The sequence below is a fragment of the Delphinapterus leucas genome, chromosome 3, assembly GCF_059928025.1.
Source record: "Delphinapterus leucas isolate spDelLeu-1000000601 "Yukka" chromosome 3, BTC_Dleu_Yukka2, whole genome shotgun sequence".
Taxonomy (NCBI): Eukaryota; Metazoa; Chordata; class Mammalia; order Artiodactyla; family Monodontidae; genus Delphinapterus; species Delphinapterus leucas.
The window spans coordinates 16,284,537-16,428,715 of NC_143131.1; the positions used below are offsets into that span (position 1 = coordinate 16,284,537).

At 40.5% G+C, this 144,179-nt stretch overlaps 1 protein-coding gene across 1 annotated transcript; it reads left to right on the forward strand.

Annotated features, from left to right (window-relative positions):
• Window positions 1-16,230: 16,230 nt before the first annotated feature.
• On the forward strand, window positions 16,231-70,981 carry BASP1 (brain abundant membrane attached signal protein 1). Its single transcript, XM_022581424.3, has 2 exons — window positions 16,231-16,388; window positions 69,382-70,981. Exon 2 carries the CDS (start codon window positions 69,391-69,393, stop codon window positions 70,075-70,077), a length of 687 nt encoding a protein of 228 aa, XP_022437132.1. The 5' UTR covers window positions 16,231-16,388; window positions 69,382-69,390; the 3' UTR covers window positions 70,078-70,981.
• Window positions 70,982-144,179: the final 73,198 nt, after the last annotated feature.

The window sequence follows — 144,179 nt, forward strand, 5'->3', positions numbered from 1 at the left end:
TCTGACTCTGGAAATAACCTTTTGGGAATTAGTCAAACTGCCTGCTGAGTTATCTTCTATTATTGTCTTTAACTATTATTGAGACTTTTATTATTATTCTAGTTCTACGTGCTTCTGTCTTATCTCCCCAACTGGATTGGTAATTCCTTGATGATGAGCCTGTGTTTTATCTTTTTTTTTTTTAGTTAACTTAAAAATAATCAAGGTAATATGTGCACATAATTTACGATGTCACAAGTAGGAAAAAGTTTATAATGAAAAATATCATTTTTCTACTCACTCATCTTTCTTTTCATGTTCCTTACAGGAATTCCCTTTCAAGTCTTATTTGGTTCTCCTGGCAAATTCCTCCCTGTATCATTGCCCTTTCTCTAGGTCTTGAATTGTCACTTATAGGCTATCTATTGAATTTCTTCTAAGGAATATAAACATAGGGTATTCTTCTCCCCATCTTTTCCTCCCCCTTTTCAACCTTGCATTTTCCTAATAAATCACAATTTGTTGTGAAATGATTAGTCAGTATTTACATAGTTATGACTGTATAACTGAGTCAAGTAGAGTATATGAGCTCATTTCTTTTTCCAAGCTTTTGTTGTCTCTGAAACTGTCATTACATTTTATTTCCAAATGCTCTCATAGAACTAAAAAGTATCTGTCAGTATTATTTTCCAAATTCTCAAATGCATCATATAATCTTTCGGTTCAGGTTTTGCTGGGAGAACTTCCTCCTCTAGATTTTAATTCAATTGATCTAATCTAGACCAGTTGTGGACTGAATTGGCGGCACTGTTGTTCTACTGGGACTTCCCTTTGATGCTCTCCTATGTTGAACATCCTCCTTTCTTGATTCCATGTCTCACTTCTCCTTGTTGTTGGTCCTCATTCTGACGGGGTCCTTAAAAGTCTGCAAATGTCTATTCCACTCTTACTTTTGGTGCATAGATTGGCTGGGTATAAAATCCTAGACTGAGAACAATTCTCCTTTAGAATTTAAAAAGTTTTATCTCTCACTTCTGGTGTTTCCATTCTTATTCCTGATTCCATTTGTTTCTTTCCTCTCTGAAAGGCTCTGGCATCTTCTCTTTATCATTGGGGAATTTCAACATAGTAGGCTTTGTTGTGATATTTTCATATATTGTGCTTGGCACTCAGTGTGCCTTTTTTATTTGGAGACTTGTGATCCTCAGTCCTGGGGAAAATTTTTCTATAAACTCTTCGACAATTTCTTCCTTTCTGTTCTTTTTCTGGAATTTCAGAAATGTCGGACCTCTTGTTCCATACCTATCTTCCTTTTCTTTCCTAGTTTCTATTGCTTAATAATTTTGTTTTACTTTCTAGAATTTGCTCCATATTATATTTTAATCTTCTATTAAAATTTATATCTTGGGGGCTTCCCTGGTGGCGCAGTTGTTGAGAGTCCGCCTGCAGATGCAGGGGACACAGGTTCGTGCCCCGGTCCGGGAAGATCCCACATGCCGCGGAGTGGCTGGGCCCGTGAGCCATGGCCGCTGAGCCTGCGCGTCCGGAGACTGTGCTCTGCAACGGGAGAGGCCACAACAGCGAGAGGCCCGTGTACCACAAAAGAAAAAAAAAAAATTATATCTTGGCTATAATTATTTTTTAATTCTCAGGAAATCTCTCTTGCTCTTTGATGCTTGTTTCATATCTTCCTGTTCTTATTTTAGGAACAAACTCTGTTCTCTAATAGCTCTGATGGGGGAATTCCCTGGCAGTCCAGTGATTAGGCCCCTTTCACTGCGGGGTGCCTGGGTTCAATCCCTGGTCTGGGAACTAAGATCCTGCAAGTCGTGCAGCGTGGCCAAGAACAAACAAACAAACAAACAAACAAACAAAAACAGCTCTGATGGTATACACACACACACACGCACACGCACACGCGCACACACACATCTGTTTCCTGCATCATCTCTATTTCCCTTGGAGTCCTTCCTATCACTCTCCTCTAAGTCGTGTTACAAATTTTCTTAAATACCTGGTAATCCTTGGTTGTCCTTTTGTAATTTAGACTAAGAGACTTGAAAGCAATTTACAGCTCTCTGTGTGGGCAGAGCTGTGGGCAAGCGGGCTTCACAATGGTGTCAAACTAAAATTTTGGCTGGAGGGCCAACTGGCCTTTTCATTAGGGAGCCATTTCTCCAGAGAAGACTCCTATCTCCTAGTGAAGGGTATTTTATGGCTGCAGGAAAAGACAGGTAACACGTTCTGGAAAACGTTTCTGGCTTCAGGTTGTGGGAAATGGGCTGGGTATTCTACTATCATTGGGCCGACTCTCAGTTAATTCCCCCACTTTCAGGCCTGTTGCCTCATCCTCCTTCTGTGCTCGTCAGTAACCACTAGGCTGGTGCTTCTTGGAGTCAGTTTCTCTAGAGCAAGTTTCCAGTCCAGGCTCGGGGCTGGGAGCTTGGAGGTGGTTGCCTCTGTTGAATGGTTGGGAGGGGAGCTGGGGCTGCATTTGTTCTACGCAGAGACTGTCAACCACCCCCCTGCACTTCCCGTCTGCCTTTGGGTATCTCCCACCTCGAAGTTGTGGGTCTTTGAAGGTTCTATAAGGTAAGCTGGCTTTCCAATACTTCTGGAAAAGAATTACAGTTTAAACCACTTTCTTTTTCATTAAAGGGACCAGCTGAAGAATTATTGTTATGAATTGTGTGACGGGGTGGAATTGGTGATGCTTGATCTGGGCTGAAAGAATCAGCAGGAGCTGCAGGTCAGAATCTACATGACTCAGCGAGCTGGCTGTTAACAGGCACGCATTAAAAGCTGTACTAAGAACACTAAGTTGTCACCAAGTGGAAAGTAAATTTGTATTCTTTGGGACATTAGAATGCATCCTTGCAGAAACATCAAGGGGATGTAAAAATAATTTTAATTTGGCACCAAACAGACATTGCTTTGTTACGGTGTCCTAGGACCAGTAGGGGAGTATATACTTTCCCTTCCTTGATGCCGAGAACATAAGTGAAGAGCACAAAATTATTTAATGGAATGGCATTTTAAAATCAGAGTATCTCAGGTTAAGTAATTTGGTTTCATTGAAGGCACTTAGCAGTCAAAGAAATGTGCACCAAAAAAAAAAAGAAATGTGCACCTTCTGACTGACAGGCTGTAAAGGCAGAGTAGCAGCATCAAGGAGATTAACACTAGCTGCTCGAGAAATGACTCTCGAGCATGTGCATCCCATGGATGGCCCTTAACCATACTTTCCATCGCTCTCCATGTACAAGATGCCTTAGTCTCTTTATTAGACTCTAAATCTCATTTTAAACCTCTCTATGATGCTAACACTTTCTAATGCAAATTAGATAAAGCCAAAGTATGTTTTTATCATGAATATGGTAGGTAAAGTGGATGAATGGAAACGATCAATGATACTAATAACTTAACATTTATTCATTGCTTAATATACACCACACTTGAGGCTAAGCGTTTTATGGGTATTTGTTCACTTATTCTTACAACCACCATATAAGATATTGTGTCAGTCAATTTAGATTAAGTTATGCTGCAGAAGAAAAGAGCCCTCAGGTCTCAGAGGATTATGACAACACTCGTTTATTTTTTATTCCCATGACATGTCCATTGTGGGGCTGCATCACTAGGGACCCAGAGATTAGAGCAGCATCTGGGTGGGTGTTGGTTGTCTCAGGTGATGAGAGAGGAGAGATGGTAAACCATGAGCTGGTTCTTAAAACTTCTATTCAGAAGCGATACATGTCACTTCTCCCCTCCATTCAATGGCCAAAGCGAGTCACGTGGCCACTCCTGACCTCTATGTGTCAGGGAGGTTTTATTCTATTTCATGGAGACACATCTCAAATCACGTGGCCATGCCTGGTATCAGTGGGTAGGGAAGTCCAATCCCCCATCAGGAAGAGCAGCACATATTTTGAGGAATACACCCTACCATAGACAAAACAAAACCAGCAAAACAAAACAAAAACACAATATCGAGGGCTTAATAATGCAGAAATTTTAGAATCAAACCCTGTATGCTACTTTTTTAAAAAGAGAAAGAATTAAATTTCCCCTGTATGTTATTATTCTAGGAGGTAGTTGGGAAAGAAAAAGAAAATATTAAGATATTATCTATGAGGAATAACACCAAGAGCGTTCTTTACAAAAGGGCCAATCTAATGTTATTTCTACAAATTAAATTCAGGTTCTAAAATCTCCATTTCAGACAGCTTAGGTGGTCTCAAAGAGGATCCTGTTTCACCCTGGAGATTCTGTAGTGTTTTACATTCATCACGTGACTCTGAAACTTGCCAAATTTGAGAAATAGCTGAGGCAGTTAAGTGTTATTGTTTTAAAGGGAAATAATTTTATTTTATTTATTTATTTTTGTTTTAAAGGGAAAATGATTTTCAAAGGAAGTAATTTCACATTGTCAGAAGCATATCTTAAACTCTTGGGTACCTAGCCAATCTTTGGCTTTTATTTCCTTTCTCATGGTTACATAAAGTCTTATCTGTCAAGTGAGTGCTTTTCAAGACCAATAAGTTCATACACATCCCAATACTAGAAATTTTTTTCTAGTTTATTTGAATGTTCATTAAAAAGTCACCATTTCTCTGGGTTTAGCATTTATCACACCATAGCAATTAGCTAACCAGGTGACAGTATTTTCTTGGTACGAGCCTGCCACCTTGTGGTCATTTGGAAAACCAGAGTTGGCAAAACAAGTGCTCTGCAGTACTTTTCCTTCAATAAGTATTTTTTAACCTCCTAATGTGTACCAAGTGATGTCCTAGATACTCAGCTTGTGACAGTGAATGAAATGGACAAGAATCTCCACCCTCCTGGAGCTTATGTTTTGAAGTACAAAGACTTGCGTATATAAGTTAAAATTTGGAAATGTGACCCTCTTTCATAACCTGCTAACCTTATCCTACCGGCATGTGTGCCCATCTTCTCTACGATTCTTCCTGCCGTATGTGAGCAAAATATCCCTATTGCTGTAAAGGTCAGCTCGTCCCCTTTTTATTCTCTGGATCCAAATACTTCTTGCCCTCCCAAGGACTCAAGGACTTTACATCTGTAATCAACCCCTTGTTCTCCTACTTTCTCAGTTTTCCTCCTTTCTACATTTCCCTCAACATACACATGCCCCAAAAACTGCCATTAAAAAAAAACCTTTCCCGAACTGCAAATTCTCTCTAGCTAATGCTGCATTTCTCTGCTTCCTATCACAATAAAACTTCTCAAAATTTTGTTTCTATCTCTTGTGCCTGCAAGAACCTCACCCGCCTTGTTTATTGCGGAATTCTCAGCACTCTGGCAGAGTTCCTGGCATTTAGTAGTTGCTTGATAAGCGTTCAGTTTGCATATGAATTCATATTTCAAGAATGGCGACTCCCACCCGACCCTGGTCTCTGGGTAATCTGGTATACGGAAAATAGAAGTAGAAAAGGCATTGAATTGATGAGGATCTTGCTTAGCACTTGGGAAGATGTTTTAACCTTATGGCTTCCCAATTTGTAAAATGAGGGACTGCAATACATTGCAGATGACAATTACATATCAGCCTTGGGTATGATCTAATTGGCAGTGGAATCTTGGGTATAGTATTGCAACGGATTTTTTGGCCAGGAAAAGAATGCTGTGATTCACTGATTTTGATTGATTAGCGATGCCCACCTGGACGCGGAAGGCGGTGTTGGCTGTGCATTCCTGGGTCACATGGTTTCCTTCAGCTCTAAAGGAAACCACGTGATTTTAAAAGACAGATTGTCAAAACGTTGTTTTAACTGCATTTTAGATCTGAACTAGACTTAAACCTTTGAGCAGTTCTCAACTTTTAATGATAGGGTAAGAATTCAATTCAGATGCAAAATGATAAACTACAATCTACAGGAATAAATCGAAGATGAATGGAAAGGGATCTGCATCTATTTATTTAACCAGTGTTCATCTGATATCCTATATCTCGAAATAAAAGCACTTTATTTTATATTAAAAATGTTCCTTTCAGAAAAATGTCCCACACTGTCTGGTATTTATTATGCCTATTATTTTATTTCCCTGAATGTGCTATCTTTTCTTCTATTTGGCTGGCTTCATTTGCTTTCTTTTCTTCCATTTTGCTTCTTTACAAGGAGATAATTCCAGATTAGACTGACAAATATTTCAAGCTATATTTCAATTATGGGAACAATAAATGTAAAATTAATGAGATTAAGATAAAATAAACCTTAGAAGGGAGTGTAACCCCCCTTTTAATGAAAATCAGGATTAAATGCAAATTTTCATCACTTTATAGGTCATTCAGGCAGTCATAAACGTTTCGAGTGGATGAAAAAAACACCTGAATGGACATGGAGACTTAAAAGAATCTGTAGAGTTTATCTCAGTGAAAAGAAAATACAGTGACTGGTGATTTTAGCAGGAGGAAATTACTAATGATCTAGAGCAGGGGTGGGCAAACTGCAGCCCTTGTGTCAAAGCTGAGCTGCCAATGTGTTTTTTATTTTTTTTTCAATAAATGGCTTACACGTCTTTTTTTAATTTAATAAATTTACTTATTTAATTTTTGGCTGCATTGGGTCTTTGTTGCTGTGCGCGGGCTTTCTTTAGTTGCGGCGAGTGGGGGCTACTCTTCCTTGCGGTGTGCAGGCTTCTCATTGCGGTGGTTTCTCTTGTTGCGGAGCATGGGCTCTAGGCGCGCAGGCTCAGTAGTTGTGGCTCACGGGCTCTAGAGCGCAGGCTCAGTAGCTGTGCCGCAGGGGCTTAGTTGCTCTGTGGCATGTGGGGTCTTCCTGGCCCAGGGCTCGAACCCGTGTCCCCTGCATTGTCAATGTGTTTTTGTAAATAAAGTTTTATTGAGACACAGCCATGTCCATTTGTCGTTACGGTCTATGTGGCTGCTTTGCTGTGAAATGGCAGAGTCCCAGTGGCAGACAGAAATCTCATGGCTTGCAAAACCTAAAGTATTTACTACCTGGCCCTTTCTAGATTATAAGCTCCTCCATTAGATTGTATATTTTTGAAGGCAGGGATTCTAGGTTTAACTTCAGTTTGTAATTTCTCTTTAAAAAAGTATCAATCCCTTTGAGATTATCAGTTAATACCAACTTTAAGAAACAGAGTATAAAATACAAATTTATGCAGTGGGTGGTATTTTGTATCAGTAATTACGCTTGTCCTTTAGGCCAATCCTGATTTTCTTCAGCCATCAGAAAAAGGCTTGTGCCCTCTGCTTCTCTGCCCTCAGCTGGGGTTTGTAGCAAGCCCCACCCGGAAGGGCGTTCTGCACAGCAGGATATCAGGGCCGTCACCCTCCAGCCTGGATCTGCTCCCAACATTCCCCAGGAGCCACTTATGGCATCTTTGAGGCCATCCAGCTGGTTGGCAGGAAACAATTGCCCTCAAAAGTCTTCCCGGCCCAGGCCGCCTCTTCCATCCTCAGGCTTTCAGCCTCTGGAGCAATTTTCAGGCCCTTGAGCAGATTTTAAGCAGCCGGCAGCAAGATGTGGGGTGTCCATTGCCAGACTCCCACGGCACCCCTTCCGGCAGACATCGGGGAACTCTCTACCTGTGCCAAAATACAAGCTAAGGGCTTAAGTTGAAAAGAAGAAAAAGAAAACCTTAAAATACAGATATTTTCTTATTATTTTTCTGCCAAAACAATACTTGAGAAGTCAATTTTTGCACTGCAGTGTTTGATTAAACTTCACATGAAAATACCTAGTAAGCATTTAGTAAGAAAAAGCTAAGGGAGAGGGGTGAAGAGTTTCCTGATGGCCACCCCTAAGTCCCTGGGGAGTCTGGAGTCCCAGGTTGAAAACTTCTGCCTGAGACTCAAGGGGAGAGGTGGCATCAGAGCCTGGGGGTGAGGGTGGACACATATCTTGAGTAGACCTTGCTCCCGCAACGGACATTCTGCCCAGTCCAAGGAGAGGCTCCCTGTTTCCTCCCTGTACCCTCCATCCACATGGAGAATCTGTCTATGTGCTCCAACACAGAGTTGCTGGTCTGGACCACATAATTTTTACTCTTTTCATAAAAATGCTTTAGCAGAATTATACTGAGATAGTTTCTGCAGTTTGCAGGTGGATATAATAAATGGCCTTATGAGAAAATTGCCACATCTCCAGTAAAAGTCATTATCGAAAAGTTGTCCTTTGTGAAATTCAGCATCTTTTTTTTTTTTTTTTTTGGTACGCGGGCCTCTCACTGTTGTGGCCTCTCCCATTGCGGAGCACAGGCTCCGGACGCGCAGGCTCAGCGGCCATGGCTCATGGGCCCAGCCGCTCCGCAGCATGTGGGATCTTCCCGGACCGGGGCACGAACCCGTGTGCCCTGCATCGGCAGGCGGACTCTCAACCACTGCACCACCAGGGAAGCCCAAATTCAGCATCTTTTACAGAAAGGGATAGAGTGATACATTCTTCTTAAAGTTGATTGCTAGGAAGAGTTGTCCCTTCTGACACACTTGAAATGTTTTCCCTTTTTAGAAAAATTAATAGCTTATAACATTTTGATTTTTTTCTCTTGGCTTCCAGGAAGCTTAGAGCTAAATTCTTTATGGAAACATAGCGACATACTTCAGGTTTTCCGTTATAGCTATCTGAGCCCTCCCATCTTCCCTGATTCAGTACTTAACTCTTGTTATTTTATCCCTTCCTTGATGGTCCTGTTGGTGGTGCTGTAAAATTAGCTTCTTTAGGACACATCTTGTGAGTGTGTTTTATGAGTTGGCTAAGGGCTTTAAATCCATTTTCTTATATGATTTTCAGAACAACCCAATGAAGCTGGTAATTTTCCCATTTTTCAGATGAAAAGACTAAGGCTAAAAGACAGGAAGGATTGTGTTCAAACTCATAGAGCTAGAAAGTGAAGGCAAAGTTAGGATTTGACACCATTATCATCTAAAAGCCAAGCCTGTCAACCACTGAGATGGACAATCTCCCCTAGTCATACTCCAGTGGATTTCAACAGATGTCAAAGAGAATGGCTCTATAAAAATGGAATCAATTTTCCCATTGAACAATGATTAAAAGGATGAACAGTTAGAAGACTTTTATCCATAGAATTGATAGTAACGTTTTCATAGGAGACTGTTACACCGAACGTAATGCAAGCAGTGAATCAACGTTGGAAAAACAGAGTCTAATCTTGTCAGTAATTAAATATTGATATGTGCAGCTTAAAACCATTTTGCACCTATGAAAAGTTGTAAAAAGTTTTGGCATTGAATCTCTGGGGAGACAGGTTCTCTTAGGTTCTTTTGGTTGCACCAAATTTGTTTAATCTTATTGGAGAGCAAAAGTCAGAAAAATCAGCATAGCGTTGACTTATGGGTCCCATTTCCAGAAGCTGAAACTGAGGAACTACTTTATAAGATGAGGACTATGTGTTCAAAGCTGTCACAGCAGCATTATTAGGAGTAAAAAGAAAGAAAGGAGATAGTTGATCTTCAATAGAAGATAAAATGCTTAAGTGATGTTTGATTCAGCAACAATGCTGTGTACTAGAAGTTCGCTGATATACTGAGGAAAACATGAAAAGCAACGCTACACAGAAAACAGAACTTTGTGTTGATTATGAGTCCATCAGTGCAAAAATTAAGTCAATACAAGGATGGAGTAGCAGGGGCTGACTGTAGACTAAAACCTTCTTGTTCCTGCAATCACCTGAGAAGCTGGGGATGGGAGGCAGTCTTCTGCATTAGAAGTGGACTGGATTAGGGTACCCCAGAGACCCAGGCCCACAGCCAAAAGGGGAGTGACAGGGCTGCGGCCACATTCTTCATCCAAACTGAGCCACTCGTTCAGAGGTGAAGAAGCAGAGAGATGCAAGAAGCAGAAGTACGGTGTTAAAAGACAGTGTCAGGAAAGCGGATGAGAAGGCGGTTTCCAAGTAGTGATTTCTCAGCCTAGGTCTCCTGAGCAACGTACAAAATTATATATTCTGATTCCCAAAGTAATGAGCGTTCATTGCAGAAACATTCATTCAACATAGAACACAGTACTAGAAAGCTGAGCAACCCTCTGTCCCACCTCTGAAATGACACCAATTCCCAGCGAGAGCTACAATTAACAGTTTGGGCTAAAATCCTGCAGGTGCTTCCCATGTACTGATATCTATTTATAGCATAATACAGGGACAATAATACTCTCTATATTGTGCAGAAACTTCCTTTAGGCACCTAAGAAGTTGTTTTTGACATCTTTCCTTGTGTTTGATTTTGATCAGATGAATATTTTAATTACTACAATGAGATTGCTTTTCTTTTTTGTCCCATGTCCTCCAGAAATGCTGATGCTTTAAGACGGGAACCATGATTTTCTTGGTGTGTCCAATACCCTGGCCCATCATTCATTTTCACAGATGGCTTTTGGGTGCCCTTAAAACTACTGACACAATAACTCTTTTCGTGGTTGGTTGGTTTGTTTCTGGATATCCTCAACTATTTATGCCAGCTCTTTCCTTACTACATTTTAAGTCTGGCTCTCTCATTTCTCACTATTTCACTTTTTATTTTTTTGTTTGGGGAGAAATCATTCTTTCTGACATTGAGTTGAACTTAGCTGAGTAGGAGATTCCTGGGCTTGAGAAGCAAGAGGGTTAGGGCATCTGTTCAGGAGTCTTAGGGAGTCTATCCAAAGAGCAGAGTTAGGGAGATGTTGGAATTTGACAATATTTGCACTTGGAGAAGTAGGCAAAGCAGCATCGCTTTATTAATTTACAGCAAAAAGTGCATGCTCTGCATTCTGTTTGGCAACGTGCTTTTGCAATTACCAATTGATTTTGGGCACCATTTCTTGCATTGGAGTTAAAGTAAAAATATTTTCATTACCAGTAGGGGCTGATCTGAGTGAGAAGCAGGTGGTAACAAGAAATGGGGCTAGACTTAAGGTTCACACTATTTAACGTTGGAACCTCTGCAGTCTCATTTATTCAAAAAGGAAGCCATGTGAGAAAGTGTTCTACAACATTCTATATGCTATTGGAAAGTCACTTGTTACTTGAAGGGTTTAACTGGTGATTATGGGGGAAGGGAAGCCAAAGAATTAAGGACTATTCTCCCAAGACGAAGGTCTCCCTGTTCTAACCCCCTGCCCTGTGTCTGTAGAAACAGGTAAGCACTGCCTGAAAAAAAAGCCCTCCCTGGTTAGTGAGGCAAACACCCTTTGATCACTGGTTTTATGTATTTTCTTTTATTTATTTATTTATTTATACTGAAGTATAGTTGATATACAATACTGTGTTAGTTTCAAGTATACAGCACAGTGATTCAGTCACACACATACACACATGCACACACATATGTATATATACATATATATATATTCTTTTTCAGTTTTTTCCCGTATAGGTTATTACAAAATATTGAGTATTGTTCCCTGTGCTCTACAGTAGGTCCTTGTTGTTTATCTGTTTTATATATAGTAGTGTGTATCTGTTAACCCCAACCTCCTAATTTATCCCTTCCCCCTTTTCCCCTTTGGTAACCATAAGTTTGTTTCCATGTCTAGTTGTATGTATTTCCTTAATAGAAAATGCTGGTGAGTAGAATCAGTGCTTTGGGATTGAAAGGATAGATGGGGAAATTCTGGTCTATGAAAGGGAGGAGCTGGGAATGAGAACTATTCAGGTGGAGGATAAGATTATTTTTTATCCACCTTTTATCTTGGGCAAAAATGTTCCCAATGTGGTACCAAGGCCAGGTTGCTCCTTGCATTTCAAGTCCAATGCTTCGTGGTAAGCACACGTTGGTTCCGGTTTCCAACTATCCTCTTACAGGACATAAAGAGGAGTGTGAAATAGGGGACCGGGTAAGCTGTTTTCTTCCAGTTACTCAGCGTATAGTAACAGAGTGGAATTCATAATCCCGGATGGTAACCTTTGTCATTGCTCTGGAAGCCACCGCCTAGATCTACGTTCTAGCCAAAGAAGGTGGCAATGAAGGGCTCGGGGCACAATGCAGCCCCTGCTAAAAGGAAAATCTGTTACATCTTTGCATCTCCAGACCTGCTGCCTGCTACTGATACCCTGAAACCACAGCAAGAGGCGGTTCCCCAGGCAGCATGTGCTCTTCAGAAAAATCAAGTTTTAAACCAAGGTTTCTCAACTCACCGTTATTGACATTTTGGGATGGATAATTGCCTGTTATGGGGCTGCTCTGTGTGCATTGTAGGATGTTTAGCAGGAACACTGATCTTTATTCATTAGATGCCAGTAGCATGTCTCCCCTTACAGTCTTTTCCCCCAAAGCCTGGAGATATTGTCACATGTCCTCTGGGACGCAGAAGAGCCCCTGCTTGAGAACCACTGATGGAAACAAAGTCCTTTCACTTGGCTATGGGAAGGGTGAGGTTGTAACACCAGGGGGAGGGTAGAAAAGGAGAAAGATGAGGTAAATATACAGATTTAAATATTTTCCTTTGATTAAAAATTATTAACATATTTAAGAAAGAAAACCTATCTGCTTTCATATGTAATATTGGCTGTCTGGCCTTTGGCTTGCAATCTGTAGAAGAGATCTTGTGAACGAATGATAGCAGTTCAGTCCTTCACCCAATACTTAGCTGTCGAGCTGAATTGATCAAATTCTCTACATGGGTCTCTGCGGGTCTGCGTTAATGCAGTGGCCTTGAACAGGTGCTAGTCAAAAAGATGTCAAGCAAAGGCATGTCACCTTTGCTTCACCCATGTTGGTCTACATGTTTTATTTGGAATCGTAATTCTCTTTTTACTGTTTAGGAGGAAAGGATGGGGAACTGGGAAGGTGCTTAGCCTTGGTGGGTGACATGAGAGGTACCGAGAGCGGAGATGTGGGTGAGGTTTGGAGGTGAGATGAGGTCTATATAATAATCTATTATATATGTCTCAACTGACAATAGATACAATTTGAAAAGCTGAACACATATTGATGTTTTTGTAAACCTACTAATTTAGGTGGCAATGAGTCCATTACATTGCAAGCAATTCTACAGCAAATCATTTAGCAAAAATCAGTAGTCACTGAATCATTTATCTTTTTGATTAATATTTCCATAATGCAGGTTATGCCTCATTGAAGCAAAATATGTAGGCAATTGAAAATGACAGTGGAATTCATTTTACAACCCAGGAGGTCTAGCTTTATTTATTAAAAAATTATTCATTCCTTTAGGAGAATAAAGCAATCTTTATTTTCAGGAGTATAATGTTGAAAGGTAATTACATTTGTCATAAATTGCACCTTTAACATCTACTCCCAAGTTCATTCGTCTATAATCTAAACAGCTAGTGACATCCACAATAGTTAATGTTAAAAATTTTCTCAACTCCAGAGCTTTAAATGCTTATTCATTAATTTCCTAAGTGCGTGTTTAAAAAAAAAACAAAAACAAACTTTCAAGAGAATGCACCTTAAAAATGTAAGACGTTAGATGAACAACTAAAAAGGAGAGTAAAAACATAATCAAATTGGATTTTATGTAGTAATGTATTTGGATGTAACATTTTGGGTACCATTTGATGTATGTCTATAAATTCTGGAAAAGCTTCCATTCTTAAGGTTAATAGCACTATCAGCCAGTTACATTATTTTATTAAAGAAGAATTCCTTTAAAAATCTTTTAAGTAAACAAATAAATGTGATGGAAGACAAAATTGATGAGACCCACAGTCTCACTGGTGTAAGTTTTGCCTCCTGTTTCTATGGTAACCTATGACCTATATTCTAATCCCAACTTTAAAAGGCTTGTTTTCTCCATCAAGAAAATTTAGCCAGTAGCACCGAAGACATTACATTTTATGTCTCTTTTTGAAAAACTGAAAAGAGAGAAGATAGAAAGAAGATAACATCCAGAGGCTTATCATGCAAACACAATAGGAACATATATTTACTAATTTTGAGATGAGTTTACATGCCTGGAAGATCACAGGGTTAAAAACTGAATGCTAAACGAAATAACTACACAGATACACTAACAAGTACACTCAGTACAGGTTTTGAGCATAAAATTGTAAGTGCTCACTTAATTTAATAGGGTAAAAACTTAGAGACTTACTCACGACAGTTAAAAAAAATTATAGCCCAGTAGTTTTCAACCTGGAGTGATTTTTACCTCCCAGGGGACATTTGACAATGTCTGGAGACATTTTTGTCGTCACAACTGGCATTGTTGTTGGTGGTGGTGATATGTGTGTGTGTTACTGGTAACTAGTGGATGGATAGAGGCCAGCAGTGATGCTGAACAGCCTACAGTACACTGGACAGGTTCACCCCCATCCCCATTGGAAAATTATCTGCCCAAAACAGGAGGTTGAGAAACCCTACATCTAGCTTCATAGATAATGTGCTGGAGAGAGGGACGTATATGTAACATATTAAATTATTGAACATTTACGTTCAAATAAATAAAATGCTTTGGAGGAAACCCTAGTTGTAATTTGCTTCCCTGTTTTTGTACCATATTTACTTCTTTGTTATTTCATTTAAATGGCAAACAGAAAAAGGAAAAAATGAAAAAGACAGCAAAATTCCCCTGCCACTTTGGCTTTAATGTGTGAACTTCCAGCTTGCATGTCTTTGTCTAATTTGGTGTGGCCTGTATAAACTGTAAATACCTGCACAGCCAGGGAGCCTTGTTCCACTGCAAAACTTCTAGCCTAGTATGAGATTGACACTGCCACCCTGCTGAATTTAAATATAGTAATTAGATTCTGGTAAGTTTTCTCCCTGTTCATCGAAAATGGACTTACCCCAGTTGAAAGCGGGTGCGCTTGCCTTTGGCGTCTGCCTCCCTAAATACGGTTACATTTTGTCACCCCGATTTTGGAAAACATTTCTATCCTCGAATCCAGGCCCAGGTCTAGAGGGCAGAACCATCCTGGAGAGGAAACAGCAGCTCAATCATTTTTTTCTTTTCTTAGATGCGACGCAGGCGAGCATGAAAGCAATTCAGACACGGCCAGAGGGCGCCCAAATGCCGCAAATGAAAGTTCCAACGTTCAGATGGGTTTTGCAGGAAGGAAAAATTGGCTTTTGTCTAGTGAAAGAGCTACCATTCTAAACGATGTCGTATTTGCTTCTTGCCAACAGATAAGCAAGGTGAGCATATCTCCCCACCCTGGTGGTTACTCTGTATTCCTGTGTTAAACAAAGTGGCAGCCCCCCGGGCCACGCCGACACACGGCAGTTGGCTACGGTTTTGACCTGTGCGTTTCTGAGCGGCACTGTGCAGGTTGCCAAGGCTAACTCAGTCTTCCTGAGAACCGGTGCCTCCATTAAAGCACAGGCATCAAAAAAAACCCGACGGCTCCTTGCCTAGGGCTCTTGTCTTCCCTCCTTCCTCTCCCAAGTCCTGAGAGCATCCTCGCAGGGGCTACGCCGCCCGCCCGGCCAGCTGAACCTTAGCGCCGCGCTTGCCCAAAGCCGCAGCCTTCCCGGCTCAGCCCAGCGTGTACGCCCGCCGCCCGCCGAGCGCACTCAGTCGGCCGGGGCGCCGCCCAGACGCGCCTGCAGTTGGAGGTCACTGTCAACCGCGCGGGCATCTGTCCTGATGGACTGAGGGCAGCCACCAGGTCACCCCCGACCTCACTGCCTGCCCGGGGATCAGAATCTCAGCCGGACGTCGCGAGCGGCCGGGTTGGGATGCTGAGAAGGGTAGCAGGTGGCAGGGGGCGTCATTCACCACCTCGAGGCAGCCCCTGGAGTCTGAGCGAGAGCCCGAGCACTTCTTATCCAACCGTTCCAAATAGAGGGAGAGAAAGAAAGTGAGAGAGAGAGAGAGAGATTGAGAAAAACAGAGAGTAGTGCCCACGGACATCTCCGGCGCCGCGGGGAAGGGGAGGCGACAGAGGTGGGGAGCAGGGGACGGGAGAAGAGGGGAGGGAGGTGGGGAGGGAGTGGGAAACCGGCGTTCAGATATGATGTAGAGAGGCAGGAGGGGCACAGGGGTGGAGGGAAGGGGAGGAAAGGAAGGGACCAGCCGTTTAGAGGAGAAGGGAGGTGGGGGTAACCGGGATGGAGGGGATTTGAAGGGAGACGGGCGGGGCCCCAGCGCGGCGGGGAACTCAGGGGAGGCGGGAGGGGCACCGGGATGGAGGCGAAGGGAGGGGAGCGAGGTGGGCGGGGTGAGCGGGAGGAGGGAGGCTGGGCGGGCGGACGCACTGGGGGAGGGCGCTGGGCAGGAAGGGGAGGGGGAGCGCGAGCGCGAGAAATGCAGAGGCTGCAGCGGCGGCGGCGGCAGCAGTAGCGGCAGCGGCGACGGCGGCGGCGGCAGCGCTCCAACTCGCTCCTCGCTCCGGGCTCCGCCGTCGAGCCGGGGAGAGAGCCACCGCCAGCGGCCAGGCACCCGGCCGGACGACGCCAGCGACCCGGGCCCCTCCGCGGCACCGCGCTCACCCAGGGGCGGCACAGGCACCCAGATCCGGTAAGGAGGCGCGCCCCGGTGGCCCAGCTGCCGCCGCGGACCCGGGTTGCAGACCACCGGGGCCTCCGTTCCCCACTCTGCCCCCGCCCCACCCCCGAGGCCCTTTGTTCTCTCTCGGCGCCGCAGCCCGGGGCGGGGAGGGAGTGGTGCGGTCCCCACTAGACGGCGCGGGTCGTGCGGTCCCCCTCCGTGAGGCCTCCGTCGCGCTTCGGGCATCTGGGGTGATGGGGGGCCCCGAGGTGGGTGGTTTCGACCGCTCGCGGGGCGGGGAGGATGGGGGGTTGGTGAGCCTGATAAACGGAGTTGGGGTTGGGCGGTGGGAGGGAAGCTGCTAGTTAAGGAGGAAATTGCCAAATGTGAAACCCTTTAAATGAATTGCGTCCCGAAGAGACGGTTTTGGGAGGCCGAGGGGAGAGTATCTGCCACTGGCCCTGTCCAGAGCCGGGAAGAAAGCGCTTGGTGCGAGGGGCGCAGCAGCAGAAGATGGAGGGTGGGGTGCGGTGGGGCGGGGGGGAGGGAGGGGAGAAGGAATACGGGGAATCTGGTGTGATCCGAAGGGAGGAGGCGGCTTTTTGGTTCAGCAGATGGGTTTCCTTGACCTGTGGGACTCCTGAATCTTGGCTTCGGGTGGCCAAGGAAACGCGAGGTTCACACGACAACGTGCCTCCAGAAGCACAGCTGAGCAGATCAGAGCCCCAGCCTCGGTCGTGGCTGAACTGCCTTCCCATGAACCCGTGGGCTACATCTGAGTATTTTATGTTTTCGAGTATTCGGTTCGGAGAATGCGCTGAGTGCCTCCTGTCGCGGGCCCGGCCGGGAGGGTGCGAGCTTGAACCTGACAGCGCGCGGCCCCTGACCGCCCAGCCCGGCTGTGAGCGAAGGTTTGGGGTTTAGCAGGTTTTGCTTAAAGCGCTAACACTGAAAGCCGACTCTCGGCCCTTGTTCGCCCTCCTCGCTCAATCGCCCCCGCCTACCCGCCCCCCACCCCAAGAATAAAAATTGCAGAATCCCTGGGTCCGCGCGCACACACACAAAGCGTGGCTACAAACCGCATTCTTTCATGAATATTCATCGAACGCTTGGCTGGCCTCCTGATCTGCTTCCTCGGAGACATGTCCGCCTTGAAACGGACTCAGTGAACAGTCTTTGCCTGTGTAATTTTCACTCTGCTTAAATTAGCACAGCGCACACGGGTGCATTTTTAGTACCTTGACCAGGATTGACACCACACCTCGGTCTGCCGCGAGGCCACTAGCACATCTGTGGCGGGTTAAAAATCAAACACTAGTCTAGAGGTGGTCTTCCCGCAATAGGGGTGTGGATCAGCCTCCCAGGGATTACAGCCAGGGCCAGCAGATCCTCAGTACTGCGGGCAAAATGAATGAATCGGGACTGTAATTACCTATTCCTTTGTCTTGGCCTGGCGCATGCGCCGGAGAACAGGGAGTGGAGGGCCCAGGCAGCCCTATCTGATCTTTCCATCACCCACCCCCCACTCCCTTCCCAAGCCCAGGAACAAAGGCGTTTGCCCTAAACGTTGCGTGAAACCGCTGGATACAGATGACAGGTTTTTTTTCTCCCCTTGTGTGTGTATTTCTTCTTTTCCAGGCTATCTCATCTCTTGCTTTCTTAGCGATTTCAATTGATGAAAAATAAGATTAGCCTTGACGATGAGGGCAAACTGGGGATTAAATATTTTTGTAACCGAACACTGCTGTTTTCCTTTCTCGTGCTGTTCATTATTCTCTTTCCTGTAACATATTGCGCTGCAGTGATGGTGGCTGTCTTCATGTGCATCAATTAACCGTTTGTCTGACAGATTTTTGCTGCTGGCCATTTGATTAAGGGACCTTGGTCTCAGAAATGACAGTGGGTATTGCCCCTAGTGTCACTCCTTGGGAAAAATTAAGACATTTTGGCGTTTATACGAACAAGATGGCCTACAAAACCCAGAGCTGAGAAAAAGGGTTACCTTGTCAGGATCCTAACGCTGTCTGTTTTCTCTTGATTCCTAGTACCTCATTGTTTCATTAGGAATCCCAAAGAGGAACCCCGTGGAGATGGAAATCCACTGATAGGAGAGGAAGAAGCAGCTGGGGCTGCTGGGGTGAAGATGGTTGATTAAATTCTTCATTTTTCTGTGTCTAACAGAAGCCATGAGCCATCCTCTCTCTCTCTCTCTCTCTCTCTCTCTCTCTCTCTCTCTCTCTCTCTCACACACACACACACACACACACACACACACACACTTGATGGTTGATGACTGATTTTTTTTCCAGTGATGCAGTAAGCAGATTATGGCCTCTTTTTGGGCTAGTTTGTTCTATCAACTAAAAGGAGACTTACTGTGTGTATAAAAAGGAGCTAAATATTAATATTTTCACAATGGTACGTTATGCTTGAGAGAATTTTATGCCTAAGTATTCTCGGTACACCCTGGCAAGACAACACGTGGCAGGAAAATGGAAATCATCTCTTTTGTTCCTTTTAATAAAACTTGATATTGATCAAGTTTACTGTATCAGGACCTTTATTTGGTAGGATGGCTGCCTGCTACCCTCTCTACTCCTTAGTATTGAGTTTTTTTTTTTTTTTATGGTTTAGAGGGCTAGATGTAGGGTTTTTTTGTTTGTTGTTTTTTTTCTTTTCCTTTAGGTTATGTTTTTGAGATGAGTCAATATAGACCACATGCAATAGCAAATATATGCCAATATGTCCTCAATTCAATGAATCTTAGGTTTTTGAGAAAGATAATTCTTAAATTGAATTATAAATGATCAGTTACCTTTTTCTTTTATCCAGCTAGCTTTCTGTCAAGCTTTAACAGGTAGAGAAAGGGAGTTGGGCCTTTTGACAAAATGCGCCAACAATGACTACACAGTATTATCAGTGGCGCCAGTGGCGCATCTCTCCTTAACTGGTGCTCACGCTGTGATTATGTGGGCACAGGAGGACCTTTCCTCCCCACAGACCACCCTAATTTGAACATCTAATTTGAACGGAAGAGCCCTATGGGCTTTGGCTCCCTCTCTTTGGAGGCATCTTTACATCTTTCTGGATTTACTAGACCAAACCATATTATAATCTAAGATGTGACATATTCTGTCTCTTTAATTTTTGTCTTTTTTAAAAAAATTTCACATTAACAACAATTTTAAACCATTTTCATTCCGTGGTCAAGATAAGTGGAGTATGAAAAACTTAGGTTTGGAGGAGATTCGGTCACTGTACAATGGATGTCTGTAATAGTCACTGTAGTTTTGTAAAAAAATGGCAAAATCCAAAACCATTTTTAAAGCAAGTAAGGTGCCGTGTATATACTCATACACAATTTATACATATATACTCATGTTACGAAATAAAATTTTATTAATGATATGAAACTAAACTAGTTGGTGTAGAATATCATTTTACAGTGCTTCATAATGGTCTTCGGAAAGTAATCAATTTTCTGTTTTTCTCAGTATGTATATAAACGGGAGAACCAAACTAGTCTACTGAGATGCTCATTTCCAATTTTTACCCATGTACCCCTGAAACAAATGGGTTGCATTGAGCATCTGAAATTAACATGTTCATTTATGGGCTTAAACATTCACCTGAAGCCCTTTAAAAGCTGTAATAAACAATGCTTCCTAAATAAAAGATTATAATAAAGTTGCTTTGCCTTATTTTTGTTATCATTTGTAAAATTTTGTTTTGAAAAATATTCGGAAAAGGCGTGCTAACTATTTGTCCAAAGCAATTGCCTTTGGTGTCTGCTTCTGTTGAGAGCCGATGCTCTGATTTGCTTAGGTCTTTATCTTTCTAATAGGTAGGTTTTACCTACTCATTTTACACCCTGTTTATCAAAAGATTAACATCTTCTTAATGATTGTTTTAGCTGGTAAACTGGAAACCAGGTAACTGCTAAGGGAAAACCGAGCATGTGTATGGGTTGAAGTTCTGGGGGTGGGGGGAATGGGTGCGGAATCTGTCATTTTATCAAGTTTTCTCAACTCACTGAATCCTTTGCATTTATTCTGCCTCTTAAGACTTTGGATAATACAATGCAGTGTGAACTTTACAGCTTAATTCTGGTGGATTAGTATCAGGAAATAACTGAGCTTGTGTATAGCCGGAATGTTTATTAAAGAGCAAATACTCTTGATGGAGAGGTTTCCTAGGATGTAGTTAGTGGAAAAGAGAGTCAGTTTGAAAAATCTCTAGGCACTGGCTCGGCCACTTTGGCCAAATTACTTCAAACCTCTTTGAATTTCACTTTATTCAATTGTATAATTGGAGTAATAATTCCTAATTTTAGGCTATAATGAGGACCACACATAATGTCTGAAAAGTGCATAAGTACAGTGGCTGGCTCTTAGGGGCCGGCCTAACCTCTCAGTCTGCATTTTCAGCACAGTCATCAGTGTGATTGACATCGGTAACTAATTTCTGTATATTGAGCTGTATTTTTGTTTCCACGCTGATTAAGACCTGAGGGTTTCGGTGTATTCAGTCAGAAATAGGATATTTCAAACCTCATGTAGATATTTGAAATTCTGTGAGATGCTGTATGGGAATTTGCCCCAAAGTGGATTGAATGAAGCTAGGATGGCCACCCTCACTGAATTTCCCATGGCTGCTTATGTAACTCAAGAGATGGCATTTAAGTTCTTTTGAGAAAATACAGGGGTAGTCTTAAAACCACAGAAGTTCCCAGCCTGCCAAAGGAAGATTTTTGTTAAATGCCATTCCCTCCGCTGCTATTAAGACAGACAACTAGGTAAGTGCCATGTAAGAAAAAATGTCCAGTAAACCTTATCAAAAGTAAAAGATAATCATTTAGGGAATCAAATTCTTACCAGGATATAGTGAAATTGTAATTTTGAAAAAACACAAGCCTAAGAAGCAGTGAGGTTAGACCACAGCCTTTTTTCCCTCTGGAACTCAGAAATGGGATGAGATGGATGCAGAGTCTCAGAGTGTGTTTTCCCTCTTCTGCACCCTGAGGGTTTAAGTAACTTTAAAAAATCAGGCTTTCCAAAGGCAGTAGAAGTTTTGAACAAAAACAGGGAAAGCAGAGATTTTTTTGACTAGCGAAGGCAGTCAGTGAGGGAAGGTTATGCTCGAGCATGCTTCGAAGTCTAGGAATAAATTCCTGAAAGCTTTAGAGACTTAGAAATGGAAGTCATCTGCAAGCACAACAGGGAACCAGGTCATAAGGAAACGTTTCAAGATAATATAAGAAAATGGTGTTCAGTGAGGAAGGCAAAGTATTTACACAACATTTCCTTCTTATCTCTTAAACACTTTCTGAACCTGTTTTTGACTTGATTTTTTATTTTCTTGTTCATTTTGGATGAGGGAGGAAGGACTGGACTTCATGGGTTTGTTCCTTGAACTTCTCCTTGAAATATAGGGCTCAGCCACTGTACATTGTGTAGGAAGTATGATATTTAGAAAGCGTGACTTGGTGGGCTGGGTGTGGAGCCAGATTCACTGGGTTAAGAATCTTGTCTCAACCATTTACTAGCTGTGTGACCTTTGGCAAATTGCTTAGCTTCTCTGTTCTTCAATTCTCATCCATAAAATGGGGGTTATAATATAGAGTTATTGTAAGGATTAAGTAAAATAGTCAGAGACCTAGGACAATGCCTCACACACATTCTGTGCATCTTTATAATGCACATACACTGTAAAGTTGTGAGAGGACCAGCTTTCTGTACTTCATCCTCTACATTTATAGCTGTTTATATGCTTATTTCAAAGATTATTATTGCAAGACAAGCTGGTGGTGGTACCCTGGACAGTTGGTAGAACATAGAAGTCTGTGGTTTGGAAAAATCCTCCAAGTATAGCTATGATACCTTGAATATGTTGCCAGGACACTTGTACTAGTTTTGAAAGTCCAAAATGGGTAGAGCCATAGAACCCCAGCCTCTGTATTGATTGGTATTACAGTATAAAACAATAATATGAAAGTCCTTGGAAACTGAGAGACCTTCAGAGAAAGGCTCACTGGTTTGTTATGTTGAGATGGATAACCTTGGGTGTAGACATAATTCATATTCCTGAAGAGACTTGGCTTTGTTGTGCTCTGAATCAAGGCGCATTCATCAGCATATGAAAGGAGTGTTTTCGTCATTAGTGCAAAGATTGATATAAACCAGTTTAGATAAGTTTTCACTTTGCCACATCCCTACCACCCACACCAGGAGTAAAAACTAAAGCTTGTCTTACTCAGGAATGTTGAAGGTGTTGTCACCTGTTGACAAAATCTTTAGAAATAATTGTCTCTCTGGCAGCCTTAGTCACCGTGGCCTCTTTGAAAAGAAAAAAAAAAAAAAAAGGGAAGTTCTTGGGAATTTCAGATATTTGAGGTGGTTCATCCTGGAATCCGTTTGACCTTTCAGGCATTTAATTCAGGGACCTGCCTGAGTGATTTGTGTTTGTCCTTCAGGACACTGGGCTTGGCTGCTGAGTGAAGGTAAAATCATTCTCATTTTGGCTAAATTTTTTTTTTTAATAGTTTCTTTAAACAGGAGTTTGAATCTTAAGGAATCAGGAAGGAAATTATATTTTACTTTATCTATCAGGTATTCAGTATAGGAAAGAGGTTTTGGATATAGTGATTTTATCATTTAAGAAATTTCCTCCATCAAAGGTTTTTTTCTTTTAAATCTGGAGAAGTTAAGGGACGAAATTGGACACTTGTTGACTATTGATTGTATATCATATGCTCTAATTGCAATTTATGCCCTCAAACAAATTGTAAGATGCATTTTACCTGTGAATAAAGGAAAAAATAGAGGGTTAAATAATGTACATAAGATCCTAGAGCTAATAGAAATTGATAGAATTTGAATCCATGTCTCATAGCCCTATTCCACTGGCCAATGCTGCTGTCTTTCCCATAAGCCATGGACATTTTATTTCACGTAATTACGGACACTTGATAAAATGGATAACATATTGTAACACATTAACTTCTTCAATATTCATTTAGAGAGAGTTGTACTAAGTTCTTCAATGAAAAATTATTTGTCTTAGAAGAGATACAGTGTCTAATAAATATTTAATCTGTAAATACATTAAGTGATCTCTAGATTAGAAATGCTTCCCGTCATAGTGAACACGGGCTGACATCCTTAAATTATTTCTGGGATGATGACGGTGAGAATGAGGGCTGCTTTTCAGGACTGGAGAGAAATGTGGGTTTGGTTGCCGCCTTCACTTTCCTCGTGACACTTCCCAAGTGGAAGGAATCCTTCAAATGCCTTACCTGTGATTCTACCTTTGAAATACTAATCAGGGATACTGGTCAGCCCTCTTCCAGCTATGTAGTTAGGGTTGCCTGATTAGAAATAAACCAAGTCCTAAATTTGTGACCCCATTTTCCTTCTGCCCCCACATAAGATTCATTTACAGAAGGTTGGTGGCTGCTTGTAAATACCATCTTAACTCAGCCGCAGTCCTTTGTAAGTACTTGCCTCATTGTAACAGAAGGTTTGAAAGCTCATGACTAAAACACTTTTGGAACTCAAAAGGACCTTAGAAAAGTTAGTGGCTTATTCAAGGTCCCCTGAGCTGGTTAGTGGCTGAGTGGAAACCCAGGTTATTTCTCAATAAAGCCTCACTCCTATGGGCCCTCCCTTCTGTCTGATTGAGTCAAGCTCTTACTGTCTGTAACTTTAAAAAAACAAAAACAAAAAAAAAACTTACCATTTTTTGACTCTGATACCAGTTTTTGAAAACCCAGTGCTGACCCTGTTTCTCTCCCTGATGCCCTGTCTCCCGTCTCCAGCAGAGAGAAGCCATTCTGCCTTTTGATAACACCACTCGTGCTTACTGCCCGCTACTGCTTTATCTACGCGCCATCTTTCCCCCTCAACTTCTCTCTTTTTTTTTCTTACATTATAGGCATGTGGTTTCCTTTAGATGCCAAACAATTTATGGCATGCATTAAAACAACTTCGCCCAGAAAACTCAATTTTCATGTCATATCTTTGTTTTCCTCCTAGAATAAACAGCGTTGCAGGGTTTGGAGCCTGCACGTGGAGGGTAGGAGCTTGAAAAGAAAGCCAGTTGGTTTTAGACTAATTTGGGGCTGTAGAGTGAGCGGAGCAGTCGAGCATGGTACTCTCGAAATGCTCCGGAATCTCCTGGAAAAGCCAGCGTGCACAGTGCTGTGGAGAGGTGATGGACACGAGCTTTTACGCCGATTACTAGTGTCATCTGGCTTATTGGTTTGAGAGCTGCGTGAAACGTGAGGTTTAATCTTTTTTCTTTAAAATTATCATTTATAGTATTTGGGCCGATTTAGAGGATTTAAAAGGGCTGTACGTTTCTGAAGTAGTCATTAAGATATGGAACTTAAGTACTTAAGGTGTTAAAACGCTTCATAAAGCTTCGTATTCAGATGTTTGAAACGGATTTTAGCAGTGTAAACTGTTTATGTGCATCTGTATTTGGAGAAGCCGTGATAAGTTTAGTTTTGGATAAGAGAGTTCTAATTTCATATTTAAAATAATCTCTTTAGTCACTTCAGTAAGTGGAGAATAAGTTTTGGATAAATTTATATTGTTTCCCAGGGAAAACCTGCAATAAGCAAGTGGCATCACAGTTTTTGTAATGCTTTTAATTATTATCGTTTTGCAGGTTCAGAAATGGATATATTCCTAAAATAAACCCAAATTAAAAGTTTTTTGTAAGTTTATGAAGAAAAAGATGTCAGAGAACAGCTTTTCCTGGTTAAGCTTTCTAAATTACAAGTTTCCTGGATTGCTTGGCCAAGTGATTTTGAAAAGACCCACATCATTTACCCAGTGACAGGCATTCAAAACGCAATTGCCACACAGACTAATACGATAGCCAAGTTAAACAGTAACAAGATCTAATTGGGAAAATAGTATATCAAAAGAGAAAATAATAGGAACCATCTAATAACTGAGGACATCCCAGTTTCTTAAGGTTATAGAGAAGAGTGTCTCCTTGGAATCGTTGCGTAGTCACAGAGTACCGTTTTAAGCTTCTCTGAGCTTGTCTTGGAAACTGCAGAAGCTATAGGAATATTTGCTGTCTCTGACCTTTACAAATGTTCTCAGCTGTTTCAATACAAGATAACATCATCTGTATTTGCTTTCGGCATATTTAAGATTATTGGGTAAAAGGAAAATTGAGAGAAATCAGTGACTTACAGGTGGAGAGATTTTGAGATGACTTTCTCTCCTCCTTTATCCTGCATTCCATCAAGAAGGTAGGGTGAGGTTATATGACCACTTGGGTATTCACTAAAGACTTAAATGATTAAATGAGGTGTTCTGGAATCTTTTCTGAATGACTCATTTTCCTAAGGAAGAAAGGAAGAGTCTCAGTTAACAGTTGGTGACAATAGCTCTTGGAGGGTCTCGTGATCACCCAGCCTCAGTGAATACTACCCTTATTGACCAGAGGTTATTGTGGCACTAGGGTTTCCTCAGTAGCCCTGGTGATCTTTTGTTGAGACCTCAAGCTTTGAATTCCTAGGGCTTACCCAACTGGACTTTTCCAGCACTTTCAGTGTGTGGTTTTCAGACAAATAGTAACAAGTGTTTGTAGCAATGTTCTCAAGAAGGTTGTTAATACAAGATTGATGGTTTCCCAGGTATGTGTTTCTTCATGTGACTCACATGATTATCAGTCTTCTTCCTCACCTAATCTGGTGGTTGACTAAGGAAAAGTCTCACTGAAAGTTTCACTGGCGTAAGAGACAGAGCTAGTAACTCACTCCATTTACCTCCACCCTTTCTATTCTTACTGGTTTTGTTTCCACTATCCGGAGAGCTTAGCTTCGATTTCATCCATAATAAAGTCTCCTGGGTGGGTGGATGGGTGGGTAGTTGGGTATGAGGGTTGTCCTAGGAGAACTCAACTGGCTACAATGCAGAGAGAAGCAACCACATGATGGGATTATAACACGTGATTTCACAAAGGTAAGAGTCATAGTTTTAAATGGGAAAGGAGTTCCATTAATATTTCTAAGCTATGATGTTTGATTTACTCCTAACTCTGAGTGCTGAGAATATAACCAAAAAATGAACTCCTGAAAAACTGAATTTGAATGTCAACAGGCTTCACATCCCTCTACCTCATCAACCATGTTAATTAGTCCTTCCTGCTTAAAAAAATATCACATTGTTGTACTTTAAACTTTAATGTTGTCGATAGTAACGCATTCTTTGACTGTATCCTTATTTCCCTGCAACAAATAGTACCATGTTAAATGGAGAAGTGGTGGTTAAAGGAAGCAGGTGGCAAATTAGGATTTGTCCCCAGTTAAATTAGGATTTGTACCCATGCTACCCCCTTTAACTTGCCTTCTGTAAGACCAAGAGCTACTGCTTGCATATCTCTTTCCTGTTATTGATCCACTTTGCTAGGCATACTACCTAAGGAGTATCCTTTGTCATACCTATAGTGAGATAGCCAAGAATCCCAGATAAAGAAGTCCAGAATGATGTAATACTGCAAAAAATGTTACTGCTGTTTCTAAGGGGAGTGAAAAAAACCCTCAAGCCAGTTTCGAGTTGAGCATGATTTCTGTTGGAAGAGGGTGTGACCCTCAGGAGACATATCTAAAAATCCACCCCCAAACCCTTAGGGTATTTAGACAGCATAATATAATACAATTAATGTTAGCAGCACACAGCATGGCAAACCAGCAGGCCCTGACATGCTAGCAATTGTTTGCATAGTTTACCTAGTAGAGAAAATATCTAACTACTAGAATAAATGTTTTAGATCACTAACGTGCACCACGGTTAGTGTGAGATGTGAGTTGGCTGGGGATGAATTTCCATTGAAATCTGATTCTGATAACACATTTAACCACCACCCTAGCTAATTAAACCATCTCATCTTGAGAGAGGGAGAGGCATTTGGATACAATAGCATTTCTTGTGAAATAGTGAGCTTTGTAAAATCCTTCTGAAAGGGAGCAGATGGCTACACTCGAGGGAGGTTTCAACGAGGTACTTTTGCAGCCATATTTCTGGATGGAGAGAGGGGAATGCCGTTCCTTTCTGTTCTTAAGAGTGTCTGGATTCCCCTTGCGTGGGCAGGATTTCTGGTAAGTACGCTACAGGAAGCAAACCGACATCGTTCTAGATCAGCGGTCAATGACCTCGTTTCCAAGCCCCGCACCACCCCCTCCTTCTAGAGTTTTCTGGGGAGAAAAGGAGACTAGAGCACGTGAGGAGGAAGGCAAGGAACAGGAGGGTGGAGATGCTCTTGCAGGGATAGGAATGGCAGAGGCAGGGATGCTTTGTTTCTGTATTCATCTGCTAGGGCTGCCATAACACAGTACCCCAGACTGGAGGCTAGAATTTCAAAGTCAAGGTGTGGATAGTCAGGGCGTTCCGTTTCCTCTGAGGTCTCCCTCCCTGGCTTACAGATGGCCTCCTTCTTGCTGTGTCCTTACGGGGTCTTGCATCTGCGTGCGTGCACCCCTGGTGTCTCTGTATGTCCCAATCTCTTTTTATAAGGACACATCAGTCCTATTGGACTTCAAGGCCCTCTCTCCAAATACAGTCACATTTTGAGGCACTGGAAGTTAGAGCTTCAACATATGAATCTGTGGGAGGAGGGGACACAGCTCATAACAATTCATGTTTCATATTAGGAAAGGTGGTTTACAGTGAGGAACATTCGAAGCCCCTGTGCAAAATGCCATTTTCCCTGCCCTCAAGATGCGCTACCCTGGAGCCTGTGGTTTAATCCTCACAAATCCATGTGAGGCAAACCTAAGTAGTGTTCTCTTTGGACAACATGAGATGCAGAGAAGTTAATTTCCCTGAGATTCACGTTGCTGGAAAAGGTAGATCCTGTGTGTGATTCAAAGCCTGTTTTTGTGGCTCCCTTGGACTGGGGTTGGCAAAGTATGTATGCAGGTACCGTTCCCTCTGTTTTACTCAGGATGGACTTGGGTCTATGGATAAGGCCTCAGAATCCTTCTCAACACAGTGCTCTAGGCAGTCGCCACCAATCAATAGGCATTAATACGTGGTGAAGCCTAGTTTTCATTCTAGCACTGTATGATCATGTTTTTCCTCTGCTTGAAGCATTTCCCATTGGTTATCCATATACCTAAAAATGACAAGAGTGAATAAAGGAAGAGAGAAGGATTTACCTAGTCCATGTCGTGTAAAGAACTAGCCAGTCTTGGGTAAATTAAAATAGAGGTATTCTGGGGGAAAAAACCAACAACAAAAAACAAACAAAAAACTCTTACCAATAGTGGCATTGGTAAAGAGCCCTTCCTAATCTAGATGGAAGAGTTGACCAGATGTGTAAGCCAGTTTAAAATCCTATTCTAGCATCCATGCTTGTTGGTAGGGATTCACCATACAGAGTATTACCACAGGGCAAGTTTTATTGCATAGAGACTTGAAGACATTAGAAGATACAAGCTTTAACAGAAAGCAGATGTGGGAAGAATGGTTGGAGTTTTGATAGGTTTCTGCACAGAGGGACAGTAAACAGTGGGAAGTTAGTGTCAGGAGTCATGTGAAGTCTTTGATGACAACAGAAATCAAGGCTCATGAATGTTGGGGCCTTTCCAAGTAATAAAACAAGTAGTGATACTGAAGGGATTTTTTTTTTTTTTTTTTTTTTTTTTCTCTGTACGCGGGCCTCTCACTGCTGTGGCCTTTCCCGTTGCGGAACACAGGCTCCGGACGCGCAGGCCCAGCGGCCATGACTCACGGGCCCAGCCGCTCCGCAGCACGTGGGATCCTCCCGGACCGGGGCACTAACCCGCGTCCCCTGCATCGGCAGGCGGACTCTCAACCACTGCGCCACCAGGGAAGCCCCTGAAGGGATTTTTTGAGGGGCATTCTCAACAAATGTGGATGTGGGTATGTCTTCACTGAACAGTTTGGAGATGCTCTTTTTCAAAAAGCAATTTACAGCTTTTGAAAGTGCCCTCTCAAGTGATTCAGCCGTTGCCTTTCTGTTTCAAGCTGCAGGTCACGTCATGTTGTGTTAACTACGGCAGTAAAAATATTACCTCACTAAGCCACAGTCTAATTGAATACAGTAATTCACTGTGATGATTCTAGATGAACCAGCAGCCCTAAACTAATTGAAAGTTGGTACTGTTTAATATCTTTTATAAAAAATTTCACTGGTAAATTATTTTCTGCATAAAACCTGCAACGTGAGTTACTGTTGATTTTTTTTTTTTTTAAAGGATCTTTTTTTTTTTTTTAAGATGTTGGGGGTAGGAGTTTATTAATTAATTAATTAATTTTTGCTGTGTTGGGTCTTCGTTTCTGTGCGAGGGCTTTCTCTAGTTGTGGCAAGCGGGGGCCACTCTTCATCGCGGTGCGCGGGCCTCTCACGATCGCGGCCTCTTTTGTCGCGGAGCACAGGCTCCAGACGCACAGGCTCAGTAGTTATGGCTCACGGGCCTAGTTGCTCTGTGGCATGTGGGATCTTCCCAGACCAGGGCTCGAACCCGTGTCCCCTGCATTAGCAGGCAGATTCTCAACCACTGCGCCACCAGGGAAGCCCTGAATTTTTTATTTTAACTGGTTTATGCCCCATCTGTTTTCGAGCCAATGTCTGTGGTCTTCTTTCAGTGCTCGACTTCTGGTTAATAGCACCTTCTTCCATTCATTCCAGAAAACTGGGCTCTTCCTGTTAACAAAGCTCTATGGCGTCTACCTTATATTAGCCCTCACATCCGCCCATTCCTCTCTACACTAAGCTAGGGACCTAGTCGAAGTTTGATCCCTCTCCTCGATTACTGCTGTCTTCCTCTGCTAAGTCTAATCATGGCATTCCTGTGCTGAAGACTTTTCTATCATGACTTTCTGTTGCACTTAGAATAAAATGTAAAAATCCTTTGCTGATCTGTCAGTTCCCACGTGTTCACCTTCTGTTTTCCTCTTCAGCCTCCTCTGGTCCTCGCCGTCACCCCCCCTCTGTTCACGGCCTGCCTCTCAGTTCTCCCAAGGCTCCAAGCTCTTTCCCACTGTTCTTCTGCCGGGAGTGTTCTTTTTTCCCGTTGTCCGAGTACTCCTCGGCTTAAAAATGCCACTTTCTCAGAGACAGCTTTCTTGATTATCCCCACACCTCTCAGAACACTTGGCAGTTTTATCCCCACAGTCATCAAAACTGATGTGATTATTTAACGTCTCCATTCCTCTAGGTGGAAAGACCTGGGAGGCAGGGGTGTGTCAGTTTGGTTGATCCGTTACGGTGCTGTCCAACAGTTCTGGGACTTAGCAAGCACTCCCGTATTTGTTCAGTGTCAAAGGTTGCCTACAGGACATTATATTCATGGAAAGGCTGAGGTCCTTGGGCAGCTGAGGTAACTTCCATTTATGGACGGGAAATTTCAGCTCATCAGTTGTGCTTACTATGAAGATGAATATCTGATGAACTCCAATTAGTGTAAGGATTCTGTTTCCAAGCGGTAACCTTAGTGGTAATTGTACTAAAGCCCTGGGACATTATGGAGTGATTAGCACTAATGGCTCCTGCACCCGAGCTTCCTCCTAAGGTAGAGCGTCAAAGGAGAAATGAAATCGTATTGTTATTTGGGAAACAAATAGTATTACACTGTGAGGTCTTCTCAGGCATAAACCGCAGTGAGTGAAAGCTGGGGCTCGCTGTGGTTATATTTCTCATCCATACTTGCAAGTCACTGAATGTCATGGGTCAATAGTATTGAGCACCTTAACCAATGAATGTTTGTAACAGCCTCTGTGAGGTCAGGAGTATTAGGCCTCCAGATGAGCATATGATTTTAAATCTTAACACATTAATGGATTATAAACCTAATGAAGTAGATTTGAATTTGGCCCTGGTTCTGTGCTGTGACCACTTACTCTAAATGGTGAGTTCATCCATGCCAGGACTTTGCTTCCTTCAACTTTGGATGTCAGTTTCTGGCACAAAACCTATGGTCCAGTAAGGGCTAAAGGCACAGAAGGGCGTCTTTTGTGGCCATGTGACATCATGCTATACAGATAAGGCATATTTCAGATTGTTGGCCTTAGCTGTACTTTCACATCCGAGAACCAGCTTGTAATGAATCTTTAGCAAATATCACAGTGTTTTCTTTGGGGGTAGGGGGTTGAATACAGTTAAGACAACATTTGTGATTTAATCCTCATCCCCTCATTTACATGTCATCCTTGGCGGTCAGTATTCAACTTTTATTGTCTCATTCCTGAGTGTCTCTGGCCTTAGTGGGAACTAAGATTCTAAGAGATAAGCGTTTTCATGTCAACCCTGGGGTCTCTCACAGGACAGTGCCTAGCGCTCTAAAGCTGATTCTTAATGATCGAATTCTTATTAAATAAGTTTGTAGGTTTTTCCAGTGATAGAGAATTGATTTCTGAAATAACCTGTAGTTAAGAAATAATAATGCAGGGTTCCAGTAGGCAAATCTAATCTGGCAATACAACTTACTCATTCTAAAACATTTCTAGATATTGATACTTTATTTGCAAAATTTTTATTTTAATAAGCTTCCTTTTTACATATTCAAAGTGTAGTTATAGTTGAGGTGATGGCCGGGTATTTATTGTCTATATCTGTGAGCTGCTTTGGGCTCTAGGACATTCTCATACCCTCTCCAAGATTTATACTATAAACATGTGCTACTTTTACTATTAAATCAGTACTTTGTCTTAAAATGGTCTCATTTTAGACAAGATGGGACACATTCCGGTTGTATGTGGCTGATTACTCAGATGGTCTCATTTTATATGAATTCAGTTTATGAATTAGCCAATGGCATTCTCTGCAGCTGTGGCTCCTTTATCTCCCCCCCTTCCCCTGGCGCCCTTCCCCACTAACATGTTAGGATGGGCACTTCCATATGGATCTAAAGGAGCAGGCCCTCAGAAGGGAGAGCATAGCTAGGGATCATCTACTCTGTAGGGTCAAGTCAGTTGGATTTAAATTGGGTAGTAGAATAAAAAGGGCAGTGATAGCTCTTTTTTTTTTTTAAACATCTTTTTTGGAGTATAATTGCTTTACAATGGTGTGTTAGTTTCTGCTCTATAACAAAGTGAATCAGCTATATGTATACATATATCCCCATATCTCCTCCTTCTTGTGTCTCCCTCCCTTTCTCCCTATCCCACCCCTCTAGTTGGACACAAAGCACCGAGCTGATCTCCCTATGCTATGCGGCTGCTTCCCACTAGCTATATATTTTACATTTGGTAGTGTATGTATGTCCATGCCACTCTCTCACTTCGTCCCAGCTTACCCTTCCCCCTCCCCGTGTCCTCAAGTCCATTCTCTATGTCTGCATCTTTATTCCTGTCCTGCCCCTAGGTTCTTCAGAACCATTTTTTTTTTTAGATTCCATATATATGCGTTAGCATACGGAATTCATTTTTCTCTTTCTGACTTCACTCTGTATGACAGTCTCTACGTCCATCCACCTCACTACAAATAACTCAGTTTCGTTTCTTTTTATGGCTGAGTGATATTCTATTGTACGTATGTGCCACATCTTCTTTATCCATTCGTGATAGCTCTTTGCAGCTAACTTTTTATCTTATGCACCCTCGAGTATCCCTAACTCACCATATGGCTGGCTGATTACCAAACTTCATGTTTTGTTTTGAAGCCCTGAGGTTGTAGATTATGTACTTGGAATATGTTATCAGCTGGCATGACATGGTATTGATGGTTGAGCAGCAATTTATGACAAATGAGTAACTGGACGACTGGTATACCTTTGGATGTGTATTTCCAAGCAGTTCACTAGATAATATTTTCCTTACTTTATTTTTTTAAAGAGTCTTCTCATGTGACTTGCTAGGGTAAAGGTGTCGTTTTGGTTTTGCGATTGAGGAATATAAACAGGAAAGTTGCCGTGGCTGCAGTAAGGAAGCCCAGGGCATGATTGGCTTAGATGTTTAAATTCCACCATCCCCCAACTCCAGGAAACATTCTCTGTGGGCCTCCATCTTCTGCTATTGTGGGTACCTACATAGCTCCCCTTCAGTTGTGTGAAGACAATTCTATTTCTGCTCTACAAATGCATTATTGGGCTGGATGCACAAGATGTAAGTTTAAAAATGTATTTTATATAGTTAAAAGGTGCAAGTATTGCTTTGGTGATGAATTCATTCTTTAGAGATCAGTGGTTTTCTAAAAAAATTTAAAAAAAGATCGGTTGTTTTGGTAAGCATGTTTTTAAGACTACGCTTTTTAAAAGCAGTTCAAATGAGCAATGGATGTAGGAGTTTTCTACTCTGCTAAATGCAATGTAGGAAAATACAAACCACATTAAAATCTTGTAGAATTAATGTTTGTTTACTGAATGAGCTGAGAGATGCAAAGACCTGTTACCTTGTTTTTAAGAAGCTCACAGTTGGTGAAGACAAACAAGTACACCAGTAATTACAGTGAGACAAGCGTTGGTCTGTATAAACAGGATAGAGATATTAGCAGATAATCATTGAATTAACAGCATGGATCAATGATTACCTCTGTCCTTTCTCTATTCTGCTGTCAGTAGATCCATCTCTTCCACTTGACTAAGCCATGTGGGATATTCCAAGCTCAATTGGCTATTACTTAAAAAGAGTTTTATGTAACTCTCTCTTTTGAGAATATGGAATTCAGGATTGATTTCACTTAATTCAAAGGTTGTAACCACTCGGTAGAAAAGTCATTTACATATCTTACATTTTCATCAGAAACAAAGTACTTTAGGATTATGAATTGAAGGAAAAGCCTTCAAGAATAGTTCTTAAAACACAGTAAGGATATGCTTTAGATCTCGAGCGAGCAGCATCCTTACAGTACCTGAGGACCTTTTGGGGTAACGTCCCCAGCTGCTGTTCCCTCCTGGCCTGACTGCCTTAAGACAGGCTGCTCAGCTGGAGAAACAGTGAAGAATTTCTGTTGTTCTTTTTTCAAGAGTCTCAGAAAAGCACACAATGGTTTGCAGGATCCTTCAAGTCTTTATTCTCTGGAAGTTACTCCCTGAATCCAGGAATGAATGCTGCTGGTCCTTTGTTCCACAGAGAGATGGAATCTCTAGGAACACAATGGGAGGTGCGTGGAAATGACTGACATGCGACTAAGGAGTGTCTCTATACAAAGAAAACATTTTATTTTGATAAACTGTGCTTTGAAAAATGTAGATTCGAGTTTCTTCTTGGATTGGGTAAGTTTGCAGTGCTAAGGTTGATAGCAGATCATTTTTCCATTAATGTTTTGTCACAGGAATTATATTTCCCTATGCGTCTAGTCCTTTTTGCTCTAAAGTGCTGGTTTCTCTTGACTCCTGAAATTTGCAATTCAGGAGCTTACAGAGACTCTTGAACATGACTTTAAAAAAATAAAAATCTCTCAGTGAATTTATGGCAAGGTTGGTAACCAATTTCTTATTGTTCCTCTAGCCTTCACCTTCTAGTCTGATTTGTACTACCTGCCATCTATATCAGCTGACTGACAAACGATTATTTCTCAGCCTCATGGGGAAACTCCTTGGACATAGGAGCCCTGTCTGCTTGACTGTTGTTCTCCTAGAATTAAAGGCAATAGTTGGCCCAGAATAATTGCTCGGCATAAATCAATATATTAATTTTGGAGGTTATTCTACCTTGAGGGAGAAAAGCAAAAATGATTACTTTTTACATTTTAAAAATTTATTACTACATGAGTTTAAACCAGTGATACATTTGTGGGTCTCTTGGGCAAATCACTCAGAGAGCTAGTTTCCTGGCTGATAAATGGGAATTAAAGTATTCATGCTCTGTTGACGTTCTTTCCTAAATAGTTAAATGGCTACTGAATATATCCTGAGACCATATCCTAAGAGTTTAGTTTTCATGTCATTGTTTAAAAAAAACCAAATATTTTAATAATACGAATGAAAGATTTATATCATCTTTGTAGCTCCTAATATCAAAAAGTTGAGTAGGTCAAATGTGGCAAGTAACGCACACTTCTAATTAGATCCATCTTAAGAAAAAATTCTTAAGAGGCGGTCTTGGTGTAAATAAATCATGTCTTCATATCGAACAAGCTACTGTGTAATTCCTCTGAAATTTTCAAGAGCTGGAATTTTTGTGTATACCTTTGAAAGCTTGTTAATGGAATGTTCCAGCCCACCCTGCAGTAAACAACCAAGAATTCTTCCTGGAGGTGTTGTAAGGAAGACCGATAAGGCTCTCTGGTAGGGAAGCAAAGAACCCTCCTTGAGCTCATCTGGAATTCTCTTCTGAATTAAAACACAGACTATAGGTCTGTTTTCAACGTTAGTGACTTGGATAATTTTCATTTTGAAGAAGGAAAACTGCCTAAACCTGGGGTTGAACTTTCAGGCATTACCGTGTAGACCTTGGATAATGAGGTGTTTAAATGAGGCTTCTGTAACCTGGCCTTTCCTGGGTTTTCCCTGATGTGACTTTCTGAAGTCAGAGTACTTGTGGTGTCACCAAGCCAGTACAAAGTGGAACGTGTGTGAAGAGGCCATTTTATTATATAAATGCTTGTTTGGGGGAGTGTTGTCTTTGCCAGTTCTCAGTCATATTCTCTTGGATGGATCTGAGCACTTTGACACTTCTACTAACACTTTATTTGGTTTGCAACTTGGAATATGTTTGTGAATTGTACCTATTCTATCGTCTAGGTGCCTTTCTGTTTTTTTCTCTATATCAAGCGCTTTCTCTTTTCAGAACGGCATTGCACTTCCCTTCCCCTTAAACCCAGTCCAGATTCCTTTGGCTCTCCTCAACATCCTACCCTTTTTTTTTTTTTTTTTTTTTTTGCGGTACGCGGGCCTCTCACTGTTGTGGCCTCTCCCGTTGCGGAGCACAGGCTCCGGACGCGCAGGCCCAGCGGCCATGGCTCACGGGCCCAGCCGCTCCGCGACATGTGGGATCTTCCCGGACCGGGGCACGAACCCGCGTCCCCTGCATCGGCAGGCGGACTCTCAACCACTGCGCCACCAGGGAAGCCCTATCTGAATTTTTATTGAAAGCAAAATAAAACTTCAAAGAAACTGAAGGAGCTTGAGCGTCCCCCTCTCTCCCTTTCAACTAACACCTACTGAGGTTCATCTTCGGAGTAATTCGACGTTTATTTGATGAAACATGTAGTTAAGTGTTAAAGGAGACTAATGTCAAGCTTCAGAACGGTGTGCAGAAACCTTGGATATTTTCTGTCGAGCGTTGGATATCTTTGGCCGTGTGTTTCTATGGACTCCATGAAAGCTAGGAGTGTAGATGCTTGCCTGACTCCCCAATAACCTCAACCAAATGTGCTGAAGTGTAGCCACAGCCATTTCACATCTGAACTCGATCCACCTTTTCTTCATCTCCTGCTGTCTCTTCTTGCTGCCTTGGGCCATCTCCAGTTTGCCATACCATTATCCAGCAGCACGGAGCTGCTCCTAATTTCTGATAAATATCTGAAGTGTGGCATAAAGGATATGACTCTTTAAAAGTGACTCATTATGAATTGTATTTAAATATTGATATGGCGATGATTTTCCAAAGAATACGTGGAGACATCTTTTTGACTGTAAACCATTAATCACCTACTTTCCTGTTGAACTTTGGTTATCTTTGGTAAATTTTAAGGACCTTTCCACTCAGATGAAGACTGCCCAGCTCTCTGATAAATGCCTGGAAAACGAGGATTGGTTTAGTGCTTCCTCATTTCAGTCGGGTAAGAAGCCAATTTAGCTGGCTTGAGCCGAAGGAATGTGTAAAGAAGTGGGGGGGATAAAGCCACACAACTTATTCTTACCTGAATAGTCAGTCAGCACTTGGCTGGACGTTACACACTACTCTAGCTCCTTCTGAAGGAGGTATGGTTGGTGTAGATGAAAAGTCCCCTCACTCTGTTTTTTCTTGGTAAATCATTTTCTTTCTTTCTTTCTTCCTTCCTCCCTCCCTCTCTGCTTCCTTCCTTTCTTTCCTTCTTTCTCTCTTTTCCTTCCCTCCTCCCTCCCTCCCTCCCTCCCTCCCTCCCTTCCTTCCTTATTGAAATATAGTTGATTCACAGGTAAACCATTTTTGAAGTTGCCAAACCCAGGGTCCAAATGAGGTCAATGTCGGTCCATATACAGAGGGCCGTATACTTGGCGATGACTGTTGGCCCCGTACTCACTCTGGGACCTAGGCCTCACCTGAAGGATGTGTTTAGACAGCCTAGACCATCACCTTAGTTACAGCTTTGGTCACCTTCCTTCCAGGACCTTGCGATGTAAGACTGATCCTAGTCTGAACTCAGTTAGGGATTTAGATGTGTGTGGCATATTTGCATCTGCTAATGTCCTCTAAGGGTTGAAAACAGAAGCTTCTCTTAGTGAAGCAAAACCTCCCCAGTTTAGATTTCCCCTCCTCCACCACCCCCAATCTGTACAGTACTTATTCCAAGTCCTCTTTACTGGTAACCACCAAGGTGGTGGTGGAGTCTTTGGAAAAGTGGTATGGTGGTATTTGCGTTTCCTTTTCCAACCTGTAGTCCTGTATTTGGCACTGTTCATAGAGATGCAGTTTCAAAGATTCTACTAAATAAAAGACCCGGATTCTTATGATTTTGATTCTAAGTTGATAACATGAAACCATCATTACAGGGAAGGCAAAGCTATACAAATATCTAGTTTTTAAATGGCATTTCACAGCATTTTGTAATCTTTTAAAGTTATATTATTATAAAATAAAACCTTTTCGTCTACTGAATACAAGATTATCATGGGCCAGGCAGGCAGTGCACCAAGCTTTACAGAGACTGACAAGATACAGCAACCTGACGGGACTGTTGTCATCCCACTGTACAAATGAGGAGACTGAGACACAGAGAAATAAGTAACAGGTCACACAGCCTGTGTGACCAGCTGTCCTTGGGCCACTTTCCATGCTCTTAACTTGGCCAAAAGCATTGCGGTCAATAGAAAAACTTAATTTGTTGCTTCCAATTTGGGTCACTTCTCTTTGACCTCTTTAAATAAGTGCCATGCATTAGCTGTATTTGTTGGAAATGAACAAGATTCTGAAGCTTTCCTATGTCTGTTCTGGGACTGGAGCGGAACCACTGTGCACAGCGGTCACTGTGCCTGCCTGTGAATCCCTGAGGGCCACCAGTGTCACAGACGCCCCTCCTCCAGTCTCTTTGGCTGCAGTGGGTGGGAATCGGTCCTGTGGGTCAATTTACCAAAACAAAACAGAGGTTTCAACCCCCGCCACGACTGAACAGAAGCTGGGGATTTGGGGACCGGGCTGCAAAACTAGTACATGGAGTCAGGATGCAAACTTGGGATTTTCTGAGACTCAGACTTAAGCTTACAACATTAAATCAGAGGACTCTTAACTGAAGTATTGAACCATACCGTGGTCTCCCCGCAAAATATGAGATGTGCTGAGTTTTAAGGGAAAGTGGTTCTCTCCGAGAAGACACCTCATTCCCTCGTATTCTGTGCGCTTTCTTGAGTGGCAGAGAAGGGAGTACAGTTACAGTAAGGCGCTATTTTCTCGTGCTGCTCTGTAGAGTGGAAGGCATTCTTGATGCACCCTTCATACTTCTGGCAATCACTGTCAACCACACTGAATCACTGAATTTGTAGTTCCTTTTTTTTTTTTTAATTTTATCGATGACAGTTAATAAAAAAGCAAGGAGAGGGAGAAGTTTAGGATACATCCATATCAGCAGTGAATGGGGTTGAGAATGATCCTGTGGCTCTGTCTTTCTCTGTCTCTCTTTTAATACTTTTTAGAGCAGTTTTAGGTGCACAGCAAAATGCAGCAGAAGGCACAGAGGTTTCCCCTGTGCCCCCTGTGCCCCCTGTCCCCAGACATGCATAGCCTCCCTCATTATCAACACCTCGCCACGAGAGTGGCATGTTTGTTACAATCCATGAACCTACATTGACCCATCATAATCACCCAAAGTCTGTAGTTTGGTGTCATACATTCTGTGGGTTTGGACTAATTTATGACATGTATCTACCACTAATGTGTCATAACTTTGTCTCTTAATAAATGTTCAAGTCAGGCCTCCTCATTTAATTTAAGGGGGATTAAGTGATTGTCAGTGCATTTATTATGTCATTATGACTATTAGTATGTTTTAAAATCTTTAAACAACAAAAAAAATTGATGTTATTTATAATATTACATATTTGCTCAACTTATTAATATTCCAATGGAGTGGAAGTTTAGGGGAAAAAATCAACTTGGTTTAAAAAAAAATGGTAAGCATCTTTTCCCTCCTAAAAGGAATTTTTTTGGGGGGAGGAGGGCATTCCTTTAAGTGAACATGTGCTAGTAAAATTACTTTTTTAAAAAAAATTAATTAATTTATTTTATTTAATTTATTTTTGGCTGCGTTGGGTCTTCGTTGCTGTGTGCAGGCTTTCTCTAGTTGCAGTGAGCAGGGGCTACTCTTCCTTGCAGTGTGCAGGTTTCTCATTGCGGTGGCTTCTCGTTGCAGAGCACGGGCTCTAGGCACGTGGGCTTCAGTAGTTGTGGCTCGTGGGCTCTAGAGCGCAGGCTCAGTAGTTGTGGTGCACGGGCTTAGTTGCTCTGTGGCATGCGGGATCTTCCCGGACCAGGGCTCGAACCCGTGCCCTCTGCATTGGCAGGCGGATTCTTTTTTTTTTTTTTGCGGTATGCGGGCCTCTCACTGTTGTGGCCTCTCCCGTTGTGGAGCACAGGCTCCGGACGCGCAGGCTCAGCGGCCATGGCTCACGGGCCCAGCCGCTCTGCGGATGTGGGATCTTCCCGGACCGGGGCACGACCCCGTGTCCCCTGCATCGGCAGGCGGACTCTCAACCACTGCGCCACCAGGGAAGCCCGGCAGGCGGATTCTTAACCACTGTGCCACCAAGGAAGCCCTAAAATGACATTTTTATAAGCCCTTCCATCCCCAGAAATTTGCACTTTTCCTTAAAATCTGAGTATAAGAGTGGATCATGTGTGTAAAGGGGAAAGGAACATTTTGGAACACCTGTACCCTACTGTCTCCACCAGGCTCATGCGATAGATGGTGAAAGGGAATCATGATAGACCCATCCGGACTTAAAATCTTTGTTCTATGCCTTATTTATATCCAACTCCTCCATCCTTCTTAGCTTCAGATACTTTGTGTCTAATTTGACATGAATGGTATCTACCTCATGTTATTATAAGGATTTGCCAGGCACTGGAGTAATCCCTCAAGGAGGAGTGGTAGTTACTGTTATTCACCTCCCTGCTCTAATCCAGATCTTTGTTTCCTTATAGCACTTATAACACATAGTAATTATTTTGTTTGGGAATTTGTCTTGTTTGTGGACTATGTCTGATCATATGATCTTATTGTTGGTGGTCTTGTCTTGTATGTGCATGATGCTATCTCCCTGCTAGCCGGTAATGTAAGCTCTCTGCTATCAGCCCAGGTCTATCTCCAGCGCTCTTCACCTTGCATGTTCTCAATGCATAATTATTCACTGCCAGCAGAAAACAAAGCACTGGAGCTCTTGCCAAAGTGTTTATCAGGCACAGTTTCTCCAGTGCAATACATGCTGGGTACTACGTGAAATCAGGTAAAGTTAGTTCCTTGCAAATATATCCTTACACAGAACTGTAACACAGAGTTGAAGATTTCTGTTTTGATATTTTAGATTCTCAAATATTGGTAGATAAGTTTCTATTCGGTGAGAATCTCTATATTAAATATTTCCAATATATGCCCTCTTGATAAGAATATACACATTATACATTTGCAAGATTAGGTGAAAGATTGGTCCAACATCATGCTTTTTTTCCAAACAAGTAATTTAACTCATGCCAGTATAATTGGATTTATGTTTATAAGTGATCTGCTTTAACTTCAGACTGAGTATTATATAGTGTCAGTTTTTGTTTGATTTGCTCTGTGTACAGGCAAAAATTATGTTGAATCACAAACATGAACAAAACATGTGTTGCCTGTTATCAGGAAAATACATAATGGCTTAGAAATTTGTTATCCATGGATATCTGGGGACCTACATTCTAGCCAGTAACTCCTGCTGAGTTGGGGTCTGACATTGAATCCTAGAAGCTGTCTCTTCCAACTCTCCCTTTTAGGGGTGAGGGAACCGATGACGAAAGGGTCTATGAGCTACCCACAAGCACGCTGGTATTGTATACACTGTCAGGTCCTAAAGTTATGTTTTAATGTAAAGGGGGCTTGATAGGTGTATAGCATTGAATATGTATTTACGTTTATGTGCAAAATACTCTAATTACAGTTTCTAAAAAGGTAGTTAAGACATGTTTTTCTAATAGTGGATGTCAAATAAACTATATAAAATTATCTTAAATTTTAATATTAAATTATTTAAAATTTAATTTTTAAAAATTATTTTTTACTCTCATTTTGAAGATGGAGTTTATTTTATCATTATTAATACTATTTTGTCTCAGGTATTTGATTAACACTGTTTTGTTTCAGTATTTCAGTTAACTAGACATTTATAAACACTAAATCTAAATGCCAGATATATTTGTATATAAATCATATAAATCTATAAATACCACTTTGCCTCCTTTATTAATTTCATTTCTTTTATAAACATTCTCACCTCGGCAATTTAATATATGAGATTCTGAGATTAAGGATAAATAAATTTATGATTTTATAGGCCTTTAAAATTTACTAGGTTTCTCATAGAAAGTTACATAATTTTTTTTTTTTTTTCCTCTAATCAGAGAATCTCTTCGGTCTTTTCTGTTTGTCTCACTTAAAAAAAATACAGAGAAAGCTTGCTGGGTGGGAAAAGGTGAAAATAGAAAAAGGGAAAAGGGAGGGAAGACAAGAAAAGGAGAGACTGAGATCAGAGTGAATAAATACATTGCTTAGGATAACTCAGGTGTTAAATGGAGGCACCAGGATTCAGAAGTGTGTGTGTGTGTGTGTGTGTGTGTGGTGCTTAAGCTTGTGTGTTTGCTTTCATGGAGTCTAAACAAAACTGGGGGGCAGTACTGGGTAACTGATAACGTTGAATAATATCAATGGACTGTATGGATAGAGAAAAAAATGTGAAGAGGACGCTAGAAAAGGAAAGGAAATAGATGTTTTTCTAGAATTTTTCTGGAATTTTCTAGAATTATTGGAGACGCTTTCATGGTAGAGCCACATCACATTCCAAGGTATTTGAAGAAGGTTTTTCAAGCAAGACTTGTCTCAGCTTTGAGGACGGGCTTAGCCTCTTCAGAGGACAGTCTCAACTGTATTGACAAGAACAAAAGACTCCCTGTAAAAGACCTTTGGAGGGGAGAGATTCTAGATCAGAGGGACCGGAAGACAACCCTGAAAACTGGGTTGGAACTTGGGCTCACAAGATGGCAGTGGGGAGTTAGACTGGTCACTAATGGAGGAGCAACAAGGTTCCAAATCCACAGCTCTCCAGTGCATAACGTTGTCACATGGGAGGGTGAGAAAGAAACTCGTGTGCCAGGAGCTAACCTACAGGCAAACTAGTAAACTTGAGAGAGGATTTTTAGGTTTAGAATCGAGCCCTGGTTATTATTTCAGTTATTGCTGTTTAGTTCAAACTTTGTTAAATACAAATCATTATGAGAGAAACGGTGCTGTGCTTTGGATCGACTCACATCTCTGTGTCTAGGTATAAGCTTGTACAGATATTTGTAACTTGGCAAAATCTAAAGGAGGGGTCTTTTTCAAAATTGCATGTTTCTACCTCTGAGCCTCTGGGGATTTGAACTCTGGCTGTCACCACAGAGGTGAATTGCCCTGCCTTCTATCCGTCATTTTATATCACCTTGTAAACGTCATCTGGATTTCTGAATGTTGGATTCTTACTTGGATTAGAGTCCTGAGCATAGAAAGTACGGGTCACTGGATCTGGGGGCCCTTGGCATGGAAAAGGGCTCCACGGGCTCTAAAGGATGTGGATCCTGACTTCACACCTACAACTATGTTATTGCGATGTTTCCATGTGGTTCAGAGGATGGGAAAACATAAATGTTACCATGTCTTCATTCAACTATGGAAGAAATCATTTGAATACCAGACTGCCCAGTGGGTGTGTGTTCCCATTTATTGTCCGGCTTTTGAGACTGATCCAAAGCTATAACTGTATCATGGATGCTGCTTCTTCAAAAGGTACCCATGGTTGGGAACCAGCTTTGATGTGGCTTATAAAGTTCATGGACCGGCACTTAGGCCTGCCTTTGATGGAATCACGCCTGAGTCACATTTAAGCAATATGACTGAAATTGTATCTCTTTCAGCATATAAGACAGTGGCAGGAATGAAGTACACGAGTGTGTCTGAATAAATCTTCTAGCCCTTCACATGTCCCGGATTTAGCTTAAAAGAATCAGTAGGGTTTGTGTTATGAGAATCAGGGGATAAATGTATTGCAGAGGATTTGGAAAATAATTAGCATTTTTATGGTCCCTTCAGCGGTGCCGCACTGTTTCCTGGAAAAGCAACAGTAGTGATCAGAGAAATCGTGAATTTCTTTGCATCTGGGCCACCACGAAGCTGTCTTAGGCATAGGCTGGCCAGTAGCCCCACAGTCATGAGGTTTTCTCTGTCTTGGTCTCAGTTGCTTATTATTTCAGTTCAAACATTTAAATATTCCAGATCTGGGATAGTGAACAGATGGTTTCATGCTGGTCAGTATTCTAGTAAATACATTTTAGATGGTTGCGTATCAGAAATTCTCACTTCAGCTATAAACGCAACAGTTTCTCTGGCACACACTTAAATGTAGCCATTGTTTATAAGCTATTGCAGTGAAAGGACCAAGTTCACATCCAGCATCTATTACCTGGAGAAAGTGACCAACAAGTGTGCATTTCAGAGCAGCCTCTGTTGTGACCTTAATCTGCTGATTTGGTGTGAAAACAGTTACATTGTACTTTAAAATAAGAGGTGTTTCCATCACACGTTGTTGCTGTGTGCGCCGGGTAAGGATTTTGTAACTAAAATTTACTTCTGAACGGCAGTGCACATTGATGCTGTAGTTGACTATGTAAATTTAAATGGGAGGTCACTTCAGCAGACTGTTGAAAAGATCTGCCTCAGCTTGAGTTGGACATTACTCTGTCCAATGTCTGTTCTATGATGGAACATTCTCATTGCATAAACTAGAGGATTAATAAAACCAAGTTCAGTCACAGAAGTGTTCTTTTGAACTCAGAAGAAGGGAGCGATGTGTTGCCCTATAGGATGTGAGTAGCTTGCGGCCTGTGGTAGAGCATGATGTCCTAAAACAAGCATGTCTGGGGGCCCCCATCAAACAGGATGGCACTGGATGACTCTGACACCATAATATCTTGCTATAAGTACACTTCAAACATTACAATTGTACTTTTTCGTAGCTTTTAAGCACTTTTACCTATTGTTGCACTTTTTTTAGGCTCCTTGATTACCTTTTTCTATTCGCATACCATCATTCCACAAGTTCTAGCATCTCCTAATTATGGAAGGCTTACTCCACATCATATTAAACATGAGAACACTCTCATTCCAAATTAAACATAATTTGCATAACTATAAATCTCTCTGTGTTGAATTGTAGGAGCTCACTGGCATAAGTGTTACTGTAGACGCATTTGTCTGAGTCTATTTGGGCTGCTCGAACAAATAATGTAGAATGGCTTAAACAATAAATGTTAATTGCACTTAGCTTTGGAGGCTGGGAAGTCCAGGATCAAGACCCTAGCAGATGCAGTGTCTGGAAGGGGCAAGGGACTCTCTGGGACCTGTTTTATAAGAGCACTAATGCCATTCATAGGGCTCTGCCTACATGACTTCGCACCTCGAAAACACCCGACCTCCAGACACCATCACATCGGGGATTAGGTTTCAACACGTGGATTTTGGTGCGAGGGAGGAGGAAACAAACATTCAGTCTATAGCAACACTTAAACACTTATTAGTGAAAATCTGGAGGTCTTCGTTTTGCACTTTGGAGGCACTATTTTATTTCTTCAAGATCTCAAACTTTTAGACTTTCCAGAGCCCTTGTGAGCCCAGCCAGCCTTGCCCTGCACCTGCAGGGCCTGATGCACGAACCGTTCCTGCTGCTGGCCTGCACTGCTTCACCTCTTGATGGGTGGGGTCAGACCTGTATGGGGTCCAATTTTTGCCAGTGTCCCTGAAGCCTTTTGTTTCTCACCCTGAAGAAAATTTGGTCATAGGTGAGAAGCCGTCTGCACCTGTCTTATGCAAGCCTGTAGCAACAAGTCAGAGCTGTCATTCTGAGTTGCAGCATTCAGGCCCTTCTTTATGGTAGCTCCCTCCTGAGCTGAGGGGCTGGCAGAAGTCTAAATGGATGTGATTAACTGATGCAAAATTTGCAAAGCCAAATTCAGTGACTAGTTCCGTGGTACCTTCTTGGTCGTATTCAATCAATGCCAAGGGAGTTTCCCATCATATATTTTTTTAAACCCTACTTAAAACCACTTGCTAAACATAGCCTCTTTACCTTTTTAAAACTTCAATTTAGATCCTATCCTGTTTTCCATAAATCACTTTTTTCATACTAACACGTCTCTATCTTTCCTTGCTTTGCTCCTTCCTACTTAATGGTTTTCAACCCACAACTTTTTTTCTTGACCATCCTTAAGCCTTTTCATGCGAGTGTGTTTTTAGAGCTCCTTTTTGCTTTGACTTATTGCTAAGACTCACTGTTGCTCGTGCTGTTTGGTCCATCTTTACTAAAGTTACCCCTTATGTTTCAATTTGATATATGGTCTGCTTGACTATAAAAAGTCACTTTGTTCTTTTTTATAAAATCTTTGCACTTTACAGAAAGTGTGTTCTTTGATTAGCTTGTCTATTCTTTTGTGAGATTAGCTGCACTGACTTTGTAGTAAGTATGACAAATCAACCTAATTTTCTGTTACTGTTTTATTTTTTTACAGCATCAGTAATATTTTCTGTGGCAAACTCATTGAGCAGACTTGGTATTTTCAGGTGATACCTTACTCTGAACACTGACTATGTAGAAATGTATATATGCATTATTTGAGAGATGGTCATGGGGAGGAGGGAGTCATCGGAATGATTTATTGCCAAATGTGTTGAAATACTTTAACCTGAACTTTTGGTGCTTGAGGAGTGATTTTGAGAAATCTGCTCTCTGTTAGGATTAGATTTTGCTGCACAGACAGAACAGAAAATCCAAAATTATAATGGCTTGAGTGAAAGAGAAATTGAATTCTCTCTTACGTAAAATTCCAGAGATGGGCCCCAGGGCTGATGTGGCAGTTCAGCAGTGCCATCAAGATGCCAGGCTGTCTTTCTGTCCTCATGGCTCAAAATGGCTGCTGGAGCTCCAAGCTATCTTTCTTCAGAAGTACGTACAACACTTTAGATCGTATTTTGTTTTCCAGCACTTAGCTGTGGAATGAGGGACTGTTTTAAGCAATTGGATACAAAAGTGCTGGTCGTGGTGGTTCAAGTTGGTCCACAAAGACCCCTGTATTTCTGCCCAGGCAGTGGGATGGATGGTGGTTGTAGTTTCTTGGATGGGAACACAGGAAAAGGAGTAGGTTCAGGAAGGTGGGCAAGGTAGCAATGAGCTCACCTGGGGAGATGTTGAGTTTGAAATACCCAAGGGACGTCCATGTTGGGTCAGTGGTATATACTGTGTGTGAGTCTGAAGCTCAGGAAATAACAGTCAGCGAGCTGTAGACACTCGGCAGAGGGAGCCTTAGCATCCCAGAAGGCTCTTGAAAGTGTGCAAGTGGTTGGATCTCCCAGGAAAAGCAAGACAGGTCCAGGGAGAATGAAAGGAGAGCAACAGCTATGCTTCCTTCAGCTTCACTTTCACCATTGTTTGATATTATGGAAGCATCACAAAGCTGAGCATTTTCACTTCAGAGAAGGCCAGGCGTGGTAGAATCTGGAGTGTGTCACAAGACCACGCCCTCTTCTCAAGAGGAGCATTGAAGTCTTTGTTGTCTGATTTGTTATAAATCCTCTCACGTGTAAAGGTATTATCCCCATTTTATGCTTTTGGAAAAATAGGCTCACAGAGGATAGGAAACTCAGTCTATGCCATGCCGCAGGAAGGAATGGAGCCCTAGCTTGGAAACTAAGCAAGTGTTTTGGTTCTCGTCTGGATTTTGTGCTGGGGCACCGTGCCTCCTGAGAGGTTCAGTGGCTCGTCCAGTTTTTGACCTGGAAGTTCTGTGTTGATACCTGCTCTCAGGCAGTCAGAATACAGACAGTAAGTGATAAGAGGTTAAAAAAAACAAAAAACACTGTCTTGTTTCCCAATCTTAAAACATTCCCATGTGACATTCTTCTTTACTGATAATATTGTTGCAAACCCAAAAGAGCCTGATTAATCTTTGCAGCATCTTTTAGGCTTGAATCACACTTTCATCTGATAGTAGGAACTGAGTCACTGGTGAAGTATGTTCATCCAAGACTAGACAGGGGTCAGCAAACTTTTTCTTAAAGGACCAGATAGTAAATATTTGAGGCTTTGCCAGCCCCACAATTTCTATCGCAACTACTCAACTCTGCTTTTTCGGCATGAAAGCGGCTGCGATATGTAAATGAGTGGGCATGGCTGTGTTCAAATTAAGCTTTATTTTCGAAAATGAGCAGGTGACCCAGTTTACTGACCCCTGCCCTAGAAGAAAGCTAAGTTCTAGAATTTCCACGTTTAATCCTGAATGTAAAGTCATCCGACAAAATTGTGAAAAAAGGCAAGTGTTCTTTTTCATTTCCAAAACTCGAAATATTTGACTAATTTTGTTTTTTAAAATTAACTTATCTCCGTAATGATCCTTTATAAGTGTAAGGACAGTTCTGGGAGAGCAGCTGCAAAGTATGAAACTGGATTTCCTTATTTTGTTCTCTATTTTGTTTTCTCCTGGGTAGTCTTGATGGAATTCTGAGTTGTCAGGGTGCCTCCACATCTCTCAAAATAATCCATAGTTTTCAAGTCAACCCCTAAATCGTGGAGATCCTTGATTACCAAGCTGAGACGTTGAGCTGCTTTGATCATCATCCATGTGTGTGTGGACCCCAGCATCTGTGGATTCGCAGACTGGAATCTGTGAATGTGAGAAAGTTCCTATATGTGCATTATTAGCAAAGTTTCATGCATTTTACTCACCAATGATAAGACCACTAGCACATTCTGGGGGCTTTATAGAATAGAAAAGTCCTTCAACATCAGTTACTTTATCTCCTGTTTTTTATTTGTATTATGCAGATGTACATAGCTATCTTAGAAAAGCATTCTAAGTGGAATTCGCATGTTGATATTTTCTGATAGGTTCAAATTGCAAAGCTGCATTTGTTTGGTAGTTGAATGTTTTGGAAACATGAAGTAGATGGAATTTTTAAGGGAAATAATTTCTTTTCGCATGAAAGAACAAACTAGGAGGACTTTAACATCTTGGATGCAAATAAGGGCTGGTTATGACAAATGAGCATAATTAATTTGTAAAAGAATCATAAGCAGGTTCTTGATTCTCTTTGCACTTCTCATTTATTTGTAATTGAAAAGGCAAATTTTTGCTAAAATAATTGTCAGCCATCCTTTCTGTTCATTTCAAAGCGCCCTTCCCCTCCCAGGCAAGGCCGACTGCATGCATTGTAGTAGTAATACAGGACGCACCTTTGGTGAATGTCCCCCTCACTGCTGCTGAGTTCTGCTTCTGTGTTTGGCCTTTGCCTCTCTTCGTGACTTACAGGAAATAAAATATGTCTCCTCCTCGTGCGGAAAGTCTTTGAAATTCGAGTGCCCGGGGGAACTGAGACATTGTGACTGTGTTTGGGGAATCCCATGAGTCTGTTATAATCACCTGTGACAGTCAAGTTTCGCTAATTCCAAGTAAAGAGAGACCTAAGAGGATGGTTTGGATTTTAGCGTCGTCTGCTTTCAAAGCTGCGTTATAAACAGAGTAAATCTGTGTGAATAAGTAAAGTGAGGTAGGTTGATAGAAATGTTTAATTTGCAATGGATCTTCTGTATTTAATGAAGAATTCAATAGATTTTGAATAACTATATTCATTTCTCAGATAAGCATTCGGTAAGAATCGCAAAGCCCATGTTTGAGTCATCACAAAGTGTGAATCGTGATTTAGAGCAAGGGATTTTTACTGTACAGCATGCTTGGTAATGATCCCTAAGATATTTCAGGCTTAAATTAGTAAGAGGTCCAATACTAAAATGGAGGAAATAAATCTTAAAGCACTGTCTATGTTGAGTGTCCTTAGTTCAGTAGATGGCACCTTGGACGGCCTATTTCAGTTGACACCAAAAGAAATAACAACGTTCTGACACTGGCCTTTACCTTATTAGATGCTCCCTCTTTTGTCTTAGGTAATTTTAATTCACCTTCTGCTTCTTTTTAGCCTTCCAACTGACTAAAGGTATAGCTTTGATTTTTCTTCATGTTACATGATAATTTATTCTAACCAGCAACGTTTATTTATGTACTTATTTGCGCCCATTTTTGCAAACAAGTAAACAGTTTGGGACATGCAAATTTTTCTATATTGGTATTTATTGTAATAGTGTTTTATACACATGACATTTTAGAGATGAAATCGCTCAAGCCCTTTATTTTTTTAATTAATTAATTATTTTTTTTGCGGTACGCGGGCCTGTCACTGTTGTGGCCTCTCCTGTTGCGGAGCACAGGCTCCGGATGCACAGGCTCAGCGGCCATGGCTCACGGGCCCAGCCGCTCCGCGGCATGTGGGATCTTCCCGGACCGGGGCACGAACCCGTGTCCCCTGCATCGGCAGGCGGACTCTCAACCACTGCGCCACCAGGGAAGACCCAAGCCCTTTATTTCAAGGAAAACCTTGTAGGCCCAGAAATGGCGGGGACGGGTGGACAGTCTCAAGGGCTAGAGGATGCCGTTCTAACAAAGATTTTCCTTCCCTTTGGTTCAAGTTAATCTATTTTAGGTCTCCTGGTAAAGATATAGTAGAATAATTTACCCACTTAATACTATAATAGGTTCACTAGGATTTTCCCATTAAAAGACTCATGAGTCATAGCCTAGTGTTACCTACCAAGCTTTGATTCTATACTCTCTGTACACCTGAAGAGTGGTATGGCATCTGTGGTACCTGTGCCAGTCTAAGGCTGGTGTGTGTTTTGAAATCTCTTGCCCCACACTGATGCCTAGCGTCAATCAGGAAATGCTGTAATTTGTTACCCACTACCCTGAAGGTATTACAGGGTAGGAAGTTGTGGGAGCGCAAGGTTGGTGGTGGGAATGAGTACTACTAGAACCCTCGGGATCTTTACTGAGGTTTAGTTTTTCCTGCCTGTATAAGTCAGATAAACTTTGTCACGTTAAATACATCTTCTCTATCACCTCCACCTTCTGTTTTCAATGGACACTATGTTTGCCTCTGACTTTTTTATTAAGACAGTACACCCCTCATCAAATGTATCTGTCACAACTCCAGGATTGCTTAAGACTCACGCTGTCACTGGCACATTCCATTTAGCAATGTCCTCAGATCAGAGTACATTTACAGTGAGCTGCAGACACTCACACACAGGAGACATGGGTTGAGTGCACAGGTAGGACCCTTGGTCTACTGGTCAGAAGAAATTTATGACTGACTGAGTCACTCTTGAGGTGTTCCTTTCCTCTCGTTTGTCTGGTAGCAGCATGCCTTTCCACCCCTTTCAGCACTCCTCTTTCAGCAGCTCCAACCTTGGTCCGCATCTCGGTGCAGAACAAAATTTGAAGGACATCCCAAAGAAAGCCTAATGAGATATGGGCCCCTGCCTATGTATTTTCTGCTCTAACTTTTGCAAAATAAATTGTCTTTCTGTTGTAGTGTACTTGTTAAAATAGTTTAAGCCATACCGTCAGAATCCAGCCCACGAGCTAGCATTTGCTGTTACCTTAGATCTTTTTAAGAGGCATAATTTTCCTATAACCTAGACTTGAAAGATCTATGGGCTGTCTGAGTTGACCTTGTTTTCCCCTTGGGCATCCAGCACAGAGCTTGGACGTTAGTGACATTTCTGAAATAAATGCATTAGTGGATTTGAGTGCTCAGCATAATCTAATTAAATATGTGCATTATTACAGCACATTTATGTAAAGATAACAAAATATAGACTTAAGGTATATAGTTCTAGTCATTTATATGACAACTGAAATAACCAAGCCCTGGGGAATTAAAAGTGGCTTGTTTAACATGAGCAGCCAGTAGTGGCTATGGTGAGACGCAAGCTCAAGTTTAACAGATATTTGTAAAGATTCAGGTTCACAAAACATGTACAAGGAATGGCGTTAGCTCCTTTTCAAAGGAGAGTGCCTTAGATGAGTTACTGTGTGGCTTGAGCAGCTCAAGAGGGACTCCACTGAGGCATGAAATGGGTGCCCTGTTTTCAGTTCCGCATGTTGGGATGGTATTTAGCACTTGGTCAGCAGGCTGAGTACCAGCGTGATGCTGGCGTGGCTCAGAATGCAATGCCACATTCCCTAGTGCCCCCTGAATTCCAAGAAAAATGCTCGTGGATTCGGGCAATTGGCTTTTCTTAACTTGCTTTTCTAAGCCTGTAGGAAAAAATAGAGAAGTGGCTGGCTTCTTGCCTGAATTCTTTTTTTTTGCTAAAATTGAGGAAGGATATCTGGTCATTCTTTTCTTACTTTAAAATGTTTAAGTGTAATATTTTATAGCTGTAGGTGAAGAATAAAATATTCCTAGGGAGAAGGTTTATTGATATTTCCATCTTAAAACTATTATGAACTCCAAACAGGTGAAATTGGTAAAACAGGATATTGAGCATAGCTCTTCCCCACAGCCTGTCAATCAAAAGCAAATAGGATGGAAATAGATTTAGAAAAAAACCCTCCCTTTCAGAAGGTCGCTTTAAAGCACATTTTAAGGCCCATTGTCCCTTTTTGATTTTCCCTGGGGCATTTTCTTGTGTATGCTGGGCTCACTCAGTCCTTTTGGCATTCCTGGTTGGCATTCATCTTTTCCCAGTGTTACCAAACTCAGGTTCAGCTGCCCACTGCTTGAAAGCCAACAGTGGAGAGTGTTGGTTTGAAAGGAAAGATTGCTTTATTTAGGAGGCCGGCAACCTGGGGAGAAGACGGACTCGTGTCCCAAACCAACCTCTGTTCTCATCGTTGTAAGATTTTGCCCCTTAGGTAACAGTGCTTTTAAAATCTACAGATTATATAATGGATATTGCAGGCTTTAATCTAGAATTTAAATGTTAATGAAAGTAATTATTATTATTATTATTATTTTTTGCAGTACACGGGCCTCTCACTGCTGTGGCCTCTCCCGTTGCGGAGCACAGGCTCCGGACGCGCAGGCTCAGCGGCCATGGCTCACAGGCCCAGCCGCTCCGCGGCATGTGGGATCTTCCCGGACCGGGGCACGAACCTGCGTCCCCTGCATTGGCAGGTGGACTCTCAACCACTGCGCCACCAGGGAAGCCTGTGATTATTATTTTGATTATAATTGTATCAATTTCCATTTGTTTGCCTGTTTTGAACACAGTAATTTTTTCCACCTCTGTTTTACTTAATCTTGAAGTTCAAGATTACTCCCTATTACATATTAACAGAACTGAGACATGGTCTTAGGTAAAGGAGTAAACAAAAATTTACTGAATACCTACTGTGTGTCTTTAGCTGAACTATGTTCTTTCCTGCAAATGCTCCATTTAAATGCTATTGATAACCTCCTCTCCCTCTTTTTTCTTTTTTTTTAAGGGTGAGGTTGAGTGTGCTGAGGTTAACGTTCCTGCCTAAGTTCACACAGCTGAACTTGGCCTGCTGACCCCATTGCCCATAGGCTTTCTCCTATACTGGATCAGGACTCAAAACTCATGGCAAGCCGTCAAAGTTCCATTTGAAATGAAAAGAGGAAAACCTGTTTTCTGAAACGTGAACTCTAATTACATAAAATGGATGCTTCTGTAAACAGTACTGTCTCAACAGGGCAGACTGTAAACGTTGAACAACAATTGAAGCCTCACATTATGTAAGAAAGGAGCTTACAGAGCTGAACATCCACCGTGCTGTGTTTCCCCCACCGGTGACAGAAGTTGCTGGGGTAACAAAGGACTGCACACAGCCTGGTGTAGGCACAGGGGCTTCTCTGCAGCTGATAAAACTGCTCTTCGGTCAGGAACCTTGCTCTTCTAGGTGGGCTGCTTGTGCGGTGCCCCTTCTGCGGCTGAACAATGGCATTAAGGAGGGGCTTAGGTGGGAGAGTGCTGGAGAGGAGGGTAGACGGGTGGTGGGACAACTGGATGCTGGGGAGCTTGGGGGAAGGAGAATAAGCCCTGGTAATTCTAACTTATTTGTGATTCTGGTAGCAAAGAGCACCCAGAGACAAAATGGCTCAGTAGTTGATGAGATTTCATTGGGGCTGACACCACCTCATCCTGTCCACCCCTATCTGCAGGTTAGACCCAGCTAGGTGTTCTGCCATGCTTGTTTTTAGCTTTGTAACTACCAGCAATCACACTGGTTTGGGAGATTTTCATGTTTCAGTTTTTACAGATGATGAAAAATCATTAACTGACTCAATGTCACTTCAAACTCCATGTATCTGTATTTCTCAACCAGTGGCTCTGAGCCACCAACTCTGGCTATACCTGGTCAGCTTGCTGAAAAATAGATTCTTAGGATGCACTCTGGACCCGCTAATTAACCTCTGTAACGAGACCGCAGATCTAGATTTTTAACAGGCTCCTCGGGTGATTCCTATATACACACATCTCACTACTTCTATTTGACACATTACATTGAAATATCAACAAAAGAGAAAATTTGAGTGACTTTGCTCCAAATGACGTAATGAATAAGGAACAAATTGGTATTGAATTCCGGTAGCTTCAGTTAGAATTCATTACCATTCAGTCATTACTTGAAAAGCTATGTATTGCGTTTTTGCCACATGCCAGGTCTGGGGATGAAAGGCAGTCTTTTTTCTTCAGGAGTTCCATGGTTGGGAAGAAATACCCCTCAGTTATGTTTTTAATCCCACAGCTCTCTGGGACTCAAACCTTCAATGTCTCTTCATTGCTCAATGCTTCATTAAGTAGCTAAGATGCTCAAATTTGAAGAAGGCAGAAGTGTGGCCGGGAGTGTGAACATGGACAGCTTGGGACAGAGTGTTTGGTTGAGAAGTTTTGAGAGATAAACTTGATTTGTAAGGAGAGGCTGGATGACAAAGGACATTAAATGTTACACTGTGTTGCTTAAACTCAACATTGTAGGAGCCTCTTGAAGATAGACATAGCACATACTTTCTGCCTGTGGATTTAATGCATTGTTTCTTAATTCAGCATACATTTACTGAATCCTTGTTTGTGCTAAGCACAGCACCAAGAAAAAAGCAAATTCTTTGTTTAAAAATCAAGGACACGTATGAAGAATTTTGGAAAGGTTGTCATCAAAAATGATTAAAATATGCAATAGTTTTAGGACTGGAAATGTTGCATTTGCTGTTGGTGCCGGGGAGGGGTGGGGGGCGGGAAAGACACATTAAAATGTCAATATATCACGATTTCAGACAATCATAGAAAGTGTGAACCTCCCTTGATGATTGGATATAGAAATTACTAGAAGTAAAATTGCAACTCCTCTTGGTGTAAGTGGGCCGCCTCCCCGTCTCCTTGGCCACCAGCCTGTCTTTGTCAAGTGAGCTACACTGAGCAAACCTGTTATGGCTCCAGAGCCCATGATGGTCTGTCTAGTCCATTAATAAGTAGCAAAAATATCTCAGCTCCTGTAAGTTTTTTTTTCCCTGTGGTTTATTTTAACTCTGTTTCGAGAATTCAAAATTAGTTGTGGTGATAAGACATGATAGTTTCCTGACTCTGTGGAAGAGAGAAAAGGTTCAGAAGTGATATCAGAGGCTTGAATTTCCCGGGCTGGTTGTGGTTCATTTAGTAGCTTTATTGAATCAAAGACCAGGTGATTCATATAAAGTCATATGTTAGGATGCTGCAACCAGGGCTTTGGAAAGGGCCACCTTACCCGTTAAGTGCAAATAAATAACGATGTGAATGTACAGTAGACTCTAAACGCATATGAGACTATTGATGAGGATGAATAATACATGTTTTCTGATAGTGTTTGCTGCATGTGGCAGGATATTTTAAAAGCGGGGGGAAAAACCCCTCTGTGTGAGGTCTGCATTTAGTTAACCTTTATATTCCAAGACAGGCTTAACTGTCATCTGTCATATTTATAACAGCAGCGTCAATTCAGAGTTTTATGCTCAAAACTTGTAGACTCAATTAGGAGATACACTTTGAAGAACTGGTCCCTACGATATGCACATAGTAACCTAAAAGAAGAATGTCTTGTCAATATTATTGTAGTGATTTCTGTGTATTCTTGTTTTGATTATGTGATGGGTTCTAGTGCTTTAGAGTTTGCCATCATGGATGATCCCTGGAATTCGGCCATGTGTCATTGAAGGGAATGGACATTTCAGTTCTAATTTAGCATACTTATTTCTACTGCTAAGTGAAAGCAGAGTTTACATAACTCAATTTATATGGTTGTATAGACTTTCATCTTCTGAGTTTTATAACTCTTTCAAGTTATAAAACTTGAAAATTGCATGTTTCAGTGGATAGTGAGCCCGTACTACTTACCGAGTACCCATTGTGCTTTACCAATACTAAAAACAAAATCTTTGTTCTGAGGTCATTATATTTACGTTGAATAAATCTGAAGTTAGACTTCAGGTCGATGTTGAAGTGGGGTCAGATCTATTTTACTGCTAAAACTTCCAGCACAATCACAGTATAAAAGGGTTAAGCAATGATGATACAGATAAATAACCAAAGATGGAGGCTTATCTAAAACCAAGACTAGGTTGCATAATAAGGAAAGGATAAGGGTAGTAATGAAGTTCTTAAGAATTAATGTCCCTTGTATACACTGTTATATTTAAAATAGATAACCAACAAGGTCTTACTGTATAGCACAGGGAATTCTGCTTAATACTCTGTAATAACCTAAATGGGAAAAGAATTTGAAAAATTCATACATGAATACTGTATGAATACAGGTCTAGATATCAGCTATGCATTTCTTATCTAAGAAACTCTTAAACCCCTTCATAATGCACTAAGCCTATTTGCTTTACTTTGCACATTAAATTCTTTCACAATAAGACCTCTCCTGGTTTAGTGGTCACTATGTTAATTCTTTAGCATTTTAAAGCATTTTGGTTGATGAAATGTCTGTCCTTTTCCTCCCAGTACTTGAGAAATCCTCACTGTTATATGAAAGAACTGAGAAGATAAAGTACCAAAAGGTAAATGACTGTTTCAAAGACACATGATCAAACATTTATTCTAGAGAGACCTTATTGAGTCTTTGGTCTGGAATCATTCAGATTTGACTGCGTGCACTTGAAAGACAGAGATGCCAGTGGCCAGGCTGGGAAAACCACTGGATTTGGAATTCATTTCACTCCTCTCCTCTCTTGCCCCCTGTATAGTTAAGGGTCCTTCCTTACCAAGCTTAATCTTGACTGACCTTTCTGAGTCTTCCGGAACCTTGCCTTATCAATTATTTCTCCTTTGTCTTTCCACTTTCGTTTCTCTCTTTATTCTTAGTCTCATCCCATCTTCCCGTATATATTTTCAGTCTTCCGACTGCTTATAAACAAATAGACAAAACTCAGTCTTGACAAAGTTGCAAATTCTTGCCTTGACATTGCTTTTACTTCACTCAAGCTCTTCACTGTGGGCCTTTGTGGCTATCTTTTTTGGCTCCTTATGCGTTCTTTGAGCCTTTCCAAGGAGGCATGTGTCTTCACTCCTCAACCTGAGTCACTCCAGGGTCAGTAGTTAACAACTCATCACAAGATCAAGTCGCACAATTCCTGTTCTTGTTTCTTTTTTCATCTTTTTGTAGCAGAATATAACTCCTCCAAGCTGCTTCCTAAAATTCTCTGTTGATTTCTGAAACATATTTATTTTTTTCCCTTTCTGGAAGAAAGCTGGTTTTCTGCTTTCTGCCACCTAAATTCAAACATTCGATTAGGCAACCTTGATAGATTATATTCCATCATACCTCCCTCCAGGTAGATGAGTTCTTTCTCACCGAGCTCCTAAATATAAATAAGATTGTTCTCATACTCGACTGGATTCTTCTGTTGGTTTGCTCTAACATAAATACTTCCTACTTCCCTATCTTGATCTAAAGGTAGCTTAGTCATCTTTCAAGACAGTTTATCATGATGGTTAAGAGACCTCACTCCAGAGCCAGAGTGCGTGGGTTCACACCACATCTCCAGACTACTAGTATATGATCTTGGGTAAGTTATTTGGCTCCAACATGCCTTAGTTTCCTCATGGTAAAGTGGAAGTAGTAATAATTTCTTCCTTGTAGGATTGATGAGACAGTTAATGGGTTAATATATGTAAAGATTAAATAGTAAGACAGTTCTAGACAGAGTAAGTTCTATGTGTTTAAGTACTTTTGATATTTCTACTCTTTCAAACTCCACCTTGTCTATAAAACTTTTCTCATCTCCTGAGTCCAACTAAAGGTCATCTCTTCTGGGAAAACTGTTATTTTTTGCTCTCTTATGAGGCTTAACTTACTCTAATTTTAATTGTCTCTGTCTTAACTTAGATTAGAGTAGGCTTTTTGCTCTCATATGTTCTCATATCTTACCTAACTTCAAAAAAATTTTCTTTTCCTACTAAAGATCAAGTCGATTTTTTCCTAAAATAATTTCTGAAGATTTGAAGGTCTTGAGACTATTCTGTGTTTTGAATTTTTGATGAGAGATCCCCAAAGATACTTTGAGGATGCTCTGTAGGGCTGACCTGAACTTCATGAAGGAGAATAATGGAAGTGTCACTTGTGATTAATTTCCTTTTCTATAGGAGGACTTTCTGACTGTGTAGCTCTAACTGATCCTAACCACCTCTTTGGGAAAATTGAGTTGTAGCAGTGTATGTGTATCTGTGTGTTTTTCAAATAGTTCCTGCACATTTTACAGTACATTTTTACAAAGTTGAACATATTTATTGTGACAAGGAAATAAATTATCTTGAAAATGTTTTCTTTAAAATTTTACTCTTGTATTTAATAGGTTGGCGTTAGAAATTTCGACATGGGTTGACAGCTCTTACTATAGTCCCTCTCCGCAGAGGACGTTCTGATACCCTAAATGTTGGTGATGTTACAAACGGTGAATGGAAGCTTTCACTGAATCAGATACTGACAACAGTAATTCCAACAATAGAAATTATCACCAGGCATTGATAAAACCTGAGAGCAAATCATTATGACAAAGTACATCCTGATGGGAATACCAAAAATACACATAGGCTACATTATCTTTATTTCATTTTCCTCTTTTAGAATAAAAGTTTTGGTATTTGAAAGAAAAGGGACAGTTGTTTGTTGAAAATAGAAATTGTTGGACATAACCAACCATATGTTTTAGATTTTTTTCGCTGTATTCTTACTGAAAATGTATTTTGAATTTGTTGTGTTTCTCCATACTTCGTAAATTCTTTCCTTAAGGTAAAAAAAAATTTTTTTTCCTTTCTCTTTTCCCAACATTTGCTTCAGCTAGGTTTGACCGACAAGTTGGATTCTTTCAGCCTGAGTCATTGTAAAGCCAACATGTCTGGTGATGTTTGTCTGCAGACGCAACTTATGAGTCAGTTCTAACTTTGTATGTTACTTTAAACAAATCAGTAATGGATTATCTTGTATTTAAACCTGTTGAACCTTTGCAGCCTTGAATTTGCAGAGTGACACAGTTAATGTGCTATGGTCACATGTTTAACTTTGTCAGGAAACATTGATTCGTTTTCATATGTTATCAAGGCAAGAAACAGTCTCTTTTCTGATTCTGTATCCATCTTATAATCAGAAGAAGATATATCTGCCTCACAGATGGAAACAGAATCAAAAGGAGACTGTTTCTTGTCTTGATCACACCGTGAAGCAGCAATCAAACCAGAAATAACACTTCAGTCTCTGACACATACTGTTGCATATTCATGTTGGGTTTTGCTATAGACTTGGAGTCTATAGACTTGTAATCTGTTTGACATTATCCTTAAGAACTTTAGTCTCCTGGTTCTAGATGACATGGTTAATTAATCCAAATTTGTATTTTCAAAATAGGAACTTGGCAACGGATGGGACCTTTGTATGATTCAAACTGTCCTATATGGAAAATGCCTAGATATTAGTGTGGAGAGAGAAGATAGAAATAGGAATAGCCTCGGAAGTCATAATGTAGTAACTTTCAGACCATATGGAGAAATACTATTATCAGTCATTTTCTTGTTTTGTTTTATACACCAGTTAACGTATGCCAGTGATTTTCATTGTCACAGAATTGCATTATTGTTCATTGACAGAGTAGCAAAAATGTAGAAGTATGCAAATGAGAAATGGAATTGGGAGATGTCATGGAATACGTACTAATTGTAGGAAGAATACAGTGCACGTAATCCCCGTGGTTTGGGGGTAGTTAATGCCTGGAAACTGTGTCATTATGCAAGGTTGCATTTTCTGAAGAGAGTCAGTGCTATAATTGGGGCTTGCATTTTTTTATCTGAAGATGTGGGAAGCTTTAACTAATGGATATAACCAACAAAGTGCTACCTAAATGAAAATTCAGCAGTCACAAACGGTGGTCATCTGCACATCAAAACATCTAAAATTCAGTACATGGGCTGAGATAAACACTAACATTTAATTACCAATAATTTTGCTTGCTAGCAGAATGCAGAATGGTTCTTGAAAGCTCTTTCGATAATGCAGCTCTCTAGAGGGACTCTTCTAGGATGCCTGATGGTGTGCTATTACTTAGACCTCCCTCAAAGGACTGAAATTTTAAAGTTGGTGATGACAGTTCTCTTGTTGTTTCTCCTACTCAAAACTCCTTTTGATCCAACACTTCCCCCTTCTCTCTCACTTGCACTCAACCAGACTACTTAGCACGTATTTTATTTCAAAGACTAAAGAAAGGAAACAGTAAATGATAGCTCCCAGAAACCTCACATTTTATTGGAAAGCCATAAGAACAACTTCCAGAACGGCTAAAATTTTGATTAGATTCTATCCTGGTAGGTAGGGTTGTGCCTGTGTCTTAAAACACTGGCAGCTGTCTTAACCGAAACCAAAGGAATATATGGGGAGAGGGACTGAGCTGTGTGTTTTCACTTGGTAGCCGGAGAGCCTCAGTCACTGAAAGGGGCAGAACTGTCTTCTATAGAGACTAGTGAGGACCAGATCAGCTCCATGGGTCCACTCACCACAGTCTGCTAATTGGCTCCTTTCTTAACACTGGGGAACAGGAAAGCTGTTCCAATGGGCTTCTATTCCTAATACCATTGCTTTACCTTTAGTGCAGAATGGAGTCAAGGTTTAAATGTTTTACTGCTGGATACTTTTGTCTTGCCTCTGAAGGTGTCCTGCTAGAGAAGCTTATGGGATCGAATATTTGGCTTCAGTTTCTATAAGTTAAAATGCAGAAAAAGATTGGTTCCAGTGGAGGAGTAGATATTCAGAAGCAGAATAGGGAGGGTGAAGAGAGACTATTCAAAACGAGAAACTTTCTCTTTCTCCAGACTCTCTCCCTCTCTCTTGTATGTGTGGGTAATGCATCTTTGCCCTTACTGTGTTAAAAGTCACCGTGACCTCATGCTGATATTCCCAGAGCAAAGCTGTTGGTATTAAAAACCTATAGCTGGCCTGGAACTCTTTCCCAACGTATGATAAACTCCAAACAAAATCTTCTATGTTGCATTCTAACAGCTCTGTAAAAATGGTTCTATGTCCTAGTTTTGTTTGGTGTAGCTTTCCAATACAATCGATGTAGAAATGAATTACCCCTTGACTTTGGAAATAAGCAATTCATGAGTGATTTCTTAGATAAAACTATTTAATCAGGTTCTGAACATACAAGAGAATCCATGAAAAGATACAAGCCTTTATGAACAAGTGAACATTTTTTTTTCTCAGAAGAAATATTCCATTTTCTGGGCTCAATTCAAAACAAAGCAAAAATGGTTCCTTCCAAAGTAAATGGTATAAATGATTGGTGATAATAGTGTTTGCTTATGTGTTCACCTCTTCAGACTTGTTGAAGGAAGGAAAAGGGAATGGCTCCACAGCTAAAACCTTCAACTTGGCAAAATTGAGACCATTTTTGTGGTATCGGACAATCTTAACACTTATTCTTGCTCAGGAATTTAATCCACTTTCTTTGTAAAATTCAAGATACTTTATCATATTTTTTTTTCCATGAGAAGATTAACCTAGGTATAAATAAAATTACCCTTCATTCTTTAAAGATCCTTTGCGAACTTTGGAGGACAAAGGAGTCTCTAGTTAGGAACTTGAGAATTTTAGCATTTATTGAGAAGCAAGTGAATCCAGCCTCTACTTAGATAATTTTTCTCAACAGTAGCAAGGAGGTGAAAGCTGGTTTCTGGCAGACAAAATACACCCTGTTGGGAGGTCACACATGACTAAGTGCTCAGTGTTAGTGTCCTATGAAATGGCAAATCTTGCTTTAGAAAAAAGTCAAGCCTTGCATTTGCATTGAACGCGTGCTCCCGAAAGATTTGCAAACACTGTTCACAATATCAGCTAGTTCTGGATGAGGTGGTGGAGATGGTGAGGGCAAGAAAATAATATCTGCGTCGCACCAGTTTATGTCTCATAACTGGTTTCTATATATAGGAAACAGAAAATTTGGGCACAGAGCAAATCTTGCCGAGCAGAACCACCAGGGGTTGGTAGGTTACCCATCAAAAGGAAGCAAAGTGGAAACAACTGAGCATCTTCTATAAACATAATTACTTAGTCTTAGATTACTGAACTTATATATTTAAATGGTGGGAAAAGGAAATTGTTTTAATTTGGCTTTCCAGGCTTGGTAATCATCTTATGTTACTGTTTTCTATTTAAGTTAGAAGTCCCTGACTTTTTTTTTTTTTTTTTTTTAAGAGGGTTAGGTGGATATATTGTAGAAATTTAGACCTAAAAACTCTTCCTACTTGATTTTTCTCAACATTTCCATACACTAAACGCCAAAAATACTTTAAGCATTGCATAAAAAGGAAAATGGTTAGCATTTGATTGTTTTGGGCATAGAGCAAATCTTGCCAAGCAGAACCACCAGTCGTTGGTAGGTTACCCATCAAAAGGAAGTAAAGTGGAAACAACTGAGCATCTTCTATAAACACAATGCTATCAAGTAGTTCTGCATAAGCAAAGCTAATGAAACAGAATTTTTCTAGCACTGATATCTTCATCTAAGATGTCTTCAGTTCCATTCCCATTCATTACTTACAGAACTGACACAGTATCCTGAAAACATTTCCTAAACGTAATTGAAAACATTAAAAAGTCTGGTATTTGATAAACATTTGGATGTTGTTTTACAAATTTTTATTTCTGATTTTTAACAAGCTTCACACATGTTAAAATTATGTATAAAGAAATCCAATCATACCAATAAACCAACTGGTTGTCAATTTGATTTTCAGGGTGAAAGATGGTGTAAGTGTTTATGGTAATAATTGACAGGAGTATAGAACTTTATTGATTGTCTTCATCCATTTGGGCTGCTCTAAAAAAGTATTATACCCTGGTGGCTTATAAACAATAGAAATTTATTTCTCATAATTCTGGAGGCTGTAGAACTTCAAGATCAGGGTGCCAGTATGGTTGGGTTCTGGTGAAGGCCCTTTTCTGTGTTGTAGACTGCCATCTTCTTGCTGTATCCTCATATACTGTAAGGGGCCAGAAAGCTCTATGGGGGTCCCTTTTATAAGGGCACTAATCCCATTCATGAGGAGTCCACCTCATGACCTAATCACCTTCCAAAGGTCCCAGTTCCTAATACCATAACCTTGGAGGTTAGGTTTCAGGATATGAATTCTGGGGAGACACAAACATTCAGACCATAGCATTGATCACAGCACATTTTCTCACACATACCTTATTGTTTAGTGCTATAAGCATCCATAATATACACTTTTTTTTTTTTTCCAGAAAAAGAATAAACTAAATATCTTCATTTTACTGAATGGGAAATTTGAGACCCAGAGGGGGAAGTGACTTGCTCAGAGTTTTATAGCAAATTATTGACAGCTGGGACCAGCACTCAATGTGCATGCTATGTTTAGCAAACTTCATACTGAGTGAATGCTAGGTGGCTTGTTTTTGACATGAGTCGTACAGAAAATATTTATAATTTAATTTTTTCTAAATGACATTTTGTCCTCTGCCTGTCTACCTTTATTTTCTCAAAATGAAAGACTAAGTTTTAATTCAGTAGCCTATGCTGATAGATAGGTTTATTTCAAGGTGAGAAAAACAGTCAGGTGCATATTAGGAAAGTACTAGCTGAGTTGATCATATTAGAATTTGCAAGAATGGTGGTTGTTTAGTGAAACCCCATGATAATTCAGCTTCTACAGAGGTGATTTTGCCCAGTGTGTCCTGGGATTGTGTGTACAAAATAAACACAACTTAGCTGATTTGAATGGCTAAGGACCATCTTCCGTGTTCCCTGACAGGCTTCCTGGAGTGAAAGGAACAAAGAATTTGAAGAGCTCCGTAGAGGTGATTATCTTGTCTATTAAAGTATCTTTATTACAGCATAGCATTTCAAATTATTTCTTGCCCAGGACCCCCCAAAGAAAATTTTTTTTAATTTTAGTTTTGCTAGGGTGGCAATATGTAGGATCATATATTTTTTTCTTATAGATCTATATTTGTGTTCAACTTGGTAGTTGAACGTTAGCTTGTAAACAGGATTTCCTTTTACAAGAAAAGAAATACTTGTTAGCTCTAAGACTCAACAAAATCCTCCACGTATTTGCTTTGGAGAAAAAATTAAAATCTAATATTTAGGCCACGTATTATTTACTTCATTTACTTATTTCCGAGGACAAAAAATTCCTCACCTTACCCAGCCTGTCTAACTAGGAATTTATCACATGGATGCCATCTCTTTCTGGGACCCTGACGAGAGGTGTAGGCAAAGGAGAACTGGGCTTGGGGGCCCCATAACTGCCACTGATCTTCTCTGTAACTTTCACACTTTCACTTTCACTTTCTCCTGTTTTCCCACCTACCGTCCCAGGTTGCTTTGATCACATAACAGTGCTAGAATGTCACTTTCTCTCTTCACCAAAAAGCAGAATTTTAATTCTTCTGGACTATTTGTTTATAGCCAAGTGGGATTAATTAACTAGATAGAGGCTCACTTTTATAAGATGGGGGAATAAGTCACAAGACAGCTGTGGGAGATTTAGAACACTGTTTGTTAGTGCCTAAAAAATATTAAATGATTTGGGACTTTATACAAGAAAAATGTCATCTGTGGAAAATTAAAAAAAAAAAAAAAGGTGGTGACATTTGACTGTTACTTTCCCTCATAGACATTCTATGTTTAGCTTATTAGCCAAGATAAAGTGTAGATCAATTTTTTTTTTGTCTTTCACGTATGTATGTAATGTGAGTCAGTAAATGAGTCTTAATTGAAGAATTTGGGCTCTCTTTTCATCCTGATGACTGAAAGGGACTTTTTTTCTTGTTTCCTTGGACCAGGTGATAGAGAGGTAGTGGGAAGATGAAATGATATTTCTTCTATGATCACTCCAGTATCAGATCAAATTGGGAGGAGTTAGATTTGATGACTGATCTATAATTTTTACTTCTGTCTGGAAAATGATTTCTTGGTATAAGAGACTGTTTATATTTTTAAAAGACTTGTGTAACCTCGAGAATCTTAAGTACATAAAAGATTCAAATCAAAGAAGTAGACTGATTTTAATATTAGCAGTATGGTGGTAGTATGGTGACAACAGATAACTGTACAAACTTCTTTTCCACATATATCCAGTCAGCAGGAGCATGCTTGGAACACAATTACCAAAAATCTTCTTGATGCCATTTAAAAATATTTTTAAAACGTTTTAATTACAGTGCTTCTAATTCCTGATTCCAGAACTTGTGTGTGTTTGTGGGTGTGGAACCTGTGTTCTACTTTTCTCTTGGGGTTTAGAAGCACAGAATTATCTAAGAATTGCAAAACTAAATGATGGGGAAAGGAACTAACATTTATTGCAAGCCCATGAAATGTCAAACGTTGTACTGATGCCTCACATAAAATTTTCCTAAGATTGACCTTTCTTATCGTACAGAAAATGAAAGGACAATGAGGTTAAGTAACTTGCCCAAGGATTCAGGGCCAGTGTGCTGTGGAGATGGGATTCATAACAACATCTACCATGATGCAATGTGCAAAGTCTCCATGAAATAATTCCTGTCCAACATTTTACAGATTAAACACAGTGAAGTTCCTCTCTCTTGCTGTTGGTTGTTAGTTGTTTTCTGTGCCGATTTGAAGCCATCAGTCTTCAAATAGTTTTGGCCCTTGTAAATTAGAATTCTTCCGTAATTTCAAAGGACAGCTCCGGAGTTTGCTTTCCTTTGAGATGCTGTAACTAATAAATCAACTTTACTGTTTGGTTATTGTATCAACATGGAGAGCTTAGTTCCAGTGCATCAGCTTGGGTATGAGTTTTCTTGCTGTGTCACTCTATGGCTAGTGAATGTCCCAAATGTGGAGAAATGCAAAGGTAGTCCCAGCCCTTTCATTGTAGCTTAGATTTGGGTTTAAGTGTCTTCCAGCATGGATTACTAGTTGCCGTGTTGTTTTTGTTTTGTTTGTTTAACTGCCCTTTTTTTAAACTTAGAAGTTCCAGCTTCTGAATTTCTATACCAACTCATTTCTTTCAAAATTAGAAGTAATAGAAATGAGAAATAATTAAAATAATATGCCCACCACTCTCCTTATTTTTTAAGGATTTGATACAAATCTCCATTGACAAATGGGGTGATAAAAAGTTTAGGGGCAAAGGGTACCTGAAATTCTGAATTTCATTCTTATCTTGTCAACATCTTGAGTTTTGAATCATCGTAGATCTGCACCAAACTTGTGACCCAAGGTGGGTACCATTCCTGAGACAAGAGCTCTGCCCGTTTGCCAACTTCTTGGTGGGGTTCCCTGTAACCTCCGAGACAGTGCCCTCCTGCCTTACCTAATTTTGTTGGCTTGGCCTTTTGCTTATGACACTGCTGCATGAACTCAGCTAGTTAGAATTTCCATATGGGTAAAAGGAGGGCACTAATGGTATACTTACGACCTCATGGTCCTGTTGAGAAGATTAAATAAAATAGTTTAGTAATGTGTTTGGAATTAGGATTGTGCTGGACCCCTGGAAACAGTTAATAGATTTTAAGTTATAATTTTAATTTATCCCTGGCTGTTGGCAAGGTTTTCACCCACATTGTCTAGGGAAATAACCAGACTGCCCTGCTTTTCCAGGGTTCTAGTGGATTCTATAAACCTCTCTCTGATACCTCACTATAACTAACATGAGAACATTTGCAAAAGTAGGAGTGTTTATTAACGTTGAAAGACAAACAGGAATGGAGACACACTTTCTTACTTAGAATTTGATTATGTACCTTCATTTCCTACCCAGAAATAAAGAATAGAAAGTGGCCCTAACTGTGTTTCAGAACACCAATTTTAGTAAAGTAGATTTTAGGTTTGTAAACCAACATGACTTTAAGCCTCTGGGAATAGCTGTATAGAATTTCATGCCTTGTGGGTGAGAAAGGGGCACTCGTGTTATGTTCATACACACACTGCATTTATCCTTTGTTTTCTATTCTATAATTTCTAAGTTGGTGTATGGGTTTCTATTATAGAATTGGGAGAAGATCCTAAAGGCAGGCCTGTCAGGTTTTCTCTTTCTTAGCTCTAAACTAATGTACCAAAATATCTTGAAATATCAGAGCTGACATTTTGATGTGCACCATTCATGCATACTGGGTAATTAAGAATTCAATGAAAGAGTTATAAACTGTAATTTAAAATACTGCTTCAGTTTATTTCTTCAGATTTTCATCTATTGTTTTGTGATTGCTTACAGGATAAAGGTGCATTTAAAGTATTTTTACCATATATGTTTGCTCCCACTTCTGGGGGAGAAATAACCAAAAATTAAGTCAAATAGAGCCTGTCGGATGTCTGAAGTAGGTTATGACCAAAAGCCACTCTCTTTTTAGAAAGAAATGTGTAAGAGGAATTCTTACTTTGATAACGTAATAAAGGCCTTCCTTGAGAATTGGAGCAGTATTTTCATCATGCTTCGGTTTGTTCCTTTTATTTTCTTCCCCAGTTTTGGACAGGAGATTCACGTATAGAGTGGTGAGACAAATTTTGACTGAAGAATAGCGCTCTTCTACCTAACGCCCGGCTTCTAAATAAGATAAATGTAGGTTACCACTGTCCTGAGTCATGATTCCAAGGAATGGAATGTATGAGCAGCAAATTTTCTGTTCTAAATGGAAAATACTTTAAGAAAAAAAAAACAAAAAGATTGGTCAAAGAGAACAGTATAATTCTGCCAGGAGACAGCCCTGAACTAGAACAGAACCAGAGGTCTCCTGTACACCGGTACATGGGGCACAGGGCAAGGCATGTGTCCTCTCTCTTTTTCTCTCTCTTTCTCTCCTGGACTTATTTGTGTGGACTAAAGAGGATATTGCCATATAATTTCTGCCATGCTTCATCAAGGAGAAGCAACAGATTTTCCTCTAAAGAGCAACATTTCGGTGGATTCCCACTGATATATGATGCCATAAAAATACACTTGAACAAAAAGAAATGGAGTGCCTGTTTAGCTCCGACAACGGTTCTGGATTGAATTTATTATTTTTAAATTTACAATTGATTACTGATTTGGATTAATGCTTTAGTACCAGAGGAGAAAAATTCAGGATCCAAATATATTCATAGAATAAAAGTGTCAACCTCCAGGAAGTTGGAGACTTAACTTTGAGTTAAGAAATAGGCTGTTAATGACCATTGAAGTTGCATATCTAGTTTGACTTCTCATCAAGAAATTGATAATGAAGGACACTTTTATATTACTATGGAACTGTTTTCTTTTAAGCCAAAAATACCTTGAAAAGCAATGAATACAAGTATGACACAACTAACAAACTAAATGTAACTGGCAACACCATGCTTTTCATTTTCTGAGTGATAGTTTTCCTTTAATGGGTCCTTCTTAATAATGAGATAGACTAAATCCTCCTTGCTTTTGGTCTTTGAAGATGTGTGTGCATATATGTACATATATATTAATAATGGAGTTTGAAAGGAGTTTGTAGTTTGAGGTTATTTTCTTGAAATTTGTGATTTTTCCAGCTGTGCCATTTCTTTGCAAAGTGTTTTCAAGTTATGACACCTTTTACTAGCTTTACTATAGACCTAAAATGGCTGTCACTGACATTCTGTTCAAGACTTGGTGTTTGAGCTGGACATGGGAAAGCAGATGAAACAAATACTGCACCACTTCTCTTTACAATTGACAAGCTTAGTCTTTTAATCACTGATTCTTTGATCTCAGGTTGGTATGTCCTTGGCTTACTATGATTAGACACTTTACTTTTTTTTTATGACTCCTTTTTTAATTGTGGCAAAATACATGTAGCATAAGATTTACCATGTTTTCCATTCTAAAGTGTACAGTTCAGTAGTGTTCTGAACTGTTTACTTTGTAAACAGAGCAAGCATCTTCCTCCATTGGGGCTGCTATAACAAATTACCATAGACCGAGTGGCTTGTAAACAACAGAAATTTATTTCTCACACTTCTGCAGGCTGGGAAGTCCCAGACCAAGGTGCAGGCAGATTTGGTGTCTGGTAGGGCCTGCTTTGTGATTGCAGACGGCTGGTTTCTGGTTGCATGGGCACGTGGGGAAAGGGGCCAGAGAGCTCTGTGGTGGGGTATCTTCTGTGAGGTCTCTGATCCCATCCATGAGGTCTCCACCCACAACTCCCAAAGGCCCCTCCTGCTAATACGGTCACACTGGGGGTTAGGATTTCAGCCTATGAATTTGGGAGGACACAGACATATGGTCTAGAGCCACGAGTAACTGTTTCTCGTTTTGTGTTATGTTTCGTTACAGAACTCCAAGATGGGAGGCAAGCTGAGCAAGAAGAAGAAGGGGTACAATGTGAATGATGAGAAGGCCAAGGACAAAGACAAGAAGGCAGAAGGAGCCGGGACGGAAGAGGAGGGAACCCCGAAGGAGAATGAGACCCAGGCGGCTGCGGAGACCGCAGAGGTGAAGGACGGCAAGGAGGAGAAGCCAGAGAAGGATGCCCAGGACGCTGCCAACAAGCCCGAAGACAAGGAAGGCGAGAAAGACACAGAGGCGGCCAAGGAAGACGCCCCGAAGGCAGAGCCCGAGCAGCTGGAGGGAGCCGAGGGGAAGCCCGAGCCCCCGAAGGATGTTGCGCAGGAGCCGGCGGCCGCCGCGGGCCCCGCTGCGGGCGGCGACGCCCCCAGAGCTTCGGAGCCCGAGGCGGCGGAGCCCGCGGCCCTCAGCAAGGATGACAAGAGCAAGGAGGGTGGGGAACCCACAAAGACTGAGGCTTCCGCAGCGCCTGCCGCGCAGGAGACGAAAAGTGACGGGGCCCCAGCTTCAGACTCAAAACCCAGCAGCACTGAGGCTGCCCCATCCTCCAAGGAGACCCCGGCAGCCACGGAAGCACCCAGTTCCACGCCCAAGGCCCAGGCCCCCGCAGCCCCCGCAGACGAGGTCAAACCCGCCGAGACCCCGGCAGCTAATTCTGATCAAACCGTAGCAGTGAAAGAGTAACAAGGACAGCCTATGGAAAAAAAAAGAATACCGCTTAACGACGACCTGTCTCTCTGTCTCTCTCTGTCTCTCTCTCTCTCTCTCTCTCTCTCTCTCTGTCTCTCTCTCTCCTATACTAACTTGTTTCAGATTGGAAGTAATGATACGTATTGCCCAAGAATAAGGATGTGTTCCCATCAAGGGAGGGGGGGGGGAGAATCCAAATAGTATTTTTGTGGGGAAATATCTAATATACCTTCGGTCAACTCCACCAATCAGTCCTGGATTTGAAAGATCAATGTCTGAAAGTACAGTACATCTTTTGTACCTGAACTGCTGTTACATGCACTCCGCCACTAAGATCTGAGCATCTTGTCTTCTGCAAGGGGAGTTGGGAGTGATGCGTTCGATTCTGCCCGCAGGGTCTGTGCCGAGGCAATCAGATCTTTATGAAAGCAGTATTTTCTGTGTGTTCTTTTTCATTTACAGCCTTTCTTATTTTGATATTTTTTTAATGTTGTGGATGAATGCCAACTTTCAGACAGCCCACGTAGCCTGTCCACATGTATCTCAATGCCAATTCTCCATTCTTCCTTCCCAGGTCTTTTTGGGAGTAACAAACATTCTCTCATCCTACTTAGCCTCCCTAGATTTCTCATGACGAGTTAATGCATGTCCGTGGTTGGGTGCACCTGTAGTTCTGTTTATTGGTCAGTGGAAATGAAAAAAAAAAAAAAAAAAGTCTGCGTTCATTGCAGTTACAGTTTTCTCTTCCATTCTGTGTCACAGACACCAACACACCACTCATTGGAAAATGGAAAAAAATAAAAATAAAAAAAACAAAAAAATGTAAAATGGATGCATTGAAATTATATGTAATTGTATAAATGGTGCAACAGTAATAAAGTTAAACAATTAAACTGAAGTCACGAGGATTACTGGTTTCTTTTCCTACCAGCACGCTGTCCCCTCCTCTGTAATTGCCTCAGTAGAGAACAGAACAATGTATTGGGCATTTTCATGGGTATATTTGGATAGAAGTATAAAGCAGGATCCTCAGTGTTATCTTTTTAAAAAATTAGCAGGATGGGCTTCCCTGGTGGCGCCGTGGTTGAGAGTCCGCCTGCCGATGCAGGGGACACGGGTTCGTGCCCCGGTCTGGGAGGATCCCACATGCCGCGGAGCGGCTGGACCCGTGAGCCATGGCCGCTGGGCCTGCGCGTCCGGAGCCTGTGCTCCGCGACGGGAGAGGCCAAAACAGTGAGAGGCCCGAGTACCGCAAAAAACAAACAAACAAACAAACAAAAATTAGCTGGATCTGTGTCAGTAAATCTTGGAAGAAGGTAAACTGAAGACTTACTATGTCTATGGAGATACACCCTATTAAAAAATGTGGGTGTTTAATTTAAAATTTACTTAAAAGTCACAAATATTCTGAATAAAATACATTAAAGACAATAAATGGATTTGAACTTGAAGGCTGGGTAGAAGAGAATTAATACGGTCTTATAAAAACATCACATGTATGTAAGTTGTGAAGCCACTGAAGATTGTTTTATCCGTTAATGGACCGTAGTCATGATAGAGCCCAGAAAGGGGACCTGAGTGTTGGGAGCAGGCCATGAGATAGCAGTGGAGTGAAAGCAAGCATGGAACTGGCCTTTACAGTGACCGGATTCCTGTTCAGATTTTGCCTTGACTAATGACTCATGGCTTTTAAGTCACATCCAACCTGCAGGCTCTACCTACAGGAGGGTTAAGGCAAAGCCCCTTTTACTTCTGAAATATTTAATAGTTTGTATATATGTCTGATGACAGTTTTATAGGATGGACAGGTATATACCAACAGATGTGATGTCACCTCTGTCCCTTGGTTTCTCCCCCAGAGCTGGAATAGTGACCCTCAGTTTGCTCATATTCTCTGTAGATGGGGAAGGGGTTGGAGAACTGGTGTCAGCAGTGGCTTTTACAGAGCAGCCAGGCACGCGTATCAATTCTATAACGTAAGAAAAGAAGGAATTGTCTCTAATCTCTTGGTAGTGATTTTGGTCTTTCCGATTGGATATTAGAAACCAAATCTCAACTATAAAACACTTAAAACTGAATTTAATAGTAGCCACTACAAAGATTTCTCATGATTGAATCAGTTAAATGGCAGGTTTTGGGGAGAGTGGGATTGGGTGGTAATTACCTAGAGTAATAAATACAGTTTCACCCTGTAACCTAGAAAATTTTCTTTAGAATTTGTGAAGGGCCAATATACTGGAATTAATTCTCAGATGGACGCTAGTGATACAGTGGATGAAGATGAACCTTATTCGGTTCTTAACGGGTTACATTACACATGGTTAAATAAAAAAGGAGAAAGAAGTCCCCTCCAATTATCATCTCAGTAGTCTAGTATGTACCACACCTGAGATGTTGCCAGTGGGTAATACTGGAGAAGAAGAAATGGTGAAACTGGATACGAGGCTAATATACCTGTTGGGTTTAATTCATATCTATGGTCAACTTTTGCCACTTTTGGTTCTTGTTTCTTGAAATAAATTTGAACTCTTAATGCTTGAAAGCACAACAAACAAGAAATATGTAAACACATTAACCACCAAGCAACTGTTTTAGGTAAGAAAAATAGCAGAGGAATGTCCAGATTATTACTGGTGTGTCCTAGCAGGTGTAAGATAGCTCAGGGGTGGGTTGGTCGTGGTGGTGGGGAGATAACAGATTCTATGAACCATGGAAGACATTTAAATAGTTACTCATTAAATACCACGCATTTCTTGCAGACAGATGTGCTTGATGGAGGTCATATAAATTCACTCTTCATCTTTTAATAAAAAAATTCACTAGGATTTTGGGTGATTAGAGCAATCAAATCAGCCTCCTGGATTAGCGTTTATCCCTATAAATTGCCGTTTAGGGATAAACGAAACTAAGGAGGCATTTTTCCTAGTTTATTTACACTTAACAGTTGTTTTGTGGGAGAATTAAAATCTGAGCTGTTCTTCTTTTTTCTAACTCTAGTAGGTGTTCCAGCAATTAAAAAGTATAAGAAATGTGATCCCCCAAATATTGAAATCAGAATTTTAACCTAACTGTGGCTCATGACATTTAATTTTACCACAGTTAAGAAAAACTTAGTTTGGCATCGTATATTCAGCAGAACGTGTTTTGCGTGTGGGAGTGATGGGCTCAGTCAGGAAGGAACAGTGTTGAGCATCCATTTTAACTTTGGAGGAACCTCGATCTCTCCCTTCTCATGAATGATGTTAAATAAAGTGAAGGTAATGCACAGAATTTGCTTAACTGGCAACTTATTTGGAGACTCCCCGCATGTCTGGCTTAACTCCCTCATGCGTGTTTAACGTCTGCTTTACGAAGAAGAAAGGGTTCCAGGGTCTAACACTCGTTGAGTGCCTATGGACATACTGCAGGTAGGAAACTTAATAGGAATTGAAATGAATTTGTCCACATTGACCTTGGGTGTCCTGTCCAGCAGCTGACACTACCTCTGCATGATAGGGGTGGACCCAAGTCCTCAAGAGCTGGGGTGTGCCATGGTGATCCTACCTGGACTCAACCCTAAGAGCAGGCCATCTTCAGCCTGTCCCTGGCCACTGAGGCAGAGGCCACACATGGCCACCATCCAGGAATGCCATTTGCCATTCTTAGAAGGCGTCTTTCCTTTCAGTGGGGTCAGACCCAGGTCCAGTGTATACTGTCAACCGCCAGGTACTGACGGGATCTAGACATTCTTTAGCTGCCCTAAGTTGGGAAACTTATTAGGTGTCAGCAGCTAGACACTTTGTTCTCATAAAGCATCCTGAAATCTTAATTTTCATTAAATGACATACCATGGTATATCGAAACACAGCATCTTCATTGAAACATTCAGCATATCAACTGATGTCCAGTGTCAGAGCTGGCTTTGGGACACCCGTCTTATGTTGTTCCTTTACATATAGAAAGCTTTGACATACAGCAATTTCAGTCAAGTTTCATTTATGGGAAAATAATCTGTTTAGAGAATTTACTATTTTGTTTTTATCCAATTCTTGCCTCAAGATTAATGAGCTTAATCTCCATTCTTTTGATTTCTATTTTCCAGAGTAACAGCAGTTATTTTGATCTTTATTTTTAACTAATTTATACAAGAATGGAAATCAGATGCTTAGAAGATAATTTTAAGAATATACCAAATAACAGTGCCACTAATATTTGTGGGATTAATCGGACGAGCTTTTCTAGGCATCCTTATAAAAGGAGGCAAAATTTGCTTCATTTATAACTGACACTTTTTGGTCAGCCAAGTAGTTCATATTTTAAACGTTTAGCTTAGGGACTACTATTTGGCTAGGCTGTCACATTTTTTTACCCTTTCTGCTCATGAAAAAGTTAAAAGAGAGTAACGTAGAGAGTTTTTCATAAAGGTATAGGTCCTTGATTTTTTAAAAAATGCTATTTCCTTTAAGAGCCTATATGCTGCGTGCCTTTTTAAGGACAGAAATTTTATGAGCATATGAAATCTCGAAATCCAGGAACCATTGGTTCAGTACATTTCTACAAGTTTTTCTCAGTCTTCATTTTATTAAAAGCAATTATCCTTCTGAAGCTGTATACTTCCACTCATTTACATATTTGAATTCCTAGAGGGAATATCTATTTAAAGAAAAACGATGCTCTTGAAAATGAATACTTAGTACAACTGTACACATTGAAATAGAAAAATCAAATAGCAATATCATATATCTCTATCTCATGTACACTTGACCTTCATATTTTCCTAAGGTCCAAATATCACATTTGTTCCTCATTTTGTTCCCTTTGAAGGTAGTTTTATGTTTCCCCCAAGCTTCCCTCTGAGTCCAGGAAAATTCACATTTAATATCATTCATTTATAAATTAATTAGCCTTCTATAATGTATCCACCTCTTTTGTTTTAACTCCCTCAGGTTCATGTCTTTAATGGTCGAATGAAAAAATGATACAGCAATAAGCACCAATTTAGAATCATCTAGAAAGCTTTCATATTTGCTTTCTTCACATATGTTTTTGCTTATATAGTCCAGGATTTAAAAGAGTAAGAGTAAAAGGGTCTCAAAAATGATGTATTGGGGAATTCTCATCTTGAATGTGGCTTTACATGTATTTCCCTAATTCTGAGGCAGAGTTTCAGATAACGAAAACAAAGCCAGACAAGCTGCAGGCTTCCCTGAAGTCATGGGTGTAGGAACGTCTACTAAAACTTAAAGAGAAATCTATTTTTTAAACTTACATAAATATTCTGATACATTAAAAAAATATATCTTAAAGACTGAGTTTTAATCATTAGAAAGCCTACTATCTTTTGGCTTTTTAAGCTATGAATTTATTCAAGTAGAAAATATGTTGGAGTAGGTACCAAAGACTCTTGCTTTATAATTGACTAAATTAATCCTTAATGTCTACTGGATTGTACTTAAGAGCCACACATCCAGAAAGTCAGGCCCATAACATTGTTACTCAAAGGAAAAAGGCACTTTTTATAACCTGGAGGAAAACACATTCACTTGTAATACACTTTTGTGAACAAAAAGGACAGTGAAGAAAACAAAAAAAGAAAAAGAATCCCTGAGCCCTCAAAAAGAAAGCAATCCTCTTAATGGAAGAGAAAGACTACATTTTAGTACTTTACTGATAGAAAGGACCCTGTTTGGACATTTGCCGTGAGCAGAAGGAAATGACATGTCTGATTACAATTGCCTTTCGCGCAGGTTTGGGAAATTTGATCTGACAGGTGGACTCCATCAAAATCTCCGATTAGAGGAAGGTCCTAGAACAGCAGTGAACAGTTTCCATGCTACCCTGTGCCTCAGCCCAGACGTCTAAGAATAGAGCTGCCTGTCAGCCAGAGCCACCCACCGCAGCCACCAGAGTCTGACTAGTATGCAAATTCCCCAGAGGGTTCTTGGTTCTTTTACTTTTTTTTTTTGCTGAGGATAATAGAGACTATATTTTGCTACCTATTCAACTGCCGTCTCTTGCAGGAGCTGGAAATGCCTTGACATTCAGAGCAAATTCTACCTTTTCAAAATAAAAGTAAAACACACACACACACAATACTAAAAACAAAACAAAAAAAAAAACGAAAAATAACATAATTAGAAGACAAAGAAGAGTTGCTTACATTTCTGATGCTTGTCAGAACTTCATTATAACTTTTTTTGTCTTTTATTTCCTCTCTTCCTTATTCTGTTTCCTCTGCATTTTATCTTTCCCATCAAGTCTCCTACTTCTACATTTTTTGGTCAACTAATTAAATTCTAAAGTGATATGGTCACTGTCTTCCCTCCCTTTCTCCCTTCCTTCCTACCTTCCTTCCACTGAATTCACACTGAGGCAAATACATACACTGGGCCAGAACTATAAAAATTATATACATCTTAAATGTGTACTTCTTAAATGCACTTTAAGTGTACTTTTTTGTTTTTTACTTTGCACAGCACTTATTATTCATTTGTTCTTTGTTCAGGAAGAACAATATACTTTACTTGGAACTTACCTGTACTTTACTTACATCTCCTCTCCCCCCCGCCATCCCCATTTATCTAAAAGAATAACAGGGAGATTAAGGGAAGATATATTCAGAATCTAACATAATTTGAAACAGTCTTTGATGTAGAGTGCTTATTAAAAGGGAATCCTAAAGGTTTCACCTCAAGAAACTCTGTTGCAGAATGCAGGGCTGCGGTTCCGAAATGCCATACAACCCGACTACATAAAATTTTCTAAGGTATTGAAATAAAAACATTCCAGCCACCAAGCCATGATGCTGAATCAGTAGTTCTTATGGAAGGTAGAGGGAGGGGAAGAGTTTCATAAAGCCCTTCTTTGGGAATTCACTGAGATAGTGAAACTTTCACAAGATTTGCAAAGGGACTTGGGTTAGAATCTGTTTTTGTGGGTTATTTGATCTTAAATAAATTACTTAACATCTCTGAGCGTCCCTTACCTCAGTAGGGGAAAAAGGAATAATAATAAGTTGCTGTGAATATTTTTAATAAGAGCTGGAAGTAACCAGCTCTTGATAGATACTCAATGAACCACAGTAGAGACTTCAGTTCCTAAAAAAAGCTGGGATTGTAAGCTCTGGCTTGTCTATCCTACTTAAATTGTAAAGGAAAATGTAATGGGAAGACATTTCTTAATGTTTCCTTGGAAATACAAAAACAATGACTGTGGAATTGAGACCCACATTATCCTAGACAAGACAGTCTAGTTTGTAGGAAAAAAATAAAACACACATGCAAGGCATGGAAACCATTTGGGAGGGAGGGAGGGGAATGTCAAAATCCAAGATGGTTTCCCTGAGAATATTCTAATTACTTTACTGAGATAACTAAGATATGACTCAAGGAGGGAAAATGAATTGCCTTGTGTATAGCAGGTGAAGACCTGGAATCCTACCTCTATTATTTAGTTAACTCTATGAACTGGGACAGCTTTAACTTCTCAAAGCCTCAATATACTAATCTGAAAGTTAGAGAATGTGCCTGTCTTGGGGGCTTGTGGAGAGAATCAAAGGGCATATTTAGCACAGTACATAGTACATAAGTGTTACCAAGGCTGTTGCCCCAGAATCATACCTCTGCCTCTCCCTCAAATGGAAACCAACTACTCTTATCTAAGTTTCAGGAGGAAGCTGCAAAGAGAACAAAACAAGAACTGGTTAGAACCACCTAGGCCCAAGATGGTGAAAGATTTGACTTCCAGTAGACCCTGAGCCTCATTATATGCTCATTGTAATACATTAGCATGCTAAACACACACCCACCAGTGCCATGAGAGTTGACAGTTGCCATGACGACAGCCAGAAAAGGCCGTACAACTACCGAAAAGGAATGTTGCATCAGGTCTGTGTCCAAATTACACCCCTGCTCTCGAAAAAGTCATGACTATTCCTCTGAGGCAAGAGTATTTACTGTGATTGAGGGGGGCCAGCTGGGGTGCTGGGCAGATAGCTTAGTAGGAGATTTGAAGATGCAGAAGAAGGAAGATCTGCAAGATGACCCTCAAAGTTTAGTAAGGTGGTAAGACACACTTGAGGGCCCATTGGAGACGGCTGATCTTGAATGATGGGTAATGATGCTCCGTTGCTAGCTCTTCCCCAGAATTCCTTGGCTACTTGGGTGCAGACACATAAAAAGAGCACCGCTGGGGGCCTCCAGGGTTGGATTTTTCTAGGTGCGTGTGACAGAAACCCAGCCCTCAAAACCCAATCAGGGAACTGGCAAGATTGTTGTTGATACGGTGGCCATCCCACAGAAATAAGACCAAGAGAGCGAAGAACCAGGAGATCGGTGGGTGGATGGGGAGAAGGAAACCAGTCCGTGCGATAAACACCATGGGGAAGTCAAACCACAGTCTTGGTAAGAGTGGCTGGAAAAGCTTGTTTGAGAAATGGAGCAGGACACTTGAATTGGAAATTTTGGAAGTGGAGAAGTTTTGCACAGTGACAGTTTTCCTGGTGACTGAGGAAGAAGGTGGCTGAAGGGGTGAGTGGGTTATTGAATGAGAGAAAGTGAAAACACTAAGAGGCCAGGACTTGAGCTAAGTTGTCCACTTGGAAGCCTCAAAGCAGAGTTGGTGCTGTGTTGCACAGGACCATTGCAGACCAGGCTTCTGGAAGTTGCTGTAGGAAGCAAGGAGGGAGCTCATCCTCGGTGGCTCCAGTTAAGGCAAGGAGGGAGGAGGGATGTTCCAAAAAGACGACGGAGGGCAAAAAACCTCTGCTTGCTATGACGCTGCGCTCCTGGAGCAGAGTCTGAGAGGTGGGGAGGAGAGCGCAGCTGAGTCCAGGCAGGGAAACAGAGTGCATTATGGGGAGGATGATGTTGCAGCAAATTGGGCCCCCCGGTAGCTTACACTGTATGTTGACTGATGGTAATCGGAGATGAAAGACGTGGAGATTAAGCTTTAACATCCCCTTTGAGGACAGTGAGCTCTGGCCCTAATGGCCAAAGAGGTATTCTCCACTTTGCCTCAGTAGACCTTGCAGGTTGGACCTCAAACAAAGCACACGTGGGTGAACCTGTTTTCCATGTGGGCTCAGCACACACCTCACATCTCTCCAAAGACCTCCCATCCTTTTGTGCTCCTTGACCCTTCCTGTTTCACAACCTGCACTGAGAAGCTCTTAGCAGACTCCTGGTTTGAAGCTTGTCTCTGAGACTTTCTGAGCTCAGTGACCTTGGGCAAGTGACTTAACGTCTTGGTGCTTCATCCTCCTTATCTGTAAAATGGGAATAATAATATCACCCGACTCATAGGGTTGTCACCAAGATCAATGATATAATGGATCTGAAGCACAGTACCTGGAACCCAGTGATGGACTAAAGAAAATGTGCAGCCTTGTCTCTATTTCTCCAACTATTTCCTAAAATCCAGACTCATCGGACTTTTTCAAATCCTCTCTGTCATACAGCTCCCTCACTAGGCTGTGAGTGACTTGAGGGCAGAAACATAATTTCTCATTCTCTTATCTCCAGTACTTTGAATGTTGCCTCTCACTTAGTATTTTGAAAATATTTGTTGAGATGTAAGTGGCTTATATAATATGGCCTCTTATGTTCTCTCCCAGACTTATTTGCCTTTTGAGATGAGACAAAAAGTTTACGTAAAAATGACTCTCAGGGCTTCCCTGGTGGCACAGTGGTTGAGAGTCCTCCTGCCGATGCAGGGGACGCGGGTTTGTGCCCCGGTCCGGGAAGATTCCACATGGCGTGGAGCGGCTGGGCCCGTGAGCCATGGCCGCTGAGCCTGCGCGTCCGGAGCCTGTGCTCCGCAACGGGAGAGGCCACAACAGTGAGAGGCCCGCGTACCGCAAAAAAAAAAAAAAAAAAAAAAAAAAAAAAAAAGACTCTCAATTGCCCAGTTTCAGGTAAACGGTCAGGCAGAGGAGGGGTATTTGTTTGGGGAAGTGTGGGGTGACTTTGGGTGGGCAGGACAGCGTTATTGATGAGGAACTTCCTAGAACCACTGAAATTGCATCATATGTGGCTGGTTTGGACTTTCTCAACTAGTAAGGCCAATTCTGTATTTGGTATTTGTTACAAATACATGATATGATGACAACATAACTTGTTTTCTTATTAATAATTTAATATATAGCAATCTCTAGCATTTGGAAAAGAAGAGAGGGAAGCGCTTGTCCTAGATCAAATATTATAAATGAAAAACATGCATCTGTGAATCACAGATTGAAGCCAAGCATTATTAGTTTATGAAGATGTTGAACCGAATTGCCTCCCTGAGCTTCCTATCTATGCATAGAGTCCAAAAGATCTCCAGCAGCCCTCCTGTGGAATTGGACAGTAATTAGCAGATGGCCTTATAGTGATCTTGCTGAAAATACTATTATTCAATTTAAATTTGGATAAAATAAAAGAAATTAGAAAGCAACTAGAATATCAAGCTGCTTTGCTTGATAAGAACTATACTTAAGAGATAACTAATGGCAACCATGATGGAGAGTTTTCTGTATAAGAAATAAATGTAATTTTCTAAATTTTCCTTTTTGAGCGCACTGAAAAGGGAAAGGTACTAGTATATATCTCAGAGCATATGAATCACCTGGAACCCTCATTTAGTTGCAGATTCTGATTCAGTAAGTCTGGACTGGGGCAAAGGCTCATCATTTCTAAAAAGCTCCCAAGGAAAGCCCGTGCTGCTGGTCCTTGCTCCACACATAAGCTAGGTCTTAAGGGATTTCAAATAATTAATATTATTTATTTTATACAACTGAAAATTGTCGATTTCTGGAAACGTATGTCATAGGTGTGTACTTAATTTTTTCCAGTCTGGTACTTAAAAAAATATTTCTAGGCTTTCTGCTTTGCTGTCTGTATCTGAATGATTGCTAGGCTTAAGTCATGAGATGTTGAACGGACATTGCTTGGCCTCCAACACGAGACAGCTAAATGACAGCTCCTGTATCTTTTACTACGTAGAGTTTTTGTTTTCTTTTTCTCAAAGGATTGCTGACCATTCCCAACATACCCTCCATCCCCACATATGACTAAAATAGAAATAAGGTTACATTGGGAAGTCCCTGGTGATCCAGTGGTTAGGACTTAGCGCTTTCACTGCCAAGGGCATGGGTTCGATCCCTGGTTGGGGAACTAAGATCCTGGCAAGGTGCGCTACGCAGCCAAAGAAAACAACAACAAAGTTAAATTAAGGCTGCATAACTTTGGTTTGTACATAGCAGAGATTTATAGAATGCTGGGGCATGTAAGAATCCTCATCACTGAGTGATCTTCTCAATAAGAATAGACTCTCATGTGATCCCTGCCCCTGGACGAGAACCACTGATCCAGAGCATAACCTACAAGATTTAGAAGGCTGGACCACTGACCCTCACAGGTCACGATTGTTCCATGTAATAATGGAAAGATCACACTGTCACCTTCCATTTCGTGTACAGCCCCTGCCACGTTCTCATCCTCTGAATCCCTCCTCTACCTGCCTCTGGGAAGACCTCATTCCCACATGAAAATTCATCTTTGCCTCCAGGATAGGGGACAATTTCTTTTTTTTTTTTTTTTTGCGGTACACGGGCCTCTCACTGTTGAGGCCTCTCCCGTTGTGGAGCACAGGCTCCGGACGCGCAGGCTCAGCGGCCATGGCTCATGGGCCCAGCGGCTCTGCGGCATGTGGGATCTTCCCGGACCGGGACACGAATCCGTGTCCCCTGCATCAGCAGGCGGACTCTCAACCACTGTGCCACCAGGGAAGCCCAGGGGACAATTTCTTGACCTCAGTCCTGTCAGGGGACTTAGGAAGATGTAGCCCAACATTGTGGTTAATGATGGCACTGTGGCCTTGGTTTTGAAGCCCAGTCTCCTCCTGGACTTATTTAGGATAAGAGAATCAGCGGCCTATCCCAGAACCTATGCCTTCCTAAACTGCGCTCCTCCAGAGCTGAGGTCCTTCCTAGATCTTGCCAGTCCTCGTCTTGACTGGGAGGCCAGGTGTTAGCCCACTGCTAGTGGCGAGATCCCAGCCGGCAGCCAAGAGAGGCTTTTCACAGACTCTACAGAGGTTGCCTCTAGAATCTCTGAATTTTGCCTTTTACCTGGATCCCCTGCCCCTCTTACCTGTACAGAGAATGCTGTTATTGTTATTCCACCCTATACATCCTAACACTATTTGCCTGGACTGGTCAAAATTTACCAAATCCTCTGAATTCTGAGTTTTGCTCAGTTTTGTCCCTGAACTGGCAGGTGTCAGAGCATTTCCCACATTAAGGGGCAGGCCTATTTCTGGGTCCCCCTCCTCTGGTCTAATCTTTATACCACAGTGAATCTGACTTTGCCTGACAATGTCCTGAGATGAAACGTGGGCGCCAGGGAGGTGGATGTTCTTGATGTTTCTGAGCGTTTGGTGATGGTGTCACCCAACAGAAGAGCCATGTGCTGAAATTTTGAAACAAGGGTGTTATAGAAAGTTTTGGGGAAGAGTTCTTCGCCTAATCTCTGGATAAGAACTCAGGCTCTATGAACCACATATATTCCATTACCGTGAGGAATAAAGCTTACTGTCTTCCTTTACCATTGCATCTCTAGAGTACTTATTGATCATCTATTATGTTAACTCTCAGTGAGTTAGGAAAAAGCATTCTTTTGTGAAATAGATGTTTAATCTTGGCACTATCATTGGGAATTGACTGCTTATTTTACAAAATAAAACAGGCACTTTAGATACTTTTTAGTTCCTTTTTATTTTTTTTAACACTATTCTTTGTCAGACTTGAGATTTGAAATCGATCAAGATATATATGTATCTAATAAATATACATGTATGCATACACACATATATTTTAAAAATGTCTCTAACGAACTCAATGTTTTCTTTTTCAGTCACTCACATACAAAGTTGATAGTTTTGCTACATTCATGTAACACCTGGACTTGTTTACTTAAATGTTTTCTTCAAATTAGTTCACTGGTTTATTTATTTCTACTGAGTCGTATTTATTTAAAGAGGAACATTTATTTCACCATCAAAATGGAAAGCCATTATAATTTGCCATAAATAGGAGATACCTGAAGACTTGAATTCTAGCCAGATGGCGTGGGCTGACACGGCCCCTGGATGGGAGGTATACTGATTCAAGTGAGGAGATTAGTCAGTGCAAGAGTGGAGAGGAAGAGCTAGTAGATCAAACTGAGACTTTAACCTGGCTTTCATTTGGATTGAAGAATGCTGAAAAGGCAACCACTGTGTGTTTTATTTCATGTTGGTTCCAGGAACCACCTAACATCATCTTGCCAGTCCCCAGGGTGGACATCACACTGTATGGAAAGTAATGACCAAACTGTGTCTGTGCTCAGCAGAAACTGTCTGTGTTCCTGCTACTCTGAACATAATTCCTATTGTACCTAAGCTGCGAACACTATCAGCTGAAAAGAGAAGGATGAATCCAATCACATACTGTCCTCTTTCAAATAATATAAAAGAGCTCCTTTAGCTGGCTATGTCACTAGCTTATTGCTACTTCACACAGCAATAATAATTAAGAAGAAACAAATCATTTGTACCTCTCTGTGCAGACTCTGCCCTTGAGAGCTTCCCCAAAGAGTTTGCTAGGAGCTGCCTCCAGGCCCCCTTCAAACAATTTTTTCATTCAGTTTCAAGCCTTTTGTCGTTCAGCTTCCAGGCACTAAGCTCTCCACTTTTTCTCATCTCTCTTCTTCCATTTCTCTCCATACTCGTCCACTTGTGGTGTAGGGCTTAAAATTAAGGCCCAATATTATGTGTTGCCTTGACATAGGGGAAACTGGGAGGGGCTTGAATGGCCTAAAGCATGTTTCCCTCTGCTCTCTGCTCCCGTGGGCAAGGTGCCCTAGCCAAACAGCCCCCCTTCTCATGGGGACCAGGCACTGGTCCTGCTTATTCCTGAGTGGCAGGCTTCAGTTCCCTGCCAGCCCCTAGATTTGTTCAGATGAGCCCATTGCACCCTCCCGTGGGAGCCATCCCACCCTCTTGTTACTAGAAAGCCTGCCTCTCCAGCCTCTGCTCCTTCACTCTGTTCCCAAGTGCACTTCCCATGTGGCCCCACGGAGCAGCGTCCCCCTCCCGAGGCTGTGAGTACTCGTGACTGATAAACTGCTGTTGTTCTTCTCTGTCCAGAGTTGGGGTCACATTGTGGACCATTCCTATAACTCTCGAGTGCCACTGCTGTAACAACATTCCATCATCCAGTGCCCTTTGCTGTGGAAGAATGGGAAAAATCAATTTGAAGGCACATTTCTATTGAATTGTGAAGATATGACCATTTCACAAGTTTTCAGGGGGTGCAATTTTAGGCAGTGTACTTGGTGGATAGGAGAGATATGTGGGGGAAGTGGACATATCAAATCCCGTTGCAGGGATGACTGTCTTCCTTGTCTGATAGTAAGGCCTGTCCTAAATATTCAGCTCATGTACTTATATACCAGAGGAGAGAAACTTACCTAAATATAAAACATAAAGTCTTGGAAATACGGCCAGAGTGTTTTGCAGAAAAGTACCACACTCCATATTTTAGCATTTCAAAGTCCTTACAAAAAGCCACATCAACAGGTAAAAAGAAAAGATTTATTTCTCTTGCTCATTGGTACCATGGTAACAGTTTGTTAATAACAAATGCAGGGGTTTCACCTCAATGGGCTTGACGTCTAGTTCTGACTCTAACCATTGATAATCCTGGCTCAGTTACTTACGCTCAGTCACATAGGTAAAATGGGTCCCTATCCCTTGGGGGGATGAATGGGGTTAATAGTGTCAGGCCCTCGGAAAGCGCTGCTCACATGTTTTGCTATATTTCTGCTATATAGAAATCTCAGTCTCGGATGTTTGACAGCATCCATATGCTCTTCCATTGCTATTTTCTAATACCCTGACTTTCTGTAGATTTATGGCTAGTGTCTTAGTTTAAATCTGCCCTTAAGCCTTACTTGTTCTTGATTGAATTGCCATTTTATTTGAAAGTAATTTTTCTCTGATCTGAATTATTGCAAGGGGGAAACAACAAATACTGGGCATAAACATGCTTGGTGCGTGCTCAGCAAGCAGCAGGCTAAATAAATACAATGCTAGGCATACTTTCTGATTTCATGATCTGGATTTTTTCCTACACTAATGCCTAACTTATTTCTGCATTCATATCTGTATTCAAGATGGTTAGATTTTCCAAAAGTTTGACTTCCAGAATAAGGGAGTTGTTCAGTTATTGCCTTGAGGAATTATGCTTTGGTCACCATAAGTTAAATTCGCTGTTTTCATCTGAGAAAAATCATAATTTAAAACAAAAGGCTATTTTTCATGTTAGAAATAAGACTGGAACTCCATGCCCTGTTTGTCTAATTAATCAGACCTCTAGAAGGGCAACATCCTAGAGAAGTACTAATATGGTTTGGGGGGGGCTATTATTTATAGATAGTGGGCTCAGATAAGGGTGTGTTTGATATGCCATATTTATTAGAGATAAAAAGAGGAAAAAGGAATTAGACTGAGACGTTGCAGATTCAGACACGAACTTTAGGGTATTTTAAGTTTATACGCGGACAAGTGACAATTGGTAGAAAGTGTTTCTGTGTATGTATGTTTGCACGTGCATGTAAGTGCATCTAAGTAGGGACAAAACGAACACACTGAGGGAATGGAAAATAATCACAAAACATCAGTGATCATTTCAAAGTGTGGATTGACAGTGATGCATTATAGGGAGAGCGACGTTGCTGCCACAAATCTCTGCTCTCCTGAGATGGCAGCCTAACAATATTGCTGTGTTAATGGCAGTTTCCAGAAGAACTAGTTTACATATTTTTTTCTATCAAACTACAGTAAAACTAAGAATGGAAATAAGATTGGACCTTCCAAAGTTGTTTTTATTATACGTTTTCTAGCCTTTGAAAAAAGTATATTTGTTATTTTGGGTCACTCATAAATTGGGGAAATATCCTCTGTGAGTAGATATATGGAGTTAAAATCATAAACAGTTAAGAACTGAAGCATTTTGGTAGGCACGCCCACGCATATTTTGAACAATAAAATGAGTTTTCGTTTTAAAGAAATAATTTTTTTTCAACCAATGAAACATTTAAAGTACATTTTATGAAGACCCAACAGTTCAATTCGTGGACATGTTAGCGCTGTAACATTCCTCTTACCTTGGGGGGTCAGGCTTATGGAAGCTCATGAGATGTGAACCCAGAAATAAACAAAAGAAAACCATGAGCAGAAATCAAAGAAAATTCCTGTTACACAGCCTGCAAGGCACTGCTCTCCAGAAGGTCTCAGTTCCTTGCTTAGATAGTAGTCTGTAAATAAGGGAGTGGAATAGAAAGATGGAGAATTACACAGTAACAGTTGTGCATAGAGAGAGGAGACAGAAAAACTGTAAAGGGTGGGCAGAAGTATCACAGTCTGAGTCCATCAAGCATGGGGCAAGTGGTGTCACAGGTCTCAGGAGCTCTTTTTTCTGTTGCAGTTGCTGTTCTATTTTCTCATATCTTTTTGAAAAAATTGAAATATATTCTCAAACTCTCCCAAAAAATTGCAGAGGAAGGAACACTCCCAAACTCATTCTATGAGGCCACCATCACCCTGACACCAAAACTAGACAAAGATACTACAAAAAAAGAAAATTACAGACCATATAACTCATGAATATAGATGCAAAAATCCTCAGTAAAATACTAGCAAACAGAATCCAGCAACACATTAAAAGGATCCTACACCATGATCAAGTGGGATTTATCCCAGGGATGCAAGGATTCTTCAATATACGCAAATCAATCAATGTGATAAACCGTATTAACAAATTGAAGAAGAAAAACCATATGATCATGTCAATAGATGCAGAAAAAGCTTTTGACAAAATTCAACACCAATTTATGATAAAAACTCTCCAGAAAGTGGACACAGAGGGAACCTACCTCAACATAATAAAGGCCATATATGACAAACCCACAGCAAACATCATTCTCAATGGTGAAAAACTGAAAGCATTTCCTCTAAGATCAGGAAAAGACAAGGATGTCCACTCTCACCACTATTATTCATCGTAGCTTTGGAAGTCCTAGCCATGGCAATCAGAGAAGAAAAAGAAATACAAATTGGAAAAGAAGAAGTAAAACTGTCACTGTTTGCAGGTGACATGATACTATACATAGAGAATCCTAAAGATGTCACCAGAAAACTGCTAGAGCTACCCAATGAATTTGGTAAAGTAGCAGGATACAAAATAAATGCACAGAAATCTTTTGCATTCCTATACACTAATGATGAAAAATCTGAAAGAGAAATTAAGGAAATACTCCCATTTACCATTGCAACAGAAAGAATAAAATACCTAGGAATAAACCTACCTAGGGAGACAAAAGACCTGTATGCAGAAAACTATAAGACACTGATGAAAGAAATTAAAGATGATTCCAACAGATGGAGAGATATACCATGTTCTTGGATTGGAAGAATCAATACTGTGAAAATGACTCTACTACCCAAAACAATCTACAGATTCAATGCAATCCCTATCAAATTACCAATGGCATTTTTTACAGAACTAGAACAAAAAACCCTAAAATTTGTATGGAGACACAAAAGACCCCGAATAGCCAAAGTGGTCTTGAGGGAAAACAATGAAGCTGGAGGAATCAGGTTCCTGGACTTCAGACTATACTACAAAGCTACAGTAATCAAGACAATATGGTACTGGCACAAAAGCAGAAATATAGATCAATGGAACAGGATACAAAGCCCAGAGGTAAACCCACACACCTGTGGTCAACTAATCTACGACAAAGGAGGCAAGGATATACAATGGAGAAAAGACAGCCTCTTCAATAACTGGTGCTGGGAGAACTGGACAGCTACACCTTAAAGTATGAAATTAGAACACTCCCTAACACCATACACAAAAATAAACTCAAAATGGATTAGAGACCTAAATGTAAGACAGGACACTATAAAACTCTTAGAGGAAAACATAGGAAGAACACTCTTTGTCACAAATCACAGCAAGATCTTTTTTGATCCACCTCCTAGAGTAATGGAAATAAAAACAAAAATAGACAAATGAGACCCAATGAAACTTAAAAGTTTTTGCACCGCAAAGGAAACTACAAACAAGATGAAAAGGCAACCCTCAGAATGGGAGAAAATATTTGCAAATGAATCAATGGACAAAGGATTAATCTCCGAAATATATAAACAGCTCATGCAGCTCAATATTAAAAAAACAAACAACCCAATCCAAAAATGGGCAGAAGACGTAAGTAGACATTTCTCCAAAGAAGACATACAGATGGCCAAGAGGCACATGGAAAGTTGCTCAACATCACTAATTATTAGAGAAATTCAAATCAAAACTACAATGAGGTATCACCTCACACCAGTTAGAATGGGCATCATCAGAAAATCTACAAACAACAAATGCTGGAGAGGGTGTGGAGAAAAGGGAACCCTCTTGCACTGTTGGTGGGAATGTAAACTAATACAGCCACTATGGAGAACAGTATGGAGGTTCCTTAAAAAACTAAAAACAGAACTACCATATGACCCAGTAATCCCACCACTTGGCATATACCCAGAGAAAACCATAACTCAAAGACACATGCATCCCAAAGTTCATTGCAGCACAATTTACAATAGCCAGGTCATGGAAGCAACCTAAATGCCCATCGACAGAAGAATGGATAAAGAAGATGTGGTACATGTATACAATGTAATATTACTCAGCCATAAAAAGGAACGAAATTGGGTCATTTGTTGAGACATGGATGGATCTAGAGACTGTCATACAGAGTAAAGTAAGTCAGAAAGAGAAAAACAAATATCGTATATTAACATATATATGTGGAACCTAGAAAAATGGTACAGATGAACTGATTTGCAGGGCAGAAATTGAGACACAGATGCAGAGAAGAAATGTATGGACACCAAGGGGGGAAAGCAGCAGGGGGGTGGTGGCGGGATGAACTGGGAGACTGGGATTGACATATATACACTAATATGTATAAAATGGACAACTAATAAGAACCTGCTGTAAAAAAAATAAATAAAATAAAATTCAAAAAAAATTGAATTATAGTTTATTTACAATATTTCAGGTATACAGCAAAGTGATTCAGTTACACATATATACATATATGTATATTCTTTTTCAGATTCTTTTCCATTATAGGTTATTACAAGATATTGAATATAGCTCCCTGTGCTATACAGTAGGTCCTTGTTTTTTATGTATTTTTTTGTTTATCTATTTTATATAGAGTAGTGTGTGTCTGTTAATCCCATACTTCTAATTTATCCCTCCTCGTATTTCCCCTTTGGTAGCCATAAGTTTGTTTTCTATGTCTGTGAGTCTATTTCTGTTTTACAAATAAGTTCATTTGTATAATTTTTTTTTTAGATTCCACACATAAGTGATATCATATGATGTTTGTCTTTCTCTGTATGACTTACCTCATTTAGTATGATAATCTTTAGGTCCATCCATGTTGCTGCAAATGGCATTCTTTCATTCTTTTTTATGGCTGTGTAATATTCCATTGTATATACATACCGCATCTTCTTTATCCATTCATCTTTCAGTGGACATTTAGATTGCGTCCATGTCTTGGCTATTGTCAATAGTGCTGTTATGAACATTGAAGTGCATGCATCTTTTTTTTTTTTTTTTTTTTTTTTGCAGTATATGGGCCTCCCACTGCTGTGGCCTCTCCTGCCGCAGAGCACAGGTTCCAGACATGCAGGCTCAGCGGCCATGGCTCACGGGTCCAGCCGCTCCGCGGCATGTGGGATCCTCCCGGACCAGGGCACGAATCCACGTCCCCTGCATCGGCAGGTGGACTCTCAACCACTGCGCCACCAGGGAAGCATGACATGTATCTTTTTGAATTTGAGGAACTCCTTTTTTTTTTTTTTCTATTTAAAATATAAGTTTAGTTCTCATCACACACACAGAAATTCTGTATCTATGTGTGGTGACGGAGGTTAACTACACATTGCAGTGATCATTTCACAATATGTACAAATACCTAATCATTATGTTGTACACCTGGATCTAATATAATGTTGTATGTCAAGTATACCTCAATAAAAATAAAATGTAAGGATTTATTAGAATTGTATTATAGTGAAATGATAAAGGCAGAAGAATTGAGAGGGAATTTAAGGAGTCTCTGCCAACATTTCTCAAGAGCCCTTGAAGGCAAGCTTGCATTATGGTGCACAATAAAATATTTGATGTGTGTAAAGATGACCAAATCACAAAGGAAACTTAAATTATTCTCAGTGTCATTCCCAGCTCAGTTTCTTTTCATTTCCTCCACCAGATGCTCATTCCCGTTGGTGACACTGTGAGAAGGAGCCTAACCTTTGTTTCTTGTTCACATCTCTAGGCACCAGGGCAGAGCCCCAACCAGTCTTTGACATTAAGCAGAACATTCTGGTGTCACAACAAATTGTAAAATCATGTGCCTTATGTGCTGTATACATATAGTCTACAAAACCTGTGACTCTCATCCTTCCCCTCCTCCCACCACAGCTCTTACTTTGTCCTCACCTCTCCTCACACCCTAACAACACTGCTTCATTCTCTAGCTCAGAGGTTGCAAACCCAGTAGTTGTGAACCCAGGGGTTGCAGACTCAGGGGCCTACAGGAGCCACGTAGAGCCCAATGGAGACTGAGACAAAGAGCTCTGGGGTTGGCTGATGCTCAGTTCCTACAGATGGTTGTTATAAGTGAAGGCAGGCCCAGAGTTGCTAGGCCTGTTTCTCAATTTTGTTTTTTATGTGGGATTTCTGAATTTTTATGTTAGTTAATGTAATATTTTTAAATGCGTGGGATAAAAGTAACAGTTTGCAGGACCAGTCTGACCCATAGATTCAAGTCTGTCACCTCGGCTTCATCTATGTTTGAAATTCACTCCAGGGGACTTCCCTGGCGGTCCAGCCGTTAAGACTCTGTGCTTCCACTTCAGGGGGCACGGGTTCGAATCCTGGTCGGGGAACCAAGATCCCACATGCCGTGTGGCATGACCAAAAAAAAAAAGAAAAAAAAAAAAAGAAATTCAGTCCATGTCTGACTCTCCCCGCACCTGACCTGTGTCTAATAAGATATATATTAAGGACAAAGATGTGTATCAAGACACCACTTCAAGCTAGATTATGATAGCAATCTTGTGCAATAAAATGTTATAATATATACTATGCTATAATAATAATAGTAGTGTGTTATAATAATATAACCCTGGACAGCAATGTATTTCCCCAAAGAATTGTATATATTCTTTAGTTATAAATGGCACATTGGGGAAAAGAAAGCTTATACATAATTTATTCTTAAAAACTTGAATTCATAATGGATCAAAAGAAAGCTCTAGTTAATATTCTTCAGTGGTTGTAAACCTCCCTAAACTATTAATATGTGGCCTGGGGCATATTTAGGATGTTAGGAATAGAATTTAGATTAAATAAAATATACTTATGGTCATGCCTACTGTACAACAAACACACACTTTAATCAAATCATGGAAATAGGAAAGTTAGAATGCATTATACCAGTCATGAGAAACATTTTATTGAAATTTTCATTTGGTCTGACAACGGTTTCCATTGGCAAATACGAATTTGTCAGCCTCTCATATGAACCCCTTTACAAAGTTCCTGCCTCCAGTAAACCCTGGAATGCTCACATAGCCACTCTGCTGCTAATAACTTCCTTTCATCCCCTCTGATGTTGGCCTTGTACTCCCAGATTTAGCCTTGGGTAATAAAATTCTCAGGCTATTATTCGGGGATCTTTTATCAACTTTGAGTTGGCTTTGTGGCACTAAGCTTTGTGCCAAATTAGTTTAATTATACAGGTTGTGGGGAGGGGAGGGAAGCAAAACATTTCATTGCCTTGATGGGAACCCTCAGGTGATCTTGAAGATGCTCATCACTTCCATGATATGGTCATTGCAGAGTCCCACTGCCTGGTGCCTGGCCAGTGTCACCCCCAGGGAGGCCCTTGCTCACCATGGATATTCTTTCATGACTTCCCCTTGGACCCCTCTCAGCTTTGAATCTTCGCAACTACACCAGCCTTGCAATTCTGGGGATTTCAAAGAGTCCTCCATTGCTCTGCTGAGCAATCAGTTGGTAGCTTGAGCCACTGCCTTGAGGTCCCCATTGGCGTTGCCACTTCTTCACTGCTCAGACCTGGCAGTTTGGCTGGTTTTGCTGAGACCCCTACTTCTGCTGCTGTTCCAGGGTTTCTGCTGAAATGTGTCGCACACTTACTTTTCTCTGCTCAGTCTTACAACTCTGAGTTGTTTGTTTGCCCCCAGCTTTTCTTGCTGAGGGATCCTCTTTTCTTGTTGTTACTCTATGACATCTACCCAGAGTAAACTGCTCCCTGGAGGAATATACTCTTTCTGGGCTCCTCCCAGGTGTCCTATCTAGAGGATTTCTCACTCTGGAGATACAGCCCAGACTTCCGCAGAGAGCTGCTCCAGGAGCCCTATGGAGTGGTTTTCACAGCCCTGTACCCTGAATGGGCTGGAGGGGGAGGCAAAAGAGTGTGGATTCCAGCAGGGCATAGCGGAGACCATAGAATTGTCCTCCTTTGGTTGAGATGCCCTCACCCCGGGGGACCTTGGGTTGATACCGTGCAGGTTGATACGTATCACATTTGCTTTACACTTGACAATATACCTTGGGATCACGCTGTATCAGGGTCATGCTGCATCAAGTTGCCTTGGGCTCTTAGGGAATCCCTGGGTTAATTGATTTCATCATTCTCCTCCTGATGAGCTGCCAAACTTCTTGATCACAGACACTCTGGGGACAGAGTGAATGTCCCTGTGCCCACGCCATTTCATCCAGGTGCCACGCAATCTTTCACAGAAATTTTAAGTAGGCACAAATAAGGAGAATGAAGAAAGAAAGATGCTGTAGTATCTGCAGCAGAAAGACCACAGGACCAGGAATCAGAAGATTTGGGTTCAAGTCTCAGCTCCACTATTTGTGAGATATTGACTGAACAACCTTCCTGAGGCTCAATTTCCTCATTAGTAAAATGGAAATAAACCCCCTGCCTTGGCTTACTCATAAGGTTTCTATGAGCACCAGATCTGTGGGCATGCCTCCCTCCTTTCCTGCCCTTCCTTCCTTCCTCCCTCCCTCCCTCCCTTCCACTTTCCTCCTTTCTTTCTCTCCCAGTGTTCTTTCTACTATACCACAACTTTCAGAAAATTCATTCACCTCCAAAGGAGCTCTTCCTGCTTCTCGGGGTCCCTGGTGTAGGATGGGCCTATCCTCTTTCTCTGTAGCCCTTACCATTCTCATGAGGCCCAGAGGGACAAGGTAGGGTGCCTTGAGATTAGTCCGATATGCTAAGCTGAGAATGGCTGAAGGGGTGGTTTTGTACCTGGAAACATTTCTGTAGGCAACGTCCTCTGTCTCAGAAACCCTAACCTTATAGTGAAAGATTCCTAGCAGATCCTCTTGCACTTAAGAAAATATGTTTATTTTTATTTCAGGGGAAAGCAGTGGAATTTCATCAAGAAACCTCAATTCCATTGAGAAACCAATACACGACATATTGTCTCTGAGTTTGCACACCATGGAGACAGGACTTGGAAAAGACTTCTGGCCTTTCTAAACGCAAGTGGCCCAGATCTCCCGGGCCCTCTCCTTTGCTCTTGTGCTGGGTGGGAGAGAGTGCCTTCAGCAAAGGATTCAGCGGGACTGTGGCTGTCTCTGTGCAAAACCCTCAGTCAAGCAGTAATTGCTTCTAGGTGTGGGGTTGCCATCCCACCCTACTGACTTATTTCCTGATCAACCTCTTAAAGATTCAGTTTAGCAATAACAGAAATTCTTACGGAACTAGAAATGCTAGAAATTATCCTGGAACTAATAATAGGCACTATGCTAGCTGGTGCAGTTAAACAAATGAGTAAGATATAATTTCTTCCGTGAAACAATTTATTGTCCAGGGGAGGAGAAAGATAGTGGAACAAGTTTGAAATAAATGAAAATAGTTCTTTCTACAAAATATTTTTTTCCAGAACAATCTATTCAATATTTGCAAATAAAGGATTAAAATACTTCTAATAGTCTTGGCAATACTGACAACTGTCTCTTCCTTGAGTTTTCGAGTTCTAGGAAGAGGAATTTTTTTTTTTTTTACTGAAAATTACTATATTTTGTTTCATTTTTAAATTTTTTAAATTTTAAAATTTTTATTGGAGTATAGTTGACTTACAATGTTGTGTTAGTTTCAGGTGTACGGCAAAGTGAATCAGTTATACATATACATATAGGAAGAGGAATTTACTGAACCTATTTGCTCAGCAACTAACGTGCGTTGAGAACCTACTCATTTCCAAATTTATTCAGCATCTCTATATTAATCACCAGGCACCAGAGATACAAAGCCTTGTTCTTAAAGACATTCTAGTGGGAAGGTGGAAATTGTAGCATCACAGAGTCAATTTGTACCTCTGCATGGTATAGTTTACTGAGTCAATGGCAACAAGGTTTCAAAGTTGCAAAATATTTTTCTTGTAGAGAAATTTTGCTTATAACGATATTTGTTTTGTTTGGAGTTTGGTCTAAGCTCTGATGATAATTCAGCTGGGTCACTCAGCCCTGAGATAGTGAAGGCCTCTTGTTGCTGTGTTTTTCTTTTAATGTCTGGGGAGAATGTTCTGAAAGCTTCCTTCTGTCTGCAATATGATACATGGAGAAGGTAGACAGCTATACAGGGAAGAGCCAGAATTCGTTTCTGCAAGTAGAGGAGCTCTAAGTGCAAATGTAGGAACAGGGATCTTGATTATTGTAAAGAGAACTGTTTTATTTTCTTAAGAAAAACATGGCTTTCTTAAAATTGCCACTTCTGTGAGGATATTCAATTGGCATTGGCCAGTAACTACAAATTACAGAGTTAGTCCAATTGTCACCATTTTCTCTCACCAACATTGTTAATATTGTAATGCATGAAAGAAACTTCAGTTGAAATTAAAAAAGGAAGGCATAATTGATGTTAAAAAGTAAAACGTGGTCTTAATTAAGTAGTGACTCGTACAACTCATAGCCGTGTTGACCGAATTGACCAGATTAGGTAAACAAATATAGGATAAGTCTTGCAACCTTTGATGAGGTAATAGGGTCATATAAAGTGACCTTAATACAATGGGGGAAGTAGCACAATGCCTGGATTATGCTTTTGGAGGTCAAAACAAGTCACAGAATGACTAGGAACACCTCAAGTTCTCCTGACTCCAGTGCATCTCCAAAATCCTAGCCCTTCAAATGATCAAGTGATTATTTGAGCAGATATCTAGCTCTAGATAAAAACGGGATTTTTATTGTCACAATGCATTTAAATGGTGTTGACTCTGGGTGGCAAATAGGCTGGGATCAGACCTGCTTGATATTGCTTCAGGCAATGATGTCAGCAGCTACGTGTTAAATAAATAAATTAGAGATTCCCTCAACGCCAAGTTACACAATCAGAAACACAGCAATCTCTTTCCATTTGCTTTTCACGACAAGGTTTGTGTAACTTCAGGGCAAAACCCAGAGCATGTTCACTGGCAAATCTGGGGACTAGCGAATATCTTAGAGTATGGCAGATAAATGACCTTAATGCCGAGAAAAAATTCCAGCCCATTTCTCCAGCTACTGGGAGGTAGATGAGGTGGATGAAGAGTGTAGGGACAGGCTGTGAAAAGCTTGATTCTCCACAAGGATCTGGGTCCCCACTCACTTCTACCCTCCAGACCGGAAGAATTCTCTGTGAAGTCTGCATTCCCTGTGTGTTATTTAGCATAGTGTTCTTTTAATTATTTTTATTGATAATAACAACTGCCATTTATTGAGGGCTTCTTATGTGCCAGGCATTCGTTTAGAGGCTTCAAATATACTTGTTCCTTCATCCCTGTGGGGTCATTTAAAATATTTTTTTAGTTTCAAAGGTGACTTGTGAACAGACTCAGAAATGGATTAAGGAGGGGTAAAAAAAATAATAAATTGGAAAACAGGTGCTCAAATACTTGTACAAAAAATTTCTTAGGAGCATTATTCACAATAGCCAAAAGGTAGAAACAGGCCAATACTGATTTATGGATGAATCTATAGACTGTGGTTTATACAATCAGTGGAATATTATTCAGCCGTAAATAAAAGGAATGAAGTACAGACATGTGCCACAATGTGGATGAACTTTGAAAACATGATGCTAACAGAAAAAAGCCCAAGACAAACTGTTTCACAAATTGTACGATCCCCTTTACGTGAAGTATCCAGAAGGGATAAATCTAGAGAAACAGAAAGCAGATTGGGGGCTACTAGGGGCTGCTGGGAATGGAGTTTTCTTTCAGGGCGATGACAACCGTTTAGAAATAGAGGTGATGGTGGCAGAACGTTGTGAACATACTAAGTACCACCCAGTCGTATGTGTTGAAATAGTTAATTCTATGTTAGGTGAATTTCATCTGAATAAATAATTTAAAAAGACTAAATCTATAATAAAACCAAAGGAATCTAATTTTCTATACCCGCTAGGCTCACACCTTTTCATTCCCAATCATAGCACAGGCCTGATAGAAACCAGCCAAACAGTTGGGTTGGTCTCACTTACTTGAGGTCTTGGTTCAAAGGTCACCTTATCAGAAAGGCCCTTCTGGCTCATTTATAATAGGACCCCCATCATTTTTGTCCCCCTCACCCTTTGTTTGTCTTTACAGCACTTTTCACCAACAGACATATCTCCTGCCTCTCCTCCCAGTTGAATATAAAATCTACAAGAGCAGGAATTTTATTATTTTTATTCACTGTTGTACCTAAAACAATACCTGTCATAGTACAGGTGCTCAGTACATATTTGGTGAAGGAGTGAATGAATGGACATCAGGACTGAGTCCTGATTTTCTTCAACATTCATCATCACAGGCAAACATTCTTGAGTGAAAGGAAGGTGTCGTTTATCTTTTACTTCCAACATCTAGGATGACACCAAGAACAGAGATGATGCTCATTGACTAGTTTTGGAGCTAAGCTAAGGATAATCTAGTTGGCAAGATGAGACACAGGTAGTAAACAAAAAGATAAATGACAATGCAAAAGCAGAGGAAAGAATCATCTGGGAGTCATTAGATTTCATTTTGAATTCTGGCTCTTTTCCTCCTCTGAGGAGAGGATTTTAATCTCTCTGGGCCTCAATTTTCTCATCGGTCAGTTTGGGACCAGATGGCCTCTCTGACCCATTCTAAACTTTAATTATTATGCACATGTGTGTGGCGAAGGAAAAGAGTCCCTGCATTGAAATAAATGGAAAATCACCCAAGATGGGAAAGTTATTGTCAGCTACTCTCCTCCCCACCCTGATCACGGGACAAGTTTAAAGAAGAAGAAAGCTGAAGAAAGTCTCCTTCAAACGTGAAATTTTGTTGCTTAATATAATTTTGTGAAATATGAGTGGGAATGAGTTCTAAGACATAGTCTAAGCCTTTTGAGACAACAGTCCTTGTTTGGAAAAATGACGAATACGTGAAGTTTGACTTCTTGATGTAAATTTTTCAAGGAAATTTAACACTGTATTAAAAAAAATTCTTAAAGGTTGATGGGATCTTCAATGGATCTTTAAGCCTACCCACGAGCGAAAGCTCTGATTGCAATGATTTCTCCAACTGGAGTTCTAAAGTTCCCCGAAGATTTTCCTTGTTTATAATAATGTGCAAGGCATTTGCAAACTCTAAATAAATACAAACATGGAATTGAAGGCCAAGCAAAAATTTTATTCTCTGCCTGGGGTGGTTGAAATAGAACAAGGGCAGCAATATCATACAAGCAAAAATCAGGGTTCAGCTGGCTCCTTGAAGAAATTAGTTGGCTTCAAGACACTTAACCTGTTTGCGGAAATCTTTGAAATTTGGCAGTGGGGACCCGGCAAGTGAGAGTCTCTCTTACTTGCAGTTTTAGTACAAAACACAGAATGGAGGTACAAGAGACTAGAGGTAAAACATAATAATCTTACAAAGGAAATCCTCAACTGGGCCAGCAGTATAGAATCATTTATAAAAGGTAGGATAAAAATCCATTTAATGATTTTTTTCCCTCCGAGCACTATGAAGAAGGAATCATCTTGCCAAACTGAGTAATTTAAATTCAATTCAACAAACATTTATTGAGTACCTACTCTGGGAGGCATACTGTTTTTGTAGGGAAAACAAAAATGAGGTTGATTTTTTTAAACAATCTAAAGGTTATTGTGTAAATGTGACGAATATATGCTCAATTTCTTGCTCTTACTTCTTTTTCCCTTTTGGGAACATTTCTGCCTTAGTCTCATATAGAAGGTAATTTTCTTTCTTTGTCCTGTATTCCTTGAAATATGCGTGATTATTTTTCACCATACTTTAACTTTTTCTTATATTTTGTTTCAAACTATTTATAATTACATATATATATATGTATATATATAATTTTTTCCCTTTTTCCCCAGGATTAGAATTTACTTCCTTCTCCCCCAGCGCCACACCCCTCTCCACAGCTCCTACCTACGGGGACTCTGGCTGAACCTATCTGATATGGTTCTTTAAGCAGATAAACAGAATGAGAGTGAGAACTGGGTTATAATGCTTGTAAGTATTATTCCATTGTGCAAATGAGTTAAATTCTCTAGGCCTCAATTTTCTTTTTTATAAAAGGTATAAGCAGTAAAATACGGGAAAGTAACCTCTTGAATTCATCGCTGGAAACCTTGGTTGAGTTGTAACCCATAGATGTCAGGAAGAATGTTGGTAATACGGCACAGATGGCTGATACATGTGTGGCAGGCTATTAAGTTGACCCTAGATTAGCATAAACTAAATGTTTATTTAAGTTGCACAGACATGCAAGATGTAGCTGAAGAATTGTAATGGAGGTCTTAGATTGATGATCAATCTGAGATGGCCTCAAATAAAATATTTAACTAGGAAGTATTTTGCATATTACCAAGTAATGAAGATAATACAGATATCAGCTTGCTAGGTTGAATACACCCTAACAACAGCCTGCCAAATTGGGCTAATCCAGAAGATTTCACTACATCTATTGGGAGATTGACAGAGAGGATGTCTGCTACCAGTATTTTGGAGACAAAACTACACACATAAGGACAGGTGTTTCGGTATGCTCCTGGTGAAGAGGCATGGGAAAGCTCAGAATCACAGTTCTCTGAGAGTTTTGTGATATTTTAACAATCTGAGGATATTCTTTGGCAATATTTTTCAACTGGAAGAGGGGTCAAATTAAAGGGATAGAATATTTGGCAAAATCCGGTGTAGCTTTGCACTCATGATTATACTAGAATAGATTAGAGCATGCATGATCCGAAATAACAGTAGTTCCATTCCCAATTGTTTTATTGAACTAGATGAGGTCCCATACTCTCTGCCACTCCTGACTTCCTTTCTTTTCTGCAAACGTTTATGAGACATCTACAAGGTGTAAAATACTACGTGCTGGAAAGTATGTCAAGTTTATCATTTGCAAGAGTCATCTTTAGGAGCTGATGTTTCTTAAATACCTTGGATTTTAATCTGAATTTGTTTAAAAACATTTTTAAGTTGTTAAATTTTACCGTACGAAAATAATGGAATGAATGAATATTTCGGCTGAATTCACAAAGTTACCTGGTGTTTTTGGTGCTTCTTCCAAATATGGTTGGCATATCCACAGCACCGGCACTACCTGGGAGTATGTTAGATATGCAAATTCATGGGCCCATCCAGGACCTACTGAATCAGAATCTCCGGGGGTGGGCACAGCAGTCTGTGTTTTAACAAGTTTTCCAGGTATCCTGAGAAGCCCTGATCCAAGTGAAACTATGAGATCACGTACTATTGATTTGCTCTAATTAGTAGAATTAAATTTCAATAATGAGAAAAAGTATGGTGTATATGGCAGAGTAGGCAAAAAGAGGTCAAACTATTGTTTTTCATGAAATTGAAAATATTGCCATTTGATCATCATTCACATAGTTAGGTGAAAAGACTTATAACGGGGGGGATATAGAGAGTTGGGGAGAAACATTGGGAAAGATATTTAATAATTTTTCAGTTCAAAACGCTTTGGATTGAGTTTCCATGTTGAAATTATCTGTATCATTTAATTTGAATAGGTTGGCTCATAGATGCAATAATTGCATAGGACAGATTTTCTCTTTTAATAAAATTGGAATCTAGAACATACTGGGATAAATTAACTTGCATTTTTAGTTGTTCAAACTAGAGCTTTAAAAATTATCTCTGAAAAAGTGTTTTGTTTCTGTTTGTTTTTTAATTTCAAATTCATCCTGGGCTGTTAATTCTATAAAATGTAATTAAATGAACTACCAGAAAAATGAGATTTAAAAAAAAAGATGCACAAAATGCAAGCATCAGCTTTTCTGAAACGACCCGGTGGTGGACTGGTAACAATGTTCCCAGTGGGCACTAGTCTGCAGGCCACGGTAGGAGTTGCACTGGTTAAACCATCTCTCTAGCGTATTCACTAGTAAACCAACTGTGCTAAATGACCAGGTGAATAAACTTTAATAAGACAAGAAGCAGAGGAGGCTGTGAAGTCTGGGCTTAAATGTTGGCTGGACGCTTCTCCTTGGGCCTTGATTTTCTTACCTTAAAATGGGGATGGAGAGGATGACAACATTCACCTCACAGGATAGTGGATGGAGATTCTGGTGGTTGAGAATGTATTTAAGGGGATGCTTTAAATGAGATACTGTAGGATTTAAGCTACGTGGGGAAATGAGAACCCCAGGAAGAAGGAGAGCATTGAAAAGCGATAGGATCGACGGATCGTAGAGTTAACTAGTGTTGAGTAATTATTTGAGTTGGTACTACAAGGAGAAGGGTGGAAACACAAAAGATAGTGGTTATGGACTGAGGGTTTGTGCCATGCCCCCCCACCCTGCCCCGCAGCGTGACTGTATTTGGAGATTCGGACTTTAGGAGATAATTAGCTTTAGGTGAGCCCGTGTATGTGGGGACTTCACGATGGAATTAAAGCCCTTATAAGAGACGACAGAGCTGCCCACACCCCCAGCTTTCTCGCTCTCTCCCTCCCACGTAAGGACACAGCAAGAAGGCAGCTATCTGCAAGCCAGGAAGAGGGGCCTCCTCAGAACCCATGCTGGCACCCTGATCGCGATTTCAAGTCTCCAAAACTGTGAGAAATATATTTCTGTTGTTTGATCCACCCAGTCTAGGGTATTCTGTTATGGCAGCCTGAGTAGACCCAAGACAGCGGAGTTCATGAGTGAGACCCTTGCAATTAGGGGTTTTGGATGGATTGGAGTTAAGAACAATGACAAAGTCCTTTATCTGCTGTGACAGGAAGTGGTTAGATGAAAGGGTTGCCCAGGCTTTTTAAAATCCTCAATCGTGATGCTCGAGACTAAACTCGCAGCTGCAAGATCATAAAGTTTACAGAATCATGCATACTCAATTTCTTTTTATGATCTCCATATGAACTATAAGCAAGTAAAAGGTTGTGACAAAGCCCTTGAAAATATTTTCTTATTTTAAACCCAAATAGATTGGTATCCCTTATACATTCATTCATTCAAGAAGATTTAAGTGCTTGCAAATTGCCAGGTGTGGTTCTCCATACTCGGGGCACAGACATACAGTCTTAGTCTGTTCAGGTTGGCAAATTATCAAGGATAGAATAGAAATGGTTTTTACATTTTAAAATAATTTTTAAAGAGTGAACACTCTTTCGTGACATGTAAAAATTATCTAAAATTCATGTTCCAATGTTCGTAAATAGTTTTATTGGAACATGGCCAAGCCCGTTCATTACAGATTGTGTCTGGCTGCTTTCACACTCCAAGAGGCGGAGTTAGGGAGTTGCCACAGAGACCCAGTGGTCCACGAAGCCTAAAAATATACTATCTGACCCTTTACAGAAAGAGGTTGCTCACCCCTGCTGTAAACCCTTTGTTTCTTTACCTTCTTCTCGCATCTCCACCACGCTCTTTCCGCCCCATGTCTGAGGCCAGCTTGTGTCATTCAGTGTCACCAACAGCCTCCTAGCTCCTGGTCAAGGTCAAAGAAGTTGTTTATCTTTGTTTCAACATAATGTGCAGGGAAGCAAAGCAACCTCGATTTCCATATGCAAACTAGATTTACAAGTATCTTCTCCCAGAGAACATTACTTTCATATAGTTTGCATTTGTAGTTTTGACTTAGGGTTGAGGGCATATATTTTCTTAGCATTTGATTATGGACCTGGTTTTAACGGAAAAGCCTGTGGGGCTGGAGACCAGCCTGCTACTGCTGGTTCTGTCTAGAATGCTCTGGTATGCACAGGGTAGATTATTGCAAATTGTGGAAATGAATACTTGTGGTTTAGGAACGAGGCAGTTGTCATTCTAGATGAGATTATGTGTCTGTCATGTTCAGACTCTCACTTCCTGAAAAGGGTCCTCTCCTAATATTTCACGAGTTGAAGACACATATGCAAGCTGCAAACTGAAACATGGAATATGAATGCTAATAGTATTGCCTGTGGCAGAAAAAGGTGATTCTATTCTTTCCCTCTGCCAAGCAGCCATCAGCTTCTTTTGGAGACAGGATGCTTATTTGCTTAATGCTAGCCTAATAACCACTGAACTGTGATTTCTGCTAAAATTAATCTTTTCAGTCACTTAATAATGTGTAGCAGAAGCAGCCGACAGTACATGGACTGCTTAAGTGAACTACTTTTAACATGAAGAGGAAGGTTTCATTTTGGTTTTAATTCTACGTGAATTTAATTACGTGAGTATTTGAGGATGACACAATTTTACTTTACTTTTCCCTGGGGAGATGTCAAGGAATTCTCATCCCTTCCAGGGATCCAGTCTCAAATATACTGTGTGGTCTGCTTCATCACCTCACTCTGTTCGATTCTCATAGGGCCAGCTGGGCTTTGATTTGAAGTAGCAGAAAATGTGTGTGAGTGTGTGTGTGTGTGTGTGTGTGTGTGTGTGTGTGTGTGTACATACACATGTGCCCTCTTGTAAGGAGGGAAAGACTGGCTGTGTTCTAGACTTGCACTAAAGAATGAAGGAGTGTAATCTTTAAAAATTGTGAATCACTATGTTGTACACCTGTAACCTATATAACATTGTACATCAACTATATCTCAATAAATAAAGTAAAATAAAGAATGAAGGAGAAGCATCATGGAAATTTCAAGTGGTAGCAAATACAATTGGTGAGAGATGAAGGTGAACTTTATGGTTGTGATCTTTAGAACAGACTCTATACAAAGCCAAATGTCTACATTTCAATAATTATTAGTAAAAGTTTTAACTTAGACAACTTAGTTTTATTTCCCCATAAAGAACGGCTTTCCAGAAGTGCCTGCTGAGAAGTTAGGAAACTACATTTTTCTTCTCTGCTGTCTGGGAAGAAAAGAATAGGGCAGCATCAGGTGAAGAGAAAATGGGAAAGGCATGGGGAGTTTTGGAAGGAGAAAAGACTCTAGGACTGAGAAGGAGGTCTTTGTTCTCTTCATACAGATTATTTCTTCTTGCAACTTTTGTTTTGAAAAATTTCAAGATGAAGAACAGTAGAAAGAATAGTTCAGTGAGCCCCTGTATATCCACCCAGCTAGATTAAACAAGTTGTTAACATTTCCCTATATTTGCTCTATCCACCCAGCAATGTATCGATCCGTTCAACTATCCCTTGGCCCTCTATCTCTCCATCCCTTCCCATTCTGTGCATCCATCCATCCACCCATTGATCTATCTTCCCATTTGTCTCTCTTTCTAGAGCCTTTGAAAAATAAGTAGCAGATATCATCAACTTTGACTCATGAATACTTCAGCATGCATTGCTTCAAAATAAGGACATTCCCCAGCATATTACTATTACACTTACAATCATTAACGATAATTCCTTCATATTATCAAATATTCACGTTTATTAAGTTTTTATTTTAATTATTACACTTTTCACTTTGAGAAGTTGTTTTTTTAAATTCTCCTCTTTCCTGCTTATACATTAAAGCTTCTTTATAAAGATGTCCCTTATAAACTATTAAATATAATTATTTATATTGTGTCTAATAATTTCAACATCTAAAATTTTATATGTCTGTTTCAGATACTTCCTCTTTTTTGCTGATTTTCATTAAGGTGCCTGTTCCTTGTGTGTACCCTGAAGTTTGAATGAGAGCTGCCCATTTCCCTTGGGAGTTTATTAGCGGCAATTGTTTGAGGTTTGGTTTGAACTTGAGATCTTTTAGAGAGGATATATCTTGACTCTGTTTGCAATAAAACTGAGACTACTTTAATCCAATTCTCTGTTGAGATGTTTTAGATCACATGAACAGTGTACATTTAGACTGAAACTCATATAAGGGCCAGACTACCATTATAAAATCCTAAAGGAGATTTCTTTTTCATTTATCCAACACCAACTTTGAGATGGGTGTGTAGTTTTTGTTTTGTTTCATTTTGGCTTTGGTCTCCTTTTGTGCATGATGTATTTCTTGTTTTCTTTTGGGGTCTCAGCTTTAAGCAAAGGTTTTCCTGTTAGATCCCAGCTTGGATGACCCTGGAGTTCATCATATCCCCAGGGTTCAGCACAAAACCCCCAGAATACAGCCAGTTTGGGATTGGTTGCTCTTCAAGTTTCCAGGTTCCCCTTTTGGGGGACACTCTGTAGTGTGGTGATCATACTTCCAGAAGGAGGTGTCCTATAAATTCATCATTAAGGTCAGAAGGGAGAATATTCTAGAAAAATGATGGCTGACTTTCCTGTAGAGAAAGATAATTTCAAGGCTGGAGTTTAACTTCCTATCTTGAAATAGTCTAGAATAATTATGTTATACAGACTTGCACTCCAAGATTTTCTATTTTATTGTAATAAAAAACATTAAGCAAGCAATGACTTCATCTGACCATGTACCAAATCCTCATTTTTTTTTTTTTGCAACAATGGAGGTTATACATTGTCCAAAAAGGGATGCTTTGCCCATTTCAAACCAAGGAAACTAAATAATGATCTGATTAATAACCAGAAGATGTGGGTTCTGTTCTTGATCTTTAGAGCAGGAAAATGTTTCTTTAGACTCACCAAGAGGTGATTTGGTGAGGGAGGTGAGAGGTGGAGGGTGACCTTTATGGTTGTGATCTTTAGAACAGACGCTATAAGAAGCCAAACGTCTGGCAACTATGACTACTCAGATGAAGGAAGCCAAGCTCTACAATTTGACTGAGTGACCTTCACCATTAACCAACCTGAAAATACAAAGATGTCTGAAGGTGGAAAAATAAATCTGGTAGATAAATTGACCTTAAAAATTGGAATCTTATTACCAGGTAATATAGAAAACATTATCTTTCTTATGTTTGTTTCTTTCAGTTTGGTTCACTAATAAAATCCAAAGCTTTGAGTTTTTATGTATGCAAGTAAGAAAATGGAATATTAGGACAGACTTCCAAGTACATTTCCTCCAGAGTGATTCCATAGTGACAATAGAAATACATAGATGGACAATTAGGTTTCTTTTTTTTTTAAGTTGTAGGAATTATTGTATCTATTTTGGTCACTGGATTACAGCCTCCATGCACACACAGAGCATGTAGATATCAGGTTCCTGAAAATAACAGCCCTTGTTTCTCCGAGGGTGTCTGGAGACAGTCGTCAACCACAACACAATCAAGTCAACTGGATAGGGATTTTATGGATCTTTTAATTCTTACTTGAGTCCCCTTTACAAAATTCCTCAAATATGGATGGAGAGGAAGTGCCCCTTTCCAAAGTAAGATGATTTTATTTGGTGCTTTAAAAAAATTGATGACATGTCCTTCAATACTTTCCTCTGTCTCTTTAAGAGTCCACTGAGAAGCAATGAAGCAGGACTGGATAAGCAGATACTTTTTGAACTCAACAGGATAGAGCACCTCCTGCTCTTGGGCCTGCTTCAAAGTGCTCCGGGCCACATATCTAGCCCAGAGAAACCCAGTGGAGCTTGAGCTTGTGGAGTATCTTTGTACACTTCATTTGAACTTGCCCTCTGGCCTGGTGCTGGAGAGTTTTTGGCACCAAGATTTATAAACTCCTACAGCACCATCAGCCATCTAGAAATTCTTCACTTTCTGCTGTTCTCTTCCTGCTGTTCTCAGTGCCCCATCTTGATCTAGGCCCTTAATTCCAGCCTGCACTGAGTTTTTGTTGTTAGAATTCTAACCAGTTAGAATACTACCTCTCATCTCTCCCCACACTTGTCCACACTGTGTATGGCACTCTGTTAATTCCTTCAAAAGCCACACAAATTAGATTGCCATGTGCTCAAAGGCATTCAATGGCCCCCATGATGGCTACAGAGAAAAAGTCCAAACTCCATAATTTTAAGGCCCTTCAGGGTCTGGCCCTAAATTCCTCATCTAACTTTATCTGTCTCTTACAACTTACTAATAAGAACCCTCTGTCTTGGTTATATTCATTTACTGTTTGTAACTCACTTGCGGGTACCACATTATAAACATCAAAGCCAACAAAAATCATTATTTTTGTAATGCGAAACCTCAAGGGAAAAGGTTAAGGATAAAGACCAATAGATCGAGCAAACTTGTTTAAAGATTTAACAGCTGTTATAACTCCACAGATATTTGGCCCATTCTTTCTTATACTGAACTCTTTGGTCACAATAGGTGGTTTAGACAGAGTGATGTGACTAAATCCATCCCACCTGGAAGCAAAAGTTCACACTGCATAGGAAGCTTCCTCTTCATATGAATCCTTCCTCCAACTTCCTTTCTCTGTTCTTTTCTTTTGAACTCTCCTCTTTGACATTTGTTATTAACAACGCCTGCCGCTCCATGTTCCTGAATATTTGCCATCCTCAGAACAGCTGGGTTTATTTTGATGGATGTTCCATTGTTCCCTATGCAAACACAGCATCACTTTGGACATGATTTTCAATTGCGGAATATTCTGAGGGTTTATCATGCATGGGTGGTCTTGTCCATAACAGAAACCCCAGTCAATTTTGGAAGCTTTCCACACTTACATGTTTATTACTCTAGAATTCACTTTGCTGACTAATTCTAACCCTTAGATTCCTTTCTTCTTAAGAATCTTGTGATCAAATCAGTAATTTTGTACTAAAATACCACCTGGTTATGTATCCCAAATCTCCTCTTCCTTTGGTTTTACTTTTGGGGTATATTCTATGCTCCATATGATATACTGACACAGTACTTCATTTCATTATTTGTAAAGAAATAAATGCATATACATCGCCGATGAACACTCTTTTAATGAGCGGGGTGCATGGATGATATTAAAAGTTTGGAGACCATTTTTTTAAACGAATGATTGGACATTTACTATGTTTCACAATATATGATTATCTCTATTGATTGATTGATTGATTAATTATATTTGGCTGCGTCGGGTCTTCGTTGCGGCATGCAGGATCTTCCTTGCGGTGTGAGGGCTTCTCTCTAGTTGTGGCATGTGGGTTTTCTCTCTCTAGTTGTGGCGCGTGGGCTTAGTTGCCCTGCGGCACGTGCGATCTTAGTTCCCCGACCAGGGACCGAACACACGTTCCCTGCATTGGAAGGCGGATTCTTTAACCACTGGACCACAGGGAAGTCCCCATGATTATCCTATTAAACAGCTTTATGGAGGTATAATATATCCTATAAATTTCGCTCATTTTAGGCATACAATTAAATAACTTTTGGCAAATTTGCAGTCATGAGACCGTCAGCACCATCCAATTTTAGCACATTTCTATGATCTCAGAAAGCTCCTGGGTGTCTCTCTGCAGGCATTTCCTGTCCCCACCTCCAGCCCCAGGCAACTAATGATCTTTCTCTCTCTATAGATCAGTCTTTTCTAGACTTTGCATATAAATTGAATCATATGATACGTGGTCTTTTGTGACTGGCTTTTTCACTAAGCATGTGTTTTTGAGGTTCATCATTGTAGTTTGCGTTAATACTTCATTCACTGTTTCAGAACGATACATACAGATATCCTGTAGGAATAGCCTACATTTTGCTTATCCATTCACCAGTTCATGGTCATTTGGATTGTTTCTACTGTTTTGGCTATTATGAAGTAGAAGTACTGCTATGAACATTCGTGTAGACATGTGTTTTTATTTCTCTTGGATAATTCCCTAAGAGGGAATTGCTGGGTCATATGGTAACTTCATGTCTAACTTTTTAACAAACAACCACTCTATCTTCCACAGCGGCTGTACTATGTTACATCTCATCAACAGTGTGTGAGGGTTCCAGCTTTTCCACATCTTCCTCATCAATGCTTGTTATTGTTTGTGTAATAAGCGGTTGTGAAGTGATATCCCATTGCGGTTTTCATTTGCTTTTCTCTAATGACTGATGACGTCGAGCCTCTTTTCAATGTATACCTTCATTGGGGAAATGCTTATTCAAATCTTTTGCTGATTGTCTTTTTGCACCTTTTCAAAAAAAACAGTAAACCTTCTGTGGGGATAGGAATAATATTTTATACTTTTTTGAACCCCAAATGCCTGCCTGGTACATTATAGGGTCACTCACGTAATGGTGGCCCAAATGTCCAAAAGGATGATGAAGATTTCATAGATAAAATGGAAAAAACGTTTCATGTTTTATCTCAGAAATTCACAAACTCGAGTGCCCACAGGCGCCATACTGGAAGCCTCCCCGGCTTCCACCTTCAGCTGATAACTCTCACTTATCCTTCTCAGCTTGTATCTGATGCAGCTCCTCCTATAAACTCCCATAGGACCCCATATTACTCCTGTCAGAGCACATTTTACATTTTATTGTAATTTCCTCTTTTCTTGCTCAATTTCTCTGCTATTTGAGGGCAAGGACTATGTGGCACTCATTCACCAGTATATTTTCAGTGACCAGAACTTCTGGCTGCATAGAAGAATCCAAAAAGACTTAGAGAATGAACTTATGTTTATGAGGGGAGAAGGGTTGGGGGAGGGATAGATAGGGAGTTCGGGATTGACATGTACATACTGCTATATTTAAAATAGCCAGCAAGGACCTACTGAAAAAAAAAAATTGCCTGTTAAGTCAAATGAATTGATGTATAAGGGGCTCTCCAGCATCATCTTGGGGAGTGACATGATGTGATCGTGAAGTCTGTAAGTCTGAGTAGAAAGGATGTAATAAAATCCCCATACCCCTGCATGCCAAGTTGATATCTGATTTTTCACTCACATTCTCCTCTGAGTTTGAAGCTTGAGAAACAGCACTTTTTTCTAGCACTGGATTTACTGTAGCTGCTCAGTGAGATAAGGTCTGGAGCCTGGAGATGAGAAACTAGATGGTGAGGTTCTGAGATGTGGAGCTATCCACGTTGTTGTCTGACGGGTCTTTTCACTCTGGTTCATTGCTGTACCCTTTCGCTACCCACTTCCTTCCTCCAGCAAAGTCCTGGGAGAATATTAAGCACTTGCCTAACGTACCATTTTCTACAATATGCAAAGTGATGGTTACCAAATCATAGGCTTAATCCTTGCATGAGGAAACTCGGGGCTGGGGGTGGTGGAGATCTGTCTTTGCCAAAAATATGACTTTATTTTCTCTCTTTGAAGGATTTAGGTCATCTGCAAACCTGTCGGACCATGTACACTGGCTTAACTTTCATTTGGAAAAGGAAGTTACACTTAGGGCTGAAATTTTCAAAGTGACTTTTTAAAAACTTCACTTTAAACGACATCTCTGCATCCTGTTGATGATTCGATCTTGGGCTCCAAGTCTTGAGAATCTCAGGAAATGTGAACTGATGATGGGAGTGTTTTTTTTTTTTTTCCCTCACAATTATGATTTATGACAGTGAAAGAATACAAAGAAAAATCAGACGAGGGAAAAAGTGCATGGAATGAAGTTTGGAAGAAAGCAGGCTTCTAAGGCTTCTCTTCCAGTGGTGTCGGGCAGAATGCGCTTATTTCTAAGGCTTCTCTTCCGGTGGTGTCGGGCAGAATGCGCTTATTTCTAAGGCTTCTCTTCCGGTGGTGTCGGGCAGAATGCGCTTATTTCTAAGGCTTCTCTTCCGGTGGTGTCGGGCAGAATGCGCTTATCTCTAAGGCTTCTCTTCCGGTGGCGTCAGACGGAATGCGCTTATCTCTAAGGCTTCTCTTCCGGTGGCGTCGGACAGAATGCGCTTATCTCTAAGGCTTCTCTTCCGGTGGTGTTGGACAGAATGCGCTTATCTCTAAGGCTTCTCTTCCGGTGGCGTCGGACAGAATGCGCTTATCTCTAAGGCTTCTCTTCCGGTGGCGTCAGACGGAATGCGCTTATTTCTAAGGCTTCTCTTCCGGTGGCGTCGGACGGAATGCGCTTATTTCTAAGGCTTCTCCTCCGGTGGTGTCGGACAGAATGCGCTTATCTCTAAGGCTTCTCCTCCGGTGGTGTCGGACAGAATGCGCTTATTTCTCCTAGCAGTGAGTTGTGACAGCACTGTGAAATGTTGCCAACCAGGGAAGCTCATTAAAGATTCAGATCTCAGATTTTTACTGGGGGCTAGTCATGTAGACACCCTCTACCTAGCATGTATCAAAATTCCAGACTGCCAGAAGGAAATCAAATGGTCCACATACATCACTGTTTTCACAAACAGTTTAAGCATGGTGAGTTGCTCCTGTCAGAGTGATGGTGCTTCCTCAGAAATCCAAGGTCTCAGACACCAGCCAAGGGCTGTACTTGTAAGTACCTCAAATAATATATCTCTCGGTGTGAAAATCTCCAGTTCTTCAGTCTGCTTTTCAGTAGCCGATTAAACTTTCCAGGATTTCAGCACTATTCATTGCTTTCTGCTTTCAGCCGTGGTTGCGTACTTGAAGCTATCCTGAAGTGCTTTTTGCGACACCTTTCCCGCCCCTTCCGTGGGCAGGATCAGGCCTCTTTTATAGAGTTTGCCAGGTAAATTCTCCAAATTCTAGGCTGAGTAAGATCCTGCCTGTGATGCCGTGCTTTCAAATCATCTCCTGTGGGGCTGGTGGCAATACCACAAAGGAGCTGATGGATGGAGGAGGGGCTTGCTTTTGGTGTCAGGATTTCCTCAATCTTTAAAACTATTGAGAATCAGAAAAAAAAGGGGGGAAGAGTAAGAGGACTTCTGATTTCTCAGTATTACTAATTAGCATAGAATAAATTTAATAATATTTTAACGCTTTATTTGGCATAGTTGGGGAATGAGAGACTTCCTTTTAAGTGAATTATTGAGGGGTCTTAACTGTTAAGCATTAAGACATATAATTAAAGTGAATTATTAATGGATCGTACTCTGTTAAGCATTGTCATATAATTAATTATATTTATAATTACCCTGTTAAGCATTTTATAAAAGCCAAGGTGTAATGCCATACTGATAACTTAAGCTCATCATAAGAGACCCCAGATATCACACTGTGATTTAATACATTCATGTGTCCCGAGCCCTAGCTGAGCTGTGTAGATCTAGCTGGCCCTTCACTAAATGGCTCCAGGCCTCTGCCTTTTTCTTTCTTCCTAAATTCTGGGGTCTGTTTTCTTAGGAAGAGTTTTTATGTCTCGTTCGTGTTATCAGGTTGAGATCTCTCCCTTCTTTTTGCAAATACTTCATCTCTTTTAGCAATCCACTCCCCATTCCTTATTTTGAACCTGTGGCTTCAGATTTTACAATGGGCTAGACAATTAGATCACTAAGCTTGTTCAATCTTATGTAAGACTGATTAGGCCCAGAGATATCCTCCTAGGGATAAGATAGAGGAAATTTAGTAAGTGGAATGTCTTGTACCTGATTTGGCTAGTTTTTAGAATTCTGGGCTGCTTTTCTGTTATAGGTAATTGAAGATAGGAAAACTCTATGGAAGTGATGTGTTCTTTCATTACACCTGAATATCTGACTGCTCAAAGTAAAGGATAGAATTCTAGAATGTATTGCTACATTCTAATTTTTTCAGGCTGTGAGGATGATCATGGTGAGAGAGAGAGAGAGAGAGGAGAGAGAAAGTGAAAAAGAGAGGAGAGAGAATGTGAAAAGAGAGAACATCACAGGGGTTCATCACAGGCTCAGGGTCCAGTTTTCATCTTTCAGAAAACCAGTTTTTTAATTCTCCCAGAAGTTATCAGATTGTGAAATAAATCACACTAACTGTATTAGTTTCTTATTGCTGCTGTAACAAATTACCACAAACTCAGTGGCTAAACAACAGAAATGTATTATCTTACAGTACGGAGGTCAGAAATCTAAAATGAGTCCCACTGGGCTAAAGTCAAGGTGCCTGCAGGGCTGGCTCCTTCTGGAGGCTCTAGGGGAGGGTATGGTTCCTTGCTTTTTCCAGCTTCCAGAGGCGGCCTGTGTTGCTTGGCTCATAGCCCCCTCCTCCCTCTACAAAGCCAGCCCTGTAGCATCTTCAGTCCTCTCTGACTGTCGGACCTCTGCTTCCATCATCACATCAAATTTTCTGATGTTGGCCCTCCTGGTTCCCTCTTGTAAGGACCATTGTGATTATGTTGAACCATCCATATAATCCAGGACAATTTTCCCACCTCAAGATCCTTCATTTAACCACATCTGCAGAATCTCTTTTGCTATGTAAGGGGACATATTCACAGGTTCTGGGATTAGGACACGGGCATCTTTGGTGAGAGGAGGGGTGAACATTATTGAGCCTACCACACTGACCAAACTCACAGTATGCCGATTTAAAAACCGGAACAGCAATTTATAATGTATAATCTTAAGATACCTGGTAGGATAACTGGAATTACCTTTTTACATAGGACCCTCACTTCTGCCAGGACATTGGTCATGTGAAGAGACCAAATAATAGGGGCTTGCTTGGTATGCCGAGAATTTCACCAATGGACATTGTCAAGAAACCACAGTAGCTTGACAAATGCTCCTTTATATTCTACAAATATTTCTACTCAGATAGGCAGTACTGGCTGTTAAAAGTGGTTTTTTGAATAGTTCTTGAGTTTGATACCCTGACACTCAGATTTCTTGGTTCTTCTCTCCCTAGATCCCAAGGAATCCATAACTTGTTGTTATAATAATGTTTCCTAGTGTACAAATAATGTAATGCACCTGTGTTAAATTTATCTTTAATCTACGCCTTAGAGGCAGTTGAAATACTTTATCCAGAATCCACATTCTAGGTTGAATAGTTAGCATTTGAAGTGTCATAACGAGGAATCAACTCTTCCTTTACTTACTATTTCAAGTCTCTGGAAATTTAGGCTGAGAGATTTATCAATTAGCAGCTAGGATGTAGGAAATGATTTTTCACCAGTGCAGAGAGTGGTTTTCAAGTCAAGTGAAACGTTGGCTGGGTCCTAGTGCTTTTCGTGAACAAGGCATAGGACCCTGGAAGCCCAGTGGGCGGCCACGGTCAGTGTAGAGCTTAAGGTCTAGAGCCATCTTCGTCCTGCATCACTCTGCTTTGTGGCGGATGCTGACATTGCACCAGGACCTCAATTGTTCTTTCTGCAAAATATCCTTTCTCCTTAAATTTTGGAGATAGACTTGGATTTGGAGGCCTGCTGCCCTGCTGTGCTGACTGAAACGATATGAGAACATAGTCTGAGAAAATTCAGGTCATGAGCAATGCTTACTTGTGGCGCTCCCTCCCCCTCTCCTTCCCTCCCTTCCTCCCTCCCTCCCTTCCTTCTTTCCTTCCTTCCTTCCTCATGCAGCTTTGCAATCGGTTTAACCATTTATGAAACTACAACCAAATCATATGTCATTTAAGAATAAATTTAAATTTTGGCTCCAAAATTTTTCTTAAGACCCCTCTCCACGTTGTCACTTCAACAAATATTCCTGTTAAACACTGTCATCTTACCGATTCTTAATTTCTTTTGAGCCACCTAGAGAGAATAGTTACATCTTCACCAAAGGACAAACTGTGAGGGAAAATGACAGGGTGAGGACTGCTTATTTTGCATTCTTTGGTTCAATCACTTCAGTTCATCAGGGAAATAAAACTGTCAGCACAACATCTCTGGATACAGGGGACACCAGTAGAATATATGATTCAAAGGATTGCCCAAGGCTAAGGTCACTGTGTAAGCTTTAATTAACTGGGACAGTCAGGGGCAGGTGCTGTAGAAGGGGACACTACCACTATTAATATTAATTTTTATGCGAATATAGGGAAACTCCTGGATACATTATTTCATAATTAATTTCCATATATGTTATGAATACCCTGGAAACTCCTAAAGGAGGGCTAGAGAGATCAATTCATTTAAAGTGGTTTAGTTTTTAAAGGCCCTTCTTTTAACCATATATATACGGCTACAAGTGAGTTTCACTTTCTTGTGTGGCTTTCTAGAGCCTTGAATAGCTCTGCTTTTAAAATGGAAATGGTTAATGATCACTACTGTGCTTTTTAGAATAGTTTAATGTCCTTGGTTGCATTTTTAGGTTGTAGCCTGAAGCAAGATGAACAAAACTTGTGATTGCTTGGGAGTTTCTGATATTTAACTCAGTTATTGCAGGAAATATACAGGTATTTGTCAATCAAATACGTTTGCTTTTTTTTTTTTTAAAGTTGAGGTTATCCTGGAAATTGGTTTTAATAACTCAAAGTATTTTGCCTTATGCAAAATATTATATGTATTCTAATATCTTATTCTCTTAAAAGTTGAATTTGTTTCCCGACCTATTGTTAACTGATATTTTTATTGTCCCTTATCACAAATCTTTAAATGGGAACAAGTAGGGCCAAGCTATTCGCATTTGACTCATGGCTTAGACACAAGGCTGATAAGACCACTTTCTGCTGAACCAGATTTTCATGTAGGACAGAATTCACCAGAAGCCCTGGGCAATGCTGAACTCAACCTGGGGTGAGTGGGATGCGGCAGTGATGCAGAGAAGCAAAATTTCCTTAGAGAATGTGCTTCCTTTCATAAAATGGGGATCATAAGAAAATTTATTACATAAGATACTGTACTGAGAAGATTAAATGATATAAAATTCAAACAGTAGCATGAACAGTAAGTACCTGGCAGATAGCAAACACTTCGTATCTGTTACCTTTTACTTTTACATCTCTTTCCTATTCCTTCTTCCACAAATAAACAAATAATCAAGCAACAGGTATACCTTGTCATCCTCCCAGTTGTAAGATAGTGTTGGGCTTGTCAAGACGCATAAGACAAAGTCTTCTCTCAAGGGATTCAAAATGATTAGCAAGATGAATCATGAATAAGGGATGATTTAGAAAATATAAGAGGAAGAAATTCTCATGATTTTCCAAATGAGGCCGGCAGAGAATGTGCATCAAAGAAATTCAGGGACCTAGAGATGATCATACTAAGTGAAGTAAGCCAGACAGAGAAAGACAAATATATGATATCGATTATAAGTGGAAACTAAAACAAAAAAAAGGTACAAATGAACTTATATAGGAAACAGAAATAAACCCACAGACATAGAAAACAAACTTATGGTCATCAAAGGGGAAAGCTGGGGGGAATAAATTAGGGGTCTGGGATTAACAGATACACACTACTATATGTAAAATAGATAACCAACAGGGACCTACTGTAGAGCACAGGGAACTATATTCAATATTTTGTAATAACCTATAAGGAAAAAGAATTTGAAAAAGAACATATATATATACATATATATGTGTGTGTATATATATATATATATATGTATGTATAACTGAATAACTTTGCTGTACACCTGAAACTAATGCAACATTGTAAATCAACTGTACTTTAATAAAAAAAAGAAAGAAAGAAATCCACGAGGGGTGCAGTGACTCTGGAGTGAAGTGGTCTGGAAGGTGTCACAGTGGAGCAGTCATGTGCATGGGTACAAAATGTGCTGGAGGAGGTGAAGGTGGGGAGAATATGGAGAGAGTAATAGAGTATTTGGCCGAACAAAAGACTGAAAGCACCAAGGCAAGAACCTGCAAGTTGTGTTTGAGGAATACTAAATAACTTAGTTTCTTGCCAGGAAAGTACTCTACTGGTGAATATTTAGTGAGAAAAAATGTGTAGAGTCATTTCAGGGAGGAAACCTGTTGGCACATGTACATTTTTGTTAAAACCATCTTGTAAGTGAGATTGTGAAAACATGTCTGCTAACATTTCAGTTGGGAGCACATATCTAATTCTTCAATATGGTCCTAATATGGTCATTAATATGAGCTACTCATAAATATAACCAAGGCAGCATAGAGCCACGGACATGTTAAACTTTCCACAGAGAATCCCTTCACGCCTTCTCTCACAGTTATTTATTTATTTATTTATTGAATTTTATTTTATTTATATTTATTTTATTTTTATATAGCAGGTTCTCATTAGTTATCTATTTTATACATATTAGTATATATATATGTCAATCCCAATCTCCCAATTCATCCCACCACCATCCCCACCTGCCACTTTCCCCCCTTGGTGTCCATACGTTTGTTCTCTACATCTGTGTCTCTATTTCTGCCTTGCAAACCGGTTCATCTGTACCATTTTTCTAGGTTCCACATATATGCGTTAATATACGATATTTGTTTTTCTCTTTCTGACTTACTTCACTCTGTATGACAGTCTTTAGGTCCATCCAAGTCTCTACAAATGACCCAATTTCATTCCTTTTTATGGCTGAGCAATATTCCATTGTATATATGTACCAGATCTTTAACCATTCGTCTGTCGATGGGCAGTTAGGTTGCTTCCACGACCTGGTTATTGTAAATAGTGCTGCAATGAACATTGGGGTGCATGTTTTCACAGTTTTTTAAATGGCACTCCAAGCTAATCAGATATCATACAGTATTTATCTGACATCACACAGCATTTATCTGTTTTGATAGATTGGTTATTCTTGGCACTGTCCATTTTAGGCCTATGGAACCTACCTACTGACCTAGCAATAGAACGTATTCAGTCTTGGATCAATAGATAAGTACTTATATTAAGTTTAATTATCTATTAAAACATACCCACTGTTGTCACAGCTTATTATTTTTCGTGGGTGCTGATGCTAAAATGTTATTGAACAACATAAATAATTTACATACTATTTGTCACATATTTCATTGAACCCCTCAAATTAATTAAAATAATTTTTACCTTTAGTATGGAATTATTTTAGGTAGCTTGACTGCTACAACAAAGCGTCTAAAGCAGCATATATAGCCCAAGTGTCCAAGCTGATGTTTTGCAAGATTAAAATATTTCTTTCATAAAATATCCAACTAAGCTCAGGTCTAAGACCCATATTCTTCATGACAAATGCTTCTTCTTCTGAGTTTTTTTTTTTTCTTTTTTTTTTAGTGACCATAATCAAGAGTGTTCAGGATAAAGGAAGGAAGGAAAAAGGAATATGATCCAGTGAAACTAAATTTAGGTGGGTCAGATATTCTGAATGTGTAGGATTTTTTTTTCATTTTCCCAACATTTTATTATGAAAAATTTTAAACATACAGTAAATCTGAAAGAATTTTAATTTAACCTTTATATACCCACCATCTAGATTGTACCACTAACATTTTCCTATGCTTGCTTTATCATATATCTATCCATCATCCCTCTACCCTGGATGTCTAAAGATTTAAATTTTGACTATGTAGGGAATGGCTAAATTGATTTTATACAGAGTTACAGTTGGTTAGGTCTTTGCCTCTGTGTTCCTGTTTCTGTAGCATCTACCATTACTTCTAAGCAAGATCAGTGGGACATATTAAAAGAGTCAGTTCACCAGAAAAAATTGTTTCTGAGCATTTAATAATGTTCTTAAATTAGCATCATAAAAATCATCTGGGGAGTTTGTTAACATAATATTTCCTTGAACTTAACTCCCAAAATTCTTAGTTAGTCACTAAATCCGAGGTAGGGACTTTAAATCTGCATTTTTTTTGTCGTTCTTTTTGTTTTTGCGGTACGCGGCCCTCTCACTGTTGTGGCCTCTCCCGTTGCGGAGCACAGGCTCTGGACGCGCAGGCTCAGCGGCCATGGCTCACGGGCCCAGCCGCTCCGCGGCATGTGGGATCTTCCCGGACCGGGGCACGAACCCACGTCCTCTGCATCGGCAGGCGGACTCTCAACCACTGCGCCACCAGGGAAACCCAAATCTGCATTTCTTAAAGCAGCGTTTTAAAAGGCATCAAAGATGAATTTGACATGTGGTTGGATTTGGAAAACACTGACCTTGATGCTACCAAAGAACTGTATCTTACAGTCTTTAGAGAAGTCAAGACATTTTGGGGAAAAGTCAAAAATACAAGATATAACCAAGCATCAAATTCTGTGGTTTACATTCTAGCTGCTAGAGACTTTCAGAGAATGGAGAGACCGCTATGGCTAGAAAGCTGGTCAATGTTTTACGATGACAAGAAACTTAAATGGAGTCTAAAAGAATCAGTAGATTTTGAAGAAGTCAAGAAAGAGAGGACAGGAGATCCAGGCCTAGAAAACATAAGAGGGAGCACGGCGAGGAACTGACGGGGGTGAAGTCTCTGTGCTGAGGAGATACAGAGTTGGTGGGTTCTTGAGGGTGTCAAATACTAGATAGGAAAAAAAATGTCAATTACCAAAAACATTTGAAAGAAAAGCCTTGAAGGTCTCCAGCCCCTGCCCTAGCAGTAAATGACCCACTGAAGATAGATGGTAACTTTCTGTTGTGGTTTCTGGTAGACACACACACTATGCAAAATGCAATGGAATCCAGAACAAACCATTCCAATCCAAGGAGGAAGCATTCTCTTACATTCTGATTGCTTATGCCCTTCTGGGGTTTTAGATACTTGCCAGTCTGAGCCACTGAGACTTCAGAGGTCTTTTTCTCACTTTGATATTGATCTCCTGGTTCCAAAAACCTTGTTTGGCTCATAACAAAAATGGCATTGAGATTTTCCATTTCTACTCATCTCCAAAACCTCTGACTTGCCATCATTTCCCTAGTCTTTTGTTGTTGTTGTTTTGTGTGGTTTTTCCTCTCTGGCTCCCACTGTAACCCTGACAGCTGAGGTTGTGAAATCCCTTGGAGCTGTATCATCATCTTGGAGCCCTCTGGTCTCTTAGCTTACTTATGGGATCATGGAAGCTGTATTCGTTATCAGCTACCACTAAACTCAGCCGTTTAAAACAAAAATCGTCTATGATTTCCCAGCTTCTGAAGGTCAGAAATCTGGGAGAGGCTTAGCTCAAGGGTTCTGGTTCAGAGATGCTCACGAGGTTGCAGCCATCACGTTGGCCAGGCTGCAGTCATCTCAGAACCTGACTGGGTGAAAGGACCCATGTCTAAGCTCACTCATGGGGTGGCAGCAGGTCCCAGTTCCTTACTGGCTTTCTCCAGAACCAGTGATACTCTAGAAAGTTGGCCAACAAGCCAGAGAACACTTAGGGTGGAAGCTGCCTTTCATAACCAACTATCAGAAGGGACAGCCCGTCACTCTGCTGTATACCCTTTGTCACATAGACGATCCCTGGTACAAAGCAGGAGGGAACTATACAAGATACGAATGTTAGGAGGCAGGGATCATTGGGGGCCTCCATGGAGGCTGGCCACTATAGGAGCCTCTACCCCAGTTTTTTTGTTCAACTGTCCCAGCTCCATGCCTGTCTAGGTGCTTCCTACATCTATCTATCCTGCTTCAACATGGCACTGAGAGACCCTGAGCACATTTTCTGTTTCCACTGACCAAATCCACTGAATGTTACACTGACTGAATGTTACCCTGACCGAATGCCTTTTGTGTACCAAATGCCATAGTGGGTACCACGGAGGATTCTGAAACAATAGGAGGTGAGCTCTTATCCTCAAGACCTTCGTAGTATAGTTGAGAAAACAGAACACACACTAAGATCCTTAGAACCCTTCTCTTGGAGAACTATAGAAAATGAACTCAACCGTAGCTTAGGCAAAAAGGGGGATTTTCTGTAAGGCCTGTGTAGCTACAGGAAGGGCAGGGGTGTGGACACAGTGGATGCAAGACACAAATCCCACCAGGGATCTTCCCTCCCCTTTCCCATTTCTGTTACTCTCTCTGTATTGGCCTCATTCACTCAGACCGGCTTCTTTCTCATGGCAATCCCCAAAGCCCTGGCAGTGCTGGGTCTACATATCGAAGCTGTACTATGTAGAAGGTAATGGTCGTGTGCAGTTTCAAGTTTTAGAATTTAAGGGAAGGGCTCTGATTGGATCAAACTGATTCCTGGATCAGTCAACATCCATCGTTTACTTTGTCCAACCCTCAACAGGTGTTGACATTGTGGCAGGCATTGGGATGCATGTGGGAATTACAAAAAAAAAAACCCAAAATACAAAGCAGATTCCCTGCTAAAGATATGGCGGTGATTTGCAATCAGAGAGCAGGAGGGTTAAGAAGCTCATCTGTAGGCCTGAAACCACCCCAGATAGAAGGCTCTGACTGCAAGCAGTTCTGCATACAAGGGGGGCAGTGAGAGCGGAGTGAGCCCGTAGATTGTGTGAGGCTGTGCGTCATTTCCAGTGCATTCCAAAATTCTGCTTTTTTCCTCTCTCTTTTTATTCAGTTGGGTCTACCCGGTTCTGTCCAGGTTGCTTCTTTAAGACGCCAATTCTTTGTGCAAGAAGCCCTTCCTAGGTTGTGTTCTGAGTAGCACCTAGCTTGCTGAAAAGCACTGGCTTTCTAACAAGTCATAATAGTTTCTGACAGGATCCTTCTTTTAAAAGAAAATGTGAGAAAGCAAGGGGGATGAAAATGTCTTTGTTTTCACTGAGGCACAGTCAGAATGAATAATTAAGAAACTGATACTGAATTCAGCAGCGTTATCTGAGCTGTTAGTCAAAAGAAGGTGGATGAAGATGTGGGTGTGTTTTGGTTTCCAGACGACAGGCAGAAGTTCTTGAGTCTGTGTTTCTGTTAATGGTTCCATCTGCCTGGATGATGAGGGCAGAACTCTCTTCTGGGTGCGTAGAGCTGCTTTTCCAAAATGACACACTTAGAACCACTAAATGGCTCTTCAAATGACATGATTTCAGGAAAGCGGTAGGGTTCTAACTCCAAAATAACACACTCAACTCAATGTTCAGTATCAAAATGTCTTTGTCAAAGAGACAAAATATTTTATTCTATAGTTAAAAAAAAGAGACAGATACAAATATTTCTGGAAGAGATAAGATACTGATTTAAATTTATATTAAAATGTTAATAAATCATACCAAATGCTTTCCTGGATTTTTCAAAATTGAATGAGGCATGTGCACGTGTGTGTGTGTGTGTGTGTGTGTGTGTGAATTAGGTTAGGGACTTAGATTTCCAACTCTGCCTAATACACAGTTTTGCTTAGAGCTAATTATAATAGTGAATTCTCATTCTACTTCACACCACAAACAAGTCATGATTTTGACTGGGAATTCTGTCTCCAAAATAATAACATTAGGGTCAGACATTGGACCCTCTCAGAATATTTGTCTTTTGATGATTTATTTTAACAATTTGTCTCCATATTAGCATTCCAGTGAGCCTAGTTTTTTCAAAACTTAATTCTTTTCAATAGGAACATATGAGTTAACATTTTCCCTTCAAATATTTTGTTGAGGAGCAGAGAATAGTTCAATATTCCTTTCCCAATGTGATATCTTTCACTAGAGCGTTACCTCCTTCAAATGACAACCTCTGGCTACAATTCAAATCAGATAAGGCCTGTTATTTATTTAAGGTCCTTTAAGAGCACAGCCAATTAGAGACCATTGAATAATACTCACATCACTGAGGTTTCCTAGAAAGGGCTCAGTTATGGGGTTTTAGAGCTCCCATTACAAGGCATGGCAGGCTGCCTATTTTCAAAGAGATGTTTAATTTTGGAAATCTGTGATTCCCTTGTTAGACTCACACTCCTTTGATTGTAGGTGTTTCCAAGAAATCTGAGCCCTTGTCAGGCTATTTCTATAAAACCACCTACTTTTTTTTTTCTCATAGGTGGCTGACAAGAAAGAATTCAGTAAAAATAGGCTTAATAAAACTGTACTCTACTTGATTCAACTGGCTTCATATCAAGAGTTCATCAAATTTCTATTAATGAAGTACTCCATTAATTCACGTATTCAGCCAATATTTATTGAGGGCTTTCTATGAGTCAAGCACCACAGTCAAAGCGATAGGTAAGTTCTCTACTCTTATTTGACAACAAAGAAATGGACAATGAAAATACATACACATATGAACATGTCTACTCCAGTGAACATCAGATAGCAGGTAAAGTGCCAGGCTGAAAATCCCCACAATGTGATGGGCTAGACTGGGTCAGTACCCTACCTGAGGGGACTTAAGTAGTCTCATTTAGGACGAGTCATTTATGTGAGGTCCATATGACCAGAAGAAGTTAGGCTTGTGATGAACCTAGCATTCAAGGCAGAGAGAAGTTTGCTTCAGAAGCCCCATAGTGGGGACGGCCTTGGCGTGCTGGGGGAAGAGAAAGAAGGTCCATGTGGCAAAGCTCAGGCACAGGGATTTGGGGAAGCGGGCAGGGTCTTGATCATGGACTACTGTGTAGGTCAGCAGAAGGAGTTTAGATTTCATTTTAAGTGCAACGACAGGCCATTGGAGAATTACGAGTGGAAGAATGGCATGACCTAATTTAATTTTTCTGCAGAAGATGAATGATAGGAGACAAGAGTGGAAGTAGGGAGGTCAATTAAGGGGCAATTATAGTAGACTAGGCTGCAATGCAGATAACACAGAGCCTGGAGAGTGGTGGTGGTGGGGAACCACTAGAGAAAGAAAATATTATATATTTATATTTATAGATACACACATATGTCTACACGTGCATATATATTTAAATTTCAACTTTCTGTTTCTATATTATAATATGTTTCTATTCTGTAATATGCATATCTACCATTGTAGATATGTTATCCATAAATAAATCAACTTACATAACGGGAGTGTGTGTGTGCTCAAAAATATTTTATTCATGCATGTGTGATCCAAAAGTTTTGGACGTCCCTTGTCTAGGGGTCAGATGATTGTGACTTGGATTTGGCAGTGATAGTGGAAATAAAGGGCAGTAAATGCATTTGGGATAAGGTTGGAAGGTAAAATGAACAAGATTTGTTGACGGATTGGGTTGTGCTAGACTCCTTGTGGAGCCACAAGGATACACACGGCTCAAGACACAGCCCAACCCCAGGGAGCTTGTAGGATTTTCCTGGCTTAGGAATGAGGATGTAACAATTCTCGAGTTTTTTTTTTTCCTTGTCACTTTCACACACAACATGACTCAAATTTCCTCAAGTGAAAACAAGTTTCTCTTCATGTCCGGGTCACCTCTTTGCACAACTCTTGGGGCCACCTTTACCATTATATTCTCTAGAGTTGTGTTTTATGGAGTTGAAGCATTCAGAATTTTATATTGAGAAGATGCTTCTTGTGCGTGTGTGTGTGTGTGTGTGTGTGTGTGTGTGTATCTTCAAGAGTGTTTTCTACTAGAGTGACTCCAGTTTAGGTTTATTCTGCCCCTACCCCCTTCCATCCCTTTCCCTCAAATGAGAGTCTTTGCTTGAGACTATAGAAACGAAGGAATAATTTGAGATTTACCAACTCACTTTATGGCTGAGAGCTCAGGTCTCAAGGATGAGAAGCATCCTTTAGGTGGGGCTTGGAGCCAGGAAATGAGGCTCTCGTTTGTTCTTAGTGAGTCTGGTTATAAAAGAGTATAACCCTGGGGGTTTCCACATGTGATGTGTTTTTGCCCTTTGCCAGACTTGATGTGGCACATAATACCTGCTCACCTCATCCCTCCCCATCCCCCAAATAACCCACCCACACCAACCGCATTAGTGAACTCTATGAAACATTGAACATTTTGTCCCCAGAAAACATTTGTCCTTTCCCGAGTCATTCTCATCTCTGCATTCAGAGAAACTTTCCCTCAGGCAGCGCTGAGCCTGGCTTCACTTCATTCAGCCTCCCTTATCACACAAAACTGTTTCCTTCTTCAGGGCACATGATGCTATAGGCGCTCTTCAAATTATGTTCTGGACGAACCGGATCCCTCATTGAGATGCAATTAGTGTTGGAACATCCACAAAGATAAAACTTTCTCTATGTTGTTACAATGAGATTGCAAAAATTGTTATATGTTAACAATTGTATTGTTGCTACGTTAAAATGAATTCTAAATGACTGGCCCATGCATGAACTTTCAGAATATAATCTGTATTTACACTAGAGACCATCTTTATCTATTAAATGCACAAACGGAGACTTCAGTTAGTTGCTGAAAGCACAGTGTACTCTATTTATCCTGAGGTGAAGAACACAATTTTTTCTAAGAAACAAGAAAATTATCTTTTATAGTGTTACAATGTTTTAGTTTTTCATGGAAAGCAAAGCATTAGGCAAGCAGTTAAAGTAGGTTTTGTTGTTACTATTATTATTACAGTAAGGAGACTTAGAGAAGATTAAAGCCGTTTTTAATAAGTACAGAGAGTCATTATTTTCTAATGAAAAACAGGAGAAAAACTACTCTGACATTTTGTTGCTATTTCTGTTCTTGGGAAGAAACTAAAGGCTTAGACTCTGTGTTTCTGTCTTGAATGTTTGGAAAGCAGTAGAGACAAGACTCCTGCGCTCGAAAAACTGAAAATCAACCTAGGGAAATTGCACATATATATGCACAAAATGACTCAAGACACTTGGTGAATCTATAGTTAGAAGCCAAGTGGAGAATTCATCATTTCACCTGACAAATACTGTTTGTCTGTAGCCCTGCTGGGACTTTGAGTAAAAAGATGAAAATATAAGTTGAAAATGTAAAATCTTCAGGCTTTGGGCACTTGTCATGCTCTCTGACTGCCTCATGCATTTTGAGCGTTCTTATAACGTCTGGAGAATTTGCTGCCTGTATCAGTTTTCTGTTGCTGTTATTTAAAAATTACCACGAACTCAGTGATTTAAAAACCACAAATTTGTTGTCGCACAGTTTTGCAGTTTGGAAATCCAAGATCAGTCTCTCTGGGTTAAAATTAAGGTGCTGGCAGGGCTGCATTCCTTCTACAGAATCTGTAGAGTCTGTTTCCTTGCCTTTTTGAGTTTCTAGAGCCTGCCCATCTTCTTTCACTCGAGGCCCCATCCTCCATTATCAAAGATAGCAGCACGGGATCTCCAACTCTCTCTCTGTCCTCTTTTTCCATCGCCGCATCTCCTCGTCTCTTACTCCGACCCTCCTGCCTCCCTCCCATAAAGATTCTTGGGATCAGATAAGACCGACCTGGATAGTCCAGAATGATTTTCCCATCTCAAGATCCTTAATCATGTCTGCAAAGTCCCTTCTGCCATGTAAGGTAACACATTCGTGGGTTCTGGGGATTAGAATATGGACGTCTTTGGGGACAATCATTCTGTGGGCCATATCACCTTTCGGTCCAGAATCTGGACTTTTATCCAGAAGCTCACCCTCCCAGCTTTCTTTGTCAGGGCTGGGACCAAGGTGAGGAGAGCACGGCATTCACCTCCAGGAACAAATTTAAGGGAGTTGAATCAAAAAACTCAGTAATCAAGTTAGATCATATTTTTAAAAATAAATTTATTTATTTATTTATTTTTGGCTGTGTTGGGTCTTCGTTGCTGCACGCGGGCTTTTCTCTAGTTGCGGCGAGTGGGGGCTACTCTTCGTTGCGGTGCGCGGGCTTCTCATTGCGGTGGCTTCTCTTTGTTGCGGAGTTCGGGCTCTAGGCGCACAGGCTTTAGTAGTTGTGTCACATGGGCTCAGTAGTTGTGGCTCGTGGGCCCTAGAGCGTAGGCTCGGTAGTTGTGGTGCATGGGCTTAGTTGCTCTGCGGCATGTGGGATCTTCCTGGGCCAGGGCTCGAACCCGTATCCCCTGCACTGGCAGGCGGATTCTTAACCACTGCACCACCAGGCAAGTCCTTAATGTGATATTTAAATAAAGATTTTATATATACTACTGTATGTATGAAATAGAAAACCAATAAGGACCTACTGTATAGCACAGGGAACTCTACCCAATACTCTGTAATGACCTATATGGGAAAAGAAGCTGAAAAAGAGTGGATATATATATATATGTATAACTGATTCACTTTGCTGTACAGCAGAAACTAACACAACATTGTAAGTCAACTATACTCCAATAAAAATTAATTTTAAAAAATTCTAAAAAAATAAAAAATTCAAAATTCAATGGTGGACAAAATTTTAAATAAAGACAGGATTAATGTTACAGATTTTTCCTTTTGGGTCCAAAATGGCTCAGCATGACAGTGTCCTTTGCAACAGTATCCTAAGCAAAGACATGTGACCTAGAAGATACAAATGAGAGGCACTTGTGCGGGACTTGGATTTAGAATGAACCACAAAGGAAGCAGAGGCCTTGCACGTGGTTCTCTTCCTGGCTTGGCTGGGAAGCTGCCGACTGGGGATGCAGAGGTGGAAAGCATGGCTGGCCTCTGAGGTGTGAGCTGCTGTGCTGAGACCCTTGATCTGGGACTAAGTCAGTGGCCTGTAGGCCATAGGATGGCGTAACTTAGGTTTTGCATCTGGTCACTTAGCCAACCTATAAACCTATTCTCTGACTCATCTGAAGATTCTGAGAGCTACCAATTATCCTTGACTAAATTCTTTTTCTGCTTCAATAGTCAATTTGCTGTTGTTAGCAACTAACAACCCTGAATAATGTGATTTATCACAATAAGGACCATCTAATTTGGTTGGGGTAGCCAAGTTAAAGCCATGGGCATGCATCGGTGTTTAAAAAGCAGCATGGCAGTGCTCTAATCAAGGAAATAAAGCATAAACACGTCATCTGAAAACCTGGTCCTAATATTCTCTAGAATCTAAAAATAAAATTTTTATATATCAGCTCCTCAGCTGGATACTTCCCCAGTTCCAAATTAGTAGCTTATTCAGGGCTTTATTAGTAATAAGAAGATATTGACTTTTTCTCTGCTCACCGAATAACAGATCAGTTCTTTCTGATTTCAGTCCCCCCTTCTAAAACTGGGGTAGAATTGTCTGTGTTTCCAAATTTCCAGACCTATCCTCTGGTTCTTAATTTAGCTTGTTTTTCTTTGGAGTGTCAAAGATGGCATTTTGACAGTTTACTCCAAAATTCTCAGAGGATACCTGACTTGTGTAGCTCTGTTTTCTTCTTTTTAGATTTTTTTCTTTGTTAACAGCTTTCTTGTCTTGTTGTCCAAATCTATACAATTGAGTTGACTATAAAATATTGGGCTGGCCAAAAAGTTTGTTTGGGTTTTTCTGTAAGATGTTACAAACGAACGAACTTTTTGGCCAATCTAATAGACTCAACTATGCATTCAGAAAATGATTTTTTTGATCATGATAAGAGGCTGAAGGTTTCTGGCTCAAGATCACGAAGTAGGAGGATCCTGACCTTGCCTCCTCCCATGAATGCACCAAATCTACAGCTACATTTGGAACAATTTGCTCCGGGAAAAAAACCAAAAACCAAAAATAATAAGAGACTGATTATTGATATCACATCACAATCTGTGTCTAGTAGACAATAATGGATAAAAATAAGAAAATGTTGAGATGACTAATCAAGGGAGTTGAGGTGAAGTAGGCTATCTGCTACTTATCCAGAAATTTGGATGGGATGCTGAGACATTTTGGCAAGTTTTAGAGGTGTGAAACTTAGCTAAAAACAGTTTTCAGGCTCCAGTTGTTAGTACATTCATCTTTAGTGAACTAAAATAATAGTTTTCACATGTAAAACCATGGTCCCCTAGCAGTTCTTCTGTGCTGACTTTCTCCCAGGCCCTTGAGCCCAGCAATTACTAAGGCTTAAGGCAGTTTATGACAGTTTGATAAGTAGGACACTGTAATGTATGGCTGTGAGCAAATCACTGGCCTTCCACACTGAACTGATGGGAAAAATACCCTTTCTTTGATCTCTTTCAAGTGAAACTAATGCATGTTTATTCATCAGGTACTGACAACAGGCCTGACATTGTCATAGGTATTACCAGAGGTAAAAGAAAAAACTCCAAGGCTTGCCCTCCAGGAATTTGAAATTTAATTGGAGACTGAACATTTTTATTTAAGAAAAACTGGGGAGTAAAATACGGCAATGTGTGGAACTGAGTACAAAATTGTGAGGTACAGATGACGTCTTACATAATTTAAGGATAGAGGATTGCTGGCTAGAGGGAGCCACTTGAGAGGGCTTTCTTGAGAATGGTTATGGTGTAGCATTCTTCTCCACCTTTAGAGAGACTATAGAATTTAGAGTATGAACTAAGTAATATGAATATGAATTAACTACATGTTTAACTGAGAATATGAATTAAAGAAGGCTAGAACGGTTAGGATGAGAAGTAGGTGTTTATCAGTTTGGATTGAATCAAGAAAAATAAAAGCCACTTAAGTTATTCCCAGCAGAGAGATATTTAATACGGGGAATTAAATTTTAAAATTATTGGAGAGGTTGGAGGAACAGAAAAGGAAGTGGTATTCTCAGATATAAGCCAATACAGGGAGGTGCAGCAAGATATGCAGCCCTGAGTCCCTCTCCCCCAAGCTGTCTGTGATGGTCTGTTGCTTCACTCTAGCTCAGGTATAGAGCAGGTGCCATGGAGCCTATAGCCACTGCTATTGCCCGAAGAAGAAAGATTCCTTCTCTTCTTCTACCCTCTAATCTCATGAGAAAGCCTCCTGTTGGCAAAACTTTGACTGGAACCCTGCTAGCAACAGAGTCTGTGAAATGTAGTTTCTAGGCTTCTAGCCCCTGCTAAGAGCCAGCAACAGACACTATCTGGCATGATGTGGAGTGGTTGATGCAAGTGCTATTTTAGAAAGGTTTCTCTGGTAGTGACTAAAGTCCTATGTCCCCAGTAATGCTTTTTGCTCCCTCTTCTAACCCATACTATATCCCCTTGCAATTGTCTTTGGGTTTGGTTTTCGTCTTGTTATTTTCTACCATATTAACATTACATACTTGTTTTTATGTCTTAGTTTTATCTCCTTAACTGGATTTTGAAAGATTGGAAGCACAACTTCATTTATTAACAAATAACAATTTACTGTACAAGAAAAAAAAAATGCCCTTTGCAATGTTGATGACAAAGCAGTGGACAAGACACTCATAATCTGCTCTAAAGGAGCTTATGGTCTAGTGGGAGAAGCTGAGAATAAAGAAATAAATGAGTATTTAATAGTACATGGTGATAAATGCTATGAAGAAAAATAAAGTAGGGTAAAGTGATAGAGAAGGGCAGTGGTGGCAGTGGGGAGAGGCTATTTTAAATGTGTGGTCAAGGCAGGGTTCTCTGATAAGAGGACCAGTAGGATATGAGAGAGGGGAGTCAGGTGCATATCTAGGGAGAGCGATTTCCAGGCAGACAAAACAGTAAAGGCAGAGTTGAGCACAGCATGTTAGAGGAAAGCCAAGGAGTCCAGTGATTCTGGACAGAAGAGAGCACAGGAAGGTGGTAAGAAATAAGATCTGAGAGGGGAGAGGGCAGCGGATGTGATGTGTCAGACTTGGACATATATTTTTTGGTATTCCTCGTAGAGATGGTTTTCTTCTGGGAAGATAACATTTAACCTCAATTTCCAAACCCAACACCCACCTCCCCAAACATTATCTTTTTCCCTTTTGTAGTTTATTTTTCTTTCTTTTTTCTGATGTGAGTCTGTAGCTATATTTATTTTTCCCTTTATTAAATTGCAAGGACCACTTGCCAGAATGAGGTATAGTTCGGTTTTTCCTGTGCACAGGTTGCCTTAGCAACAAGGCAAATCTTACCCATTTCAGCAAAACCTTATCAATAAAGCAGTCTCATAAGAGACTAATGTTCACATTCTTAAATGTCTTGTTATGTTTTTCCTCAGTTCCTTAACCATGACAATTCTCAATTAGGCAAATGCAGATTGACTGAATGGCTCCACAGAGCAGACACTAAGAAAGAGTAATACTAGAATGATCTTTAGCAGTCATAGTGGACAACCCCAAGTTACCATATTGCTTCGGTTTCCCAGTTCCACCACAGCAAATTTTTATCCCTTCCGGGCATAGGCATGCAGGTTCCATGTTGAACATCTGTCGTCTATTTAGACTGGCCAGTATCCATTACCTAGAAACCTCAGGCAACAATAAAGCAGTGTTTGGAGGGAGGTAGAGTGTATGCAGTCTTGCCAACCAATGTTTATGAATGAACAGGTATGTGAGTCTCTGCAAGGTCAAAAGAGAGTGAAAGAAATACATCTCAAACATTTCCGGTTAAAACTTAAGGCACCTCATACCACTCAAATAAATTATTTCATTCATGGTAAAAACAGGCATACAAACCAAGACTTTTTTGTTACAATAAGTTGTACTTCTTGTGTAAAATATTTATGAAAAATTTAAGGAAGAATATTTGTTTTAGTTCAGAGAAACGGTCCAATAGTACGTGTATCTCTCTCTCTTTCTCCACACACACACGGACACACATATATACATGTACATGTGTACATATATTTATTTATCTATCTCTCATCTATTTATCTATTGACTGATTGACTGGAATTGGCTCACATGATTCCTGGGGCTGGTAAGTCCAAAATTGTAAGGATAGGCTGGTTGGCTGCAAATTCATGTAAGAGTTGATGTTTCCGTGTTAAGTCTACACGCCACAGGGCAGCAGGCCAGACGGAGGCAGAATTTCTATGTTACAGTCTTGTGGAGAATTTCTTCTACAAGAAACCTTCAACTGATTGAATATGGCCCATCACGTTATGGAGAGTAATCTGCTTTACTTTTTTTTACTTTTCTATTGATTTAAATGTTAATCACATCCTCAAATACCTTCACAACAACATTTAGACTGGTGTTTGACCAAATAATTCAGCGCTGTAGCCTAGCCAAGTTGACGCATAAGATTAATCATCAAAAAGCTCAAAATAAGAGATTTGATGTTGATAGTTCTAGTTTCCTAAGGGTAATTTCTTTTTTAAAATGTGAGGGAACAAAAAGAAGTGAAAGTAGGATGTAAAAGAAATATGGCAGCTAGAATAAAAGTGATTCTAATTATTCTAGCAACTTCTTTATCCTTCAATTTTTTTCTCATTTCCTTAATTATAGCACTTTTATATGGTAAAACAATTAGGGAAGTATATTCTATAAGTTGATGAAGAATTTGCTTCATCATTATTTTTATTTAGTACCATCAAGTTAAAGATAATCTTTTACTTTGACAATAGAAAACTATCAGAATTTTAATTCTGATAAAACTAAAATTTATATAATTTGAGACTTTTTTCAGCTAAGATAATTAATGCTTTTCATTAGTGTGGTATGGCTTGCTTAAAACAAATGATGATTGGTTTTGACAATAAAAATGAATAAAGGACTAAAATCAATTAGTTAATTAGTGTTGGGTTTTGGCTCTGCAAGATGTCTCTCTATGCGGCTTATGTGATTTATGCGATTTTCCATGATTATCAGTTTCTATCATTAGATGATCTTCTCTTGCAAAGCTGGAGCCCATGCCTTTCATATCCTAGTATCATTCTCCCCCACCGGATATAGTCATTGCTGATACTGGAACTATAAACATATTGTGGACCCACAAGGATTGCCACACTGTGATGGTTAGTTTTATGTGTCAACTTGCCTAGACTATAGTACCCAATTATATAATCAAACACTAACCTAGGGATTGCTGTGAAAGCATTTTGTACATGTGGTTAATTGACTTTATTTGATAAAATGTACAATCATTTTAATCAAAATTAAAATAAAATGTATTTAAAAATAAGTAATAAATTAATTAATTAAATTTAAAAATGAAAAGAAAAGGGGATTAAGTGGTACAAACTACTACGTATAAAATAAATAAGGTACAAGGATGTATTGTACAGCACAGGAAATATAGCCAATATTTTATGATAACTACAAATGAAGTATAATCTTTAGATACTGAGAATCACTATGTTGTACACCTGAAACTTATATACTATTGTAAGTCAACTATACGTCAATTTAAAAAATGCACAATCAATTGACTTAAAGTAAAGGGGATTACCCTTGATAATATGAAGAGGCCTCATCCAATCAGTTGAAGTCCTTAAAAGCAAAAGCTGAGGTTTCTTGGATGAAGAAGAAAGTGTGCCTAAAGACTGTAAAGTAGAAATCCTGCCTGAATTTCCAGCCTGCCACCTGCCCTATGCAGTTCAGATAACCGCCACACCATGTAAGTCAATTCCTTCAAATAAGTCGCCAAAAAAAGTATAGCTACGTATATGTATACTTACACATACATGCATATTTATACATATATACACATATTTATACATATAGACACATACCTACATATATACTCTGTTTCTCTGGAGAACCCTAAATGATACGTTAGTATTGCTTTTGTTTGACTCATTCATTTGCATTGTTGAACTTGCATTCTATCTGTTAAAAATCAGAGTCTACATGACATTGCTTAGTCTAGTGGGCATAAGAAGTCTTTTAGGCCCCGATGCTATGGATATATTTGTGTAGACTAAACAGCTATTTTACTAGGAATGGCTAATAACTTGGAAAACCTTTTGCAAGTTGGATTAAATGGGTTTAATTAAACTAGACAGTATCATCTTATAAAATTAATTTATTTAAGTTTGGCCGTGGGATTTAACCTTGAAAGCATTAATTTTCAAATATGCCTTGGAGTTGACCGTCTAGTAAAAAAAAAAAAAAAAGACTGCTATAATGGCATTGCATAAAATCATGTCCAACTGCAAATTATACAGGATCCCTCTGCAAATGGAAGCGGGGATTGAGAGCATTTGTCGCGTCAGATGGGTGAAGTTCAAAGCATGTGGTAAGGATCCCTGCATGAAATTTCAGTACCTTAAAAAAAGGATGTCAGAACTTGAGTTTGGTTTAAAAACAAATACCAGCTGAGGGATGTGGCTTAGTTTTCTGATGGAAAATACTGAGATAGAGAATAGCACAGATGCTCAGGTTATGGACTAATTAAGGAACATTCTCAAAATTACCATCAAGAGTTCTATTCGAGAAGGTGCTGGGTGTAGAATTCATTCTTAGTACTATTCCAGACATGCAGACACAAATATGCAGTCTTAGGAAACTCAGTCTGGAGCCACTTTGTGACAGAGGGCAGAAAACTGACAAGTGTTTCTTGAAAGTAAATTTGCTGTGTGTTAAATATTTGGTCTTACAAATTATCACGAGTGCCACCAAGCCCACAGTTTTATTACTCATGTAAAATGTTCTTCTGCTTTTTTATGTTAACCAGTGAAATCTGGGGAGGCTGACATATGATTATTTATAAGAAGTCAGGTAAGCTAGGACAAGGAAGTACAGGCTTAGACGGGATGATCCTTGGGTGATTTGAATTAAGCTTGGCATATGGACCCCTTTCTGCTGACACTCCTCTTTTGAAGGTCACCGTCTCTCTCATTGTCAAGTCTGGTGACTTTTCATCTGCTGTTATTTTCCAGGGCTTCTGCTGAAGTTACCCCTCCAATACTTTGATTCCTGACTCTTCCTTTTCTTGACCAGTTTTTCTGCCTCTTCTCTGTTGAGTTCTCTCTTTCTCCCCCTCTAATTTGCTCAAGTGCTTTATTCTTTACAGAATGAAATTTAAGAGACCCCCAAGAAAGGCATTAACACTGAAATAATGTAATTTTAGCAGATACTTTTTTCATCAGAGAAAAGTTTTCGCTTGCGTTGTAGCTGCTTTGTGCTGAAGAGTCTGGAAGACCTCTAATCGAATACTTCAATGAGAGGCAGATGGAGACCCCAACTCGGAGGAGCCTCCTTCAGGATAGAGGTAGGGACATGTGTCCCAGAGGCAGGGCCTGGAACACATGTTGGGACACATGGGCTGTCTCAAGTAGATCTGAAGTGTAGAAAGAGCAGGAGTGAGACGAGCCACAGGTACTCCTTCTGAGACCCACAGTCCCACTGTGGAGGGACTGAAGTTGCCCTTGGGAAAAGGATGGAAATGCTCTTACACATCCTTCACACATCGTGTATTTGTGAACGACCAGTTTCTCTCCTGGGAGAGGACTGTGCCCACCTGCTCTTCCTGCCATTGCTCGTGACCTTGTAGCACCGTCTCTGGTCTTTGGGAACCACTGGAGATGCAGTGGTTGTTTTAATCTCTTATCTTCTCTCATTTCACCGAAGCATCGCCCCCATATGTCTAACTGTCTTCCAGAGGCATAACTTAGATATCCCCATGGTTGAAGGAAACCAACCTGCCCCAAATTGTACGTATCCTTCCCTCTCTCCCTATTGTGTCTCCTGTTCCTGATTCTCAAAGGCATCATGATTCTCCCAACCAAGAGGCTTGGAAATTTGGAGGTCTATTTGAGTCTTCTTTTATGTCTGATGACTCATCTTGGGTCTACTTCAAGTTCTGCAGCTTGTTGGCCTTGGTTCATATCCTGTATCTATACTCCCTTTTCCCTTAACTTTGTGGATGCTTTCATCCAAGGCTTATTTACCTTGTGCCTTCTGACTGGATTTTTCCTCTTTTCTCTCTATTCCAAACCAAATACTTCAGTTATGTTTGTTTTCTTAAAAGAAATTCCTCTTATCTGGACATTGCTATTCATAGACTCTCAGTTTATATCTACCTGTCTGGTTTCCAGAGGCCTGAGGTCTAGCTTCATTGTCCAAACATTCTGATTTCTCCAACACAGCCTCTGCACTCACCTTAGAATGGTCCTATGGCTACAGGGACAGACGTTGCTTACGCTTACCTCACTGTCTTTCTTCTTCATCTTCATCCTGCCCTATATCAATGATGATTTTACATACTTGCAATCTTCTCTTACTACTTTCAAACCCTGCAAGCATTCTTTCCTTTGCATTCTTATTGCTTGCATCACTTATAATATGCTTGTATGTTTCCTCTCTTGTACCCATTTATTTGCTATATATGCTGAGTATTGTGTTAGGCACGGATATATGGTGACAGAAGACACAGTCTAACTCCCCATGAAAGCAAGTGTTCAAAGGTAATCTCTGATAACTGCACAAACCATGTTTCCTTATAGCCACCAATGAAAGCACTTTGAAAAGCCTTAGTAAGCAATGTAAATTTTACCAAAGATTTCCAGGGAAGTAGCAGGAGAGGGTGTCAATTACACAGCCAGTAACTGCATTACATTCCTGTAAGGACTGAAACCAATATCTTTTCCTGTCTCTGTGTTAAACAATACTGGGCCCAAACATATTTGCCTGTCCCTGTGTTAACTGGGGTCAGGTATACTTTCCTATCTGTATGTAACACCACCAACAAAACAAAACAAAACAAGAAATCTTAGTTATTTGCTCCAGAGAATACTGGTTCCTGGAAGACAAGACTGTGAACCACGAGGTAGCTTGCTCTCCAGGGTTCTCTTCAAAACACTCACCTTACCTTCCCATCAACCCACAGCTCTTATGTTATAAGTCTTAGCCAATCCCAGCCGGTTCCCCACCTTGCAAGACCCACCTTAAAATCACTCAGGCCTCAAAACTCCATGTGTATGTTTCTCCAATTTCCCCATTTTGAGACACTGCTAGGCTCTGTCAAGGATTGTTCTCCTTTATTACAGGAAGTCTAGTAAATTTCACTTTGCTTGAGCAGCAGGTTTTTCTGGTGACTTTCTGGGAGATTGATGAGATGTTTTTGTTCTGTCTCAAAATCCTTTATCTTCCTGGCTTCTCCTAATCCTTCATTCACGTGGTTCCTAACTGATACCCTACCCTCAAACTCCCCATCGTAAGCAGGTAATTTAAATCAGCCCCAACTGATGAACGCATAGGCCCTAGAGAGCCAACTACGACATAGACTGACGTGAGCATTTATGCAGCCAGGTGAGCCTCCATCTGAGGATATTAACATGATTGTCTCCATAATGTTAAAGAGCACAACGGTACCTAGAGTCTGGATGGTGTGGACACCTCTGTAAAGCTTTTATTCTTTTTTCATTCCTTTCTTCTCTACCTATCTTAGGAGGCTGAAACAGCTGTCTACCAGCTGCTTAAGAAATAGTTTGAAAGTATAGGATCAGCAGATGGCAGGAAGAAACATTCAAAACTCTGACTCTGCCATACTTCCTCTCTTTTAAGGACAGGAGAGTTTGTTTTCTTGTGTGGAGATAGGTTTACATGAGGATTACACTCCTCTCCAACCAACTTCTCCCATTTTAACACCATGCCATGTCAACATCTCTGATTTCAAAAAAGAAAAAGCAAAAGGGAAGGATATGAGGAAATCCAGAAATTCTTTGGGATTAACCAGTGTTTCTGTGAACATTTTGGAAGCATGGTGGAATTTTTTAAAGCACAAGTGTGCTTTTAAAAATTCCCCATAAATATAATTTTTAATGACTATATAACATTCCATTATAGGCACATTCAATAATTTTTCTTTACTATTTTCCTATTGATGGACATTTCAGTTGTTTATAGTGTTTAGGATTTTGAACACTCTTGAGAATAAATCTTTGTCTGCATTCCTAATTATTTCCCTTCAGGATGAATTTCTGGTTGTGGAATTCCTGGATAGAAGGCTATAGCCATTTTAAGGGATTTAACTTCACACTGTACATGGATTTCCCTTTGGAAATTTGAAATGTTCCTTGTGAGATATATTAATTCATTGCAGAAATGAAACATAGAGCATTAACTGTTGGCATTAGCTGCTGACCATATTTATATAGAAACAATACTTTTATTCTTTTTAAACTTAAAACAATTTTTAAATTTTACATTGGAGTCTATTTGGTTTACAATGTTGTGTTAGTACTTTCAGGTGTACAGCAAAGTGATTTTAGTTATACATATACATAATCTATTCTTTTTCAGATTCTTTTCCCATATAGGTTATTACAGAGTATTGAGCAGAGTTCCCTGTGCTCTACAGTAGGTCCTTGTTGGTTATCGATTTTACATGTAGTAGTGTGTATGTGTTCATCCCAACCTCTTAATTTATCCCCCTCCCCCTTTCTCCTTTGGTAACCATAAGTTTGTTTTCTAAGTCTGTGAGTCTGTTGGAAATCACACTTTTAACTTTCAATATGCACAGAGTTGTATCTTTGCTTTTGAATAGCAAGCAGACCCAGTGGATGGCAGACAGAGTCTGTCTCTTTAGGAAAAGCCTTTACCATTTCAAATGCCAGATTCAGGAAATGCCAAAATTCTCCATTTCCCACTGGAACTGTGGGATTCTAGGCTTCCTGGAGAAGACAGAGGCCAGAGGGCTGAAGCCCCTTTCTGGTCTCAGGTGAGGCGTTCAGTTCCTTTTAGAAGCGTCCTCCTCTCTTGGAATGATTTTCTGTGTTTTCTTTTATCAGAAAGCATTGTACTTTTTTTTTTTTTTTTTTTTTTTTTCCGTACGCGGGCATCTCACTGCTGTGGCCTCTCCCATTGCGGAGCACAGGCTCTGGACGCGCAGGCTCAGCGGCCATGGCTCACGGGCCCAGCCGCTCCGCGGCATGTGGGATCTTCCCGGACCGAGGCCCGAGCCCGTTGTCCCCTGCATCGGCAGGCGGACTCTCAACCACTGCGCCACCAGGGAAGCCCAAAGCATTGTACTTTTGAAAAGCCAGATCCCCTCTCTCCCTTTCCTTAGCCCTGTCGAGAGTGGTGCGTATTCCTAAACTGCCTGACCAAGCAGAGCAATCAGTGCTCAAGGAGACAGGAGGCTGACTGCCTTGTAGAATGAATGGTTTTCAAGGGAATGGCAGTGAAAGCCCTGCACAGAGCAGGGAAACTTGCCAGACCTTGTTTGGTTTTATGAGAAGTTATTTGGATTTGCTGATGCTCTAATAAACAGCCCTTTTTATGGGGCAAATCCTTGAAATAGTTTCATTCCCACCATGAGTCCTTATCACCAGTCAGACGCTATAGCACGGAATTAGCTGAGCGTAATCATGGTCTCTGCTGTTCTCTGGTAAATTAATTCAGCCATCTGGAAGCTGCTGGTCTCTCACCTCCCAGGTGATGATTTTCTTCAACTGTTCCATCTTCAAATATTCATCAATTGGCCAAGTGGGTCAGGTTGTGTTCTGGACACTGGGGATGGAGTGATAGATGAGACACACAAGGTCCCATTTCTCATGGGGCTAACATTCTAGTGGGTGTAGTCAGACAATAAACAGGTAAATAAACACGAAATGTGTCAGATGCTGATAAGGAATGCAGAGAATTAGAATAGCCTGTTGTGATGGTGAATCTCTAGCCCTGTTTGGGTCTTCCAGGAAGGCATCCCTGAGATGAATTCTGAATAATTGCTCAGATTGGTCTGTTTAGAAGAGGGTGGGACATGTCTGGCCAAGGAAGGGATAAGTACAAAAGCCCTAAGGCAAGAAAAGGATGGGTGGATTTAATAAACAGAAAACCAGAAAGAAGGCCACATGCAAAGTACTTAATGAGCAAGGGGGTGTGCTATGTGATAAGGCTCTATAAGTAGACAGGGGCCAGATCAAAAAGCGCCTTGAAAGTCAGAATAAGGTGGGTTTTATTCTAAGTGTGATAGGAAGCCAATGGGTGATTTTAAGCAAGGATCGACATGTGATTTATGGTTTTAAAAACCTACTCTGCTGGGGCTTCCCTGGTGGCGCAGTGATTGAGAGTCCGCCTGCCGACGCAGGGGACACGGGTTCGTGCCCCGGTCCGGGAAGATCCCACATGCCGCGGAGCGGCTGGGCCCGTGAGCCATGGCCGCTGAGCCTGCGCGTCTGGAGCCTGTGCTCCGCAACAGGAGAGGACACAACAGTGAGAGGCCCGCGTACAGCAAAAAAAAAAAAAAGACAAGAAAAACCCTACTCTTCTGAAGATGAAGATGGATTGGACTAGGATGGCAGTAGTGGAGATGGAAAATGATGCTGCAATTAGGATATGAAATTGTGTGGTTTTTTTCCTAACAACAGCAACTCTTCAACACCAACTGGATGTCCAACAATTCAATCCAACTAACTACACAGAATTAGCACAGGGCTGAGTTCCGATATGGCTACTTCCATTTTAGACACCAGCCTCAACTGGGGTCTCCAGACTACCTGCATTTATGCCCGGCTGAGTACAGATTCGAGGTTTCCCACAATGCCCTCTTCAGGTTCAGTAATTTGCTAGAATGACAGAGCTCAGGAAAGAGCTATACTTAGGGTTACAGTTATTACAAGGGAGACAGTGTACAGTCAGATGGAAAGGTGCATAGGGCGAGGTCTGGAAGGGTCCCTAGTGCCAGAGCCTCTGTCCCTTCAGAGTTGCGATGCACCATCCTTCTGGCATGTGGATGCATTCACCAACCCAGAAGCTTCCTCAGCTTCATTGTTTCAGAGTGTTAATCCAAGTTACATTGCATAGACATGATTGATTAAATCATTGGCCATTGGTGATTGAACTCAATCTCCAGCCTCATTTCTTTCCCCAGAGGTGGGAGTAGTGAGAAAGTTCCAACCTTCTGATCACATGCTTGGTTCCTCTGGTGACCAGCCGTCATCCTGAAGCTGTGTAGGGTTCCTGCCACCAGTCACCTCATTAGCATAAACCCAGGTATGGTTGAAAGGGCTCGTTATGAATAAAAAAACCCACTATTGCTCAGGAAATTTCAAGTGTTTTAGGAAATCTGTGCTAGAAATGGGGGCAAAGACAAAATAAATATATTTTTTATTATACTCAAGTATCAGAGGTAGAATTCATAAACTTGGTTGTGGGGAATGCAGAAAAAGAAAATATGGGTGTATTACTGAGGGTTCCCCAGAGAATCAGAACCTATATTATAACACATGTTCTGTATATTATGTTATCATATAATGTTATACATATTGTGTTACCATTTAATAACATATATACAGATATTATATGTTACCTATGTATCTATCCAAAGAGATTTATTATAAGGAACCGGTTCATGCACTTATGGAGGCTGGGAAGTCCAAAATCTCCAGTGTGGGCTGGCAGGTCAAGATTCAGGGAAACCAACGGTGCAGGGCCAGTCAGAAGACAATCGGCTGGAGAATTTGCCTCTGCCCAGGGAGGCCACTCTCTTGTTCCATTTGCCCTTCAGGTGATTGGATGAGGCTCACTCACGCTATGGAGGGTAACGTGATTTACCCAAAGTTCATCCATTTAAATGTTGATGTCATCCAAAAACACCCTCCAAATTGATGTATAAAATGAACCATCACAATGGGTAACTCCAGCTTTCTTGCTTATGTGTCACCAAATTATCTTGGTGTCTTAGCTTATTGATGATGACCTATGTCATAGTTTGAATTTCATGGTTTCCAAAGCCTGTTTAGATCACTGTACACGATTTCATTCTCTCTCCAGCATTGTTTTTGGTGTCAGTGAGGACATACCTGCAAGAAGGGGGAGAGTTAGAAGTGTTAGTTGATATATTTAGAAACTGACTGCCAGTTTCCTGCCCACCGCAGAAGAAAAGGAATGAAGACTGTGCAGGGAATATGTGTGTTTGCAAAAGCCTGCAGTGTTTCCAACCTGTCTCAGTTCCAGGGGTCTTGGAGCAGCTTCTATACAGCAGCTTCTTTATCAGTATGCTGATCTCAGGGGTAGTCTCTATTTTTTTTTGGCTGAACAAACAGAGTGTGAGCAACGTTTTATGTGGGGATGGGGTACCCCTCCTGCTGCGTGACCATCAGAGGTGGATGGGCTGCTGGAGAGCGAAGTTGTCACAGGATGCGGGTGGCACTGTCCTTGGTTGCAGACGATGTTTAGCGAGTGATGGCTGTAGGGTCTACAGAAGGGGATCACTCGGCTCTCCTAAAACTTCTGCGGGTCAAGCAAAGCCCCTTGCATCCCTTCCTCCTGCTCACCTGGCCTATCTGTGTCTGGCCCTTTCACCAAGGATCCCCAACTCTCTTTTTATTTATGTCCCCTCACTTCCCTAGTCTAGAAGTATTGCTTTCTGGTCTTTGGAGAGAAAGCCTTCTTCTTCAGGCGTGTTTCTGCCAGGGGTTCCCTTCCGTCAGTTTACAGTGCCTTTAGCATCAATTCTGAAGGGCTTTTGCTTCCATTTGGGCATCAGGCTTTAGGAAACCAAAAGCTCTGAGCTTCTGAGCTCATGCAAACAGAACTTCCATTTGAAATGGCGTGGGGTGGAGCAACATGCTGAGAGTTTTGGAAAGAAAAGGGAAAAACACTGGAGGGGGAAAAAAAAATCTTTTAACATCTCAAAAGTGTTAGCCTGACCTATAACGATCAGGATCTCAATCCAACATCTTTCTTTTAAGGAATCCACAAAAATCTGCCTTCCCAGCAATTCCTAAGAGGATAGCTCTTCCACATTTTCAGTAATATTTTTTTCATAATGAGTTGAAAGTCTATCCAGACATCTAAGAAAGCTGTGAAAACGATTGAAATAAATTAAAGCCCAGAGAAGCTAAGAGGAATTATAAACGATAACCTCCATTTAAAAATTTCCCTCTCGGGCTTCCCTGGTGGCGCAGTGGTTGAGAGTCCGCCTGCCGATGCAGAGGACGCGGGTTCGTGCCCCGGTCCGGGAAGATCCCACATGCCGCGGAGCGGCTGGGCCCGTGAGCCATGGCCGCTGAGCCTGTGCGTCCGGAGCCTGTGTTCCGCAAAGGGAGAGGCCACAACAGTGATAGGCCCGCGTACCGCAAAAAAAAAAAAAAAAAAAAAAAAAAAATTTCCCCTCTCCTTTGACCACGCTTGGTCAGATGATCGATTTGAGTGTGGGAAGAAAATATTAGGATTTACACTTTAAAAAATCTCATTCTTTATATTTTTCTACTTTTTTTGTTGTTAAAATATTAGTAGCACAATGAACGTGCATAATATAAAAGTAAGTACAGTAGCACAATAAAATGTTTAGGACTCCTGAGCTAGAAATCTTGTAGGTTTACATTTTCTTTTGTAAGCCTGACTTTCGAAGTCATTGGTCCTCAAAGCCTGAATTGCTTAAAAAAATTTTTTTAATTGAAGTACAGTTGATTTACAATGTGTTAGTTCCAGGTGTACAGCAAAGTGATTCAGTTTTTTATATAAATATACATATATAATACATATAATATAAATATACATAGCTGTTAAATTAGGGGTTTGGGGATTAGCAGATATACACTACTATATATAAACAACATAAACAACAAAGAACTACTGTATAGCAAGGGAACTATATTCAGTATCTTATAATAAACTATAATGGAAAATAATCTGAAAAAGAACACACACACACACACACACACACACACTCACACAACTGGTTGGGCCCAGTAATCTGAATTTGAAGAAGATTCCCAAATGGGTCCTGAACAGATGTTTGGAAAATAACTCAAAGTGTTAATTTCCAATTGCTCCTAGTATCTCTATGTGAAACAAAAGACAGCATGATTTACCTGCAGGTTTAGACTGAGACAACTTGCCCCAGATTTTAACCCTTCACAAGGTTTTTCTAAATTGGAGCAATGGCCTGCCATGTTTTCTTGGCCCCTGTCCTATATCCCTGTAGAGGAAGGAGACCATTCGAGATGTTTTACTGTAATCTTTAAAATTCTTGCCTCTACATGTTTCCATTGCTCCCTGTATTGCGAGCGAGCAGTCGTATCTCTGCATTTGTCCCTTGTAATTATAAACAATGTTACAGTGACCTCAAATGATGCTTCCATTGGCCTGCTTTTCCTGCCCCCAAAGACTGGTTCTCCATTTGCAGCAGACACTTTTGCCATCAGAACTTTAATAGTTACATGCAGGTGTGCTCCCAGCAGCAATAGAGGGGGGTGTGCCCGTGAATGAACTAAAGATGTGACCTTTTAAATATCACTTCTCTTAAGATTGCAAATTGTGGGATTAACACTGGGAAAGTGTCATGCCAAATCTTATACAGCCTGACCGGTATAATTTATTCCATTTCCACTAATGGTGGAAAACATTTGTGTTTTTGCCGTATATTATTCCCCCTTTCCGCAGAGCTTAGCAAAGGAAGCATCAAAGGAAAATAGCAGAAGAAGTGTCATTTGGGCAATGGAGAAGCCGTAATCTCACGTAGTGATGTTCAAGCTGGCGTGTGTCTGCCTCGTGTGGTAAGAGCCCGCTTTCCAAGGCTAGGGTGGAATCTTGGAGGCTTTTTAATGGATTCAGATTCTAGACCCTCAACTTTAAATATTCTTTTTCTAGGAAAATGATCTGCCTCTGCACATGTTCTTGAAGGTGCCCAGCCCTCTCCCACCTCTCCTTTCACATTTCCTTTTTGCTGCTTTATAAAGAATAGCTTGGTTGGTGGTGATCATTTTGCAACATATAAATATATCGAATCAACACATTGTACACCTTAAACTTCCACAATGTTATGTGTCAACTGTCAATCTCAATAAAGCTGGAAAAAAAAGGAAAAAAAAAAAGAACAGCGTGTCTCTATCAGATGATAATTCTTTCTATGTGACCTTGTTCGTGATGAAAAAACTTCAGTAAGGCCAAGCAATATGACAATTCAAAGTACTATATTGGTGTCAGAGAAGTTTCTTTTAATCCAGGCACCAGAACCTCGCCTATCTACTTTATGAAGAAATGTCTTTCCCCCAAATTTTACTTTTCATTGCATATTAAACAATCTTACTATGTTGTTTGATCAGTTGTGGACTAATAATAATATTATTGAACCTGAAACATTCATCCCTCAAATTTTAACTCAGAACTATATGAGCACAATGAGTTAAACACTATATAAGTCTAAAATTATCTACACGTGTTTGATTGTTAATGGTTGAGTGAGCAATAAAAGACATTCAGACAGAAATATATATCATCTTATGGTAAATTGTGTGGGAAAATGAAATAAAAACATGATTTCAAGGAGAAAGGGAATAATGTACAATTTGTGACTTTTACAAAAGAGCTTATTCCCGTATTTTGAAAATGAGTGATGGGAAACATCAATTGCTCTGATACTTAAGTCAACAGTTTTGTTTTAAAATATCACAATTTAAATATGATCCCAGGAATTCTATCCTTTGCAACCATTTAAACTAACAATAAAAAAATTTTGTACATCAACCTAAAATGTGGTATGTAATCAAAAGTTGGAAGGTCTAAACACTTGCTAACAACTTTCATAGTTGTTGCTGGAGACATTATATGATAGGCTCACTTTTCTTTCCAATTATTTCTCTGGTTTTAGTTTAGTGGT

Excerpts from the sequence above, each read along its gene's own strand:
- BASP1 (XM_022581424.3), top strand. The coding sequence starts at position 69,391 with ATGGGAGGCAAGCTGAGCAAGAAGAAGAAGGGGTACAATGTGAATGAT.